General features: G+C 39.1%; 3 protein-coding genes across 5 annotated transcripts; 2 read left to right on the top strand and 1 right to left on the bottom strand.

Moving 5' to 3' along the window:
* Positions 1–1,275: 1,275 nt before the first annotated feature.
* tent4b (terminal nucleotidyltransferase 4B) lies at positions 1,276–29,994 on the top strand. Its single transcript, XM_085251020.1, has 12 exons — positions 1,276–2,196; positions 17,974–18,097; positions 21,079–21,125; positions 22,367–22,487; positions 23,240–23,347; positions 23,612–23,740; positions 23,926–24,139; positions 24,604–24,730; positions 25,063–25,148; positions 25,330–25,538; positions 25,680–25,826; positions 27,581–29,994. The coding sequence occupies exons 1-12, from the start codon at positions 1,661–1,663 to the stop codon at positions 27,740–27,742; spliced, it is 2,010 nt and encodes a 669-aa protein (XP_085107146.1). The 5' UTR covers positions 1,276–1,660; the 3' UTR covers positions 27,743–29,994.
* A 793-nt stretch (positions 29,995–30,787) lies between these two features.
* On the top strand, positions 30,788–94,016 carry adcy7 (adenylate cyclase 7). 2 transcript variants are annotated; one of them, XM_085251128.1, is made up of 27 exons: positions 30,788–30,911; positions 61,257–61,982; positions 65,929–66,126; positions 67,378–67,539; positions 67,980–68,129; positions 71,256–71,416; positions 73,745–73,856; positions 75,047–75,174; positions 75,499–75,657; positions 75,761–75,893; positions 76,403–76,582; positions 77,003–77,040; positions 79,344–79,403; positions 80,937–81,011; positions 82,626–82,692; positions 82,802–82,899; positions 83,082–83,166; positions 84,534–84,671; positions 84,829–84,870; positions 85,083–85,288; positions 86,653–86,755; positions 86,855–87,013; positions 88,443–88,589; positions 88,726–88,833; positions 88,950–89,064; positions 92,154–92,278; positions 92,705–94,016. In XM_085251128.1, the coding sequence occupies exons 2-27, from the start codon at positions 61,818–61,820 to the stop codon at positions 92,849–92,851; spliced, it is 3,261 nt and encodes a 1,086-aa protein (XP_085107254.1). In that variant the 5' UTR covers positions 30,788–30,911; positions 61,257–61,817; the 3' UTR covers positions 92,852–94,016. The 2 variants fall into 2 exon arrangements, with proteins under 2 accessions (XP_085107254.1, XP_085107334.1); XM_085251208.1 differs by lacking the exon at positions 79,344–79,403.
* Positions 94,017–94,025: 9 nt separating this feature from the next.
* On the bottom strand, positions 94,026–109,470 carry brd7 (bromodomain containing 7). 2 transcript variants are annotated; one of them, XM_085251420.1, is made up of 17 exons: positions 109,314–109,470; positions 108,736–108,929; positions 108,529–108,622; positions 108,384–108,441; positions 108,085–108,229; positions 107,496–107,606; positions 104,792–104,961; positions 103,952–104,066; positions 102,557–102,632; positions 101,810–101,917; positions 101,586–101,721; positions 100,576–100,687; positions 100,405–100,452; positions 99,651–99,732; positions 97,943–98,086; positions 94,300–94,440; positions 94,026–94,201 (listed from the first exon to the last, which is right to left on the bottom strand). In XM_085251420.1, the coding sequence occupies exons 1-17, from the start codon at positions 109,360–109,362 to the stop codon at positions 94,191–94,193; spliced, it is 1,794 nt and encodes a 597-aa protein (XP_085107546.1). In that variant the 5' UTR covers positions 109,363–109,470; the 3' UTR covers positions 94,026–94,190. The 2 variants fall into 2 exon arrangements, with proteins under 2 accessions (XP_085107546.1, XP_085107454.1); XM_085251328.1 differs by having other exon boundaries at positions 94,026–94,206.
* Positions 109,471–144,179: the final 34,709 nt, after the last annotated feature.

Genomic DNA, 144,179 nt, shown 5'->3' on the forward strand with positions numbered 1-144,179 from the left:
TTAAGATGGCTTTTGACCTCTCAGTTGATGCTAGACCAAAGTAACGCAGCTGCTTCCTTCAGCAGATTAAAATCTTGTACATGTATGTACAAAATGACCAGGCAACAAATAAGCTACTAGAATCTTCAAAATCATTAGAATGTTGTGGCTCTGGAGAAAAGAAAAACCCCATCAGACTCTTCCCTCTCATTACCTGAGCCAGTAAAAATGTGAGGTGGTATTTAATCTGGAGGATGTACAGGTCTCATTACTGATGCCTGGTTAAGGTAAACAATAAATTATTTTGTTTTGGAACTGTATCTAGAAATATATTGATTAAACTGAAGTGGCAGTTGTCAAAGTGTTTTTGTGGCTCCCTTGATTAGACTGGAATACCAAAACACAAGTCTTTTCTCTTTCCCTCTTGACACACACCCTGCAAACTGAATGAGATGCCTATGGCTTGTCTTGATCACCCACTGTCATCCAAAACATGAACAAAGTATGCCCTTTTCATTAAATCGTTGATGTTTCGTCAATGTTTGGATGTAGTGGAGCATATAAATAGAAAAAAACCCATCTTTTCATATCGTATTTACAATTGCCACTTGTGAAATAACATGACTGTAGAGCAAATTGAGTATGAATTTTGACATCAGCAACCCCAAATTAGTAAAGTGTTTGATTTCATACAGCAAGTGGGATGCTAGACAGTGTATTGGTATGAGTACAAGTCTACTTTGCTCAAAGTGTCTGTTTTTACTACAGAATGGATGAATGAATTAGAAGGTATTTTCTTTAGCATTATTTTAAAAAGGTGCAATTAATGGTAAGAAAAGGCAATATCAAAGAAAATCCAGGGTGTCTGTAACATTCAGCATAATTTTATTTTTTAAAAAGCAAGGCTCTCAATAAGGTTTTGTTTCGTATGTATGCTAAGATGTAAGTTAATAATAAGGAGTAGGAAGGCTGTTTTTTTCTTGAAAATTTTCCCCCTGTCAATTTAACATTTTATAAGATAAATAATTCTATATTAAACATTCGTTTTTTTTCAATTTTTTTTCAAATATGTCCCGAGTTTCTGTTCTCAAAGTTGGTTTAATTATTAGTTTTATCTTTAAATTAACTAAATTGAGTTGTGTTATTTATGCACTATATGTCACGCGTTTCCCACGTTTTCTCCCATTATAATAATCAAATAAGGAGAATCAGACGCTATTATGTAACAAAAAAAATAGTCGTCCGTTGCGTAACAACACTGCCCGCCCCCTTTTCACTCGCTCCGCGCATGCGAAGTACAGATATACACGCCGCCATTGAGGGACCCACGATCTGGAGGAAAGGGTCAGAGAGGTACTTCTACCAGCGGTGCCTGCACGTTTTTCCAGTCTTCTGCTACAACTTTGGCTTGAGCTACCGTTTTTAATACTTGACTCAGGCTCTTGACTTATTTGCTGTGGATGTTTTTGGGTCGAAAACTGTCTTCATCGTTACTACAAGGGAGCCTGTTGTTTTTCTTTTTTTTTCTTTTAAAAAAAAAGTAGATTCTAGAAGTAACGGGCAGCAGCTATAACGAGGCTACAGCAGGCTAGCTAACGTTAGCCAGCGACCTGGCTAGCTGCACACGAGCTGAGCATTGCTCGGTGGTGGCGGGGGGGCGGTTTGCCTACAGTGTCATTTGATGGATCCGAGGATCGCCTGGTTCCAACCAGAACAACGTGGACCCGCTAACAACCTGTGGATGCAGATTTGGGAGATGACACAGAGAATTGGCTACTTGTACGTGAATAACAGCTACACTACTGTATCGAGCCCAAAAGCTAACGTTAACGGGGTGTCGGGAGCCGTCGTCGCAGAAGGAAACGAGGCACCCGATACAAAAAGCAGCGGCATCGGAGAAGCCAAGACTCAGGGGATGTCGGCCCCGATGGGGGATGGAGAATTGACAGTACAGGGGGACTTCATACCACTCGAAACTAACAGCAACCACAACAGCCGAGTCGTTGGTACGGGCGGTGTCGGTGGAGGAGGGCAGCAACAGCACGGCAGCGGGGTCGCTGTTAGCAGAGTCACGGACGGACAGCCCCCCAAAAGAAAAAGGGACAACAAAGCTAGCACTTTCGGATTCAGTGTCATCTTAAACGGTGACAACAAAGAATATGTTGGTTACACGGGCACGCCATGGAAAGAAAGGAACTACTCGGAGGGAATTATAGGGTAAGAAAGAGTTTAACGAAGTTGGAAAAGAGAGAACCTTTATAAATTATTTTACTGTATTGGACCCCTTAATGAGGGTGTGAATGTGTAAGCCAACCCCAAGTAGGTGTTCACCTGCAGTGTTTTATTTATTTGTTTATTTAAAGCCTAACTTGAACACCTGCATGCTGAGATAATTGAGGCTGTCAGATCCCATCCCCACCCACTTTGTCAGCTCCACCTATCGTGTTGGGCAACCATGTGCAATGTTTTCTAATTGCATTAAGGCTCATTTGAGCATAAAATTTAATACTTTTGGTTGAAAGGCACCTTATTTAAGACTATTATATAAGGTTATGAAAAGGTGCTGTGGTGGGAGTGGCGTGAGTTCACATGGCTCCTTGGCCAAAATCATATGGTATCTCCTTTGCAGTCCAGAGTTAAAAGAAAAAAAGTTTGATAGTGCTCTTTGCCACTATCATGAAACACCAAAATAAGGAAGTATATTGTGGAAGAATGGCTTTTTATCCCTCCAAAGTTGCAGAGACTTAGAGTCGGTGTTAAGCTCTATGGTTTGCATATCGATGACCAGCTCCTTGTTACAGTCTAATTATTATTTCGATTCTACGTGGTTCTGGATAAATATTCAACACCATATGAGTCTCTGTAGTATTTAGAACATTATAGTGATCATTTAGGTTAAGTGATAAGTGTACCCAGTCTTGTTCTTATACGTACTCATTACTGTTGCTGGGTAAAGTTCATGTTTGCGTTCACCAACAACTTTAGGCGAAAGTGGGGAGGCGAAAACTCCTTTAATAGAAACGAACCTTTGGAAGAAACAGACCACTTCAACTGGTTATGAGAGGGAAGCAAAGAGAAGGAAAATGGAGAAATGACAAACAGTACAATAAAAAGTCAGTAAGTTGGTGGGGGTCAGTAACTGCAGATCAAAAGCCTTCTGCTCTTGAGCCAAACACACCTGCAGTACAAGGAGAAAGAGAGGACAAACAGTTAATGGCATTCAATGCTGGTGTACTCAGAATGCTCAGAGGGTGAAAGATATGACAGAGGACAAATTGCAAAGGTAAAGAATAACATCATGACACTGACAAATACAAGGTGAAGGAATGCAAATCAACTCGAAACAGGTTGGCTAACCTGGGCTGATGGTAGATCAAATCTGCTGTATGGATGCTATACTACGATTGTGGTTGTGAAGTGGCCTTTTAGTTAGTGTCGCTGTGGATTTCTATTAGCCTGCGGAGTGTGATCATAAGTGCTGTTAGTCTGTGGACAGCTAAGGAGTGTTTGTAGCCCCTTTTAAGGAATTAAATTATTTTCCTGTTATTTCTAGCCACTAACAACGGTGTATTTTAACACAGAGTGCACTGTGAAAGCAAAAGAAAATGCAAGTTAAAAGAATTTTTGGCATTGGTGGTGATTTTTGACCAGCACTCATGGATAGTCAACATGGTTATAGCATTGTTATGGCAATCAGTCTGTTTCCCTGCTTACAAACAAACCCTGCTTAAAATCTGGTTGTCTTTGAAATATTTATTATAGTCCTAATGCTTTTCCTTTGGAGAGGGGTCAAAGACTCTTTGGGTACCAACATTATTCATATGCAAGGGAAAAAAATACTGGAGTTTAATGCTAACTTCAGCAGTTATTTGATTCATAATTTCCACAAAGCAGATTCTGGCAGCTACTAAACTATACTATCACTTCATTTGAGAGACTCACTTCATTTACTGAGAATGAGATTTGATTCCGTAGAGAGCATGCATGTTTAAATTGCCGGGCTTATATTGTTGTTCCTACCTACTACATTTAGTCTTCTAGCATTAGTCTACAGTATTGAACTACATGACTCAATGAGAGAAGACTGCCTATATTAACTTTTTGCCTTTTTCTTTTCATTCTTGTCATTTGTTTCTTTTAGATGTGATCACTGTGGGGAAATATTTTGGTGGGTGGGGCTCTGTTTTAATTTTCTTTTTCTTAAAGAGCAGAAGTTTGTCTCTTTTCCCACCCCTTTCTGTTAGGCAAGTGCAGACAAGCAGAACACCCTAGTGTGGAGTTTAGTCTTTGGCTGATTCTCATTTATAGTAATATTGTAGCTCTGTGTTTGCTTAAGGACATTCCTTAGTGATTAGCTGGGCTAATACTAAAACCTGAACCTCAGAGTCAGAATCGGACTTCAACCACCACGGAAGGCTTTCTGTTTAACCATACTGTAGTAAATCACAGGGCCAATGTGATGTATGGCAGTACAGTAAATGTATTTTGAAAATGAACATGTGCAGAGCTACTGTATATGTGAATGGTTCACTGTAAAATATCCCTTGTTATACATGTTTTGTTGCTAGGGAGTTGTAGCCTGGGAGCACACTAATGCAACACCTTGAGTCAGACAGATGGAATATACTTTTAAATCAGTGGCTTTAAAAAGCACTGCTGTCATGGGTGCTAGCATTAATGGTCATGTTGTTCATGAGAAGAGTATCTTGTGGCTGATTGGTTCTTGCTTAAAAAGACTATACTTTTCTACTGTTTTTGACTGTGAGATGTAGTTACCTGGGATTTCAAAGACCGCTTGTCCTATTTTATTTATGTCATGTGCACATTTCTTGATTTGGCCGGCATATTGGATGTGATACAACCACTGGTTGGTAGGGGGAAAAAATGTTCCAACTGGTTGGCAAGTTCCTGTGTGTCGCTAGGTGAAATTGGTTTCACCAATTTCTTCCTTTTTTTTTTTTTTTTTTTTTTTTTTTTTTTGCCTGGAGATTGGCACACTTGCCTATAGAGTTTCATGTTTATCTTAGCGTACTAACTAACTCTAAGCCCAGAAGTAGTAAAACTTGAGAGGGTACGATGGTAAACTGGAAAAGGAGAATGCTTGCCTTCAAAGCAAAAGCTCTGTATTTTGCAAAATGTTGGCTACACTACTAAGGCACAGCTTTTACTTTGAAGGTGAACCCTCTTCACAGTTTCACTACATCTTGGAGAGTAGCTGGACAGTGTTTCTTAGACAATCCGTCATTGCCATTCAAAGTACAACTGTAGCAATATGTCACCAAAGCAATCGCAAGGCTGCTATTTAACCAACTGGTTGGGAAATAACTTTTCCCTCGCAACAAGTGGTTGCCAGGGGGCTGGCTGGCTAGTCTTTAGGCGTGCATGGGTGGGGATTTTAGTAATAATTTTCCCAGCAACTGCAGTAAACCTCTAGCAACCACATGCAACCGAATGCCTTATTCACGTGATCCTACATTGTCACCATGACAAAATGGTGTGGAAGTTAATACCATGTGATCTGTGGACATGAGTGTGCAAAACATCAATTGAAGTTGATGAGGTTTTCAACAATTTGAATTTATAGGCTCAGTCACCAGTTTTCGTTCACAGTAAGACTTTAAGTCTACTCTCATAAAAATTGGGTGATTCTAAAGATCAGACCAAAGCCATGCTCATTGGTTAACCCCATCTTCACCTTCACTTTTAGTGGGATGATGTTAAGTTTTGCTGAATTGAATTATGGATTTGTTGCTTTGCTTGCTGAGCTTGCAGTGAAAAGTCCAGTAGAATTCATCTTGTCAAGTGCTGTTACAGGTGTTAGCCAACCAGATGAGCTTTATTCAAATCATTTGGTGTGGCTTTGGTCAGTCAAATCAGGTTATTAAAATATACTGAAAATAAAGTGGTTGCACTTCTAGTTTGATGAACTGTAGACAAAATGAATCCTTGTGGAGAGTCATCACCCTGTCTATTAACAAATGTATTAGCATGCAAGCTAGCTTGTCTCAGTCCAAGATTTATTGTTGTACCTTTACAAGTTGCTGTTGCTATGACAATCATGCCAACATGACCAGAGAAATCTTGCATTACTCATGTTAAATCTTCCAAGTTTCTTCTCTGTGATTCATCTGTGATTAGTAAGAGCTATCTAAGTGAGCCATATAATAATAATAATATTGAGCAAGTGTTGGTTACACGTGTGAAAAACTGTTCTAAAGCCTTTCATCTGCGCTCTTAAGAGAACAGGGTAGTGTGGGTTCAACACAGAAATTTGCAGACATAGGGTCCGCTCTTCGTACCTCGCTAAGTAAGTTAGCTGGATTTGATTGTTGACGATTTTGCGTGATCTTGGCTCGTTCGGTTCTCCGAAGCTCATCCGGGACTTGCTGTCATAGCAACAGATCCGTAAGTGTAAACCTGCTCGGGAGCAGGCTTACTTTATGTAAACAAGATTAGATCGCGGCCACTCAGGTATGTCCGCTTCATGTATACGAAAGCAACAGCGATATTTTACCACTGTTTTACCATAAATAAATATTATCAATGTAACTAAAGATAATGCAGTATTTGATCCTTTCATTGATTCCATACAGATACATACAGGTCATTTCCTAAAAAAAGGGAAATGTACTATTAATCATTCTATTTCATGTATTTGATTATTTCAGCTGTAATTCATATTTTAGAGTAGTAATTGTAAATTACTTCGTGTAATCAAGATGAGAGACCACGGTTATAAAAGCGAAGGTGGATTTGGGAAGTCTGTCGCAGCCATGTCCTGTCCGTATACGCGAGCAGCCCATTGCGGAAGGTGCAAGATTGATAAGGAGAGTTCTCAGAATTCAGCGTATATTGCGGGATAGACAGGATCCTTTAGCTCAGCGCGACAGTGTGCTCATAGAGAGATATCGATTTTCCCGTGAGGGTATTATTTACTTAACCAACTTGTTGACGAGGGGGTGCAGGACTACCACCTGTCTTTTTGTGCTCTGCCCTTTTCTTGGTTGCTGTTATAAACAAACAGATTATTTCAGGGTCTCTTTTCAAGAGACTAAAAGCAATATAAGTGATAAATATTACCGTTCTGAAGAATATTCTTATATTTCACTTTTACTTGTTCCCATGTTCTAGTGGGTCCTGTTGTGGCTCTAATGTGAAAGAGGATATAATGTAATATAATATAATATAGTGTAATATAATAAATTTACCCTACTGCCTACTGGTGTTGGCCAGAGGGGCCGATGGCGTGATATGGCAGCCTCGCTTCTGTCAGTCTGCCCCAGGGCAGCTGTGGCTACAACCGTAGCTGCCTCCACCAGTGTGTGAATGTGAGAGTGAATGAATAGTGGTATTGTAAAGCGCTTTGGGTGCCTTGAAAAGCGCTATATAAATCCAATCTATTATTATTATTATTATTATTATTATTAAATTACTTGCGAGTTTAATTTGTCAGCAACTTTCTGCCAGCCCTCTCTCCTTGCTTTTGCAGCCTTTGCAGTGTTCCCTTGCGTTTTAATTAAACTCTGAAACTCCTGAAATCCCTCAATCAAGAGTTCTTGCTCTGCTGCCGAAAAATACCGAGCGCACTCCTTCGACATTTTCGCCGACCAATCAAAGGGTTGCCGATCAATGTTTCTACTATCGATGCGTAGCCCCTGTTAAGCCACCCGGTGATCTCACATTACTTCATCCAGCTATACTAATCGTCAACAACAGGTGTGTTCGGAGAACCGGAATAGCGAGCTCAAAGTTAGCGCGATGATTTGATCTTGGATGTGTCATTTGATCTTGGATGTAGTAAGCGAGGTACGAAGAACGGACCCATAGTCTATATTGTACCTGAGCATTTTGTTGTTGTTTTGTTTTTTAATAAACAAAACAACAAACAACATAAACTGCCCACTGTGGCTACTGTTGGTGTCATTTTGGTTCATCCTTTTCTCCTTCAAGCCCTCTTCTCCAGTCAGGATTCTACTAAGATCTAGTGTCTTAGTTATTTCGTTATGGGCTGTTGGTTGTGTACCCAGAATGTAGTGTAGGAATAGGCACACAAATTTTCCTTTACAGAGTGGCATAAGGCAAAAGTGGAAAATGAGCATTTCAGTTCTTCACCTTTTGATTTTTTTAAGAAGAAGGTAAAGAAGTTTTAAAAAAAAACAAAAAACAAAACACTTTTAAAATAAAAAATTCCACTCAAGCTTTTACTGGGATTCCTGTCTGGTTTTAGTCTGTGACCAGCCAAATTTTTTTGCCATTTTTGCCCCCCTGTGCAGTGACATGCTTTAGATTCTTTTTCCCAAATCTGTCTTGTCAATGTTTTGGGCAGCAGGCGTATGTAAACCAGAGAATCACTGTTGCATTTTTGGTATTTGAAAATGGCAAAACAGAGCAATATGGTAGTGCATTTTTCCATGGGACAATCTGTACACTATATTTGGGCATGTGGGTTGGCTAGAGAGGCAGAGGCATGTGCTTATTTGTGTTTGGCGCTCCTCCAGGTTTTCTGGAACTTAAATGGTCCAAGCAAGCAGCCTGCCTCTTGATGGCAATGGATCAGTGTTTACATGCTCCACACGGCCTTACTTCCATTAAACAAAGCCAACCCACTTGAGAGTGAAACCTGAGCCCTTTCTGTCCATCCAATCAGATTAGGAGCTTGAAGGGAGTGTTTCCACCTAATTTTCTAGTCATGTAGAACAGCTATTTAGATTCTTGATATGGTCACAGGAAGTAAGTGTAGATGGTAGAACTGTGGCCTTTTTCTGTCCTGCAGAACACATGTTGTGCTTTTTATTGTGTAGATAATGTCTCAAGGTTAGTCATTTACAGCAGGGACATGATGTTAGAATTCAAAGTGATAGGTAGTTTTATTAGATTACAAGGCTGCGTGACTCTAGTAAATTCATAATCATAATTGTTTTGGTCAGTAGTGTTGTACTGTGGTGATTGTGTTGACTAAAATGGCTTTGCCCTTGACTGTTAAATTAAAACAAAACTAAAAAAACAAAAGGGGGGAAAAAAAGAAGCAATTGAATCAGTGAGGAGGGTGGAGGACACATTGTGATCTGGTAGGACGTTTTATGCCCAGACTAATAGGTGTTTTGATTATATAGCTGTTCTCAAAAGGCCAAGTGCTCATCTGCCCCAACTGTGAAAAGTTTGCTTGTGCAGACGGCCCCAGTTGGCAGTAAACTTGCATGCCTTGGGAGACCTACACAGTAGTAACTAGAAAGTAATAGAGAGCCATAGCTAATCGCAAACTGTAGCATGCTACAGACAGTAAACTGGGTGAGAGATTCTGAGGGCTCTCAAGACCAAAGTAACTGTTCATGATTCTTCCACAGATTCAACTGTGGAAATGTTGCTTTACTTCCTGTCAATTGGTAAACTTTACTGAAAGCCCTCTTCCCATCATTACTCTACCTGAACAAAATGGTGATTTGAGCTTTTAGGTTGGGGCAAAAAATTCACTGCTGTAAAGTAAAAAGATGAAACCTGCTTTAAAAAATGCAAAAAGGAGTCTTTAAATGCAGATTATTTTGTTTTGACGATCTTAAAATTAAGCTTGCTATACTACATGTGTCCATTTTTGTTAACTTAAATGGCATTTCCAAACATGGGAGACAAAACATCTGAAATAGCAAGTCATAGTAACAAAGATTTATAGCTAATGCAAGTAGTCCAGAGGCATTTAAGTAGACGTTAAGGTACCAAGTTCATTGCATTTGAAGTTAACTGAATTTGTGTTTAATATTTTGGATATGTTTGTGCATGCCCACGGCCACGACACAGAAATGAAAGAGTAAAACAAAAATAAACAACCCTCATGTCAAACCTGACCATAGTTTTCACCTTAGCTGAGGGCTCCAGTTATAGAGTACATCTCTTACAAGCTAATTAAATGTGTGGTTAATAGTTCACTAATGAGTTGACTCACCATATTGTTTTATTACCATTTACTGCATCTATTTTTTTTAGATATTTATATGACCCTAGGACACCCATAGACAGTGCCTCTGTGACTAAAACTCTGTTAGTGGAGCTGTGGTTCATCTAGTTTCTGCTGGCTTTGACATCCATGTCACCCTCTCCTTTTTCTTTCTCTGCTTACTGGCTGGCTGTCAGCCAAAGTGTGTAAGCTTGTAGTGAGAAAGAAGCCTTATGCGTGTCCTGTGAATACCATGTAAAACGGGCCCACTCTGAACAGCACGTGTGGGCAGCTGGTCATACTGTCTTCCCATGTGTAGTGAGGAATGTAGTTGTTTTTTTCCCTTTTTTCTTCTCTCTTCCAGTCCTATGGAAACTTCCTGTGTTCCAGTGCGATGCAGTGAACTTGTAAAACAGTATTTTCCAAAGGAAAGATCGTAACTGACTCTTGTCTATTAGTAGTTTAAAAAAACAAAACAAGGAAAAACAGCCACCCAAACATTTTATTACCATTTTCTGTTTATTGCACTGTTGTAGGTGAGCTTTGCATGGCTGACAGTTAAAAATGGAGCCCTATTTATTTAAAGCGAGGCGTTTTAGCTCCTCTTCTTTTAAGTTGATTTTCTTATTGCTCATTGCGAATAGAAGGTTTGATCAGCAAATGGGTAGACTTTCTATGCTAACAGCCTGGTACGAGTTGACTGTCTGAAACTGAGTGCTTAGAGGACCCTGAATTTTGGTGGTAAATACACAGAACTCATTATTTAAACCTATCACAGTGATTGATATAGAGATTTTCCTGGTGACTGTTTCAACTAACAGAGGACTGAAGACCTAGTCTAAAAGCTAGAAAACGCATGGTTAACAATCATGTGGTTGAGTTTACACTGAGACTGCTGCATCTGTTCTTTTACATCAAAGTACTGCAAAACTGTGCTGGTTTGTCCACATGTTTGCAACTAGCAGAAGTACTCCTGGATTGTATTTGATGACTAGCCAGGGCAGCAGCATTTTAAACATTAGTTGCACACATCCTTAATATGAGCATCAACCATTGTAACTTTATTTATTTTTAAACATGATGATTAGAGTGATTTTCAAGCTCCAACTACTATCCTGGACTATATCAGGTTTCTGGTGTAGCTATTCCTATTTAGACCATAGCACCCTGGTACATCATTCAGGTGTACCCAGGCCTGTCACACTTAGTCAGCAGTGTGTGGGCTTTTGTGTAACTGGAGCTGTGTTGTCCCAGTGGCCAACATTTACCACCGGATCAGTTCATTGATGAAACATTAATGAATATGCCATCTGTGTGACACTGACGCGTCTACTTCTGTTTGTGCTCGTCCTCATTTAGCAACGCTGTGTGTAATGCGACTGGTTTGCCTCCAGGCATCCCCGTCAGTTCAAAGCTACTGTTGTTGAAGATGTCATTTCATAGACACAGCAGTGTCATGTAACGTTGCTGTAGATGTGCATGGAACCCTTTGTTGCAAAGGTTGGCACAGCACAAATTTCAAGCCTTGATTTGACTAAAAGGATAATGTTTGAACTTGTTTTGGCTAAATATACCAACAAAAATGGCGAGAACTGTAGCATGATTAATCTGGTGCATAACTAGACTGCATTGAGCAGGTGTTTTTCGGCACAGGAATGTCTTAAAGTGGCCATTAAATATTAAATTCTAAAGGTTTGCTTCAGTAAATACATTTATTGGAACATCCAGTAAATGTTGCTCAGTGTGATGTGACAGTAACCTGTTTTTCCTTCATTCTCACCAACTTAACAGATGGCTCTCATTCACATGAACGCTTTTCAGCACCACACCCAATCCTGCATCTCTACCCTAATTTTTCTGTCTTACCTCTGGTCTATATATATAGATAGATAGATAGATAGATAGATAGATAGAGATATATATATATATATCATTTGCTTTGCTTGTTATACCTTTTGCTCTCCATGTTTGACTTGGAATTATTTTTCCAACCACCAGAAGGCCCTATTATGCCTCCTGGACAGGGTGTGTCCTCATGAAGTATAGCCCCTTTTACAGGAATTTATTTACAAAAACATTCAAGTATGCATAAAAAAAAAAGTGCATTTGGTTGGAGTGTACAGTCTTGTTTTCGAGTATAAATTTTAATGCATAAACTGAGTCCTTGTGATTTGTGCCAAGTTTAGTGGGGAATGAAGCCAACCAAGTTCAGCAACTCAACTCAAGCTGTGCTGTGTCAAGTCTCACCCTCACTGTCAGCAATTTGAAACTTAAGCTGCCAAGTTTTTCATCCTTACCTCTGACCTGTCAGTCCTGCTCCTGCACTGAATCACTGCCTGATCACTGATGTTTTAATCTCTGTAGGCTTTGAGGGAAATGGTTACTCATTGCTTCTCATTTTCTATTTATTATTATTATTATTATTATTATTATTATTCCTTTATTTATCCAGGTAAAAAAAATCTCATTGAGATTAAAAATCTCATTTCCAAGAGAGACCTGGCATCATGGCAACAAAAGTCACATACCACATAGGTATATAACATTTAAAACATCATTTGTTATGCGGTTAAGAGCTCAGAGCTCTGTCTCTTCCGCTGTGATAAATCATTTCAAATGTGATTTAACTGACTGGGAAGATATTTTGATTATTGTGGAGCAATATCGTGAATTTCACTGATTAGGGCACATATGTTGCCATACCCCCCCATACATACATGACATTGCCTAATGGTGCTGGACACCTGGGGACCTACACGTTGAATTGCAGTCACCAACCAATCATTTGATAGAAAGTAAAACATTTTTAAATGTTTTCTAAGATTTGTTTGAACTTTTATAGTAATATTTAGCTTTTTAAGTGCGATTGGTGAAAACTAGACCTTTGACTGTGCTTTCAGCTATCACAGACTGTTTTCATAGTTTTTTTTTTTTCTATTTTTATAAATGAAATGATTAGTAAAAGCACTGCTTTAATTCCTCAGACCGACACAAAGTCAATTCCAGTACTCTGGGGAGTAGGGCTGTGCGATATGACCAAAATCTCTTATCCCGATATAAGACATCTATCGTCCCGATAACGATATAAATCACAAAAATTTAACATTTTCTGTGAATCTCGGGCAGCTCGACTTGTGTGAAGTGTTTCCAGCTGGGTGTCGTGTACCTGGAGTCGAGTGTTTTAACCGATGCATGTAACGATACATTTTTAGACATAAATTTAATGGCCGCCGTTTTCTTTGAGTATTTATTACACAGCCTGCTGCGGGGAAAAGCCTGTTCTAACGTTTGAGTCTAAGGTTTATTTTTTAGCACCTGACGGGTCTTTTTTTGCTTTTCATCCGTAAATACTCTGCATACTCTTTCACGTGATTCAGTTTATTTTGAAAAGTCTCAACAGGATCTTGAGCTTTATTGTGAAAGGTTTATATGTAAAATAAACAAGCGGACACGCGTTGGTTTTACCGTCGTTGTTGCTAACAACAACGCATAAAAACAGGCGCTTGTCCGTCTGTAGTATATTAAATATAAGAGAAAGAGAGAACTTGAATATAGCCACTACAGTGACCATCAAAACGATGAAAAAATATTGCCGTAAACAGTTTATTTTGCGACACCACGAAACAAACGATAGCGTAAAATGAAACGATAGACGTTTTTATATCGTCATCCGATATATATATGTTATATCGAACAGCCTTACTGGGGAGTCAAAAAGTGGTGTCAGAAGAAAATTCAACATTGCTCCTAAGCAGCTCTGCTCCATTCATATTTTATTCATACATATTGACCAAATTACATTAGAGTACAAAACACAACTGGTTTAAAATGAAGCAGCACTAATGTTAGAGGCAGCAATTGGGAATAAACATGACTGGCAACATTTCAAACACTAGAATAAGCTTGTTGGAGGAAAGTGTTAGACTTCTCTCCAAGTCTCAGCTCTCTGGAAAGCTGCTCTTCTAGGTTATGTAACACCACAGTGATATAGGCAAGTGGGATTATGTGATAAATGGTACCAAGGGTCCTGAAGCTTTCAAGTCAGGCAGGCCAGAGGACTGGGATGTAATTTGATCCTAGAAGGTGAGGCCAGAGGAGGAATTCATTATTTGTTTTTAAATGTGTGCTCTCATCACTTGAAAACAAGGAAGCAGTAGTACTGTTTGCTGTAAAATGAAACCTAGTGGTGCTGTTGGTAAGTGAAACTGCTTGACATCAATGTTCTGTTGAGAATGCATTTGACAGAGGTTAATTTAACTTGACCTATTTTTAGGTATCCTGAATGAAGCCATGGTGACGTGTGTTCTCTAAACCATGAGATTAAAAGTAATTCTTCTGTAATGCAGATTGGAGCTTTTCAGTTTCTGTTTACCCTTAAATGAAACTTAGTGTGTGATTGAGGCTGAAATTTCTCCAGCGTCATTGGAGGGTGGGGCAAAAAAAACCAAACAACTATTTGCATTCTTGGATGTCCAAAAGAAATGAATTGTATGTGGTACCAGCTTGTGTTCTGCATAAAAACCTGCACTTAAGGTTATCAAACTTTTCAGAAGGAAGATGCAAACAGCAGTAACATGTTTGATGTGAAAGAAGGAAGCGAATGAAACTAAATGAAGCCATTCTGTTCACTTTATTTCTGTATTTGAGGTCAGCAGTCTGAAGCTTTCTTTAAGATGAAACCGTCCTTCCAGCTAATGGAAGCATCTTTGTGACAGATGTAATATCAGCATGCTTTTCTGGGGAGAAAAAATTGCTTTGGGGATCTTGTCTTGTCTTTATCTGCCCATAGTGGTAATCAGTTTTCAGTTAGTATTACTTAGAAGTAGAGCAGGGCGATATGGCCAAAAATATTTATCACGATATATATATTTGAAAATTTGCAATAACGATATAACTGACGATATAATTGATGCGAGACAAAATACAACTCCACAACATTACTAGCGCAAAAAGACAACCTTCCATTTATTTTCACTTAAACAAGAAGCTGGTTTTTATGTACATTAAAGCTTTATAAAAATGTAACAGTGCAAATGCAAATTCCTTGCTGAAAGCTGACACATCCTGAGCATAACCATGTATAATATCCACTGAAGTTAAAAAGAAGTGCTTTGCAACATTAAACTGCAGTGTGCAGTACGTATTTTTCGTACCATAAGGTGCACGGGATTATAAGGCATATTAAGCGAAACAAAGCAGTCAGATAAATCAAACTTTATTAAACTCATTCTTCTTGCTTCCTCCACTTCTGTACCATTGATTCATTAATGTTGAATTCTCTGGCAGCTGCTCTATTCCCATTTTGTTGCAGTATATTAATGACTAACCTCATATTGTGGATGGATTATTTCAGTTGTTCTCCTGACTGAAGTTTGGTCCGTTTACAGCATCCTGCCATGCGATTGCATTTGTCTCTAACCATGAAGAACCTTCACATTAACTTTTATAAGTGGAAAAGTGTTAGTGTTCGTCCTCCAGCTTCACTGTTTATGTTATGCTAACATAGCTGTGTCGCTAGCGATTACGTAGCACATCATTATATACCAACTAGTCCAACTTCAGTAACCCTACAAACGTCACTGCTGTTTAGTTTCCTGTCTTCATTTATGTTGGAAGTGATAGCAGAGGTGTACGTTTGAATTTTTTCAGAAATCTCTCAGTCAGAACATGCAATATCATGCTTAGGTAACTAGCGAGCTAACTTCCGCTAGCTTCCTGCTAACTTCTAACTCCGTTAAATGTAATAAATTTTGTTTTCATGGATGCCTGGAAGTTAAACTTCTTAGTTACACCTGGTAAAGCAGCAATGCTGATCGTTTTATTAAAGATGAAAGAATTTAGACAGTTTTTAACTCTCAGTGATGCTGCAGTGTTCGTTTGACCAAAAGCATACGGAGTTTAGGATCCAGATTACTCCCAGATTTAAGAGCATCTTAGTCCGACAAATACGACAATAACGACGGCCGCTTGCATGTTCTGCAAAAAAATGTGCTTTGTCGTGTATCTGACGGACAAACACCAAAACAGTTCCACATCACTGAAGTTGCACCATTTTTACAAACCAATTCTGGTTCATCTGTTTCACTCAATCGGCCATGTGCGTATGAAAACAAAGGCACTGCGCATGCGCGTTTTACTCCCATTCTATCGCGATATTTCATTTTCCTATCGTTGCCTAACATTATACCGGTATTACCGTGAACGGTATAATATGGCCCAGCCCTACTTAGAAGTATCATCTCCCCACAATTTTTCTTTGCATTTTCAGTAACTCGTTCACTTACGAACAGCCAGTTGAGCAGCATTGAGACCCAAGAATAGCAGTTAAATATTAAAGTTTTCATTTATCACAGTTAGAACAATAGTAATATTTTTAGAAATCATCCTACTTGACCCTCTGCTAATGGAACTAGAATTCCTGATTTTAAAAGTGTACTTAATTTCCTAGTCTAATCATTGCTCAAGTTAAATGCCCTATGCTACTTTGATCTAGAATAGGGCATGATGTGCCCCTTTCAGAGTTTGGGGTGTTTCATAAAATTGTCTTAATTAATAAAATAGGAGTGCCTACTTTATAATTAATTATGATTATTGTTATTATTATTTTAAGTAGCCATCTTTTTGTGTTTAGATTAACTGTTAATTTGTACACACAATGTTTTTGTCCAGCAAATCAGGGGTTAGTTTAAGGACATCAAGATGGTATTTGACTAAAGGGGGAGAGAGTTCTGCATTGTAGGTACAGTTAAGTTTCTGAAAACAAGAAATGATGAAGGTGAGGCTCAGTTTCCTTAACTATCAGGTGAGGAGAGCTTGATGTATAAAGCCCCAGTAAGATGACACACACAAGCTCTTTGGAGTGGAATCTAAACAACAGTCAGCAATACCAGCTGTCATATGCTTTTTCTTTACTGGTATCACTGTCTAATATGAATTGGTTAATTTTGGCCTAATGTGTGTCAATTGTCTGCACACAAACTTGTCTCTCCTTATGTGTATGTAGACATGACTGGTCAGTGAAAATGTCAACACACGTGGACAAAGTGACCCATTCCAAGGACAAAAGCTTAGCCCTTACTACTTTCCCCCTTTTTCTTTTAAACGGACATATGCACTGTAGAGGTTCCTGTTGTTTTTACGCTGCCTGACAGTTTACCAAATATAAATGGTTGGCTTTAAACTTAAAACACCACTAGTTATGTTATTTTTGGAAGACTAAAACTCGCATGCTATTTGGAGGAATAACACCCAGATATTACGTGTCTCAGAACACCACCATTAGGCAACTCGTATGCTCTGTCATAATATGAAATTCAGTCAAAAAATTTTATTTATTTATTTTCTATTTTTTTGATTGTACTGATAAGCATGAATTTATTTGCCAAGGGAAGGTCAAGTCTTTGGATCCAGCCTGCTGAGTTGTCTTTAATTTTTGGCCTGCTCACTGCAAAATGTGCATGAATACAGTGCTTGCATCTTCTAAACAATTGTCCTTGCAAAAACTGTTCAAATATTATAATAATTTGCCTGGAGATCATACTCTCATTTGGATTTTCAGCAACTAAAGCTTATATGCAGAAACACTGCTGCTAGTTATATCCTTTTCCTGGCATTACATATTTGCAATGCTACTGTCAGAGGATCCCAGAATGGTTCAACCCAATGAGCGAAATTTTACCTTTTGTTTTTGGCATTAGACTTTTACTAATTACTTTTAGTAATGTATTTTTAACTGTTGTTGCTGTGTGGTGTGTGTGGTTTTTTTTTTTTTTGGTTTTTTTTTTTTTTTAAACACAAATTTTGTGGTGGTTTCTGCATTTTTATTTTCATTCTTTGCCTCTACTTAACTGGTATATGGATTTGGATGCATATGTCCTATATGATATATTATTGTACTGCTGTACTGTCACAAACAACCAGATGGAGTAAGATTTCATGCAGTAATGACTAAACTTTAGATTAAATTTTTTTTTTTTTTTTTTAAATAATGATACCTTATATTTTAAGTTTTATTTCAGTCTGGTATTCTTCCACTATTTTTGACAGCACTGTTTTGTTCTCTACAGGCTACATGAGGAGATTATAGACTTCTATAACTACATCTCCCCACGGCCAGAGGAAGAGAAAATGAGACTGGAGGTGGTGGACAGAATCAAGGAAGTCATCCATGACTTGTGGCCAAGTGCTGAGGTATATTTTATTCTTAAACCCTAACAACTGCAAAAGTTTTCTTTAGGCAGAATGTTGGTTTGGATATTGAGAGATAATAGATTTATTTTTTGGGGGAAAAAATCCACTTGTGGGGTTTGTCAGTGAAAGCACCACTTCAGATTATTAGCTTTAATCTGAAAGCTATCTAATGTCTATTTTACCGTATCTTATTTTATTTTTTGCACAAATAAATGATTTGTAACACAGTGAAAACCTTTAACATGCTTTCTTAAGTGAATTTTAAGGAAGTGCTTGAAAAGGACAGTTTCTGCAAATAGCTTTTATTGCAAAGTACTTTGTGGAGTCAAATGCTGACAGAGACCGAGCTCTATGGCCATACTACCTTTGACACAGTGGTCTCTGTAACTTATACAGGTCCTTCTCAAAAAAATTAGCGTATTGTGATAAAGTGCATTATTTTCTGTAATGTACTGATAAACATTAGACTTTCATATATTTCAGATTCATTACACACAACTGAAGTAGTTCGAGCCTTTTATCGTTTTAATATTGATGATTTTGGCATACAGCTCATGAAAACCCAAATTTCCTATCTCAAAAACTTAGCATATTTCATCCGACCAATAAAAGAAAAGTGTTTTTAATACAAAAAAAGTCAACCTTCAAATAATTATGTTCAGTTATGCACTCAAAACTTGGTCGGGAATCCTTTTGCGGAAATGACTGCTTCAATGCGGCGTGGCATGGAGGCAATCAGCCTGTGGCACTGCTGAGGTGTTATGGAGGCCCAGGATGCTTCGATAGCGGCCTTAAGCTCATCCAGAGTGTATCCCACAGATTCTCTATGGGGTTCAGGTCAGGAGAGTTGGCAGGCCAATTGAGCACAGTAATACCATGGTCAGTAAACCATTTACCAGTGGTTTTGGCACTGTAAGCAGGTGCCAGGTCGTGCTGAAAAATGAAATCTTCATCTCCATAAAGCTTTTCAGCAGATGGAAGCATGAAGTGCTCCAAAATCTCCTGATAGCTAGCTGCATTGACCCTGCCCTTGATAAAACACAGTGGACCAACACCAGCAGCTGACATGGCACCCCAGACCATCACTGACTGTGGGTACTTGACACGGGACTTCAGGCATTTTGGCATTTCCCTCTCCCCAGTCTTCCTCCAGACTCTTGATGGCATCTTGATTTCCGAATGACATGCAAAAGTTGCTTTCATCCGAAAAAAGTACTTTGGACCACTGAGTAACAGTCCAGTGCTGCTTCTCTGTAGCCCAGGTCAGGCGCTTCTGCCGCTGTTTCTGGTTCAAAAGTGGCTTTACCTGGGGAATGCGGCACCAGCCCATTTCCTGCACATACCTGTACACGGTGGCTCTGGATGTTTCTACTCCAGACTCTACTGCTTCCGCAGGTCCCCCAAGGTCTGGAATCGGTCCTTCTCCACAATCTTCCTCAGGGTCCGGTCACCTCTTCTCGTTGTGCAGCGTTTTCTGCCACACTTTTTCCTTCCCACAGACTTCCCACTTAGGTGACTTGATACAGCCCTCTGGGAGCAGCCTATTCGTTCAGAAATTTCTTTCTGTGTCTTACTCGTTTAGAGGACCTTTTCATGATATGCTAATTTTTTGAGATAGGAATTTTGGGTTTTCATTAGCTGTATGCCAAAATCATCAATATTAAAACAATGACAGGCTTGAACTACTTCAGTTGTGTGTAATGAATCTGAAATATATGAAAGTCTAATGTTTATCAGTACATTACAGAAAATAATGAACTTTATCACAATATGCTAATTTTTTTTGAGAAGGACCTGTAACTGTCAGATACCAGTGTTGGTTTACAATACTAATCAGGCTGTTTGTGATGTAGCTAATGGCTACAGGCGTCAGGCTTTTATAAAGCATCCTGTTTTCTGTTATCTCGCTGCTGCACAGTACTGTTTGGGTCATTTTATTACTGCCACCTCAGGCATTATTGTACCCGCTGACTTTGATCCTGCTGATAGAGCAGTGTGCTTCAAAGTGTGTCTGCCCTGGGAATAGCAGCTCCTAAATGAGGAGCACAACACTGTCCCAATTGTGGTCAGCTTTATTTATTTTTTCCCCCCCACCATGAAGTGAACAGGAGCAGCGTTGTCATCAGGTCAGTGTGATGCCTGTTTAATTAGCTTAGATGCCAAGAAGTCCAGCAGTCACGCTGTTGCTGTACCAAATTGAAGTCTTGCCAGGTAAACATGTAGGATTGTCTCATTCAAAAAGCACCAAGAAATGTTAATGGTATGTATGCAATAACTTGGCAGTTATTCACCACACTTAGGCCACAAGTGAAAGTGTTACTGGAGATGCCAAACTGGGATCAAACGAATCTTTTCACCTTCCTAACCACCTATAGTTACCTCACCCTTCACAGAAATCTTCAAGAACTACTATTCATTCATTCATTCGGTCATGGCTCTACACTCAGCTTAATGCTCTACATGTGACAGTCCTGTAAACCAGAGTTTATACTTCTGGGTTATAGTGGAATGTGTAGAGGAGGTTTAAGGGAATTAAATGTGGGCTATGGCTTAATTCTATTTGTGTAGTGCTCTGAGAGAGGTTAAAAGGGAAGGTTGAAGATGTATTTTCATTAACAGAGTGCAGGTTATAAGATTAGTAGCTAAAAAGGCTGTTGTTATTGTAAAAGCTGTTCAATTTGTGTAAGCCTGCCACTAAATCACTGCTATGTTGAGCTGTAAAAATGTATTCATGCACGCTGTAGAACAGGTTTTTGTTGTAGTCAGTTGTAGCGTGGGAAAATCAAGGAAAGCTATCATAGTGCTTGTTTCAGTTTGCCAGCAGGGTAATCTATGTCATGGGTTGTCAGAGCTATAAAGGTGTGTAGGAGTTTAAAGAAACATTGTTATTAAAAAGACCTTTGTGACATGCTTTATCTGCATTTCTTATCCTAAACAAAAAAATATCTACATGTGTGTAACTGCTTGTCCTTTATCTTCAGGTGGAAGTGTTTGGGAGTTTCAGCACTGGTCTTTATCTGCCAACAAGGTGAGCTATGCAGCATTCATCATTTTTGCCAAACTGTAACTGAACTGGCTTATTACCACAGTTACTTAACTCACCTATGGAGAAAGTGCTCTGTCTAGCCAGGCTTTGAGGGTCAAGTGGTTTAGTAATTTTAGCACCACTGATCCTGGAGCTCGTAAAGGATTTACTCAGAGTGGCTCCCCACTGCTGACAGACAACAAGAAGACAACAACACCCCACCCCCCTCAACACACAGGCAGGCATGCCACCTGCATTAGTGAACTCTTAACACCATACTGAGCGCTTTAAAAGGGCTCAGCTGTTCATTAATGCTTTATTTTTCACTGACTGATTTCTTTGACATTTTTGGATCATTTCTAGAGACATGACTGTTTGTATTGAGCTGCCAGAGTAGAGTGTTTTGTGGTCTGCGTGTATATTTTTGTTTGCACGCCTCTTGTTTGTACTGGGTGCTTGTGTGTGACACATGGCACTGCTGACTTAATACACATTGGCTGACTCTTAAAAGGCTCTGTCAGGAGCTGCACATTGCTTTTCCACAAGAGGGAACCAAAGCCATCTGCCATCTATCTGCAGTTATCTAACACACAGGATAGGTTTAAGGTGGACCACTTGTGCGTTTCCTTGGCATTTGTTTTGTGTATGCAGTTAGTGATGGAAGCTCATGCTCAAATTTTGAAATGATGTCACAAGTAATTCTTCTGAGTCACACATTTGGGCTTCACACGTCCACACCCTGCTTGTAATGCTCAGCAGAGACTGGACCACAGTTTGAGAACCCACAGCCTTAAAATTACTTTTGAACTTCGGGGCTAAGACAGGGCAGTATAAGAAAGATGAGGATTATATAAAACTTTTGTGTACTTGATTACAAATTATGGAACAAGTGAACTTCAAATCCAGCTGGTTTATCATATAATACCTGTTGACTGGAGTAGAAAATTTTAGCAAAATCACACCACACTCACTTGTACAGAGGAACAATGTGCAGTGTCTTTATGTGCGACGATAAATTTCAGCTGAAGTTATTTTAGTTGTGCACCTAATGTTAAAGCTGCATTGTTTTTAGTTTAGTGAGGGTCAATATTTTTGTCACATGACAAACTTGAAACTAAATGTTTTGCTGTGAAGATAAACCAGAAATGCTTCTGCGTTGTGTTGGTGTTTTTGAGGGACTCATATAGAAGAGTTGGATTAAAATAACTTTTTTTTCCCTCCTCTTCATTTTCCCCTCTCAACAGTGACATTGACCTGGTAGTTTTTGGGAAGTGGGAGTCACTCCCTCTCTGGACTTTAGAAGAGGCGCTCCGAAAGAAAAACGTCGCAGATGAAAACTCCATCAAAGTTTTGGACAAAGCCACAGTAAGACTTCATTTCCAGTTTTTCTTCTGTGTTTAGAGGTATAAATCTGTAAAGCCACAACCTGTGGAAAAAGCAAACATGGAATCATTGCAAGCTACTAATTATCTGCAATAAATCAGATTCATGTAGAGCAATTCGCCTTAGTTTTCAGTGTCTTCAATTCAGGCAAGCAGCTGTATGAAATCACTGATGACGCTGATAAGCATAGTTGTCTTATTATAGTCAGGCATGTGTACAGACATGCACATGAAGAGAAATGCCAGCATCAGAACTTTGGTATGCTTCAAGTGTTTTGTTGCTACAAATGACAGAGTACATTTCATCCAAACTAAAGTGATGTGGTTCTAGCAGTGGCACAGCATGTAATGATCTTGAAGCTAACATTGTCATTCATATCACATCATTTTTGTTTTTTCAACCAATTCCAAAAGTTTAATTAACAATCTGTGCTTTGTTAATAGATTTTTCCTAACATTTGGGTTTATACCACCTCAGACGATTTAGTAAAAGCCTTTTCTGCTTTGCAACTGTCGCTTATTATGGTTCTTAAAAAGCCTATAAGCAGTTGTAGGGGAATATCAAGTGGATTTTAGTTGAGGATTATCAGTTGTGTATGATTGCATGTGAACCTGTTGTTTTCACACTTACAGACACACTTGGACACAAAGTAGTTTATAGGTGCAGATTTAAAATTATAAATGTCTTTTATAACAAGTGTGAGGGATTCGTATTCTGTGTCACACATGTTCCAGGTTCCCATCATTAAACTGACAGACTCTTACACTGAAGTTAAAGTGGACATCAGCTTCAATGTGACGAGTGGAGTGAAAGCTGCACGTCTCATCAAGGAATTCAAAGAGGTACAGTTTACAGTACAGTTTCTGTTCAGTATGTATGATCCTTTTTTTTGCTCCATGTATTTTTCTGTATTAACACCTGTAAGGCTGAGGTCCCTCTTTTAGAGATGTGTACATTGTTTGAGCACTGTTGTAGTTGATCTTGGACCTTAATCTGTGTGGGATCACCCCGAGGTCTTCCTGAATCCTGAAGATGCTTGCTTTCTCGTGAGGCTACTTTATATAAAAATGTACAATATAATAATCCCTATTGTCTTTATTCTGTAGAAATATCCTGTGCTGCCTTATCTGGTCCTGGTGCTGAAGCAGTTTCTACTGCAACGGGACCTCAATGAGGTTTTTACCGGTGGAATTGGCTCCTACAGTCTCTTTCTCATGGCTGTCAGCTTTCTGCAGGTTGGTTCTGTAGTTTAAACCCAGCCGCCCAATGTTCCGAAACAAAATACAAAGACTACAAAATATAAAAACCCTTACCTGTGAATAAAATGTTCAGAAATTTGCAGTTTGAACTGAGAAACAAGAATTGCAGCTAACTTACTGATTTACAGTACTTCTAACAACCACCTGTACTTTGTTTCCAGCTTCACTACAGGGAGGATGTGTTTGGTCTCAACATCAACATTGGTGTTTTGCTCATTGAATTCTTTGAGCTCTATGGGCGCAACTTCAACTACCTGAAAACAGGCATCAGGATAAAAGACGGCGGGTGCTACGTTGCCAAAGACGAGGTTCAGAAGAACATGTTGGATGGCTACAGGCCCTCCATGCTCTACATTGAGGACCCACTACAGCCAGGTAGAAATTATTCTAATTCCTCAGAGGTGTTGAATCTTAAATTGGTGCAACATGCATATTTAAATGCACAAGCCTTTGCTACACAAACAGTGTGTCGATAAAAAGCAAAGAAAATCCAGTCTGATCTTCAGTATTATATTAGCGTGACTGTAAAAACTGCTGCTCCAGTCTGACTATAATGTCACATACTGCAATTAAGACCTCATTATTTTTTTTGGCTTCAGACTTGCAGAGCCATCTGTGTTATTCTAACCAAATGTAATATATAATGAAGGCGAATAATTATGAAATAGCAGAAACCTTAAAAAGTGCAAGTGGTTAAAGCCATACCTTATCAAAAGATTCAACACAGAACTTAAATGGTAGAAAATGGTGTTGTCATTAAACGGGCAATGTGGAATTGATAATTCTTCATCGTATTGGCGTGTTGGTAATGTTCTCACCTTCTGTCTTGTGTCCAACAGACAATGATGTTGGCCGCAGCTCTTACGGTGCCATGCAAGTGAAGCAGGCGTTTGACTACGCCTACGTGGTGCTCAGCCATGCCGTGTCACCCATCGCCAAATTCTACCCCAACAATGAGAGTGAGAGGTAAGGAACAAATTCAAGAAACTTGCGAGGACTTGTCTAATGCTAATTTAATTTCTTAATACTGAAATTCTCATTCTTTGGACTTAAACAACTGAGACAGTAGAATCAGTGATTGTTTTGGTACAGTCACATTCAGAGCGGAGGGTTATCAGCAAAAACAAGGGCTTCTTACAGTTTATCTTCAGTCTGTGAAATGATATCTACTTTCTTATACTTATTAGTTATTGTAAGAAAAAATTTTGTTGCTTGCATCATTTGATGCACACAAACCCTAATAACATTTGTATTCAGACTGCTGTTTTACTATGTATTTCTCTCGTGTCCTATCACAGCATACTTGGCCGGATCATCCGTGTGACTCAGGAAGTGGATGACTACAGAGAATGGATCCGAAAAAAATGGGGAAGCCCACTCAACAGTATGTTCAGGTTTTCTCATGTGTTTGAAAAAAGTAACTGCAAAGTAACTTTGACCCACTAAAGATCAGCAGTTCACTGTCTGCTGAATGTACTAATAACTCCAGACCAATTGTAGACCAAATGTAATCTTTACAGGCTTAATGTGTTCACTCTGCATTTGTCTTTTCCCGGCTTCTGTAGAAAATGAAGTCACATTGTTTGAATCGCAGCAGCTTGATGAGCGCAACAACAACGTTCCAGATGACGACAATGATCCTGTGGTGGCTGTACTGTCAACTCCTCTCAGCAAAACATCCTCCAACTCTTCTTCCCCGTCACTCCGCTCCTCTCCCTCCTCCTCCCCACTGTCGCCGTCTTCCACATCCTCTACTTCCACCTCAAGTGATGGGGTCAGTCCTGTGGCTGCATACATATTTCAAATATGACATTATTGCAAATATCTGTAACATTTAAAGCTTCCTAAGAAAGATTTATAGGTGACAAAATATTTTGGAAATTATATTTTGTAACAAATTTTGTCCCCCACCCAGGACTCTGATAGTACACCTTGTAAGACTGCCAAACAGCAGCCCAGCCGAGGATCCAGTGCTCACAGAGAAAAGTCTGCTGCTGTCAGCAATCACAGAACACAGAGCCACACTACCAGCACTCCACCTGGAGGCAACAAGGGAGGAAAGGTACTCACAGCTTCACATTAAATTCACACATACATCTCAAGATACCACAGACGTATCAATCTAACTTTTGACTAATTGTGATAGTTGTTAACCTCTTTAAATCAAGGATTTATCTTATTGAGATTTTTCAAACAGATCCAGTTTAAGAGCAAAGATTGAGGAACACATAAGACAAAAAGAAATTATAAAGGTTTATAGGTTGCAAGAGGAACTACAGATGCATAAATATAACATTTTAACATTTCAATTGCAAAATCATAGAATGCAACTTAATGTTTTTTTGCAGTAAATTTGGGCAATATTTAAGAGTAATGGCTAATGTTAGAATGCCCTGTGCTGGTAACTGCTGGATAACTTTGATTTGTATTTATTTTTTCTGGATAATGAAAGATTGCAAAAGAAATGGAGAAGCTTTTCTAGTGTGCTTTTTGTCACATTTCTGCACCATCACTGGCAAGTTACATTGACACTGTACAGCAGGTAAAATATTGAACACATCACCAATTTTCCAAGTAAATGTATTTCTAAAGGTGCTATTGACATGAAATCAACAAAATGTTGGTAACAGCCCATCTAAGCACACATGCAAAGAAATTAAACCATAAGAAATGACATGAGGGGGAAAAAGTGTTGAACACATGAAAAAAAGGGAAGTGCAAAAAGGCATAGCAAGTCATGACTTCAGCTGAAATCTCAGCTCTCGCAAGACCTTTGCAACCTTTTTATTGCAAAACACACAGATGGCATCAGCTACAGAAGAATTTCTAAACTGAAGGTTCCAGTGAGCACTGTTGGGGCTGTAATCCTGAAGTGGAAAGAACATCATTTCACCATAAACCAGGTGCTCCTGCAAGATTTCAGACAGAAGTGAAAAGAATTGTTACAAGAGTTGTCCAAAAGCCAATGACCACAGAGCTACAGCAGGTACAGTTGTTTCAAAGAAAACAATAAGTATTTTAATGCCATAGTGCACACCATGTCTGGAGGTCAAAAGGCACTGCATATTGCCCCCCCAAATACCGCACAAACAGTGAAGTACAAATCAGTTGAGCATCATGATATAGGGCTGGGCTTTTGTTTTGTTTTTTTGTTGTTGTTTTTTTTTTTTTGGGGGGGGTCTTCAGCATATGGGACTGGAATGCTTCATAGACTTGAAGGAAAGATGAATGGAAAAATATACCGACACATCCTTGATTAAAAATCTGCTGCCATCTACCAGGAGGATGAAGCTGGAACAAGGATGGATGTTTTAGCAAGACGATGATTCCAAACACTGCCAAGGGACCTCTCAATTGATTTCAGAGAAAGTACAGCTGCTACAATGCCCCAGCCAACCTGACCTGAATCCAACTGAAAGTCAGTGTAACAAAACAAAAACAAATAAAACCTCCCAAAAAACTAAAGGTCAGAGTTCATAGAAGGGAACTTTCAGATTTTGAAGACTGTTTGTTTGGACAACTGGGCCAAAATCACACCGCAGGAGGGTCTTGAACAAACAAAGACTTTTGTACAAAGTATTACTTGTTCAGTACTTTATCCCTGTGTCATGTCTCATTATTACACATAATTTATGGACATCAGTGGTTTGATTTCTTTGCATGTGTGCATTGGATGGGTTGTTACCGACATCTGGTGATTTCATCTAAATGGCACCTCTAGAAATATATTGAGTTGAAGTGCTTATTTTACCCGCTGCATGTCTACGGAAATTCCACCACTATTAATAACTAAATGTTTTGTCCTCTGCCTCCAAGGCCAGGATGTCTCGTTCTCACCAAAAGAGTGGCCATCACGGGCAGCAGACCAACTTCTCCGGTGGCAAAAGCCATCCGAGCAACAAGCCGCACCACCACCAGGCCAGCAGCAAGAGGAGGAAAAATGTGCGAGACTCTACACAAGAGGATCTTTACAGATAGGGTTAATTTTGCTAGCATCACCCCAGATCTCCCTTCCTTTTCTGCAACGGACTGTCACATCTTACTTCTGCTGCCAGACTCGAGGCTTGGGAGACTACTAGTATTGAAACATCGTCCAGAACTCTTTCAATCTGGCTTTTCAGGGTGACAAGCAACATCCTCTAGCAGGGAGGAAAAACTCACAAAGAGAATCGTAATTGGAAATGGACATAATTTCATGGACTTGAACTGAAATCACAAAGGGTAAACGGTCAGTTTCCAGCTTCCCAACAGCTTCTTGTAAGGAGTGGGGTTTTTCTTTCCATAGCCAGCACCTACACAATATGCCTCTTGCGCCTCCTGCTGTACAGGAATGGACAGGCCAGGTTTGTGAATCAGCTCTGGAGCAATACCTGGAACTGCTGGCTGGAAAATAGGATCAAAGGTTTTAAAGAGAAATTAAAGTATGCAAATGGCTTAAAATGTACAAAAAAAAGTTATGTTGAACAGAAAATGTGTATGAAGATTTTTTTTTTTTTTTTTTTTTTTTTTAAATGATGGTCACTTACAAATGCAATCAATAAGAGCGGGGAAATAACTTATGCATGATATGTTTTTAGTTGATTTAAATTGTTTTGTTATGTCTAAACAGGTTATAAAAAGATTTGTACAAAAAAACACACAAAATAAGCAAAAAACTGTTAAAAAAAATCACAACTAAGAGGAACCTATTTCGTATGACATTTTTACAGACAATTTGAAGTCGTATAAACATGCACATTTTGCTCCCGCTGCTTTGGGTCCCATTGCCAACAGAAATCATCAGCATCTAGTTTTTCTCCTGTTTGCTTTCTGAGTGTGCTACAGTGTTAACAGTTAGCCCTGAGTGAGCCTTTGCTCACAATACAGCCCTATAGATGAGCAGAGGGAGCTCGAGTTCTCTTATCCAGCTCAGTCGCATCAGTGTAGAGGCTTTAAGACTACAGGTTTGAAACGTATAGGGCGATAATGGGTTTTATTGGGGGGAGGGGGGACAAAAAAAACAACAAAATCCTACACTTGAAAACGTGTCATCAATGCGATAATAATCTGTTTCTCTGATAATTTACAAACTACAAAATCATTTGTATTTGTTAAATGTATTTATTTTTTTATTAATTGTATGAACATAGTATGGATCTATGTGTTTAACATTAGAGCCCATATCTTTGAGTCCTATATTTGAAATGGGATAAGTTGTTGGGAGGTGGGTTGGGGTCGGGCATGTTAGGATACAGGAAGATGCCACCTTTTTATTGTTGTACTACTACTACTTTTTTTTTTTTTTTTTTTTTCTCTCTCTTGTTCCACTGACAGTTGAGTGACCAAGGTACTTTGAACAATTTAAGACCATTTTACAAGTCATGTGGTGAGAATTTTCTATTCATGTGGCTGGTCTACCTAGTTTAAGAGAGACTATTTGTTTTACGGTTTATAAATCAACAGAACACTTCTGTCATTGCAGTACAGCAACTAACCTGTAGATGGAGTTATTGCTCCAAGTCTTAATCCACAGAGTTTGGGCTTGTATACTGCATTTGGGGTTTTTTTTCCCCCTTTTTTTTTTTTTTTTTTTTTTTTTTTTTTTTTTTTTTTTTTTTGGGTTTGTGTGCGATTGTGATTGACATAAGCTTGGTGTCTTATCTGAATAGGCAGCTGCACATAGCAAACTTTCAACTTAAACAGTTTTTCTAGGAGGGAGTCTCACACCGAAGCACAGTGCAGTCCCCTCGTCATCTACCTTTCTCAGATGTGACAAGAATCACCCACAGTAAAACAAGTAGCCAGCAATAACCACCACCTCACGTTATAGAATGCTACTCCACAATGACTACTGTAGCGACACAATGTTATGCTCACCACCGAGCTATGTTATGTTTAGATGGAGCAGGATCAGGACACTTTTAAGTCAACTTACTGTTATTTGGTGTTGAATTATTAAAAAAAAAAAAAAAAAACAACACAAAAAAACACACAAAAAAAACCTAGTTCCACTACCCTTCCAACACCTCACTCATCCTCAAGTACTACAGCTGAGGTTTAAAAATGCAGTATAACAGCGCTGGTCTTGTGGTCGACAGACAAGGAGAAAGGTGAATCAAGTTGTGCCATCTGAATGTCCACTGACCATGTTTCTTCACAGCAGGAAAGCTTTGACCCCAACTGTACTCATTTGAAATGTTTTTCTGCAGCTATTACAATCCATGCAATAAAAACCATATCATTAAACCATATGTTGAGACAAGTTTCTGGTCTGCCTTTGACTTTTATTTTGAATTGTCTGTCTCTTTGTTGACTAAATTAAATAATTGTAAGGTCACTTAAAATGAAAAGCAGCATTGTGTTGGGGTGTGAGAGGGACATCTCCAGAGGGGAGCTCATCTGAAAGTCTCCAAGAGCATGAAATGAACCAGTGGTGGAAGTTGATCCAGTGCAAATACTCCTGTATTTGACTGAAATTCTTTTATTTTGCATGCAAATATTGTATGTAACTCATACTCCATTGTTTCAGTGATTAAAGCTTTAAAATGTATAAACCCTACTAAAAATGTATTGAAAACTTAAACCACAAGGTGGCAGCATCTTACCAAAAGGTTTTATTGTAGGCAACTACGCTAACCAGCATTGCATTCTGTGCAAGTTTGAAATTACAGTCTTGAAAGACGTTTTTATGGTGGTTTTAACAAAACTGCACAGACGTTTCTAGTGTTCTCAATAAGTACGATGACAGAAATATAAATGCAGTACAGATATTAAGTTAACATCAAAGATAATTGCAGCCACCGTAAGCAAAAATAGTTTTAAACTCTTGTGCAAAACTACTCTTCACACAATACATCTCTCTTAGTTCATAGGACTCTCCTGCATGAGCCTCAAAATAGTAGCCAATGCTTTCTATACTATATTTAACCGGGTCTGTGGTCTCCCCCCTGCCTTTTTTGGGGCTCCCATCTTTGCCCAATGTTGAAAAAAGTCTGGTTAACGCCCCTGGTGTGTGACAGTGATGGAGGAGGGGCGTGCTCGCTTGGCGCAACGCGCGCACGGGCAATTGAAGAGTAGAGAAGAGGCGCACGGGGACCACGCACTCAATGAGCACTTACCGGTTCGTTTATGTACGATTTATTTCCCGGAAGACCTTTAAGTCTCTCAGGTAAGATGCTAAACTCTTGTTTGATTTAAAAAACTAAAAACAAAAACGACCCTTCCTGACACATTAACACCTGCATGCTCAAGAGAAGGGTAACTGGTTGCACGGGGGGAAAACGGTTAACACAAGGATGTCTCAGCGGAAAACTTTCCATCTCTGGCAACACCTTTTCATTTAAGTCGAGGTTTATATATATATATATATGTGTGTGTGTAAATTTGTCGAAGTCTAAAGTTAAATAAAATGACACTTTTCTTGATCTCCGCATCGATTTTCCTTGACGCATTTTTACCTGCCTGCTCTTGTCATCCAGACTGCAAGAAGTTGAATTGGTGTGTTTCGGAAATGAAGCTACTCACTCCTGACTCGATCTAAGCGACCTGCCTTTGAGAGTTAGAGCTTCAAATGTTAATATTGAAATCCTCTTTGTCACATATTTAGTGCGAGTTTGTTCGAGTTGTAGGTGGAGAAACTGTCTGAAACTGTGAGAAATCAGAAAGTGGATTTATCCCTTGTTCTAAACGGGCTTTCGGTCTGCCATGCGTTTGTGTCAAATGTGTATCTCCTTGTATGTCACCGGGTAATGACTGGTAGTGTTTCTCACTCATTTATTGAGCGCACCCATCCAAATATAACCAGTTTATTTACTTCGGCATGGATTAAACTCTACCAGTGATCCTGTGATGTCTTTTCTCCGTGCTCTGGTGTTCTTCAAACCAACAAGGGCATTTTAGGGAAGGTAAAATTGTTTTTAATAAGTAAGTTGCTTTTTGGCAGGCTGGATGTTGCTGATTTAAAATAGTTTTATCTCTTCAAATCTCTTCCTACAACATATGGTCCCCGTTTCTACCACGAATAGTGCCCCCGTCAGTGCCTGTATACTCATTTCAGAGTGAAACTGGCTTTAGTCCTTTAGTAACTGGAGCACAACACAGTGCGTGCTTCAGAAGGCGCTTTACTGTTTGAGTTTAAAATCGAAATTGAATTTGATTTATTTACAAATCAGTTTAAAATGATCTAATATTAAATGACGTTATCTGCACTTTTTAATTAGTGGTCATTAAAACAACAGTTGTGGAGCTGTGCTGCGAGATCCCAGAGAAAGCAGCATGAGTCATTTTTAATGAAATCAAAATAACTAACCATCCGATTTTAATAATATTTTAACTTCTCACACAGTGTTTGTCCATTTTTTTAGATATCCATCTATGAGCTCAGATTTCATTTAAGTGGATTTAAAATGACCTTAAATTGATTTTAATAATATATTCACAATACAGAAAAACGTTGATTCCTATATCTCACTGACAACAGTTTTCCCGGGGGCTTCTTTATTTTTGCAGGAAATGGTCCGTGTATTATTTGGGTGCATCACAGTGAGTGTGAGGTGGTTTTATTATTATCTTAAAGTTAGACATATTAAGAGCTATTTTTGTTGTTGTGAAGTTCAGTCTGTTTCCTAAATAGAAAGCAACCGCACATTGTCAGCCCATGTATTTATTGAGCCAGCAGTGTGCATAATTTTGCCTGAATGTAATGTTACAGCATAGGTGATGTGATCTCTGAAAGCAGAACATACAGGACATAGTTTTAAGGGATTATAATGGTCGGCTGATGTATAGCTTTTCAGGCAAATCTGTTTATGTGCACACAGTCCACTCGCTTGCTTTGGTCTGAATAGAAGATTAGACATCAGCTGAACAGCTTACATACACAACTCGCAATATATGGCTTCACTTGAAATCGGTTTTTGTGATAACTTATTGCAAATAGTTTGAGAAATGATATGTAAACTCCATCACATCTGAGTATTTAATGTTGCACTTCCTCAGCTGTTACTTTCCGTAAAGTGAAGCTGCAGCGAAGTCATTTCTTGGCATCGGCAGGTAGTTTAAACTGTGGATGAAGGCCATATTACTTCTCCTAAGAGCCAGGAAGAGATTGTGTAGCTGTACAAGTGACTTCTGAAAACACCAATTGGCTTTGTGTTTCTTCTCTACAAAGCTGTTCTGGTGATAAACTCTTTACATGGCTTAAAAGCTTTTTTTTTGTTTACGCTGTAATGATGTGTAAACCCAAGAACCGAATGACATGTGCATTCCTGCTATCATATTCTGGGTACATGGATAGGCTAATTCTCATGTTTCTGCTTGTTTGAGCCTACTCACTGTTACTGACTCCATCGGGATAAGAGACATAGCTTCTGTGGGGCGGCTGTGTATCACTTGCTTGATTACTAATCTGATCCCTTTTCCAATTCTCATAAGTACAGGCGGCTTATGGATTGACCACTTGCTGTTATTTTTAATGACATCACTTTGTTTTAATTTAATCTAGGCAGTGAAAAACATTGAAGCCTAAAATGGTGAGACTACCATGTATAATGGTCAGTGTAAAATATCTGCAAGCAAGAGAAATCATTGCTTTGACGTATGGAGCTCATGTGTTTTAATGTAATGGAGGGGTTAGTCTATGCAGTGGCAGTGGTGTTAAATTCTTGGTCATGGCTCAGCAGGTGAATGCGTTACTGCAATTCCCTAAATAACCCTAACCCGTTGACAGAAAAGCTGTAATCTAAATCGTAACCTATACATTAGCATTGGCCACTGGTGTGCAGTTATCCTTTGTGATGGTATGATGTATGTAATTTTGACACGATGAAAACTGTGTTGTAATTTTGCAGATTGATTTTACAGTTTGATGCACCCAAACAGGGTTTAGCTGTGAGTGCGCACAAAAAAATCCCAAACTATAACAAAACAGATTGTGGGGAATGACACCAGGGTCTGCTTTGTGATGATAATAACTGGTAGTTCAGTTGTTTTGTGTTTCTTCGCCCTCTCGCGTGGAGCCTCAGCTGACCATGTCGCTAGTATAAGACAGCAGTTCCCAGTGTGTGGTTTCAGTGCTAGCATGTCTTCATCAGTGGGGTTTGTTGACAACCATTATTTTTCATGTTATGTATTCATAGTCTGCACTGTCATGCATCCTTAGTAAAAATGTTAATGCATTGGAGTAAAATGAATCAGGTCATTTTGTAGGCTAACGTAATCAAATTTATTCAAATTTGCATCCTTTGGTTTGGTGTTTATCTCATTAAGCTATGGCCAATTACTAACTCCACTGTAAAATTTGATGATAATACTATGAAACACTATTAGCAATTATCCGTTAGCCACACTGTCTGTCTGTTATCAGTAAGGTAGTGGCTTGCAGCTATGGTTGAGTAATAAAGCTATAACATTAATATAGAAGGTAGGCAACAAATGTCACCAGACAGTGTCCATTTGACAGGAAAACACAGTTATGTGTCCAAAACACACTATGTCCCCATGGATATCAAAGATGGTATTGGGTATCAAGTATTTTCCTCGGTATCAGTATCGAGTTTTGAAATTCAAGTATCGTGACAACCCTGGTTAGCGGATACCTGAGTCTGTCTGGTCTCCAAGCAAAGGATGGGCAGTATAGCCGCAAAATGATATCACAAGATTTCAAGAAAATTTGCGATAATGATATTACTGACAGTATCTTTTCATTGATCCTTGTAGCTTACAGAGAGCGGTAGCAAGCTTCAACACTGTTATCAAAAAATATTTTCTACCTGAAATGTTACATTTAGGATCGAGCTTTTTAACCACCTGGGCCGAGGTACAGTGGGGCAAAAAGTATTTAGTCAGCCACCGATTGTGCAAGTTCCCCCACTTAAAATGATGACAGAGGTCAGTAATTCGCACCAGAGGTACACTTCAACTGTGAGAGACAGAATGTGAAAAAAAAATCCATGAATTCACATGGTAGGATTTGTAAAGAATTTATTCGTAAATTAGGGTGGAAAATAAGTATTTGGTCACCTCAAACAAGGAAAATCTCTGGCTCTCACAGACCTGTAACGTCTTCTGTAAGAAGCTTTTCTGTCCCCCACTCGTTACCTGTATGAATGGCACCTGTTTGAACTCATCATCTGTATAAAAGACACCTGTCCACAGCCTCAAACAGTCAGACTCCAAACTCCGCCATGGCCAAGACCAAAGAGCTTTCGAAGGACACCAGGAAAAGTATTGTAGACCTGCACCAGACTGGGAAGAGTGAATCTACAATAGGCAAGCAGCTTGGTGTGAAAAAATCAACTGTGGGGGCAATCATCAGAAAATGGAAGACATACAAGACCACTGATAATCTCCCTCGGTCTGGGGCTCCACGCAAGATCTCATCCCGTGGGGTCAAAATGATCATGAGAACGGTGAGCAAAGATCCCAGAACCACACGGGGGGACCTGGTGAATGACCTGCAGAGAGCTGGGACCAAAGTAACAAAGGTCACCATCAGTAACACACTACAACGGCAGGGAATCAAATCCCGCAGTGCCAGACGTGTTCCGCTGCTGAAGCCAGTGCATGTCCAGGCCCGTCTGAAGTTTGCCAGAGAGCACATGGATGATACAGCAGAGGATTGGGAGAATGTCATGTGGTCAGATGAAACCAAAGTAGAACTTTTTGGTATAAACTCAACTCGTCGTGTTTGGAGGAAGAAGAATACTGAGTTGCATCCCAAGAACACCATACCTACTGTGAAGCATGGGGGTGGAAACATCATGCTATGGGGCTGTTTTTCTGCCAAGGGGACAGGACGACTGATCCGTGTTAAGGACAGAATGAATGGGGCCATGTATCGTGGGATTTTGAGCCAAAACCTCCTTCCATCAGTGAGAACTTTGAAGATGAAACGAGGCTGGGTCTTCCAACATGACAATGATCCAAAACACACCGCCCGGGCAACAAAGGAGTGGCTCCGTAAGAAGCATTTGAAAGTCCTGGAGTGGCCTAGCCAGTCTCCAGACCTCAACCCCATAGAAAATCTGTGGCGGGAGTTGAAAGTCCGTGTTGCTCGGCGACAGCCCCAAAACATCACTGCTCTCGAGAAGATCTGCATGGAGGAATGGGCCAAAATACCAGCTACTGTGTGTGCAAACCTGGTAAAGACCTATAGTAAACGTTTGACCTCTGTTATTGCCAACAAAGGTTATGTTACAAAGTATTGAGTTGTATTTTTGTTATTGACCAAATACTTATTTTCCACCCTGATTTACGAATAAATTCTTTACAAATCCTACCATGTGGATTCATGGATTTTTTTTTCACATTCTGTCTCTCACAGTTGAAGTGTACCTCTGGTGCAAATTACTGACCTCTGTCATCATTTTAGGTGGGGGAACTTGCACAATCGGTGGCTGACTAAATACTTTTTTGCCCCACTGTAGCTTTTCCACCATGTAACCACATCCTTAATTTCTATCCACCTTTGCTCTTCCTGTCATAATGGAGAGCAGCCAGCGACACCTGGTGGAGTCATTTGTTTATATTTGTTTCGCACATCACCAGCTGTGTTCAATCTTTAGTGGAAACAGTTTTCCTGTATATTATGTAAAGTATTTTGTTTTGTTGGAAGCTGTTGAAGTAGCTCGGGTTTTGCTAAATCGTCCTCGGAGGCTGACGCACGGCTCTTGCCTTCAAACTTGCCCAGGCTTGTGTCATTGTTGAGCACACTGTGGAATTTAAACACGTGGTTTCACGATAGCAGTGATGTTTCGATTTGACATTTATTAATAATGTTTAATTGCAGACAATATGACATGGCATAGCCCTACTCCAGACGTTAACAACAGCTACAGAATCTTGTTTTTGTCATTTGAGCTGAATGACGGCCTATATGGACAGAGAAATAAAGCAGAGGGCTTGGGGAGAAGAGTAATTTTAGGGCTTGATAAAATACGTTACTGTAACTTCATTCCAGCTATCCATTATAACCCTTCTGTGTTGGTTTCCAAAAACACTTCTCAGGCTATATTTGTGTGAGTTTCACTTCACCTTTGGTGTAAATATAACTTCAGTCAGATGACCTGTTTGGTTTTTTTTTTGCTGCAAACATTGGAAACCACCGAATTAAATTGCATAAGTGTTCTGCAGCAGTATGGACACCTACACGCCTCAGTTTGTGAAGGGAAAAAAAAAAGTACAGATAACTCAATATAGGTATGTAAACTTATGTTAAATGCAAATGTAAATGGGCATTTGCAGTGTAAATGGTGCCTTTCTCTTCTAAGCAAATGAAAGAAGATGAGTGTGCCCTGTTTAATTTGACCGCTCCTGTGTTTTGAAACGGGTACACAGCGTTATCATCAGCGCTGAAGAGAATCTTGCTGAGTTGTGCGTCGCTTACCTAAACGCACGCATATATATATATATATATAAATGAGCTAACACCTATGTGCAACATATACTCTTGGTTTGTGCTTGACAAAGATAATGACCTTGACAGGAAATGTGGGGAACCTTCACCGGATGCACAATGTGACTTCTCACAGGTTTTTCTTAAGAACTAGAGTTGACACCATCTGTGAAGCTGAGAGGAACACAAGCTGTCTCTTTGTGCTGCTTTCAGTATCGTTCTTGCTTGGCAGCATGCTTATTTCTCTTTTTGGCTATATTGTTGTTGTTTTGTTTTTTTTAAAAAGCACATTTTTTTTCCCAACAAGAGTGGGAGCTGGCAACACAGAATGGCACAAGAACATATTTAAAGTTTTTAAATACTAATACATTAAAACCCTCACCAAATCTCAGGAAGCATCATTTTTGAACAATCATTTTAAAGTACATGTCTGATCTCTTTGAGTGTATTGAGATGGGGTTGTGTGTCAGGATAAAGCTATTTTCCCTCTTTACTGTTGAGTACTTCCTTCCTATCAGTCTCAGTAGAGAAATTCCATCCAGATTTGTCCTCATTAAGCACGCACGCACACACACAGGCAGTGTTTCTTACTAATAGGCATTTTCTGTTGTTATTAGACCTCATCATGTTCTTAAAATGCTTCTAGCCACTTACAGCACTGATAATTTCTCCAATTTCTCCCCTCTTTCCTGTCTTTTCTCTCTTCGTCGCTCATTTTTCAATCTCGCTTTCTCTCATCTGGTTCGGAGCAGGCTCTCTCGCTCTGCTGTCTCTCCCCTTCAGGCTCGAAAGGAGAAGGGTTCCTCTAGGTGGACAGTGTGCTAATCCTCGAACACACAGTGGGGACTAATCGGACTCATTAACTCTCGACTCTAGTGCTTTCACCCAGGGATCACAGCTAATCCTTTTTCGGCACAGTCTTCATCGTGCATGCTGTAAATGCTCGTTTGCTTTATCCTCTCTTGTGCGATTTTATTTCTTGCATAATAATAGAGACAGCTATTTTTTTTTTTTTTTTAATTTAACAAAAACCATTGCTACAGAAGGGTACCCTGTGGTCTGATCTTAGCTTTAAACATCATTTCAACTATACTTCTGACATGGTGCCTTGATAATAAGCTTTCAGTGACACGTGACAGCTCAGTGTTTAAAGCATGGATGTAAACACAGCTATAAAAACAGAGCAAAAACATCGGTCAGTGAATCAGGCCACTTACTGTCGAGCGCCAGAACCACCAAGCTCTCCGGATTGTTTTCACACTGCTTGCACTTGTTCCATATATTTAAAGTCAACCTAATCTCATCTTGGTCTTAAAAAAAACACGAGTCCGTGGAGAGTAGGGTGAAGATGACGTCTGGTTTGGCGATGTCTCTGAATCAGTTTCTCCCAGAATCTTTTCCCAACAAGATGTTGTGAAACTATAGGATGAAAAGGATGAGGATGCCACTGGGACAGGGTCTCTAAAGTCAACCAAGGTTCAAAGGCTGATGTCATTGACGTCACCAGAATCATGGCTCACAGAACATTGGGCTAATACTTGGTTTTATTGCCCAACTCCTGTGACAGTTTATAGTCTAAACTTTAGTAGATTGAAAGACAAGAGTCCAAATGATTATGCATTCTATACTAAGTGCTAAGCTCCAAAATCATGCAAACTATAACTAATCCTTGACTTTTCTTTGGAGCCAACCTGAAATGACAATTCAAGGAACAGGATTTGGGGGGCTTCTGCATTGCTTGTAGGAGGAACTCATTTTGAAGGTGGCGCACGGTAGTGGTGGAAGGCGGAGGAGTGTAATTAAAGTTAATAGAAATATTCCTGGGCATCAAGAACAGCTCAAGATGGAAAACAACTGACAGTCAAGAATTTTAAGCTCTGTTTATGCGGCACTTTTGTAGAAAATAGTTGCTGTCAAAGTGGTCAGAAATATTTCACAATTCTACCAAGCTCTTTGTAAAATTTTGTCTGGCGGTGTGACATTCAGGGTACATTAGAGGCATGTTTACATGTCACTTTTTCTAATTTTCTGTCAGTTTGGACACAAAAAAGGAAATTCAATCTTTCGTATGTTCAAAAAATGTTGAGGTGCCTTTTTAATTGCACTAAATTTTGATCTGTGGCGTCTCTGAATTACATTTCGTGGTAGGGTAGTAGAGTGCTACTGTGTGTGTTTTGAATTTCATCATAGTGTGAAGCAGAAATAATAATTTGTGGTTCGAAAAATTACTTGAAGATGGTAAACAGGGTCATTACAGGAACTTTCAATTCACGCAGACATACAATCACGGTTTCAAATCAGTGCTATTAAGGTTAAGTAAAAGAAATCTTCATAATCACTTAGGGAAAGAAATGTTAAGACGACCTGCGAAGCACAAAACCCGATAACCTGTGGCTTTCCACATACTCAAGTTAAAAGAAGGAGCCCGTGATATTTGGAGCCGTGTATTTTTAGGAAGAAACATCCAGGACAGGTTTGTCACTTAAGAAACTTCTTCAGACTTTACTGCATACATTATAAGAGAGGGACATGGCACACAAAGGATCCTGAATTTAACTCTGAGACTTTTGCAACAGCAGAAATGGTGGTAAAAGTTTAACTTCTGGTATGAATTTTTTTTTTTTTCAAAATCTTATTTCAGGGCAACGTCCACATCTGATTTAATCAGTTATTGCTCGATGTGATTGCATTTTATCCTGCAGTTCTTTCGACTCTGTGACCAAAGAAATGTTTTAGACAAACTATGACTTTACCTCTTAAGTATAGCTAGAGCAACAGCTGGCTGTTTGAAGAGCAAGAGGATGAGAAATCCTAATATGGTTGTCTTTGCTTTTTAGTCATCATTATTACACCCACTTGTTTCTAGTCCCACTCTGTTTCCATTCCTTGCCCTTGCTGCCCATTTCATGACTGTCACCGCAAAAATGTGGTATGCATGACAGAACTTGCCCTCTATCAAAATGAACTAACTATTAATCCTGAAAAACTCTGTTCTGTTAATGCACATGATAAGATCTCCAAGATTTATTTCAAAGATTCTCATATAGTGAGATTTAGTCTGATCTACCTTAAAACATGTTTCTTTCTACAAGTGCCACTTATTTTCTTCTTAACTTATCTTGTTTTACCCTGTGATGGGCCGGTGAGCTGTCTGTGGAAGCTTGTTTCAAACACTGAATAATGAAAACAGAATTTGCTATCGATAAGTCAAACTCTTGGTTTATGATTACAAAGTTTGAGTTGCATATATCCAAGTTATGACTTACTAACTGAAAATTCTGAGAAAATGACTCAAAAGTGAGAAAATAAGTATGTCATTAATTTGCAATTGTGACTTATGGGTGGCAAAAAATCTATGTATTTCTGAAAATGTTTTTTTTCAGTGTTAGTTAACTTCCACACCTGTTCAGGAAGTCCCTGCCTCTCACCCAAAATAAAATGGGATAGGTTCCACTTGATCCAGACTAACTTGATCAGCCTGACTATAATCAGGCTTCACTTAAACGCTGTTTCCCTAGTGATGAAATGCAGTAAAAGCTTTACTGCAAGTTACTGCAAGTTTTAAACCAAACCTAAGAATAGAGGGAATGCACCATCACTCAGCTCACTTGACCGCAGTTTACAGTATAAAGATTTCTGCAAACATACAAAAGAGAAACTGTTGACACCACAGGGATGAAATTCCTGCCAACTGTTGCTTCTTCCAACCTGTTTTGGCTCTCCTGCAGCTTGTGCACTGCCGTTGATGTGTGGTGTACGCAACACAACCTATAACTAAAATAAATGGATTTGCCCATAGAGCGTCTACTTGTCACCAATGTCAGATCTGGCTTTTTGAGTCAAATATCAGATCGGGGGATCAGGGATACTGATCTCATGGAGTATTTATGTTAGTCTCCCAGCTGTTTTGCGCACTATGCACTTCAACACTTGACAACCCGCTGTGAAACCTTCCACGGTCTACCACTTTGTGGCTGAGCTGCTGTAGTTCTTAAATGCTTCCACTTTGCAGTATTGCCACTTACAACTGATCATGGAATATTTATGAGGGAAGAAATTTGCAGACTTGTTGCAGTGTTGGAATCTTATTACAGTGCCAGACTCAAATTCAGTGAGCTCTTTGCTTTCACAAATGTGTGTGTAAAGACAGACTGTGTGAAAATGTGTGATTTTTTTTTTTATTTATTTATTTCTTTTTTTTATACAGTTGTAGCAGTGGGACTGAAAACACTTTAATTCAAAGATTAAGGAGAGTGGTCCAATACTGTGAATTCTGTGCCCAAATACAAGCAACAAAATGACGACTGCATGAGAGTGTTTGCTTTCTAAGGTTATGGAGAAACCCCTTTAGGTTTTGCTGGTGGGGTTTTTTGTGCTGTTTTTCAACTTTTGAAGTAGGTTTTTAGGGAAATAAATGCTAGGACAGTAACTACTGTTACTGTTTGCTCTCTTGTCATCCTCTAGTGTCCAGTTTCAATCACACTTGTTCAAGACTACTAATGTATCTTGCCAGGAAAGCTCTCTAGGGGCCATAAAAGGCCATGCCCTCTTAGTTTTGTTGTTTGGAGAGGATCAGTGCTGCTGAGATGGGATGCTTTGGAGTGCCATTAGAGAAATGCCTCTTCACCCCATTTGTTAAATTGTTCCATTTCCTGGACACCCTCCTCGCCCACAGCGCTTTTGTGTCAACACTCATTCTAATCTGCCTTCAGCAGTTGGGTGATAAGATACATTTTGATGTATGTACACAGTCAAAGCAAAACATTTGCCAAAAAGAGCCAATCGATACTATATTCAGATTTATGAATCTTGTCTAATGCGCCTGTGATGTACTGGCAAGAGATTTGTTGGCTGTAAAATGTTTTCGCGTCCCATGGATACATATGAGATGACCTTTTTGTCTCTTACTTCTTGATCGAAAGCCATATTGAACATTGAAATGCCCTGCAGCTGGCATGAGGCAATGCCTGCCTCCTCTGAATGCTCGTTTGAGTTTGGATGGTGCAGATGTGTGGGTGTCCTGCTCTTTCTCTCTTACTTTTTTTTTTTCCTCCCAATTTCATTTTCAGAGTATTGTGCTTGCTGTGGTTCAAGGACATTATGTAATGCTTATAAGAGCACCTCATCTGGAGAAGTGCCATTGAGACACAGAGTTTGCAGAACTCATTTTAGAAATGAAAACTTGCCTGTGAAAGACATTAGTAACTAAGGACACTGAACCGAAAAGGAATTCAGCAGGTGAATAACTCTAAGACAAGGAAAGTCTTTATTTTTACCAATTTTTGAAGGATATTTAGGGAGCGATGCAATATTCAACGATATAATGCAAATATTACTGTTCTTACAGTTAATTTGCTCGGTGTTTATATTTTTTCCTATAGAGCTTTTTAGCCTCAAGCTTGTAGTCATTTAGTTGGTACACAGCGCTGCTCTTGGTGGGTGCTGTTTTGTGTTTGTGCATTCACATTTTCAGAAATATGTGGTGTTTGCATGCCACAGGGAGGCTTGCGGCACTTTCCTGCTCCAACAAGCTGCTCATTGTGCTTGGCTGGTTAATGAGTGATTAGCCAGGATTGGCTCTCTGTTTGGGAAGAAGAGCTGGTAGGTGACCTATCGAATGAATAGTGCAGAGACTAAGATAAAAGCTGGGAATGCTGTTGGAAAAATGTCAGATGGGTCTTGGGGTGCACAATTTAAATTGGAATAGATAAGGTTATGTTTCGGGTAAACTGAAAAGCACATGCCTTTATGTAGATGTCATAGATGTGCCTTATCTGGGCAACTAGGGTTATTCAAGGGTTATTCAAGTATTTTTATATTTGGTTTCCAGATAAAATGTTGACATGTACTTTTGCAGTTTGGGTCTGTATAAAGCTACAGCATATATCAACACTAGCCAAAGCGGTGATCATGAACTGTAACGAAGATTTATCCAATTTTGGCAATGGAACAGAAAACGTTATCAGATTGTTTCATAGAGTAGTATGCTTTGAGTTTTTGAGTTGTTTGTGCGATGGTGGCATACATTTTTTTATTTTATTTTTGTTTTTTTTTTGTTTTTTTCTCATGTGGTTTAGTCTTTATTCACCCAGAGACAGCAAAAATATATGTACCAAAACTGAACTGGGGTGGATTTTTAGAAATATCAGTTCTCACTTGGTAAAGTCATCATTTTTGGCTGACGCATACGTCAGTGCTTGTCAACATATGAACAACAGAATTTGAAACGGGAAAAAATACAACTAAAGAGTTATCTGTACAATGCCCAACTGCTGCATCAATCTGGCTCTGTTCCTTTTAGAAGTCCCAATGCTCCTGCTTGTCATAGAGTTGCCTGTAGAGAATGACCTGCTTCCAACCTCTCCCAGCAAGCGTAAACTGCCTGCAATATGTCAGGACTTAGGAGCAAAGCATCAGCTCTGGCTTAAGGGAGCGCCTCATCATTGGTCTGTTGACTTAACCAAAGTTACTTGGCTATGTTCTCTTTTGGGTTTACTCTAAAGCATGGGTGGAGTTTACAGCCATAACGTAATTTATTTCAACAAACACTGGTCCACCTGTTGCATTGCAACTGCACTAGACAGAAGGAGACAAATACACAAATAAAAGAGGGTGTCCATGTGGTTGATGAGAATCTGTGGTAGTGGTGACACAGTAGAAAGATAACTCATTTGCCAAAAGGATTTTGAATAATGCTATGTAATCATCAGATGCTGTAGGGCAGGGTCCCCAATCCCAGTCCATGAGGGCCTGTGTCCCTGAAGGTTTAAGATCTCACCCTGGGTCAACACACCTGAATCACATGATTAGGTCATTACCAGGCCTATGGAGAACTTCAAGACATGTTGAGAAGGTAATTTATCCATTTAAATCAGCTGTGATGGATCAAGGACACATCTAAAACCTGCAGGGACACCGGCCCTCGTGGACTGGGATTGGGGACCCCTGCTGTAGGGCAACAAAATAGTGCTCTCTTTCGTGCAGTATTAGCATAGCTATGTAGGCCAGCCTGCAGTGTAGGAAGATGACAGACGAGTAAGTGACATTTACACCAGGGTAGAGAAGAAAGGTCTTGGCCAGTATCCCAAAAAGTTGATTCTGTTCATCTGGATGTTGCGTTTTCAGTGGAAGAAACATTTCATTACTTATCCAAGTAACTTCAGTCTCAGTTGACTGGAGATGTTTTATTCACATGTACTGTCTATAAGGTTGAGGAAACCTTCAGTTAGCCAGGACTGAAGAAATGACTTGGTTGAGTGACGAAACGGCTCTTCCACTGAAAACGCAATGGCCAGATGAACAGAATCAATGTTTTGGGAATTCCTTACCTGGAAGATTGAGTATGCATTAGGATGTCTTAGCCAGTATTTTTAACTAGTTTTGTTAATTTGAGTTTTATTGTCGGGCATAATATAGGCATTTCTCAAAGTATTAGAAATAACAGGAAAATGCATTGATTTTTGTCAAACAAAGCAGTATTGATATACTTTATTTTTTACAATTTATATAAATTCGGAGTGTTTAAAAAAACAAAGTTATTATTTTTACTGTTTATTGACACATCCTACTGTAATATCACTGTCATAAATAATAACGTTACAATCTGGTAGCATCACAAACCTCATGTAATTGGGGATTCCCCAAAGGTCTCGAGGGAACACCCTGTACACGTAATGGGCAAATTATGATTTGATATCCTCCTTTTCTCTCTTCTTTAATACGGTTCTGTCAGACGCTTCCTTCTTTAGAAACAGCGATCTACTTCCCCACCGTCGCACCATAGTTTATCTTCTGATTGTTTACATTCTCTCTTTAATATTGCAGGATCTTTTCATTATGATATAAAGGGCCTTCTTATTAGCCTCTGCACATATATAGTTTCATTGAATGCTTCTGTTTTGTTGTGTAGAAAAAGAAAGCCACAGTCTTTAAAATATCATTTCTTTCGCATACGCCACACTCACTTCCTCCTTTGTGGGGCTGTCACATGGGTCACTGCCAACGCCATTTGGGAGGCAGTGGTCCAGTGGAGCAGCCCAAAGCTTCAGGCTCAGGTGTCACACGGTCAAAAGACTGGTGTTCTGTTAATGCATTGTAAGCTCATCTATTCTGGCTTGGTGATCTGTCTTCTAGTTGATAGTTGTTGTAGCAATAAAGATTTGTGTTATGCTTTTGTGGCTGCATCTCTCATTTGTCAGTAATCATGGAATGGATTTCAGTTTTAGAGCCTTTTAAGGATCATTACTGCTCCTCTTGATGACAGGAACCGTGTGTCCATAAATGAATAATAAATGCTTGGTTCTTATCTGCATCTGTGCTTATCTATCCCAAATAGATTCACTGTTTGTCTTGACAGGACTTAAAATCTGTCATTCCTTTCATAACAGCATCCATCTGTGACTAATTATGCAGTGGCTGCAGGATTTTTTATTTTTTTTATTTTTTTTTTTACGAAACTGTCCTTGCACAGTTGTTAGGGAAATGAGTCACGGTTGTTAAGGAAGTGAAATGGTGTGCGGTCGACTGTATGTCGCAGGGTATGACTGGCCTTCATCTGAGAGCTCTCAGAGCACTCAAAACCTCTGCAGGTGTTCGATGTTTGAGCTCTGCAGATCTTCTTTCACATTTGGAAATAAAGAGAAAATATGGGAACAATGTAGCAATGTGATTGTACAGCTTATGTTTATGTATATCTTAATTGGTTTTAGTGTGATAGAGCAATCCAAAACTCATGGCAGCAACATCCGCAGTCAGTTACTCTGCGTTGTGTGGTAAGTGTGATCAAAGCAATGATTGGTGACAGCTGACAGCATACTGAACAAAAAGCTCACTGTGTTCCTCTTTTGACTCCTGGGTGATGCAAGAGTGTGTCAAATACCAATAGTGTGTGTGTGTGCACCATCTCTCAACACAACACAATGTTTTTAGTTAATCTTTGTATCACTATGAACAAGTATTTTGATGGTTTTAAGAAATTGGGAAATTATAGTGTTTATAAAACTCACTTGCAGACTGTAAAAGCTGCTTCTTCATTCAGTTCAAGTGAAGAAAAAGCTAGCAGACACTGAACTTGGACCAAAAGCGATGCCTTTCACTGGATTTGATTAAGTTACTTGATTGTGATAGTTGTAAGTTTATACATTTGCACTTTTTCTACATATGCAGTAAAATCAAACTGTTTCCGACACATAGACTTTACTTCTTACATTAAAAAAAAACCCCCAAAACATTTTCTCTGTACAAGACTCATATATATCATCTGCAGTCAAATTAATTTTGCACATTGGAGTTACTCTTATTTTGGAAATTAACCAGCTAGTTAATTCCTTTTCTATGTTTAACCCCTGGCTGGCTCACTGGGAACCCTTCATGTGTTAGCATCCACAGAGAGACCTTTGACTAATTCCACCATCTTGGGCAGCTAATAACTTGTCTATCACTGCTGCACTGCTGACATGTTCCTTCTATACTATGAAGATGTGCACTGAGGTTTTATTTTGAGTCATTTTCACTTTTTCGTCTTAGTACTGTTGCTTCTTGAGGTTTTTTGTTTGTTTTGTTCTATATAGATATTTTCTTTCTGTCCCTGGATGATCTGAGGAAGTAAAATAATCAAAAGAACCATCACACCTAAAACTCTAAAGATTGATTTATTCTGTGGTGAATCTTTGTAGGTCCTATAATGTAACCTATGCAAGAGCATTCATGCCTGGTGCATGGTGCATTGTGCATTAATTAGTGTGCATGGTAGAAACAAAGAAAATGCTGGGACGTTTTTTCCGTGCTGGCTACCCACTCTTCAGTACCCACAGCTGTGGGCTGCAGTGAGTCGATATGTAGTTGCTTTTCTAAGAAGGTGCACATCAGATTATTTAACACGGAAGTTTAAAGCCCATTTAAATATTTTATTCTCTAGCTGATCACATCATGTCTGTCCCAGGAGCAGTCAAACTTTTGTTCTTACATCAGTAGTAATTTAAACTGATCAGTGAGTCATTTTTAAACCAGCGCTTCCAGTATTTTGCCTGGTAGCTCAAGAAAAGTTCGATTTATCAGATTAAATAGCTGTTAGAAGTTGTTCTTCTAATATGCCAAGTGCACGCTTACTAAATATTTAACGAAATAAAAGTAATTAAACATGTGGAACTAATAACTCCAAAAATACTAAAATTAGTTCAAGGTTAGTTTCAGATTTAATCAGCCTTCTTACTGAAGGATGTTTTCCTTCTTTCCACAGGCTACTTATAGAAACTATCCATTTGTTAACTCTTTCTTGGGTTGAACAGTAACTTTATATTGCCCCTGTTTAAGCATGCATACAAAATCGCCCTTTCTTGATGGAGTTGGATGTCATTATAGGATAACTGGAGTCATGCACTAAACAGGGTGAGTTCTTCACACCTGGATGAGCTTGTCTTTATGCTGCACAGTGTGAGACTGTGACTCATATTTGGGAGGGACTGCAGTGAAACTGAAGCAACTCATGTCCGTTCCTTTGAGAGATCCTGCACAGACAGATGCTCAGTAGGAGTAACCTTGCTTTCACCCAATACAGCCAAAAACTCTTCTTCCCACTCAACCACAGAAACCTCAGAATTGGTACTGCTGCCTGAAGACATTCCTGACTGTGTAGCTGTTCATCAGCAATGCTTTTATGCACATTTCTTGGCTTACAGTGGCAAAACATAAGGGGAGGTTTTTGCAAAATGTGTAACTGTAACCCTGCCGCATACTTTCAGACTGCCAACAACAAGGCCTCCATTCAGAATCGGAAAGAAAGTGTGAGCCAATGTAAAGCCTACAATGAAGTGGAACACAGACTAAACACAATTCGGAGGCCAGTCATATGAGGAGGCTGATACAGGAACAAACATTTTAAGAGTGCTAATGAAGACACTCAGCAAAGAGACAAGGATGCTATTAGTCAGCCCTCATTTACTCCAGTCATCCATAGCTCCCAGGAGGCATTTGAGGTAATGAGATCCCTCTGTGCTCTTTCTGCGTCACTCCCACTGTCTGACCTCTCTGTTGCTGGACAGCTGTAATTGAAGGCTTAGCAGAATGCGCCGTGCCATGCTGCACTTATAGCACATGCTGTCAGCATTTCTTTTGCTCATTACACGTGTATTATTTTCCACTGCATGGCTATTTGTCCCACACATGTACAGCAGGGAGTCACTCAATCAGTCTGGTGCTGAGACTTTTGACAAGTGTTTGGCTTACTCCAATAGTTAATAATATTGTACTTGTCTCCATGGGGAAATGTCTCATCTATTTGACCTGTCCTAACCACAATCATACAGCAATCACAGAGCAAAGCTTGTGGATCTGCGCCAGTACACAAGCGTGCGCCTTGTGTAAGTGTAATGGCAGGATTATTCCTGCCTAACGTGTCAATCTTATGGTGTGGGAGGAAAAGAGAAACTTGCAAATGCGGTGATGCAACAATGATAATTACCATGCAACTATAGAAGGAATCAAATTTTCCTCTTTTCCACTGCTGGGGTATTTTAGAATTTAAAATCCTTTCCTGAAGGGGAATTTGTCACTCATGTTCTGTGGGTTGGGAGAGTATCGCTCAATACAAAAGGTACATTTACCTGGAGCCTAATATTCAAGTGCTGACAGACCCATAATACTTCATATTTCAGCTGATTACAGTAGGGTTACCCGTTGACTTGCATGCATGCCTGCTTGACTTTAATCTGGTGTCAGACTCGAGGCCTGCACCCAGTGCAGGACACATGTCAAACTAAACTGGCGATCATACCCTTACCTCACTAACAAATATGCTAACACACATTAGCATGGAAAAGGTTGGAAAAGCTGATCCATAAAACAGACCATTTCATGAGAGTTTGGACTCACAGCAGAGCTGTGCAGCCCAGAATCTTTATTAATATTATTCCTCTCATTATTTTTACTGAAGCTTGTCGAACAACCACCGAGTTGTCATGTTCACACTTGTGAAATAGGCGATGTCAAGCTTGTAGGATACCTGAGGATATAGTTTAAGCGATTGCTCTGTATTATCACCAGTTATAATATTTAGCTTTGTGAAAAAGCTTCTGGTGTAATATTATTTTGTTTAACTAAATTGTATACTATTCAGAAGTAGCTTTATGTGGACCCAGTTATACATGAGAAAGCTATGTGAAACTTTATCAACTCTAAACTGTATGTAGGTTTCTGGCCCTTGATGTGAGTGAGTTTGACACCATTGGAATAAATTGCAGCAGGTTGTGTGTTTTTCCTCTTTAAAAAAAAAGACTTTTCAAAGTGAATTGATCCCTTGCATAGGATTTGTATTTCATGTAAACACTTGAAGAAATAAGAGCAGCACAGTGCTGGCAACAACTACTCTGAAGAGATGATAAATATCCATCTTCAGGGAGCTCATCAAACATTCGCTAAAGAGATAAGATGGCCATTGAGGAAGACAAATGTATAATGATTTCATAACTGTAGCCAAAGTCCCACAGCTATTCTGATTAAATGGGCGGTGCATGTAAACACCAAGACACTGTCAACTCACCAGTCGTGTAATAGCACTGTTGGCCACTTGCATAACTTTTGCTTATTCCATGCTCTTGGGATCAGTGTTCCTAGTGTGCTGGGTGCGAGCGTCCAGAGACAGGGTGTGTTTGACAACAGTCGTTGGTCCTCTTAATTTTGGGCCAGAGCCAGGCAGCTCTTGGAGCCTTTGCAGACAGACTGACTACTCCCTGCATGTAAGCAAAGTGTCATATAAAATCTCCAATCATGAGTTGAATTCCTGAAGCTGTTTTAATACACCCTGTTTATATTCTTACATCAGATTTGTAGAAATAAAACAAAAAAAGGAAAATATTTTACAAATAGCTGCTAAGATTCATTTTAAGATAAAATTTGTTCTTAAAGTCGACAAAGATTCGTGCAGTGACTGCATAGATCAGAGCCATGACTACTCCATATTCCAAATAATTTTTTTTAATATCAATTTTTAGGAGGTTAACACTAACACCTACTCCGCCTAAATCCCACCACTGTACACAGATGTTTTGAATAACAACGAGTTCGTGCTTGCTTCCTGGCCTCCCACCCACAAGCATTGCATAAATAATTTTTCTACAGGGCAAAAGCATTTTGTAAGCCTCTTATTCTCTACTTGTTTTTTTTTTTTTTTTTTTTTTTTTTTACCATCTCAATTATGCATTTAAAAATATACATTTTGAACTTTTGGAAAATACCTGCATCAGCCATTGCACAGCAACGTGAGGAGGAGGAGCACAGTGGCTAAGTTCAGGCAGCCTGATGTTGACCACAGATACCGGGAACAAGTTTATTCAGTTCACATGTATGAAACTGCCGATATGCTGCCTCTGATAAAAAGGCTACTTTTTCAGTTTGCAGAATTTAAGATGGTTCTGATTACTCGGAAACCTTGGTCAGAGATTGGGAGCTCTCTGTCATACCAAGTAACAGTTTCCATGGTGGAAATTGTTACTAACTAAGAGGTGTCTTCTTGCTTTTGAAATTTCTTTCCACACATCTCTAAACACTGTGCTGACATATTCTTGGTTTGTTGTGCATGCACTGCATGATTGTGGTTTAAGTTGATCTCAGTAGTACTGTACGAGTGTCCAATGAAACATGTTTCCACAAGAGTTTTTTCAGTCTAGAAAGAAGTTGACTATAATTAGTTAAATCATGAACTTCTAGCTAGAATGATCTGTAAAAATGGGTATTATTTGCCAGTAGAATTGCATTAATATCAAAACCTACAAAATGGTAAACAAAACTGTAAAACGATTCTAGTGCAGCACATAATGCAAGTATAAGCTGGCCCCTTCCAAGTTGTAATTTAAAATTGTACTGTAAATGTACTGGTGGTTATAGCAAGAGCAGTAGATGATGCCAATTTAACTCTTTTACTTGATTTGGCTTCAAGGTTGTGTGTGTGTGTGTGTGTGTGTGTGTGTGTGTGTGTGTGTGTGTGTGTGTGTCTGTCAAGCTTTAGTTACATTGTTTGTTCAACCTTTTTTATTTGTTAATAAATTGTGATTGGCTGATTCACCCTGTGGACTGAATGGGACAGCTCCCAGTTAACCTGTCAGACATGATTTGGCGTTTACCATTGGGCTACTGTTTATGTCAGTCCTATATTCTTTATTAAAGCCATTGCATATTTATATTTTCTTTTTACCTCACTCCTTTTCATCTTTCTCATAGTGATCCATCAGCACCTGTTTGGGGAACATCATTTTGACCTAATAATTTCTTTGCCTACTAGCTTCACAGCTGACAGTACTTCCTGTCAAAGCACTGCCAAAAACAACCAGCAAGAAATAGCAGCTGTATTAGCATGCTACGTGTTTGAGGTGTATGCTATATGCAAACTTTAGTCATATGAGTCTAGAAGTCTCTTTTTATATCAGCAGGCTTTGTGTGGGATTTTAGACCTTCAGCTTTCAGGTCACATGTGCATTCACTTTCATTGTTATTATCCCTTTGAACTTGCCTTCAGATAGACATTAAATCTGTACTGTACATAGCACCACAGCTGTGGCTCTTACCTTTCCTTGTACTTTGCAGTAATGTGATTTCTGTGTGTGAATAGAACCAACTACAGACTAATGTAGAACCGATCTAGAACTAGACCTTTTCAATAAAAAAACAAACAAAATCAGACAGTTTCTCATAGAAGGTGTGTGTTGCTTTAGTTTAAAGGTGATGGGTACATATCAAAGGCTTACTGTCATGGTCTCGGGCCATGTGGGCCCAGTATTCTCAGTTTTTGTATGTTTTGTATTTCATTCCCTAGTCATGCCTTGGTTCCTAGGATTATTTAGTTATGATGATCCTTATTTGGTTACCTCCTGTGTGCCCCTGTGTATCTGTGAGCCCTCGTCTCTCCTTGTGTTTTATTCTATGTTTTCCCCAGCCCGTTATGTCTGTGTCCTCCCCGTGCTCTCTCCCCTCCTGTTTGAACCTCTGTACTTCCTGTTTTACTTTGGGACTCCCGCACCTGTATACGACATGTTATGTTCACCCCGCCCTGTCTCGTTATAATTATCAGTGTCACCTGTGTTCCCCATGTGCTCCCACTTCCCTCGTTAACCCTCTGTGTATTTATGTCTGCGTCTCTCTCAGTTCTGTGTCGCGTTCTCCCTCATGCTGTGTGTGATTCTCCCTGTTTTTCTTGGTGAGCTTTATATTTAGTTTTCCCAGTTTAGTTTTGTATTACCCGTGATCTGCCTTTCCAGCAATAAAGCTGTGATTTTGAGTTTATCCCCTGAGTCCGTGGGTTTGCATTTTGGGTCCTCATCCTGCCTGCCACACAGCGAGCCATGACACTTACAGTTACATATTTGTTTAGCTAGCTATGGTTTTCATATCTACAATATCTCTCTATTGGTAGATTAGCTTAGTCAGAGCATGTAACTCAAATGTGCTACTGTAAAGTAACAAATAGTCATGTTCAGCTGCATGTTAACACGTGTCTGATTAGCCAGTCACATGTTAGCAACTCGGTGCATTTAGACATGTAGAAATGGTCAAAATAACCTGCTGAAGTTCAAACTAAGGATCTGGGGAAAATGGTGATGAGGTGACTCTGAATGTGTCATTGTTGTTGGTGACTGACAGGCTGGTCTGAGTATTTCAGAAACTGCTGATCTACTGGGATTTTTCCCGCACAGCCATGTCTGCGATGATTTGCAGAGACCGGTCCAAAAAAAGGGAAATGAGCAGCAGTTCTGCCGTCTTCATGCTAGAGGTCAAAGGAGAATGGTCAGACTCCTTTGAGCAAATAGGAAGGAAATGGTAACTTAAAACGTACTAATTACAAACAGTATGAAGAACGGCATTGCTGAACACACTACATGTCAAACCTTTAGGCAGATTGGCTACAGCAACAGAAGAGCACACTAGGTGCCCCTCATGTCAGTTAAGAGCAGGAAACTGATGCATTTCACACGGGCGCGCTAAAGTTGAATAACAGAAGATTGGAAAAACTTTGTCACAGTTTGGTGTATAGAACATGAAAGCACAAATCCATCGTGACTTGTGTCAACAATTCACGCTGCTGCTGCTACTGCTGCTGCTGCTACTGCTGCTGCTGCTGGTGTAATGGTGTGGAGATATTTTCTTGACACGCTTAATAGCAGCTGTTGCTCACCATGTCTTTATGACCGCAGTGTACCCCTCTTCTAATGGCTGCTGGATATCCAGCTGGAGAATGTGCCATGTCACATAGGCAAAATTATCTCGAATGTATTTTTGGAACATGAGTTCACTGTATTCAAATGACTCCACACTCATGAGGTGGAGATTCACATATTGGATGTGCAGCTGACAAACTTTGTCATCATATCAATACGAACCAAAACCTCCGAGGAATGTTTCCAGCACCTTGTTGAATCTGTCATGTATAATTAAGGCTGAACGAGTTCCAGCCTGGCACTGGAAACGTGTACATAATGAAGTGGCTGGTGAGTGCATGTGTAGGTACTGTATATCATATTTTGATGCAGAAACTCCACCACTGCAGGAATGTGATAAGTACAATATAGAAAGATTAGTGTGTTTATAGAAAAAAATTTCCTGGGACTACTGACAGACTCTTTCAAAACAAAGATTGTCATCAGTCTGGGGTGTGCCCAAAGAAAAACAAACACATGCATGTACGGCTCAGCTGAAGCAAACATTTACCCGTCTTCTTTCTGCTACTATTGTGTAATGGATACTATGTAATTGTACTGTTTGTTTGTGTTGTGTTGAGACCCATTTACCACAACTTGTTTTCAATGTGGAACAAGACATCAACCCACTAAACAAACATTCACAAGCAAATATTGAGAATCTAAAATATTTTCATGCACACAGTATGGATGCATATAGTGCAGTTCCACTGAAACCTCTGCATAAATGTAAATGTTTTACATCTAGTGTATCTGTTAGCAAGTTTTATCCAATATGAACGAATCGCAGAAGACATGTCTCTGATGTTTTTCCATCTTTTGGTGACCCTGTCTCAGGATCCTGGCCAGACATGACCGATGACAGATGAGGGTGTGGTGTGGCACATCTCACACATGCATACACGCACACACCAGCAGAGTGTCGTTTTTATTAGAGCACTCCAAGAATTTGATTATAACTAAAGGCCTTGCATTTCTGACAGTTTCAGGATTGACCTCCATTGTCTGTACTTCCCAGAGATAATAGAAGATGTCATCCAGTACATTTTCCCCAAATGCCCGGAAATCTTTGCTTCTGTGGCCACACAGAAGAGCGTTGTAGGCTGGGTTTACTCATGTATACCCATGTGAAAGCTTTAGTAATGTTTTACTCGTTATCCACTCATAGTTAAAGGATGTTCAGACTCCTCAGTGGCTTGCTGGTAAAGTGAAAGAAAACCAGCGCATTCATGTATGAATGCACATTATAAATTATGAACACAGTTAAAACAAGACTAGTTACAACAGTAGATTAGTAGATTGTAGAAAACATGCACCAGATGGCCCTGTCAGCAGACAGAGCTTTATGGTAGCCTGGAAAATTACCATCACCGTGTTGATCTGAAGCTGTCTCCCATTTCTGTTGGAGTAGCTCTGCATGATATCCACGGTAGGTTTTGTTTCGCTGTGTAAACAGCTCTCCTCTCTGCTAGATGCAGATGTTGAGTTTTCTCTTTGAGTGGTAATGCCGGTAGTAAGCTGGCTGGCGTACTAAGGGATAATTATGGTTTTCTTATTGGTGGCGGCAGCGGTGGTGGTGGGGAAATGGGCTGGTGCATACAGAGGGTTCCTTCTGCTACAGATTTACAGGATGGAGCCTGTCTGGTTATGAAACGTGACATGGGGATGTGGCTGGCTATACCAGCTGGAAACAATGGTCTCTCTCACCGTATAGCATTCTTTCCACTCTTTCTTACTAAACTTTCTCTACAAATTACATGTTTTTGGGAAACAAAACCTTCCACAAAGGTCATCTCACATTGTGCGTCATCAATCTTATATATGTTGAAAGCACAAGTACAAATATTGAACGGGGTCAAATGGCTACAGTAACATTTGTAATCAACAAACAGCCTCATAACATGTATAGTTCAGATAGGTAGATATTTTTTTTATTAAATATGAAGAGCTGTGAAGTTTTCTAAAGATTTCTCCCTTTCGTTGGGTCTACAGGTGTTTTCCCAATCCATAATGCATATGAGAAGGAAATGGCTTAGACAAATTCAATCAGTGCTTTCCCAGGATTGGATTTGGACGATGGTTGATATGTTTAGATGTAAATTCTATGCTTCTTTAAATCAATAAGCTCCTCGTTGGAGTGCTCTTTGTGTCAAGCAGAAAAATTGGTGACTTGGGCTCAGTTTGTGGAAGCAAATGTGAAACAGTCGAGCAGCAGCAGCCAGCTTCCGAGCACGTGGTGTTTTCGCTTGCACTTCCTGTATTTATTATCAGCAACAGCATTTAAAGCTTAAATCATTGCTGAAATAGCATCCTGCTAATATTGTTAAGGGTCAGCAGCTCCCTCTGGTCAACATGGTTAATTTAATACCAGTAGACAGTACTGGGAGGAGAGTTGGAGATATGGAAAAGGACAAAACCTAATCTAATATGCTGGTTGCATTTTTGTACATACATAAGTCATCAGTTTATGTAAAGGTGTACAGGCAATGTCCTCCACAATTACAAAGGTAGCCCACCCCTAACCTACCCCTGTCCTGACTGGGATAAACCTTGTTCCATGTACTGACTGAAATATGATAGTATTAATCATAATTGATTATGCCTTGATTATGGCGCTCGGAGCAAGTCATTCAGGACATTCAAGCACTTCATGTTACTACACACTGTTACTCTCTGTTTAGGTTTGGTAACATCTGGTTTAAATTCAGGATTCAGGCACAGTTTACATTAGATTTCTAGCTACAGACAGAGCAATCATTTATATTAACTGACAGAGTAGATTTATCTATCTCTCTATCTGGTGCAACGATACACAAAATTCACGGTTCGGTTCGATACTTTGGTGCCACGGTTCGATACTTTTTTCGATACAAAAAAATGTTCATGCCTTTTTAATTTGTCATTTATTAAAATTATAAATATATATTTTAACTCAGAAGTACAGTTTTTAAATTTAATGTTGCTGAAACAACAAAATAATTTAAAAAAATCTATCTGATCGAGAAATCACTCATCTTTGGAAAAGAGAGTTTATTACAGAGAAATGGATCTTTCCAAAATAAAAGCTATACTATACGCTTCTTCTGGGCTATATTCTCAGCAGCATATTAAACATATCAGGTCCCCATAAGGAGCATCGTGTGTGTGTGTATATATGTGTGTATGTATATGTGTATGTGTGTGTATATATATGGCTGAAAATGAAATCAGCGATAGTTCCTAAATATATAAATTTGCTTTTAGTTAATTTTTGTGCAGAAGTGTACAAAAGTAAAGTGCAGCATTGAGATTTGCAAATTAGAGGGTCATGTTTAGATATGTGTGACTTAAATTCTTGGTAATACTAAGCGAGCCCTGTCAGGTGCCTCGGGTTGATATGCCCTTTACCCACATCACCTTTAACCCTGACTCTGTAGAGCATGGGTTGAAAAATGCGGTTGTCACTCTTTGTCCCTTTTTTGTCCAAGCTTATTGAATACCAACACAAAGGCGACCATAAAAGCAGAGTAGTTTTCTTTTGGAATGAGGCCTGCCTGTTTGCTCTCCATAAAAAGGATTCGAATGGGCTTATGCTTGGTGATGATTCAACTAGATCAGATAACATTGGCTTATTTCCAATGAGGTGATTACTTAGCATAAATAGAATAGATTGACCATTTCTGGGCAGCGCTCAAGCATACAATTTGAAATCATCAATGAAGAATTCACGCCCTTTCAGTCAGACTCTGAAAGTAAGAATTTAATGGGCTAAAGCACAGAGCCAAAACAGATTGTGTCAAGGTCTAAAAATCCAGGCGCTGCACTGTATCTAGTCGCTTGACAGGACACCTCTAGTTGCTTCCTGTTAGGCTCCTGGTGTTTTTGGCTACCCAGCAGATACTTACTCCTGCTTTGTTTCCCGAGAGGCTGAAGATGTCATTCTGCTGCTTAACAGACTGCTGGTACACAACATACGAAAAGTATCCGTGAGTCAATATGGAGAAAGGATGTCAAACAAGTGGTCTCGCAGCCCCAGCTAGCTTTCCTGTCCCTGGTTTGGTGATGCAGAGCTAAGACAGTAGTGATTTTTTTATTTTTTTGTATTTTAGATCCGGACAAGTCATTAAGATTTTGTAACTAAGCAATAGTAATTTAAAACTGTACAGGTGAAGGGTCGTCAGCATGATAAATAATAACAGTAGACTCAGAATGTGGGACAGCTGACAGGTATTACTAAATATCACTTATTGTTCTTAAGCATCTCAGTTTGTTTGTCGTCTGTTTTGTAAATGAATCACTCATTAAATATGAGAACATGACAGATCACCTGTAGTGGCTTATATTCTTTACATTCATTGGACTGTGCTCTGTGAATATGTCCTCAGGCTTTTAATACAGAGGTCTGCTGGAACTTCCTCAATCATTCGAGAGCTACCTGGATGTTAGCCTGGAATCATGCATAAGCACTCAGTTTTATGTGTGACACATCAACATAATCTTTGCTCATTGCCTTGTGCCATCCTCTGGATTTGCCTTACAGTGGGTTTGTCCAGAAAATGAAAATGAGAATCAAGTTTAAGGGTTTTTATTTATTTTTTTGCAAAGGCAGGTGTATGTTAGTGTAACTTTTTCATTTTAGTCACATACACATATGATGGTTACCACACTTGTCATAGTCATTGTCTTTTCTTCTGGAACTATCCGTTTTGAGAGCTCCCAGTCATCTCACCCTCCCTTTTCCTTGACTCCAGGACCTATACTTCCTACTGCTCAGAAGCAAGCACACAGTGACGTTGGTTGGTTTTGTATGGCTGCTGTTCGAGGATTCAGTGACGCCAATTTACAAGGGTGCTATGTGATCCTTTCATTTGCCAGGCTTTTATAGTGAAAGGCCTGGCAGTCAGTGCAGCAGTTTCAATCCTACTTGCTGAGAGACTCCGCTCTATTGAGGCATACAGCCCTGTGTGTTGTCCCAGCTCCATGCCACAGAGCAGCCACAGGTTTGATGGTTCTGCTTTTTTGCTATGGTTACTTTAGAGTTGAAGTATAAAAAGCAGTGTAAGAGTCAGGCCCTAGAGCTTTGACATGTGGTCAATGAGAGTCTTTGCAGTGTGGATTGGTTACCTAAAGACTAGACAAACCCATTAAATACATAAGACAATGGGTCATCCTTTCATCAGTGATTGAAGTTTTGTTTTTGTTTTTTAAATTTCTTTCCTTGTGTGCGGTCATTGAGGGGGAAAAATGGAGCTTATTGGCTTTGTTCTCCATTTGCACTTCAGGCTTTTCTCTGCTTGTGTTTAGATTTTCCACTTAAATTCTAAGAGCCAATAAAATCATCTCTTAACAGGTTTAAACTAAATTCCTTCTAATCTCCTCTATTGGTAAATCTAAAAATAAGTTTTAAAAAGCCTCTTTCCCCACAAATTATACTTTTACTAGACAATTATGGCTTCTTTTACAGCTTAGTCCAGGAAGCCAACACGAACATCTCTTCTCACTCCACCAGTCCCATGAACAAATCTTATGGATAAGCCAAAAACAGGTCTACTTTCCTGTGTCTTTAGTACAGTTTAAAAAGAAAAACTGCTGAATGTTTTTTTTTTTTCACTTCACTGTATAGTTTGTTATATAGGAAGATATATTGCCAGATGGCAAATAGAAGGACTGCGAGTCCATTGATAGGTAGTGTCCTTGAGATCTAGTGTAGGTATAATAGCTCCCTTGTTCCCTCGTAGACACACTGTCTGGACTGTTTCATGTGTTAAATTATCCCATAATGCGCTAAATTGGACTCCTCTTGAATTCCCTATCTTTTCATCAGGTGTTATCACAAGTTTATTTGATGTTTTGCACCATCGGTTCAGTGTTTTTACCCACGCATGTCAAGTTTCCATGCATGTGATCATAAAGGTATATATAACTGACATGCTCATTCCCCATTTATAGACATTTATGTTTATAGGATGTGCTTACAGTTGTTCCCGTGTTTAAGGTCTAGACATGGTATTTAGTGGTTATGTGGAGTAAATTAATCCTACAGGGTCAACAGCCACTAAACATCTACTCAGGGTTCCCTTCTTGCAGGCCAGCTGGTTCCTACTGATGCAATTGGAGGTCTTGAGCCCCCACTATGCACTTTATTTTACCTCCCTGCTCACCCTGTTGCTTTTACCGCCCTCAGTGTCGGCTGAGTGTTATTTGAGGCTGGGGAGAGCCAGCTAGAAGATGTTGTGTCCAGCAGCAGGGGTGAAAGGGAGAGTTCAAAGTGGCTGTAAACTTCCATTGGACCAGTTCTCACAGTACTTATTGTGGCAGTGCATTTTATTACTACAACGCTGAAGGATTGCGGCTGACTCTTCACCTACACGCAGTGTTATAGGTGTCCTGTCTTTTTTTTTCTCTCTGCCTTACTCTTCCCTCAGCTCTTTTTATGGCACATGGCATCCACTTCAGTTGCTATGCGAGAGACAAGTATGAAGTGGTGTCTTCCACACACTGCACACTGGGGCAATGATATAAGCAAGTGGAGGAAATGAGGTTTCTATTAACAGTGGTGTGAAGTTCAAACTGCTTCTATTGAGCTTCAGGACAGCACCTTCTCGTTCTGTTGCTTAGAAATGGACAACAACGTGCAAATTCTCCCCTTTGTATTTTATTTCATTTTTTTGATTTTTTTTTTTTTGTATTATTTTTTGAGGAATTTAATTTCAAATGTCAGCTTTTAGAAGGATTATGTTAAATTTTGTCAAAACGATGGTCAGTTGCTCTCTTTGGTTTTTAGCATATGGTTGTGAGGACCTCAGCTCAAATGTTTTCTTCAAAAGTAGAGCAGGTATTTAGGCCATGTTCTGGTTTACATGCGGACAGTTATAGGAAGCATAAATTTGTGCTTTGTCTGCTTTTGTTACTGGAAGCTGAGCTGTAGCTGTCTGGCTCTTTAGTTTGTTTGTTGAGCAGGCATGCGAGAGAAATAATTTGCATAACTGTACAGGAGCTCAGAAGCTTGTATTATTCAGTTAATGTGACCACTGTGGTCATCCATATAGCTGCTTCCTGTAAAACTTAGAAACACTGGTGTAATCACAAATTCTAAAGAGATCAGGCGTAAATTTGATCCGTATTGAAAACGTTATTTTAGGTGTTGTAAAAGCAGCTCAACAATTCATGTAGTAGACCTCCACAAGAAGTTGTTAAAATAAAAATATGCTAGACATGCTGCATTTGGCAGAGTAGAAAATGTTTTGGGAAGAGGTCAGAGTGACACGTGAGGACGTTTGGTTCGTATCCAGAATAATGCAATTATAAAAAATTGAGAAAAAAATAATAATAAACCCGACACTTATGAGCTCTGAGAAGCTAAAAGCAGTGTTTTGCAAAAAATAAAAAAACAGAGACCAAACGTTGCTTACTTGAAGAAAAGAAATAATATCGAACCTTCCCTTAGAATCCATTCAGCCATCCGTCCATAATTTTTGGCTTATCCAGTTCTGGGTCCCAGTGGAGTTGGAGCCTCCCCACCTGTCACACAGCGACTGTCCCAGTTGTCAAAGGTTAATTTCTCCTAGAATGAAAAATGAAAAATATTTAAAACCATCTGGATCTTTGATTCAGATCTAACAGAAAGTTGATCAGAAGAGAGCCAGGATCCTGCACATAGCAGACAGGGTTTTTTATGCATAGATTTTACACAAGTATGAGAGTTCAGGTGTGAGTAAACCTGTGCTCTGTGACTGATTTGGATATCTCTTTATGAGCCCATAAAGTGCCTGACTATTTGTTCCCTTGTGTGTAGTGTAAAGCATATGAAAAAGCCCTTAAAATCAATTGAGCCTTAATTTTTTTGCCATGTTTTATATGAAACCTGTGTTCGTTTTGTGATTTTTGTGTGTGTGATTTTGAAAATCTTTATCATTTTCTTTTTTCTCTTTCCTTTGTCTTGCCTTCTTCCATCCTTCAGGTGCCTTGCAGGACTGGAGTTACCGACCTCTGTGCTGAGTTAAATCCTAAATCCTGGTGGGATCACGACTGACCTTTGTTGCTCCGTCATCGGCTCCTGTTTCCCTCCCGCTCTTCCTCCAAACTTCTCTCCTCCCCTTTCTTAAACTCTGTTCCCCTCCTCCTCTGTGTCTGTCGTTCCCGGGCTTATTACTCACTGAAGGGAGCAGCACAGTAGCTGGCAAAGGATGAAGCGGGTCTGCCTGCCAACACCAGACAGAGGATAGAAGCCACAAAAGGACTAGCAAGGGGGGCAAGAGAGGCCAAGAGGAAGAGAGACTGAGAAGAAATCTATCAGAGAGAACCACAACGAAAGTGTGAGAAGCAACAACAATCAAGATGCCTCGCCGGAAAGACAGAAGTTTCATCAGCTAGGAAGGTGCCACTAGCAGATCTATAACTCTGAACATTTTTTTAAACAAACTTCTAACCTGCACACACAAAAATAAGTTGTGGAGACAGATGCTCCTACCCTCTGGAGTCCTTGTTAACACCTGCTATGCCTCTGTAAAAAGTGTTAGCCATGCCAGCCAAGGGAAAGTACCTGTTGAATGACCAGGAGCTCAGAAATGAGGCACTCTACCGCAAATACTCCTGCATCAGCCAGTATCAGCCGCTGGTACTCCTGCTGGGCCTCTCCATGCTCTGCTGTGTAATTCTCCTTATTCTGTTCTTTGCCCTCCGATTGGTGAGTTTTAACATACACATTTGTTTAAAAGTTACACTGACTGCAAACACTGGAAAGCATTATACCTTTTAAATATGAATCCCAGTCTGTGATTTTTAACAATACAGTGATTATATTCATGACCTCTGAGGCAGAGGAGGGGAGTCATTGGAAATGATCAATAGTTCTTTTGAATTCCTTCATGTGACTAATCTTTGGGCTTCAACTGCATAAAAGGTATTAATTGGTATTAAAATGTCTTAAGTCAGTTTTTCATATACTAAGATATGGGCACCTGGGTTTTATTAATTGTACTTGACATTATAATTTAAATCCTCCAAAATATGATTGCTAGGTTGCACTGTTGAGTCATGAAAATTGGCTCCTTTGCCAAGATTTTACCCAACAGCTGAATCCAGCATGCAGGTTTTCAGCCACACGTGGTGCATTTTGTGTGCAAAGTGTTTCCGGTGTGGCACAGTAGGAATCAAGAAAGTGGAATCCAGTGCAAGTTCCAGTTCAAGTAATTCTTGCAAAGTAGCTTGACTAGATTAGATTAAATCACCAAATATGCTATAAACTTACTGGAACTCAGATTGTTGTTGTTTTTTAAATCAGCCTTACTGATTTGCCTATCTAGGAATAATGCAGTGAGTGTAAGGAATAACTGAATTTCTGAAAATTGGTAGCCTCCATAAACTGTTGTATAACAATTAAATTGAAAAAAAAAAATGCAAAATGCACAACCTGACTTTCACAGCATGGTTTCTTATGACAATGGCACCAAGATGCTACACATAAACAGCAGCTCTTGTAGTCATAAACTCAGTTTTTCTACCTGGCATTTTCCTTTTAATTGATGAAAATATGTTAGAAAAGCAAATTAAAGAAATCACTCATCCAAGACAGTATGCAGTTAATAATTAAGATGCTCTAGATTCAGTTGGTTCAAGTGTTGTTTTAAGGCACGTCTTAGAAGATGTTTATTATTTAGTCAAGGAAAGAACCTGCTGAGCCAACATACAAACACACCTGCAGTTTTCCTGCTTTTTGCATCACTGTTAGTTTTTATTGCTAGGTGACACAAATTGCTGTTGCAAGTATTGACGTGCACCAACGATGAAACATCATTTATGTTTCTTTGAGAGTTATTTTAAAGACCTACAGACCTGTCACATCCTGCTTTAACGATGATAAGTTTTAGTTAGTCGATTGGTGTTTGGGGGAGAGATTTGGCACATTAGGACAGCAGCAGTAGCGTGCTGTGTTATGAAGCAGGATGTGGCTGGATGTTCAGTTTGAAACCTTAGGTCACCAGTGAAAATGTGGGAGAAAAAAACAACACTCCTCTATTTTGATAGCTGCTTGAATAAAGCACTGTGGGTACAGATGTAGAGGAGTGTGAATGAGTGAGTGATTGTGTAACTGTTTTGATGTGAAGGAGGATGTATCTGAAGTAGGCATGAATATGGGGAATGCAAATTTAAGTTTCAAGATTATATAAGGTTATAATGTTTTTGTGCAGGAAACGGCGTGAAGTGTATGTTGTCTCAGTGTCTCGTTTATCCACAGAGAGATGTGAGGTCAAGGTTGGCTAGAGAGGGCTCAGAAATACTTGCGTTTAGTTCCTTTTTTCCTCTGAGGCACGTTCTCTCTGTTAATTGTTTTACCCAGCAGTTAAAACTTGCATCAACTTTGTTGGAGATTTGAATAGAATAAAACAAATCAAGAGAAAACTAAGACATGCAGTAAAATGTTTAAAACAATGCAGCTGTCAGAGCACAGCGACTGCAATTGTGCTTCCTACCGTGACAAGAAAAGACATGTATTCATTGAGTTCTGCTGTTCAGCAGCATGCTGTTGATTTTTGGCATGATGGCAGGCAGCTGCTACAGCTTCTGTCACCGTAGCTTATATTACTTTCTCCTGCTGGAAAAATCATTTTAACCTTCCTTATATTGTGTTGCTGCAGTCTTTTTGGCACACTCCTTTTTTTCATGTCTCTCTCAAACATTGGTTCCATCACTCTTGTATCCACTTTACACACATTCACGCTCGCACGTCCATGTTGGTAACATGTAGCTTCTCATTTGGATTTCAAAATATGTAAAATCTATTCACACCTTCAGCAATCCCCTGGCATACCATTACACACTCCTTTTTTTTCTGTCCTCTCTTCTGCGCATGCAGTTGCCAGGGGTACAAAGGAGTTAAGAGAAAATGTTGGGTTGGAGCTTGTATAACACTTATTAAATGCAAAGGAGGGGCACAGTGTCGCTTAGGGGGTGGCCATCAATGTCAGGCAGTCACTTTCGACTTATGTAACTCTTCTTTAGTCGTGGATATTGGATGATAAATGAAGGAAAAACTAGAGAAAACTGGCATTAAAAGTGTGTCTTCTAACACCTGTCTCGGGTCCTGATTGCCTGGAAGGTTCTTTAAATTTTATCCAAATACAATGGCTATAGCATGTATAATAACACTCTTAGACCTAAATATGTAACTCCTATAAATGCATTCACTGTGGCCTTGAAACCTGCTTTTGCTGTCTCCATATAGTTGCTTTCATTTTTATTAAACTTACTGCAAAACGCCCCTTTTTCGAATGTCAGTGATGATGCTGAATCACAGAAATAAAAGTCAGAATGATCAGTGCAAAGTCTCACAGAACTTTAAACACCCTGGCTAGTTTTGTGTGATTTCCCCCCCCCCCCCCCCCTTGGTGTGCGACATGTTAAACATTAAAGCCGTATCTGCTCACGTGGATTTCTCCGCAGCTGAAACGAAGTAATTGTGCTTTTGCTGCCGTCAGAAAGGTTTTGTCAAGACTCGCATCTACACGGGGAGCGGAAAATGCTTTAGTTGAGATCTGGCCTTTTCCAGTGCTGCCATGGTAACCAGAAAGATCAACATACAATGCAGAGATGGCCTTCTCCGCTCAGAGATCTATTGACTCTGACTTTGTGCGTCTGTCTCACTCCTGAGCGCTCTTTTAACCCCTTACTTTCTCTTGTGTCCTCCCTCCAACACCTACTCTCTCTCCCAGTTAACGCCAAGGCAATCACACATCATGTGCACACATCGACGAACTGCTGTTCTCATGCATGTAATTACCTACGCTTTTGATACACAAACACACACACAAAAACGCTCTTCTTTTCACAAATGCATTCTTTTTTTCCCCCCCTTTTGTGCCAGCTTCTCACTGTGCAGTAACTCAATTAGGAAGATGTTGACCTGGAGGCAACAGCACATGAAGCAGAGACAACTGTGAATAAAAACACGCAGTAATCTCACATAGGCCTTTGTTCTCAGGAGCATTTTATGTTGATTTTTTATTTTTATTTTTTTTTACCTTCAGCTTCAACTGCAGTGTACGAGTTCACCAACAATACAAAAATTATTGAGCTGCTCGTTAAAATATTTTTTAAAAAGTATATAAGTAGACTCTACAGTACATGCAAGCAGGTGAAAATATAGATTTTTCACACAAAATTTACAAATACTTCACATTATTGGCAAAATCCATAATGTTTGCTTTTCATCTTGTGGGAAATAAAGGTGGTTATTGCAGGAAGTGCTATTATTAGTTGCGCTTCTTCATACTAGATGGCTAACATAGTTCTTCTGCCACTGATACACCTGTGGCCCATGCACAAATGTAGCTACTGACAGCTACTGACCTGAAACTTGCCTTATAATGTGTTTAAATACTAGCAGCTGTCTCTTGTTAAATCTGACTGTAAATACTTGTGATATAACTTATGTTATACAGCAGTCCTCTGTGGAAAAACCTCTGCTTCAGTTGAGCAAACTTCCGAGATGTTAACTAAACAATTTAAACCTTGGAAACCTGGTTGAGTATAAGGTGTTGATCATCTTCAACCAGGCTTGAAAGACACTGAGCAACCCTGTAAGAGTTTAACAAATTGTGTTTTTATTTTTCTCTCCCTGGCTTCTGTTATAGGGAGCCGACAAACATTATGTCTTTGTGAGTGTGGTGAGCGCCAGCCTGTGTGTGTTCCTAGCTGTGTTTGTGCTGGTGTGTACAGACGTACTCGCACAGCGATGGAGGCGTCTGCTAGGCCTGATTGTATGGGCAACACACCTCACCTTGGGCTACACCTTCATCTTCAGTGGACCTATTGTCTTACCTTGGGACCAGGTAACTTCACTTTACAGCAGAGTTTAAACTGAAGTAATGCAAGCCTTTTCCAGAGGCAAAAATCTTGGGAAGCTGTGTAAAATGTACACAAATACTTAAATCATTTAGTCCTGAAAACCATATATTTGCTAGAAAAACTACAAACACAATACACTGAATGGTAGAAATAAAAATTTAAAAATCAATTTTTCCACTTATCCACTTTTTCCTGCTTGTCCAATCGAGGGCTGCAGCTTAGCACAGGCACCATTCAGACTTACATTTTACCTGCGACCAATATAGAATTGCCACTTTAACTATCTTTCGACTGTGAAAGGAAGCCAGAGTAGTTTTAGAGAACCCCCAGAGGCACCTACACAGAAGTACACATTGGATTCAAACCCAGGACCTTACGCTTATTTTAAATTTCAGGGACGAGGTATGTTTCCCACTGTGTTGGATTTGTCCTTCTCCTTTATTTATTTTTTTCATCGAGGTGGTCGGCTCCTCAACACCTGAAGCCCTCCCTTCTGTTGCTGGGTTTCGTAATGTCCCAAACATTATCAGTGGGTAACAGGCCTGGACTGCAGGCATCGGTTTTATATCTGACTCTCTGCTACAAACCAAGGCTGTTAAGAAATATATGGAAATTTTTTGACAGTCTTTTTCTTGAAAATGTCATAAGTTTAACAACCTTTTCCTGGCATCTTTTATATTGTTGTGCATTAATGGTGCTCTCTTACTTATGTACTGTGTACTGTTAACAACCCATATGGTCCCTGTCCTCTTTAGACCGGTGTGCGTCACTGATGCTTTCCAAAAGTAAATTTCAGACCACAGGGCAGGTTTTCACTTTGCCTCCATCCATCTTAAGTGAACTTATGCCTAGGTTGACTTTACTGGTGTTTGTTTAGAGAGTTATTCTTTGCATAACTGATTTTGAATCTCCATTAGTGGTTGCAGGGACTGTGCAGTGCTATGTGAGATCAAGAACATCATGGACATTCAATATTAGCTTTTGTTTTTTTTGTTTCTGCATGTAGTATATTTCCATTTAGAAGAAAAAAATGATGAATATTTATACTTTCTAATTCTCACCAAGTTGCTGGTTTGGTTGCGTAAAACGTATTTTTTTTCTTCTCATAAATCTTCTACAGCTTAGCTGTGAAATGTCTTTTAGCTTTGGATCTGTGACTAAACACCAGATGATGTAATTGTTCCAAAAACTAGGAATGATTTGAAATGACTCAGTCCTTTCCTATATGTTCCCAGGTGCCTTTATTCCTCTTCATCATCTTCTCTGTATACACAATGCTGCCATTCCAGATGAAGGATGCTGTAGTGCTGAGCATCATTTCCTCTCTGTCCCACATTTTGGCCATCACGATACACCTCAAAGTTTACAGCACAGAGACCAGTTACCTTGCCAACCAGGTAAAACCATTCGAATTGTTCTAGTAATTCTAGTTCTTACTGCTTCTGTGATGTTAATCAGTCTGTGATTGTTGCTTTAGTGTGAAGAATGTGTTCAGCACTTCAGGTCAATATAATTTGTAGGAAAATGGCAAGTTGCAGTTCATAATTACAAGAACATAGGAATCCTTCAGAAAACACTGAAAACTTACAGATGTGAATCTCAGTGTGTGATGTGATGGTGTCAAAATATTGTGTTTATTACTGGCCAAGTTAAACACAAAAAAATGGACCAGTAGAAAGCCAAAGCCATTGACGTAGGAACTTGAGTATCATTAATTTGTAATGTCCCGTTCCAGCAGGCACACAGAGGTTCAGATTCATGCCTGCGTGTGTGTGTTCGTGCATAGCAAGTGTTTCAACTTGAGCTCTAACATCTGCTGCTGTGCCTCTTTCTCTAGCTCCTGTCCAACCTAGTGGTGTTTCTGTGCGGCAGTGTGGTGGGAGCCTTTCATAAAGTCCTAATGGAGAAAACCCTGAGGCAGACTTTCCAGGACACCCTGAGGTCCCTGGGAATGCGGATGAAGCTCGAGATAGAAAAGAGACAACAGGTAATACAGTGGCTTTCATTGTGTGGCATGCATGCTTTAATGTGTGTTGTATGAAAATTTGTTTCTGCAAATAGGTCTGCAGTGCAATGACTGGATAAAGAGTGGCTTGGGTAACGTGGTGCTTTATCATGAGATTTCACAGTTTTTGTCTATATTTTGAACCCTCACAGAATGTAAACAAACATTACAGACAAATGAAAATAGCTCATCATAATCGTTATTGCCGTACTCTTATTATTTTATTGCATTTAATTTCTGAGCTTTGCCTTTGGCTGCCCTTACGTTGACTCTTCCATGAATGTTTTCAATGGGACTACCAAATCCTTCTCAAATTAGATTTTCCTGTGATGCCTTTTAAATTACACGCATCTGTGCTGACTTCTTCTACTTCAGGAGCCTTTTTGCAACAATTTCCCCCTTTTATCATTTGTTTTGACTGTTGCTTAGTAGAGGACATAAAACATGCTGACAGGGAGGCTTCAGTGTTGCCTAGCAGGAAAAAAAAGGAATGATATAGTCGTTAACATTCAAACCTTCTCTTCTTGTTTTGAACTGTGGCTGGGAGGAGAGGGGAAGGGAGGGAGCGAGAGAAAAAGAGGAACCAATGACAATCGCACACTGTGTCAATTCCACTGGGAAAAGCCCAGTATGTTCCCCCGAAATGCTTCTTGGCAGGGTGTGAAGGACATCTAAATGATATTCAAACTGTTTGTTTATGCTCCCATGTGAAACCAACATTAATAAAATTGGTTTAATAACAATGTTTATACATGTTAAAATAAGTATCATACTAGGGATCGTTCATATACATTTTCATTCACATGTACACATTATATAAAGAATGACATTTCCAGAAGCACTTTACATACGGTCCTCTGTGCAAAGATCCCTTTATGAGAGGTTTTTCTTTTTTTTTTTTTTTCTTCTGATAAATATTTTCCATTGTGACTAAAAAGCAGGTGATATTGTTGCAGAGAGGAGGAAGCATGAGCGCGCACACACACACACACACACACGCGCATCTGTAAGGACTAACACATAAAATGCTTTGCCTTAGGTGAGTTCTTAACCCTCATGATCTCTCCCACATTGTTTGTGTTTAAATATTACTACATGTGGATTATTTGTTTTTACTTCGGAGTGGTAGTGACTCAGGAGGTACATCAGAGATCCACTAATCAGACGATCTGTTGTTACTGCTCCGGCTTCTCCTTTCTACATGTCGAGGTGTCCGCAATCCAGATACTGAAACAAACAAACAAATAAAAAACTTCCCATATATTTGTGTGTAGCAGCACAAGTATAATTATCATGAGAGTTTGTGTAAATGGGTGACCGTAATCTTTATGTGTAAGCTTTTTGAGTAATTAAGAAGACACAACTGTATGTTGTCTACTGTTTACACTCATTTAAATGGATGTGTGTGTTCTTACTTCTTAATTTCCCTTTAAATTAATTTGAAAAAAAAAAAAAAAGCGTGAGTATTTGGACTAAAAAAAAATGAGACTCAAAATTAATTTTCATTCTCTCAGGTCCTTGATATGTTTTGACAGCTTGGAGAGTGTCCACAAACCCTCCAGGGAAATAAGTCTTGTGACAACACACTTGGCTTTTCCAAAAAGTCAGAGACATTTCTCACATGTAAACTACTAAAGCACTAAATTTAGACACAAATCAGCTGGTATATAACATACCTTGCATGCCATGAAGTGTGGTAGTGGTATCTCTGTGCCAAGCGAGTGGAGGTTTGCCAGGTCCTGATTAGCTGAAGTAAATAAAAGGGTCCCAAAATAGAGCAATATTCAGGGCTGCCCAATCCCGGTCCTCGAGAGCTACTATCCTGCAGCTTTTAGATGCATCCCTACTCCAACACAGCTGAATCAAATGGTTTGATTACCTCTTCAGCATGCCATCATGTTTGGCAAAGGCCTGATAACAAGCCATTCATTTGATTCAGGTGTGTGGGAACAAGGATGCATCTAAAAGCTGCAGGATGGTAGCTCTCGAGGACTGGGATTGGGCACCCCCTGTTGTAGATTATGAAGACAATCAGTGTTGTAGCAATACAATGACGAAGTTGTTTGCGCTCCTCCCCTTTCTCGTAAAATTTCTTCTGATTCGCTGTCAGTTGCAAAAAGGTTTAACATGAGCATCCATCACTGTAATAGTATGCCTATGTATATGGCATAAAAATGTATAAATAGGTCAACTAATTTATTCATGCACAAAGAACTGCACATCAACTTTTCATTTTAATGCTTTCTGTACAAATATCTTACTCAGATCTCATGATTATTGTCATCACAATTACAAAGGTTTGTCCCCTAAGTCAATTAGCAAAAAAGACTAAGTACTCTTGCTCTAGTGTTTTGAAGGATTTTTAAAATGCCAATGATACGTTTACCTCGCTGACTAAAGGAAATATATTTGAAGCACTTTGCAGTGACTTGTTGAATTAAAATATAACAAGCCTCGTCTCAGCCAGCGTAGTCAGATGATGTAACCTGCCGCCCTTCATATGATGTGAGAAGGGATTAATCATTTCTTTGGAAGTCAGATTTGTGTCTTAATGAAGCAGTCGAACTTTGAACATTTCTCAGGCCTCAGGGTATTATGGCTCATGCTATACACATATTTCTTCTGCTGTCTCATGTTAATCATGGACTAGATGCAATAGCAGCATGATTTGTATGTGTTTGGTGCCATTGCACCATTTTTAACCCAGTGTGAATATTCTGGTCTCTATATAAACCACTCCTGCTCTGAATGCTAAGTAAAGGTTCACAGGTGTGGGGACAGTGCTGAGGAAATAATAGGACTGATACAGACTGGGACTCAAAGTATGATGTGATTACAGACAGAATTAAAGATGGTCACAGGAAAAAAAATGTTTTAATTGGAGCTTTTGCTTCCTGTGTTCTGGTCATCATATTTGTGGATGTCTTCTGTTCTACCCTTTCTGTTTCTGGTAGACCTTTGTTCACTACAGGACCTGACCACTCATGGCTGTATACTGAGTGCAGCAGTCAAATAAGCTTAATTTCCTGACTCTCCTAAATTGCACTTATGTAACTAATTGTGTGTGTGTGTGTGTGTGTGTGTGTGTGTGTCTGTTTGTATTTGCAGGAGAACCTGCTGCAGTCTGTGTTGCCAGTCTACATCTCCATGAAGATGAAACTGGCAATAATGGAGCGCTTGCAAGACTGTAAAGACAAAGAAGAGCAACAACGGCTCGTCAAAGATAACAACTTCAAAAGCCTCTATGTCAAGAGGCATGAAAATGTCAGGTACAACCGCAACCATCTTTGGGATCGCAATATTATTTTAAATAATAACCTCGTTGTAGAAGCCTCATTTTAGTCAAAAAATGCATTCATTGTTCTGGCAGCAGATATTGGCTGTCCAATCTGACATTTTGGAAATAAGTGTCTGTGGCCTGAATTTGCTCTGCTTATAATTATTAACACTGACAGATTTCCAGACTAAATAAAAGACTACATTTGTGTAAGCTTAAAATGAATCACTTCAGATGGATTGTGACTCACATCTAGTGTGCGTGTCTTGTAAAAGACCCGCGTTTTAAACAGTATTTTATTGTATTTATCACGTTGACTTTGAATTAGAAAGGACTTTTTTAAGTAATTAAAAGAAATGTATTGTATTTTTAATCTAAATGTAAATCCTCAGGCATCACATCTTAAAACAAACAAGGCAAGAAAAAAGCAGGGGGGAAAAAGCAATTCGAGACAAATTCTCTAAATACTGGAGATTACTATGTCTGTTTTCCGAGCAGTGACCCAAATATAGCTCTGCTTTATGAGGTTTTCATTAATTTAGCAAGTGCTGACTGATATCAGGACAGCTGAAAGCGAAATGATTTTTCTGATGCGGAAACAGGACGCCGTTCTCATCTCACGTCACTAAAAGCATTGCAGGTTTTCCTAAGAGCAAACTCAATACTCTGTAAAGGCAGTTGTTTTTTAACAATATTCTGCACGTGGACGCAAAATGAAACCGTAATGGCATTAAACACAACAAAACTAAACTATTTTCTTTTTAAGATGTTTGAAGAAATGCTTGAAGATCTATAGAGGTTTTGAATTTTGCAATCAAAGGTCCATTGTGGCATCATCTTTGCTTCCATGTTCATTTAAGGCCACTGCAAAAAGGTGTTAAATGATAGGCCGTGTCATATACAAGTCTCTATAATTACCTGAGTCAGTCCAGTAATTAGCTGTGTTCTCAGTCTCCTGAAACACCTGGCTCACTTCAGTCACGTAGTGGAAGCAGGTGCAGTATCTGTGTTCATCCGCTGGTCACTTACGGCCAGTGTTACTCAGGCCAGGCTTCAACGGTGTCAGTAATCAGCTCCACTCGGTGCATTTGCCTATATGTACACAAGCTATGAATATTTGTGGTTGTTTTTAATAGAGTTTAACAGTTCCAAATAAACTGAACCATGGGTATTCTTGGACATAGTTGATGGCTTCTTTAATAGTTCCCTTCAGTAGTCTTTTCTAAGCCAGATAAAACAAATCACTTCATGCTTCGTGCAGGATTAATCACGACTGTTGACATAACCTCTAATATGGTCAGGTGATTGTATTCACTTAGCTGGTGTGAATACAGATACGTTAAGACAATGAATCCATTGCTCTCTTTTTGTTTGAATTCATGCCAAGCTTCTAGTCTTTATTTTGGTGGTGTCAGGGTCTTTAATAGGTCAGATAAGATATCAGTGTTCCTTTGTGGTTTGCTGATGGGTAGTTTTAATAATGCCTGGTCTGTGTTTCAGCATTTGAACCAAACATGCCTTTAAATCAGGTCTACTGAAGTTTAATGGGTGATAGTACAGATATTTTTGCCCGATCAATCCCGATCAGCACAGCCCATAATGGTCACAATGGATCATAATGGGCTGTGCTGAGAAAAGCTGCTGTTTTGGGGCCAAATTTGAAGGACTAAAACTGTTTGAGCTTTATGGCCATTAGTATCCTCCAGTCCACTGCACATTGGTTGATTGTTAACAGAACCTTCATGAAGTCCTTGTCAGCATCTATTGTTAATTGGTTGAGTGACGAAAGCCAATGATGAAAGACAGGATTTGTTGTTCTGCCAGTATTTGTTCTTTTTATCAGCCTGGGCATGTGAATCGCAATCACATGGGTTTGGCCCAAAGTAAGCTAAGCCTGGTGGTTTTCTTTAGGAATCTCCTCTTTTAGAATTTAAAGGATGGCTTAATTCAGTGGTTCCCAAACTTTTTTTGCTAGGCCCCCCTTTGTTTTACAAGAAAAATGTTCCCTGCCATGGAGGGGCCCCACCCTTTGGGAAGGTCTGGCTTAATTAGTGGGATTCTTGTAGTTTCTACAATCAAAACATCACCAAACAATTTGAATTTTGAGTTATTCAGTCAGGACCACTGTAGTATTAAAAAAAAAAAAAAGTTTGACATCAGATGTGTCATTGATAAAGTCAGAAGCATGTATGCATGTAAACTTTGCCAGCTCTAAAACCTATTTTGTTTGATAAATGCTTGTTGCACATGTTGAATGGGTATTCTTTCATTACATGTGAATATTTCTGTGTTAAATGTTCGTTCACTTAATATCTTTCAGCATTCTGTATGCAGACATTGTCGGTTTCACCCGACTGGCCAGTGACTGTTCTCCCAAGGAGCTGGTCATTATGCTCAATGAACTGTTTGGCAAGTTTGACCAAATTGCCAAGGTGAGTTAAGACATTAAATAAAAATAGCTTTTATATCCAAGTGTCGAATGCCCAAAGGTTGCACAAACACAAAACTTCCATTGTTGACAAATCTCAAACACACCAATTTGTTTAGCCATGCTAGCAAACATGCTAACATTTCAGCCTTGTGGAAACAAAATAGAGATCATATACTGTACATCAGCGGTCCCCGACCCCCAGGCCACGGACCAGTACCGGTCCGTGAGTCTCTTGGTGCCGGGCCGCGAGAGTTGAGGCTCGGGTGTGAAATTTATGGTTTTCAGGGTTTTTATTGGTTTTTAGAGTTATTATTTTTTTTACTACTTTTAATCATTAACTCAGTTTCCCTGGGTCTTTTCCCGTTTGTTATGAATAAATCTTCTTTTTTTGGTACTGGTACTGGTTTTATTTTGTTGTATTTATCCGCGACACCTTAAAGGCCGTGAAAATATTGTCGGACATAACCGGTCAGTGGCGCAAAAAAGGGTGGGGAAAGCTGCTGTACATGCTGCAATCTGTCAGATGATTGGCTTAAAACAATCACATAGTAAATCACTTTCTAATCTCATATCACCCTCTTAAAAATTTGCAACAGTAAGTATAATTCTTAAAACAGAGTAGTGCGTTTACAACTGAGGCTACAAGTTTCATCATAAACATTCTGTATCTTTGTATATATCATTGTTTGCATTGGTGCTTGATCACAAATGGAAGTTTAAGATTGAACTCCTCTCTGACAAAGCTTAGAAAGATCGCCCCCTCTGGCAGGAAGAGTTACATGCTCAAGACCAATTAAATGAAGATGCTAGGGGAGCCATGTTTAACCTCATAATAGTGTTTGGCTATACCATACTCCACATTTCCAGTACAAATGGCTGTTTTATGTTCTGAAATATGTTGTTTTTGTGCTTTCTCCAGTATAAGCTTGACCACAGGGGCATTTCTGGGCCCATTTATATTCAACTTGCACTTCAGTATTTGCCTCTTAAAGCACTGTTGGCACTATAGTGAAATAATCTTCATCTCAGAAAATCAGGGTCTGACAGCTGAAAAAGGAAACACTCACTAATTAAGGTCTGACTGAGGCACTTAAGCCCTAATAGGCAAAGCTGTTTTGTGCAAAGTGGCACATTGATTGATTGATTGATTTATTTTGTGAATGACTTATCCGTTTTTCTCATTCTTTAAAGGAAAACGAATGCATGAGAATCAAGATCCTCGGAGATTGCTACTACTGTGTGTCTGGGCTGCCGGTGTCACTGCCTAAACATGCAAAGAACTGTGTCAAAATGGGTCTGGACATGTGTGAAGCCATCAAGTAAGTTTTTCTTATAACAGTCACTTTTAGCTGTTTTTAACGTACAGTTATTTTCAAGATAGATTGTGTAATGTTTAAATAACCAGGATTTATGCATTAATTATTTATGAAGAGTGTCAGTGGAAGGTATATTAAACTGCGTGGAAGATCTAAGGGGAACATTTTTACCATACAGATTAAAACACAGAAACGTATGGTAGAGATGCACTGAGACACACACACACATACATCCTTGCAGTGTTATTGTGTTTGGAATTACTGAAAATATAGAAATAATATTAAAGAATGAAAACAAGTTTTTGTATTTCTGCAAAACTCCTTCAGGCAGGTACGAGAGGCCACAGGAGTGGATATCAACATGAGAGTTGGGGTTCACTCGGGCAACGTGCTCTGTGGTGTGATTGGACTTCGTAAGTGGCAGTTTGATGTATGGTCACATGATGTCACTCTAGCCAATCATATGGAGTCAGGAGGCCTTCCAGGGTAAGGAGCACTACCCTTTTTACCTTTTCTTGTTTCACATTTAATATCGACTCTTAAAGTTGAAGTTACCAGATTCATTTATTTATTTTTTACATTTGACCAGACGTGTCCACATAACAGAGGCGACTCTGAAGCACCTAAACAAGGCGTATGAAGTAGAAGAAGGAAACGGTCACCTCAGGGACACCTACTTAAAAGAGCTCAACGTCCAGACCTACCTAGTCATTGATCCACGGGTAAGCTTTAAGTCCATATTCCTAAAAAACACAGTTTGTGAAGGATGGAGAGAAATCTTTAGCATTTCAAATGTCTCCTCATACAGATAACTGCTGTTAGGATTTTGAATTTTACTAATAAAACAATCATGTTAATCTTGTAAATCATTTTTATATATTTCACTTTGTATTTTGCACACTGTGGGGTTTTTTAAAATTGGATGTTGCTTGCCATATGTCAAAGAACAATATGTGTTGATATTTTAAATCTTTTTTCCCCTTCCCACTATACTTTTGGGTGTTTGTTTCTCACGACCTCAGCAAACGTTTTTCCTTTTTTCTCCTTGGTGTCTCATCTTAGGTCAGATTTGTCACTATAAAGAATACTGCATAAATGTATTTTTTATTGCAATTTTCATCTCTTTTTGAGCCAATGGGATGGATTCTTTGAGCTATTAGTACATGATATTCACTATCAAATCTTTGCATGTTCATCTACATCTTAAGTCTTAAGTCATCTACATCTTAAGTCCTCCCAGAACAACCAAAAGCCCCCCAAACCTCGGGTGAATGATGGTCTGAAGATGCGAGCATCTGTGCGTATGACCCGCTACCTTGAATCCTGGGGGGCTGTCAAACCTTTCGCCCACCTGCAGAACCGAGACGGCTTCACACCAGACACGATTGTCAATGGCAAACCACGTTTCAAGGTAAGGTCGCTGGATTGTACACCATGGTTTATTTACATTATTATCAAGATGACAATGAAAGAGAATAAAGTTGTTGTTTTCTTTGTGGCTTAGAATGGGATTATCGTGAGGTTGACCATGCACACATACATGCTTGGTCAGCATGCAGCAAAGGCAATGAGTGTGTATTACGTGATTTAGCAGAAGGGGATTTTAATGTTATTTCTGAATGTGATAAGTAAAGGAAATCAAACATATCAGAAGTCAGAAAAGCTTATTTTTACTTTCAAAGCATTGAATTTTTTAAAAAGCTTTAAGAAATCAAGAGATTTAAAAATTGATTTTACATGTCTTTCATCAAAACTAAGGAATCATTGTCTTGTGAGAACATTTCCAAACCAAAATGCTATATAACTACAGTATTATCCTCATCTTTTTCAGGATATTCCTTTGCGACCGAGCTCCAAGAACCCTGAGAGGTAAGACAAATCTTCAGCTGCTCCAGTAGCTACAAAATTAATTCACACATGACTCAAACACAACATGAAAGTTGACATCGACAAAAAGCTTTTTCACACATATGCACGCTGGCTTTTACAACCAACCTACTCAGTAGCATCATTATGACAACTGCCTTAAAAGAAAAGAGTTTCTGGCCAGCAAATTTTCCAGCCAGGACATTCTTATCAGTCCATAAACCCTGAAGTCTTTGCAATGTCTTTATTAATACTGTATTATGTAAGACTATATTGAAGCAGTTAGAAGCATATTATAGTTTAACATCTTGCAGATGTTACATCAATGACTATATTCAGCTATACTTATGGAGATTAACATAATACCCTAAATGTATGCATTTCTGAAAGATCTGAGATTTCAGAGTCATTTTAGATGATATCTAAAACACCAAATAGCATCTAGCTTGTTATCCTCTAGAGTAACTTGCGGTGAGCGTACAAGCAGCGTGCTGAATATGTTCTTCTGTGTGTGCTGGGCTTTTGGAAGAGGAATATGGTACCATTCTTGTTTGTTATTCTAGCTGCTCAGCAGCCCTGAAGTCCTAAGACATCTAATATTGATTTTCAGCCTTGTGCCTTGCGCACAGAGATTTCTCCCAATTCTTGGCATACTTTTATGATATTATGTACTGTAAATTATTTGACAGTCAGCATTTCACAATTTTAGGTTATTCTGCAATTGCCCATCTTTACCTCTGAGAAACATCCCCTGTTTAAGATGCTATTTTTATACCCAATCATGTTACTGACCTGTTGTCAATGAACCTAATTGCTTGCAAAATGTACCAGTTTTGTTGCCCCATCCAAACAGTTTTGATTCGTGTTACTGCCATCACATTCAAAATGAGCTAATATTTTTCCTAAGATGGAACACCTTCTCAGTTTGGACACATGATATGATTACTTTGGGATTTCGTTCTTATTGTGGATAAACTGAGATCTGTAAATGACTGCATTCTCTTTTTACATATATTTTACAAAGCATCACGGCTCTTTTGGAACGGTGTTGTAAATAGCAGATGTAGTAGCATTAGTAGGTCACTTAATATGTAACACAGATGTCTGACGGGCAGTTTATGCTCACTGTTGTCATGCCTTGCCAAAAATGATCTAATTAATGCTTGCAAATGGTGTTGTTTTTATTTTTTGCCCTGTCTTGCACTCTTTGTTACCAGTTTTTGCTCTGATGCACAGTCAGTCTGAAGGCAGGTTGGTCTCTACAAGAATTTCAAGAATACATCAGTCTTGAAGTGTAGAGTTTCCATCTTGGAAATCAGTAGCGAGAAATTGCTGAATGTTTTTATCATTTAGGAGAAAACTCCATTGTGTCAAGCATGAGTACAAATGTTTATGGTGCTTTGCTAACACCAAAGTTCATGCCAGCTTTGACTACAACTGCCATCATCTCCTGTTAGCGTGGTGAAGCAGTTTTTTGGGGAGCTTCCCCTTTTTTCTCAGCACCAACACTTATTATTTAGGAGAAAACTGCAGTGCGTTAAGTGTGCTTCAAAAGCGAGTATAAACGTTTATAGCGCTCTGATTAGGTCACAGCTCTTGCAAGCGTAACTACACGATTAGTGTTTGTTGATTGGTACAGATTTAATATTTCTGAGACTCACAATGATTCTGTTTCATGGAAGCAAAAGTAGTGCTCGAGGATTCGATTTGACTAACAAATAGATTTTTTTTTTTTTTTTTTAAAGCTGTGCTGCAGTGGTAGTTATTCCTGCAGAGGGGTAGGAGTTCTGAGCAATATGAGTAGCCCTTCCACTAGCTTTAAATAATGCATAACCAAATTGATTGTGGTCATAGCTTTTAATGGTTAATTCTCTCTCCCCATCTGGTGAAGGCAGAATCAAAACAGCAAAGCCACTGATCAGTGGGCAGGACACGCCTACACAAAACAGTGTGGGCTGAAGTAATGTGATTAGAAGAGATAAGTGTGATCCAAGTGCACAAGCATTCCTTCCTGAGAGTGTGTAGGTTTGCTGTATCGCGGAAACTGTCAATTTCATTCATGTATTCACAGTCCAATAAGGCTGAGGCTGTCACAGTGAAATGATCTACACGGTTTTAATGACACAACATGGTAGATTATACCGATCTCTGATTAAAACTGACAGTTGTTATTGCACTACGCTCAATTTTTATCTTAAAATGATTATAAATCCTGTGGTTTGTTTTTGTTTTTGTTTTTTTTTTTGGCTCTGCGCTGCTCTGTTGTGATCGATGTATATTTGTGTTTTACTGTTGGACCCCGACAGCTTTGATGAGTCTCTAGAAGAGGCATTCTCCTTACCCGCCCCGCCGCTCGGCAACCCTAAGTGAGTGGAGCCTTCACGGCCCGCAAGGTCCTCAGTCCTTTCAGTGCAGTAGTTCTCAGCCTTTCAGCTTATTCTCCCCAACAAATGCCTCACGTGCGCTTGCGTAAATGCAGACTACAGCGAGCTGAGTTTTACTTTAAATTATGCACTTGCCATGTTTTGTTTTCCCAGTCCCCTGCAATCAGTTCGCTTTATGCAGATAACGAAAGAAAAGTTTTAAAGGGGACCTATTATGTGTTTTTATATATATTTTTTTATTAAAGCTGTCACTTTTTACTCATGTATGTTATTTACACATATAAAAACAGCCTTTAAAATTCCGTATGACTAAACTTCAAACACGAGGAACAAAATAAGAATTATTTAACAATTATATTGGGTTTTTTTTTGCTCAGCTCACCCACTTATGTTCAGTAGTAACAGTAGGCTAAATCGTAACCATTTGTGCTCTCTCTGTGTCTTTCTTGGTGTACTGGAAATGACATATGTGACATATCTGATATCATACATTCTGTGCCACTTGGGAGAGAAGCCAGCAGCGTTGATTTGTTACTCAGTTTCATAATTAAGTGTGCAAGTTTTTCAAAATCTTGAGTGTATAATTCAGTTAGAATACTTGACAGTTGTGAGTACAAGCATAGAAGCTTCACCCACCTGCCATTCAAGCCTTCTGTTTATGAGGGGCCACCAATCGAAAGAAAGACGGCTGGAGATGGTAGGAACGTAAAACGGTGTGTACCAAACAGAGAATAACCTGAGGGGTGGCATCAAGTCCCAATATAAGATAATTAAAAAATGTTTTGAACTCATGCACAGCAACTCGAGTGTAAGAGTAAAAATTTGGACCCGGAAGTGAGCAGAATAGGTCCCCTTCAAATATTTTATATGCATTTTTATAATAATTTTTAAAAGATGATTACTCTAAGTTTGAATGTAATAATTAAAAGCAATGAAATGTTAAAAACTAGACCTCCAGGTTGAGAACTACTGTCTTAGCAGAGAACCTTGCTGTTCTAACACTAACCCGTGCAGTGGTGTAATACGTATTTTCTGACCTTTTCTAACTGCTGCCTCTTTGTAACAGGGCAACATGCGATCTCGGAAGCCCCTAACCTTTGTTAGTGGACTGACATGATCCTATTAACGCTGATCACCTACTGGGGCTTGTGTGGTAATCAGGGTTTCTGCATCTGTGTGAATGTTTCCTTCCTGATGTAGCAGGGGGTTTCCGAGCAGGAGCACGACAGAAACACACCAACCAAATCCCACTGAGATCATTTAACACACAGATCTCTGCAGCATTACCGGCACACTCCCTTTTCGTACAGTAACACTCTTGCAGGCACAACCTACGTTTCCCTTTTCTCACTAATGCTCAGAATGGCATTAACCAAGTGGCCTCCAACCACAGCTACACTGGACCAGAGTGACCCACATGCTTGATCTGGTTTTCCAGCATCTGTTCCAGTCACTCTACATGTCTCTGCGTTTGTTTGCATGCCACTTCCTTATTGTCTCTGTTTTCTGGTCCAGGAAATCCCAGAAGACTCGGTTTGATGAGGAGCTGCACAATGAGATGACCATTACCATAGACGAGCTCAGCAACAAGTAGGTCGATTTCGGTCGAATCACAATTTATGCAATATTTGTAGCATATTTGATAAAATATTGTAATGTGTTGTATTTAACAGGTTTAAAGGAATTGCACAGTGGAGGAAATCCTCTGCTGAATTGTTTCTGATTGAGGTTACATCTTGATCCTTGATGATAAGCCTGACTAATTGTTTACTCTGTTGTTTCCCTGAAATTCTGGATCGGCTGTGTGACCGTTTCTATATGCCAAGATGTTGCAGTTTATTTTTATTCAGCTACTATTGCTTGGTTGTTGGTAATGCTGGTTGTTGATACAACCAACAAAATATTAAAATCCATTAACCCAATTTAAAATTCAGCGATCTGACACCAGCCTGTGTCACAAGCTTTTACTTGAAACCAGCAGCAGCTGAGGCCCTGTGTTGGTTTACCTGCATCCTCTCATGTCAGGTGCTGATCAGAAGTGAGCACAGATGACAAATTTGTTCGCGTTTGGCTCATTTGGTTTGTGCTTTTGTGGTATAGATACCACAGTTTTGCTTAACTGGTCTGTGACAAAAATATTTGCACAAAACAAAAAGCTCATGGTGACCGTAAGAGAAACATTTTGTCACTGAATTTATACTCTGGTACATTAAAAGTGCATGCATGGATCTGATGGAGCAATAGATTACAGACAATGATTTAACTGTTATTCGAAATGTCACATTAGTAATCTAACTGTGACTGAACTTTTAGACCTTGACTGACTGTGCAGATGTTTTAGATAATTAGTGAAGTTGCTGCTTTACAGCTTCAGATATTACAGATTAAAAATAAAGCTTCTCTGAAATCGGAGGCTGCAGCTAAAACATGCATATCGTTCCAGCTGTTGCGCAATGATTTCATTTCATGAAACTGAATGGAAATGATGCACCAATTTAAAAATAATAATAATAATAAGAGCAAAACGAAAAAGGTAATACAGTTTTTTGTGTGTGTGTGTGTTTTCTACTGTAATTTATAATTATGTGTATTTTTTTTTTTTTTGTTATCAGAGATGTTTTTGTATATGCACAACCATGAGGATACAAAAGGTTATCTAAGTAGATTTAAGAGCAAATTTAATTTGCCTTCTCTGTTCAGCACACAAAGAAATAAAGAAAATTGTATAAGAATTGTTCTGCCCTCCTTTGAATTGGAGCCTTAATGATAAGTGAGCACTTAATACTTAAGAGATAACTATTAATGTTGTAGCATTTATTTGCCATTTCACTTAACTCCACTTAAAGCTGTGTGCAATGTCTTTGTTAATCTTAGAGGTTAAAACATGCAGATTAAGTTAAGAGCCCTCATAATGATCTGTGGTGTTCAGTAAAATTATTTGTTTATAATGAACAGAAATTATGACCTCAGTGTTTTTTCATGTTTTGAGATTTTTTTTCTTTGCCGTTGCATCAAGTTGTTGCATCAGGTGTGATCCAACACAGAGCAGTGCAGCATGTGCCCAGTGTTCACCTTAAAAACAGTCACAATACAGAGCACCTGAAATGTAAATCTCATAGAAGGAGACTGTTAATAACTCCGATTCCACCTTCATTCCCTGCTTTTCTTCTTCCATGCCCACTTACCTCCCTTCATGTGTTGCAGGCAGTGGTACAAGTTTGAAGAGAGCGGCTTAGCTCTGTGGTTTCTGAAGAAAGATCTGGCAAAACAGGTTGGTGAGATTTAATGTTCAATATAAATGACTGCTTCATCATACTTTTACATTTTAGTCATTTTAATACTGAAAAAGAAACATAATAAGTGTCTTCCGCCTTTCTTAGTATCGAGCCCTGGATTTGCCGATGTTCAAACACTACGCCAGCTGTGCCACCTTCATCTTCCTCTGTATCTTCATCATTCAGATGTTTGTTGCAAGGAAGTGAGTATGTTTTTAGTATTTCGGATATTTGAATATCTGTTCTTCTCATGAGTACAAACTCGGAGGAACAGTTTTTTGAGCATTTGAAAAAGGTTTTAAAGCGCACGACGAAGACGTTTTTATATTTAGAAGATGAGCTGGAGATTGATGTTATTTTGTTTTTTCATTCGTGTCTTCCTAAGGCAACAGAGACTGGCGGTGTTATTTGGAGGGCTGTTTTGTGTGCTGCTCCTGGTCCTGGCGATCTGTTACGCAGGTCACTTACAGGTTTGTCCATTGATTCACATTCAGTATCTGGTTATTTGAGTGATTTAGTACAAGATTCTTTTCAGGCCCCGTTTGTAGAAACCAGGAGAAAAAGCCTTAATGACACAACAACTCTTTCATGCATCTTTACAGTAACATCTAAAGCCAAGCTGGATGCTGGTCAAGCATCAGTGATAAATAGTTTCTCGTTTATCTAGAAACACATTTTAATATTGCATATTCTTAACACACAGGTGGTTTGCTGAAGACATTCAATTTAATTTCCTTGTGCATGGGAAGTAGAAGTTTAATGTTAAATTCTTTATAGACTTTTTTTCAACACATGATGATGATGATGATGATGATGATGACGATGATAAAGATAATTATTATTGTTATTACTTTGTAAAAAAAAAAAAGTTTAATTATCCAGTAAGTACATAAATATAATCAAATCAAATCAAATTTCTATTTTTAATGTTTTATATTCGCAGCGTTTTTAAGAAAATACCAAGGGGATGGGACAAAAATGTCACAACTTTTCACATTTCTTAACTTGTCAAGATATAATACAAAATTCCTGCGTGGATCACTCCTAAATTCAAGTCCAGTGCAAATGCAGTGCTTAATTAATTAATTAGAAAAACAAACAAGAAAACACAAAGATTTTAAAAATATGTTTAAAAAAATGAAAATGAAACAATGTATTAGGCAAATGTCAAACTGAATTCATGCTTCTATACCTAAATTCGGCACACTGGACTTCTCTTAGAAGTCAGAAATTAATCAAGCGTAACAATCATTGAAGTAACAATTTCAAAATTGGCATCTGAACCAAAAAATAATGTGTTTTCCCTTTTTTTCCCCTGTCTTTTTTTTATCTTATAAATTTGAAAAATCATGAATAGCGGTAATTATATATTGGCATTAAAAATATTATTTTGATTAAAGACCTTGCACATACTGGTGGATCAACCATTACAGAAACGCAAGAATTGATTTTAGTACCCTTTAGTTACCCTGCCACCAGCCCCCACCCACCCTATTGGCACAAGTAATAAAAGCATGAGTGAAAAGGACTTGTGTTTTTGTGCACACTGTGCCAGAATTAGATGATCTGAGAATGGAAACATGGCATGAAAACTATCTCCTGCATTCACTGGGCTACAGCTTACTATAGACGCCCTTCTGACTCTGCAGATGACATCTGACATTCTGTTCTGGACATGCAGTTTTTTGGCTTTCAACTCGGACAGATTCCTTTCCTTGAAAGAGCTAGCTGTGAATCACTCGTGCATGCTGTCTGCAGATAGCTGACTGTAAAAAAGTCACGTTGCTCGTACCTGTTTGATTGCATTTTGTCTTTTTTTCTCCTCACTTCACTGCAGCGCCTGTTTCCGGAGAAGCTGTCAGGTTGCCAGTGGCTGCCAGCTGTGTCAGAGGCAGTGGTTAAACGGCCGTTTGTGCGCCTCCCTCTGGCAACCATCACCACAGCGGTCATCATTATCATGGCTGTGTTCAACCTGGTGAGACTCTGCTCACATGTTGAAGGCTAAGACAGATCCATTTAGTACTCTGGTATTTCTAGCTGTGCTGTTCATAAATGTCATGCCAAGCTTCAAAGCATGTTGTCAGGTCGTTGCTTGTCAGTTGTTTATTTATTTGTTTTTCCACTCCCTGCAGTGCTTTGACCAGGCAGATAAAGACGACTACTCTTGCCTTCCCGTGAGTGATAGATTTAATCCCAGACACGATGGTGTATAAATAGCAGTATTACATTTTAGTGTAAAGTAGTGTGTATTAATTGTAGTTCTCCTAACAGTAAAAAAAGAGTGTAGTGTTTTACTTGTTTGCATGCTGCTTATAAATTTGATTTAGGACATTATTTAGATTTGCTACAAGTCTAATTCCATTTTATCCCCTTTTCTGTCCCTCAGTACTCTGTCTACTGCTGCATCCTATCACTCATTGCCTGTGGAGTTTTCCTTCGGATGAGCTTTGAGCTTAAAGTGCTCTTTCTGACTGTGGCCTCTACGGCATATTACGTCATCATTATCAGAAACACGCATACATCCTTTTATGAATACAGCAAAAACCTCAGCACCAAGAAGGACCTTGAAATCTTCACAAATTTGAACTGCAGGTGAGACTGAAGGAAAAGGGTGAATCCCACAGCTTTTCGGGAAATGTATTATTTCCTGTTTTCACGCTGATGACCTGCAAATGTATCTACGTACCTGTGGCTTGTGACCAGTGAAGTTACCGCACCGACAGCAATCACTTTTGTGTTGCTTTAACTATCTCTGTCAGATTCACTTTATGCCACAACTCACATAGGTTAGGCTGTTGTTTATTGGCTGAGTGAAGCACTGGAGACCATGAACTTTGGAGGACTTAATTCTTACTTTATTTACTCTCAGCTTTCTGAGCTCCAGCTCTCCAGCTACTGATCTCTGTGGTTGTCTCACAGGAGTTTGTTTGTTTGTTTCTGGTTTGACTGAGTTGCTGCAGTTGGGCGTTCAATTTTAGCTTTATAATCCTGTTTTGTGTACAAACTGTGTGCTGCATCAGGGACATTTGTTCTCACTATCTAGCCAAGTAGTTTCCCCCACTATTTGCCTCAGTAGGGAGACTAGTGAATTAATAAAGTTGAAAGTAAAAAAAGCAGGATTTTGATTGGTGGAATAATCTTTTTGTTTAGATTGTGATATTATCCTGGATATGGTGACAGCCTTAATGCAAACATGCAAAGGTTGCATTTTAGATTGCATCTGCTGGCATCATGTTTTCTTTATCTGAATCAGTGTATGGCTGCAGTGCAGTAATATTTATCATATAACATCAGATCTACTTCAGCCTAATAGTCAAGACCTGCGTCAGAGCAGCCAAAACATTATCAACGAGCAAATGGCTTAAATCGAGTAGTTCAGTGAGAAAGAATATGACAAGAGTCTAAAATATTATAACAATCCTCTCTAAAGCAAATTAACTGTAATTTCATAATGCAAAATAAAATCCAATAAAACAAGCTTAGTGAGTATGACAAAAGAAAAGGCACAGCAAATATCAGGTGATGAGAAAGTGGCTCAGTGGAAACTGTTCTGATTGTAGTCTTTAAAAGATGGATGTAACCATAGTGATCTTACCAAGGAGTTTGGACTCATTTCGAAACTTTAGTGTTTTATGTTGTGTTTGTGTGTTGTTGTTTTTTTTAATCTTATCAGAGGTTAGATTGCTACTTCTGGGGTGGTCTATCACACATCATACCATAATCTTAATCAGACAAGTCAATAAAAATGATCTAAGGCACCAATATCTGCATACTTCTTTCTGAATACATGAATGAATTGGATTCTTAATCAGAGAATTATAGCAGAGAATTTTAGTTTACTGTTATGCCACCTTATACTTTTAATCACTAGTGGTCAAAGTCATAACCACTGCAAGTTATTATTTTCCAAGTAAAAGTGGAGTCTGTGATTGGTCATGTTCTTGCTTGTCTTGCAGTGTAGAAATCCTGAAATGTTTAGGGCTGGTAAAACATCCCCAGTATATGAGTTGCATGTACATCACGCTTTTCCTGGTCACCATGTTCATCATCTCACTGCAGGTAAATGACAGTTTTTTGTTTGCTGAATTATTTTAAAAAACAAAAAAATTATCTCTTGTGCTGATTTTCCTCTAAACTTGCCATTCCTGTGGATTACAGAACGAGTACTGCTTCCGCCAGGACTTCCTGCTAAAGAACAAGAACCACACAGAGCAGGATGAGATCGAGACGAGAGAGAACTTGAACCGCCTGCTGCTGGAAAATGTGCTGCCGGCCCACGTAGCAGCGCTGTTTGTTGGGGAGAATAAGAAGAACGAGGTGAGATTTCCAAAGTTGATTCTAGTCCCCTGGATGCTATGAAGGACTGGTGAAGAGAGTTAAAAACAAAACATTCCCGTGAGATAACCCCCCATCATTACATACTGAAAGTGAACATGAACCAGGCGGCAATAATGTGACCAGTTATCTGAGGTCATCTTAAAAAAATAAATAAATAATTGTTATTTCCAGCATGTGGATTTTGGGTTTTAAAAGACTCAAAGAGAGGGACCTTTGAAACATAATACTGTACACAATCAGGGTGCCAGCTGCTTACTCATCAGGTTTTCACTGACACCGAGAACAGGACACAGAAAGTTGTGCTGGACATATTTTAACCTCCTAGAACCTGGCGTAAACATATGTGGACATCACATTTTGGGACATCTAAACCAAAATACTTAATTTTTCTCTACAAGGGCCTGATATCCACTTGCGATTATACTGCCACTGTTCTATCAAAATTTGAAACAAATGTCCTCATATGTGGATCTAATTTTTCTCAAAAACAAAAATTAGGTAAAATAAAAATCTGGTAATTCTTTGTTTTTACATTCTTTAGGTCCCAATCAGCCCAAACGGCAAAGAAAAATTAGGAGGTTAAAGTACAAAGTTCATCAGGAGTGGCTACAAGCGGAGATGCCTTTCAGTGTCTTGCTGCTTCATTGTTACACTGAGCATGAATTGCCCTTTCAGTGTTATCACAGTTAGTAGAAGTAACAGGAAGGTTTAAGTATCTAAATGTAGCAATCCCAATAATCTTCATATTTCCTTGGTGAAACAATGCGAAAATGTAAAAACATGGCGCGGGGGAAACGGCCAGCTCCTTAAGCCTGAATGTGCCAGAGGAGTGTGGGTATATAGAGGTGCATTTCAATCATTTACTGCTTGAGTTTGATATAACCACACAACAGAACCCTTTTTAGAGCCATAATTGTGACGAAGTGAAGAATGTAGATAACTGGCTGGCATGCTACTGTCAGCTAGGGGTGGGTTTTGATAATCGATTTATCGATTAAAATCGATTCTGGCTTGGATAACGTGATATCGATTCATTAAAATCCTGAATCTATTTTTTTTTTTTGCCCGAAATGCCAGAATCTCAGGTGAAACCTCACAAAATTTCAACAACCACCAAACAGCTAAAACGGTAAATGAGAGCAGGTACACGGATACCCAGCCCTACTATCAGTGATATGACTCTGCAGCTATCACAGAAAATCAGGAGTGGCAAGTAATGGAAGCAAGCTTCTTGAGTACAGCATGGCAGTAATTATTCAAAAAGAAAAACTACAAACTATATAAGCAGAACTCTATACTATAACTCTACAAATAATCATAACTTCCAGATAGCGTGGCTCCATACAACATAAAAGTAACATGTTTCCTGTACAAGCTTTATCTGTTGGTTTTGTGCTTTTCCCAACAGGACCTCTACTACCAGTCCTATGACTGTGTGTGCGTGATGTTCGCTTCGGTGCCGGATTTCAAAGAGTTTTACACCGAGTGCGATATCAACAAAGAAGGTCTGGAATGCTTGAGACTTCTCAATGAGATCATCGCTGACTTTGATGAGGTCAGGAAGTCAAAGTCTTACCGAATATTTGTCTGAAATACAAATGTCAGGGGCTAATCATGAAGACCCTGGCATGGTTGGAATGATAAATGCGCGCACCCCTCATTTGTTTGTTTGTTTGCCTCTAACTCAACAGCTGTTGTCCAAACCAAAGTTCAGCGGTGTGGAGAAGATCAAGACAATCGGCAGCAGTTACATGGCTGCTGCGGGGCTTAGTGGGTCACCTGGTCAGGAGAATAATCGGGTGAGGTAGTTACTACTTCAGATCAGGGTCGGGCTTTAACTTTAACTGTTTGAAAGCAAGCCATGACCAAACCTCATAATTAGGCTGTGGACTGACATCACTCTGTGTTGTTTTAGGACAGAGAACGGCAGCACGCCCAGATAGGGATCATGGTAGAGTTTGCCATCGCTCTGATAGGCAAGCTAGATGGCATCAACAGACATTCCTTCAATAGCTTCAGGCTTCGTGTGGGTGAGTGTGCATAAACCTTTAATTCAGTAAATACTGCATTGTGCAGCCTCCATCTCTGTTAAGGCTGGCACAGGTTTCCTTGGTTACTCAGTACATGATTGGCATTCATGTACTGTTCTTGCAGTGAGAGTACTAGCATTCACTGACACAGGTTGTTAAAAGCTCATGCCTATAAAAATAGTCACAGAATTTCTGGAGTTGAGGCATTTTCTTCGTGTTAAAGCAGTTCCCACTTTATATCAGGTTGAGCCATGCATAAATTACTCCACTGTAATGTGGTGGAGTATTTTTCCTAGTTACCTTAAAATAAAAAAAACAGATCTCACAGAAGAACGGTATATGAGAAATGTCACTGGCCATAGTAAGTTCTCCTGCAGGCCCTCTTTTCTTAGTGACAATCTGGGACTTAATGAAGCAATAATGCTTCTATTCTATTGGTTCGAGCCCCGGCTTGGACAGTCTCGGTTGTTGTGTCCTGGTGGTGGTCAGAGGGTCCGGTGGCGCCAGTGTCCGGCAGCCTCGCCTCTGTCAGTGTGCCCCAGGGTGGCTGTGGCTACAATGTAGCTTGCCATCACCAGTGTGTGAATGGGTGGATGACTGGTTGTGTAAAGCGCTTTGGGGTCCTTAGGGACTAGTAAAGCGCTATACAAATACAGGCCATTTACCATGCCAAGGAAACTGGAATTTAGTGACTTGTGATAACCTAATGGGTTTTCATCCGAACTGTACTGAAACCTTAAGGTCACATTTGTTTTCTTATCAGCAATAACTTGTTGATTATGATGGATCCTGAAGCTACTACCTCACTGACGTTCTGGTTTAAAAACATAACTTTGACACAGCAGCAGAGCTGTGGAGTAACAGCACAGCTTCAGAAGGTCACAAAACTGAAAACTGTTACAACAAAATGTTCCTTTAAGTCTAATTTCAAAGTGATCGTGCTGTAAAGGGAAGTTCAGTTTTTGTGTGCAGCCAATTTCAAGCAGAAGCCTTAGGCTGTACAAGGATCTTCCTGTGCAGTTAAACAGGAGAGGTAAGACGTGTAGGCAAACATGCAAAATGTTACAGATTCACCTCAGGATGTACTGGGTCCAGTACTATCAGTAGCTCTCATATTCAGCTTTGTGAAACAGAGCCCATCATTTCAGATACATCTTTTCCTTTTATTTTTACTGCATTCTGTGTGGTTCTTTTTACCAATACGGATCAGTTACTATGAGCCACTTTAGTCCATCAAATAGCAGGAAGCGAATGTTTTACTCAAATATAGAGCCAGAACCTTTTAGAGTCTGACAAACATCATCCTCCCCTTTTTGTGTCTACAGTCCTGACATCTATGATAAAACCAATCAAAACATTTACATTTTTGGAGTTAAAAATGCACATAGTACAAACAGTGAAATTTTTAATTGAGTGGCATCATTTTTCTTCATCAGTGGCTGTGTGCAACCACCTTAAAACCTCCTTTGTGTGTTTATTAAAAAGATATACATTCTCTTTAATGCACTCAGAGCCTGAGTACATTCATTGATTAGAAGATTTGTTTCCCGTTAGTCACCTAATGTTGTGAACAGCTTTGCACTACCAGTTAAAACAATAGTTTAAAACGACTGACGACAAGCCAGAATGAGGCTTGATGCCTGCTGCGAGCCTCGCTTCCAGTATCGACTCACCACACATTTTATGAGTTTCATGTCGCTAGTGCTGGATTGGACTCCTTCAACAAGCTGCTGGAAATATTCCAGAGTATTTTGGTCTATATAGACATGATAACATCACACGGTTGCTACAGATTTGTTGACATAAATCTCCTGTTTCAACACATTCCTAAGGTGCTCTGTTTTGTTGAGATCTGGTGACTGTAGAGGCCAGTTGTGGAGTACAGTGAAATTCTTGTCATGTTCGAGAAACCAGTTTGAGATGCTTCGAGCTTTGCAACATGGTACACTATCCTGCTGGAAGCATTTGTCAAAAGATGGGATCAAAAGATGAGTTGGTACTAAGAGACTCAAAGCGTGCCAAGAAAATTTACTCCATGCCATTATGCCTCCACCAACAGCCTGTACTGTTGATACGAGGCAGGACGGATCCCTGCTGTTATGCTGTTTACACCAAATTCTGACCCATCTGATCGTTGCAGCAGGAATCAAGACTCATCAGGCCACAGAACGTTTTTCCAGTCTTTCTACCAAATTTTAGCGAGAATCGTAGCTTCACTGTTTTGCTTCAGTCTTTTGTATGTGAGTGTATGCCTCACGTGCATTCATTATCTTTGCCATTAAAAACGAAAAGAATACATGGCAAGAAAACTGGAGTAGATTCCAGCCACCCCCTGACCCTGGATTGGGTAAGCAGAACAAAAATGAAAGGAAGGAGATGGTCAGAAAGATCAGAATAACAAGTGCAGGCATTTCAGAAATATTGTTAACACTTGAAAAAAATTCAAACCCAGTAGGCGTGTTTTTCAAACAGTTCATATTATATTTTGAATCCATCTGATTCAGAATACCTGCGTATGCTGATTTGAAGCTTGTGTTTCTGCCGGTGCCCATAGTCTTGCATTTATCAGAGTTAGACAATAGAGGTACCATTTTATATTGGTTTAAAATACACAGAATTTCTCAATTTGTTTCATTTCAGTAGCGTGATCAGTTGTGAAGTCTTTGCACTGAAACATCTTAATAATTACTGTGAACTTTTACATTTCTATCATGTTTTCAAAGAAAATCCTACTCTGTTTAAGAGCAGTTACAGTATTGTCTGTGTCTTTTAGTCAGGTACTTCAGCATCTGCTGCACAAAAGCTTTTCTTTTAAAAATTTATGGGCCACTCAGAAAATTTCTCTTGTGGTCTAATGGCCTTGATTATAAACTGGTTGCAAACTAGCAGCACTGTATTAATGCATTAAAATGTTTCTTTTATTTCTTCCTAATATTTCACCTTTTCTGGTACCCCTGATCCTCTGTCACCGCAGCCTTACATTTTCATTCCATTTTACCTCTATAAACACTGCACATGAACTTTACAGACTTTATTATAAAATACAGCATTAAACTTTAACATATTGGGGGCTTGTTTTTCTTCCACAGGAATTAATCATGGCCCAGTGATAGCCGGAGTAATCGGAGCAAGGAAACCTCAGTATGACATCTGGGGCAACACAGTCAATGTAGCCAGCAGAATGGAGAGCACTGGAGAGCTGGGAAAAATCCAGGTATGTTCTTTAAGGTCAAATGGTCACTTCTCACACAGCATATCTCAACATTTACAAAAGATCCAATTTCGAACTGGACTCGGGTTTTATTTTCCTTACCTATCTCAACTGCTGCAAAAATAAACTCCTCCTGTCCTTAACCAGCCACGAGAACCACCTCTGAGAAAACCGTTACATTGTTTCTTTCTCTTCCAATTGCACTTTATGCTCTGTATCACATTTATTGGCAGATCAAAAGCTATTCATGCTTTAACTTGATAAAATATGTAAATTACTTTGGAATCAAAGCCATTAGCAGAGACAAAGTGCCACCTGAGATGCGTATTGTTTAATGTAGTCACGGGAAAACGATTTTGCTGCAAGGAAGGTCTCGCATTGAATTTGGGCTAATCCAATTTCCTTTCCGTTTGCTTTGCCTGCTTTCAGGTAACAGAGGAAACGTCTGTCGTGTTGCAGGACCTGGGCTACTCATGCGAGTGTCGAGGACTAATCAATGTGAAGGGGAAAGGGGAGCTCAAAACTTTCTTTGTGTGCACCGATATGAGCAAGCAGCAAGGTATGGGTCTGAGCTGAGGCCAGGTCAATGCTGCAAAAAGAACTGGGGACAAACTAGTTTACAGACTTCTGCTGGTCACACATGCGCACCTGCTAGCTGCGTTCCTGTGATGTTACTGAATTAAGGATTTTTAAAGGAACTGCTTATTTGCTGTGTGGTGGATATTGCATTCAACACCCAGCATCTCATGGTTGGATCAGGAGATGACTGAGGAGATGGTCAGTATGTACAATCACCATCTTTTTCTAGTCACAAACACATTGACACAAGTGATCGATCACTTTTGTACTATTTTCCATGTCTGTAATTTTATGTGATAGAAAAAAAAATGTGTATTGTACTAAAGCCAAATGCAGTTGAGATTTTGGATGTCCATTTTGGTCTTTTAAAACAAAAAATAAGAGGGGGAAAAATCTCCAGTGGATTCTGTTTGAATCTGAAAGTTGTATGGGTTTCGTTTTGAGAGGCGATGGACACTGTTGCTGTTACTGTGTAATGAGCCAGACATAAATGTGTTAAGCTGTTTCAATGTCAGAAACCAGCTGTGCAGAAGACGGAAACTTCTCTTGCTCCCATCTATAGAAGTAAATCTAGGAAGCTTTACTTTGTGGCTAAACTGCAAATCCTGAAGCAGATTAAGATTAGGTTTCCATCACTTTGTGGTCTTTATGTGACCTTTTAGGAATTCCAGCTGTGCTGTTTGGCCTTAGGAACAATAATTTAATATTAAGGTACGTACTGTATTTCAGGAGGAAATACATTTTCTTTATGTATGCCATCTGTGTAAGTGTTTAATCTGCTCAGATAAGAAATCCATTTTCAGCATCTTTGCCTGCCTGTCTCCATATATGCTGCGATGAAGGGTATCTGTGACGCTCTCTTCGATGTCCTCGATCTGTGTGATCTAACAACCTGCCTGCTGTGAATGTTTTTTCCGGCCCCAGCTCAGAGACCACTTAAACTGATCTGGATCACTTTCTGTGCCTCTGAAACTTGTCTTGTGGCCTTATCTTCTGAGACCAACATTTTGTCTGTAATTGTGGTTACATAATATTAACAACAATAATAATAATAATAATAATGTACTGGCCTTTCTGTGAACAAATGTGACATTGACTTTTGTACAGTTACAGAATGTAATAAATGTTTTAAGTCTACAGTTTGTCACGCAGCGTTACACAAGAGCCAAGGTTGTTGGTTTTTATTAAAAAAAGTTTATTGGCCGAAAAGCATACAAATGTAACACAAAAAGCACTTTTTGTACAAAACTTAAGTTATTACACTGAATGAGAGTGTTTGGAATTTCATTACACAGCGATAACTGGAACCACATCTGGACAACTGGTCTCCATGGCTTCAGCCGTGTCCTGCACTGAAAACGTGGAAAAGTTCTCGTCTGCAATTTTCTGTTTTTTGTAAGGTTACATACTGCATTTGACACAACTTAAGAGAAACTGCCTTTTACCTGTAGTGAGGTCTATGAAGAGCTCAGGTGGGTCTGGAGGGGCAGCAATGCCCATGGCCTTCCTGATGCCGTAGATACTGCTGACATCACATGGGGCCACCTGACTAGTCAGCTCAGCCAAGTTTGATGTCACCTTCTCAGCTGTAAAGGTAGGAGGATGAACGTGAAGACAGCAGGAAATTAAGATATTAAGAAAAAGCAGATTTTAAAAAAAAACAAAAAAAACCAAAACAGATGTATGACTGGTTGTATTTACCAGGCCTACATCTGGTTATTTTTTGTTTGTTTTAATCTATATATCTATTGATACTCTGACTTGGATCAGCTGCTGTTTGTTGCCAACGTGTTTGGAGCTGCAAAAACAGTGTCCTCTGGTGGGCAAAACAGGCAACACTCATATTTGAAGGGTGTTTCTCACATCTCTCCTTTACTTAAATTTTCATTTATTAACTGTTGAATACACAGATACAGACGTATCAACAAACTGCTAATAATGTTAAATGTGATGGCAGGAGCATGCTGCTGACATGTTTATCATGGTGACAACACTTGAGGCAAGATAACGGAACTGCTATTAACCTTGTTATTATATTATATTAATTAAATTATCCTACATTTTAATGGTGAACTGAATAAAGAAATAGCTTCCTGCCTTTACACTTAACATGATTTGATTGGCTGGTGCCTGTATTGGCATTCTACATGACTAACTATTAAGTTATCAGTACAAACGGCGAGCGAGAGAAAGAAAGAAAACTGATATGAACTGAACCACATTTCTTAAGAACTGTTACATCCATTACAAAATGTCACTTTACAGGAAGTGACCTCAGGAAAAACAAGCTGATATGTTGATACATGTTGATAGCTGGAAGTGGCTTAAATATATGGTTTAAATGCTCTACCATGGAAAGGAAGCAATCAATGAATCATCCTAAATCAGTGAGTAAACTGATGGGCAGGTTTGCGAAATTGTATTTAAACAAAAAGAAATTCATTTCATTCTTGTCCTATTGTAAGATAATCAGCCTAGTGTGGCTGACTGTACTTACAGTAATTGACGTTTCTTGTTTAAAGTCTCCTACATTTTGATGCTGAACTGAATAAGGAACTAGCTCCCTCGGCTTAATTTGATTGGCTGGTGCCTGTGCTGGCATTCCACAAGGCTATCTCTTAAGTTATCAGAAAAATACTTGTTACAGCATGTAACAATTCAGTTCAGCACTGCATGAAGTCACACCATCCTAAGTAACAATTTACCGAGTAAAGAGGTTATTTTAAACACAAAAGTATTAAATGGTGATCAAGGACAACCATTTATCTGAAAACCCTATTAATTGTAAATATAGCCTATGAAATTAGAGGTCGCTTTTTAATTTTATAAAGTCATCTGAAATAGAGAGCTACGTATTGCCATTCAGCATAAAAGTTCTTTTCCACAAAATGTGTCTCTTAGCCTCTTAAGCCCCAAGGGGGTTTCTGAGCTTCCTGCTCAAAAATGTAATGCCCAAATTTAATTGATTATTTCTCTGCAATTACAAACTCTGTCCTTACAATCTTGGTATCAAAATAAAGCTAACACTTGGGAAATTTCATCAGAGGTGTAAATATTGAAGCAGATATTACTGTGTCAAAGTTACTGAGACTGGAACACAGAAAAAGTAACTAGATTTTATCCTCGCCTATTTTTTTTTTTTTTTTTTTTTTAGCTTATAACCCTTTTAAAAATATGGCTCAGATCACATTTGGTTCCAGAAATTCAGTAACCAACATATAAACATCATCTGTGCAAAGATTTGTTTCTAAAATGAAACGGTGAAAAAATTACAGCCCTGTCAATACATGAATATCCAGATGTTGTACAAAAATGTCCAATTTTGGCACAATTGTACACCATGCCAGTTGATTTTTTAGGTATTAAAGAGCAGAAATTAATAAGGCCTAAAAATGCTTTTTTTAAAAATATATTTTTGAAGAATTAACCACACATTTACATGGTAATGGCCCTTTTCTGCAGTGCGCATAGAGCGTTTGATTGGCCTCTGGCCCTTTAAACTCCGAGGGGCTGTAACTTTGGTTTCTTTTGGTCAATTTGCGTGATTGACACCTTTTTAATCGTTTGAGCCAAGTTCACGTCACTTCAACCATTTAGACGTTGTAATGCCAAAACTTACGTGGGCCCAAATTTACTACATGTTGCATCTGTCCAGTCACGTGTCTGTAGGTGGGTCTAAAATGGAGGTTGTTGACGGAAAACGGCTCTGATGTGGCTAGGTAGGCATGGTAACTACTGATAATCACGTGGCTACCAGCGAAAAATAACGGAGGAAATTGGGACGGTAAGCCAATTTCTGTCTTAGCGCATTTGCGCCACTGTGTGTTTTTGTGGTCTTCTTTTGCGGCTCATTCAGTGAATTTTGGTCTGATCGTGGTGAAACTTGGTGTGTGGAGTCAGTGATAGCCCTGGAAGCTAACCAGTGCGTTTGGTGGTTGTAGAAATGGTTTATATGACATTTTGGCTGAGATTCTGAGGTCTCTGTGGATACCACACGTCTGGACTTATATTTCTCAACCAGCGTTATAATCGATTAAACGTGATCTCCTCCTTTTTGCCCCCGGTACCGGGGGGTGGGGTTTAAGTGGTTAAAAAAGAAATTTTGGCACAGGTTACATCAAAATGTGTTTTTTCCCCGCTGGGTTCACTCTTTTAAAGACAGCAGACCAATGGATGCCCTTTTTAACTGTAATTTAGATATAAGATCTTGGATGGCAAAAAATGTTTTGCAGCTTAACCAGGACAAGACTGAAGTTTTAATCATCGGTCCTGAGCCTCAGAGAGAGAAACTCTTGTCTAAATTACAGGCATTTTCACTGTGTCCTTCGCTACAAGTGAAAAACCTGGGTGTTATTTTTGACTCCGAGCTTGGTTTTATCCCACATATTAAACATGTAACCAAAATTGGATTTTATCATCTAAAAAATATAACCAGAGTCTGCCCTATTCTCTCTCGGGCCAACACGGAGATGTTGACGCATGCTTTTATTACCAGTCCATTGATTACTGTAATGCCCTGCTCTCTGGTCCCCCCAAAAATAATATTTCACCTTTACAACTTTTACAAAACTCTGCAGCTCGTGTGCTGACGAAGACCAGAGGGCGGGTCCACATTACACCGGTTTTAGAAACGCTGCATTGGCTCCCCGTGTGTTTCAGGATCGATTTTGAAGTTCTTTTATTGGTTTTTAAATGTCTTAATGGTCTTGGGCCTTCTTATCTCTCACATTTGCTTTTACCATATGAACCCTCGCAGACCCTGAGGGGGGATGTGTGTGTATGTATGTATGTATCCATGATCGTTTATGTTAATGAGAGTGTGGGGAGTGAGTTGGAGGGCGGGGTGGGCTGCTTTTAACCATGTAAAGCACTTTGTGCTACATTTCTGTATGAAAAGTGCTTTATAAATAAAGATTGATTGATTGAAAGAAAAATATTCTGGAAAGGGGGTCCCAGTGATCTGAATCAGGCCAATGTCTACCACACCTGTGAAGGATGCAGGCTACAGAGGTAAATGAAGTGTTGTTCGAGGTCTACAGCTGACTTTAGTGGAAGAACAAAGACGCCCATGCACTATGAGGCTCTTACCCAGCTCCAGCTCCTTGGCAGTCGGGGCCAGCAAGCAGATCATGTTTGGTGGCTGCTTGGCACTTAGACGTTCCCTCTGAACTTCCTGCAAGTTGCGCAGGAGCTTTGTAGTCTCGTCCAATTTCTGCTGGATGTTCAGGGCTTCTGTGTGAGGGAAGGAGAACACGCAGCAAGTAAATACTTCCTCTGAGTTCCTCCAGTTACCTTCTGGTAACCCCCCCGCAAATCATTTCTTTCTAACACAATATAGCCACTGTTTCTGAGCCCTGACACAGACCCCTGGGTTCTCGTGTTACATTAATACTCGAAGGTGCCGAAAGCTGATGACAGAAGAACTCTAGAAAGATCTCAAAGGAAACATAATAGGACGATGGACAGCTAATATGTCGCTCAAACAGCTTTAGACATTAAAATGTTTACATTATGTACTATCTTGACAGAACAATGAGCCACGGTACACTTATGTATATACATAGGGAGAACAAATATTATAATAAATAATGGCCATGAATTTTAAAAAGTACCATGACAGATTTTTCATCATATCCCCAATACTATGTGAACTTGTAGTTTTCTGATTCTCATTTCTCATCAGCATGAGGCAGGTCCTTAAACTGCCTGTAGTGCCACAATTCTTATTTCCTGCCATCAAGAAAAGGCATTAAAAATATTTCTGCTGAGTTAAAAATTAATACCACTAAGAAGGAAAATAAATCCCTTTTTGATTGTCATACCATCAAAGAACGATGGGAAGCCAGTGGGGACAGTAACAGTGCATTCATGCAGAATAATTGAAAAGATACATTCCCATGTTGGCTTTGTCATCTCAGTTTTATTTAAATAGCAACAGCATTCATCCAAAGGTACTTTTAATCTTAAAGATAAAGATCCTGCAAAAAATTGGGACTAAGAATTATGACACGAGAACTGAAGGTCTGCAAACTTGTATCATAATTCCATCATGCTCTATCACAATATCCATTGTAGGATGTTAATGCTCAGGTAGATCCTGGTAGTCTGGTGAGTGCTGTGATATTTAAAGATGTTTTTTTTCTCCAGGTAAATTTCAGTATTTTGATGATCATGTTTATGATTAAGTGACGTTCCCTGTGGTAAAAAACAAAAAAAAAGGGCTGTTTTCCCTACTGCCCATTTCCCTAAAAAACAACAACAACAACAAAAAACTCCCCAAAAAACAACAACCAAAACCCAGGTATGAATTGAACCACTTAAGAATTGTTAGGGTCAGGGCTGTAGTGACTGAAAGTTTCCTGTGGATGTAGATCTACATGTGTATGTAGATGTAGAACATTAGGTGCTTGATTTTGGCAAAAAATTTCATCACAATTACTAAGGTCACAAGTTTTTGATCATGTAATTAACACAGATCCAGGGCTGAGGACCGGGCAGTGACAAAAGATGAACTGAATGAGTCCATCAATGTAATTTGGGCTTTTGGGTGGAAAAAAAAACATGGAGGTGCCTGAATGACAAAACGAGCATGATTGCGAAACAGAATTCGGCACAATAAGCATTTTATCTTGATTAGCTTGTTTTCATCATGGAAAGATGAAAAGTATTAATGACATGTGTTTATAGTGCTTTCTAAAGGAACCAAATTAAACATTTTAAAGATGTTCTGATCATTCCTAAAAGTGTAATTAGCTGCCACTTTAAATACAGAAAAAAAAAAAGTCAGACGTTTTACCCTCAGAAAGCTCCTCAGTCATCTGCAGGCCTGCAGCAGAGCGCAGGAAATCCAGTCTGTCACATGTTTGGGGGTCAGCTACCTACCAAAGACAGAGGGGAAACAACATGGTTAGTTAGATTAGAAAAATGCATTCCACACTGGACATAAAAGGGAACATCACAATCTTTTGAAGCTTCTTTTGTCATGCTACTTCTTCACTACAATAAAATCAGGCCTAATCAAAAGCTGCAACACCCGAGCAGGGGATGAGAGTAAACTGGAGGGCGGCCAAAAACAGCAAGAAGCTAGCACAAAGGGCCGCTGTTTGTCTGACGGTGGGCCCCTGCTCTGGTTTCCTCTACTGCTCTGAGGAGCGATTCAGCTTCACAGTCAGTGGGCAGTAGAGGAAAACAGTCCTCTCAAAATTCTCCAACAGCGGGCCTTGAGCATGTAGTACTGCTGTGTTTTAAAAGGAAATGTTCTTTCCATCTTTACACCAGGCCCCTGCTATGTTGACACAGCTGGTGGATGCAGCAGTCATCAGCTGAGGCCATCTAGAACACAAATTAAATCCATGGGGTATAATGGAGGAGCACGTGATATGCTTTGCACTGAACAGCAGCAGCTTCAAAAGCAGTGCTGATGAGGATGAGTGGCTCCGGTTTTGTATTACATAGCGAACGCTGGCACTCGTCACTCGACTCACCTCACGCACATTTCTATTACATGCTGCACATTTTTTGATCAGGGTTTCAGCTCCAGATTCTCTCACCTCCACGGTATCCTTGTCCTCTTGTATATTTGACAGCTGCTCTACTTGCTGGAGGAAAAAAAATGACAAAAACACCCCCCCCAAAGCAAAACAAAAACATTTATTTAGTCAACTGGAAGACTTTCCTGTCCTGAAACAAAAAACAACAAATGACGTCAGAGAAAAGCTTACTTGCTCGGTGTCCTTCAAGATTCTTGAATGCTCTCCGTTTGTCACTGCATCCAGGAGGTTGTCTGCCAGTTTGTACACATACTCTTCTGATTTGGCCAGGAACTCTGACAAGCTGCCAAACAACCAACCAAATGAAACTTTACTAGTTATTTACTAGTTATTTCCTATGCAGCAGCGGTGTAAAAGTCTGAATCATTTTGTTGACTGAGAATAATGACAAGTAGTTGATATTGACACTCCTGCAAATTGGTGGAAAAATAACTGCACCGCCTACACAACCAGTCAAATAAGGACGTGCTACTAATGGTAATTAAAGATTTTCATTAATTTGTAAACAAAAATCATACTGTGCTTTTCCGTTTAGAGGAAAAAACAGACACAAGAGACGAGCATGTGGTAACAATAAGCTAAATACATATAGTAATATGTAGTAGTCCCAGTTTCCCATAGCCCCTTGGAAAAATTGATTGCTTACCCCCCCCCCCCCCTCTTTTTTTTTTTTTTTAAATCACCTTGCATTTACTGAACTTTTCAGTTGAATGATTTAAGGATCAACCATATATATATATATGTATTTCCTTAAAATTATCCTAAAAATTATGTAGAAAAATAAAATTGAAATTAAAATTCTGTCATGGATAACTAATGGTCCCCACTGGCTGCAGCCGTCATCATAGAACGAGCCCATGTAGCTTCACCTACTCAAACCTTTTTATGGCTTTTATATTCCCTAGATCTTTTTCATTCTGAACACTTTGGAGTTCCACAAGATGTACCAACCTGTTATGAGCATGAACATCATGAGAGAATAAAACAGAAACAAGATGAAACTGAAGTTTACGAAGAGATGAAGGGTTTGAGTCAGGGTGAGGCTCCGCTTACAGTTTACCTCCTCCTGATACAGAAAATCCAGTGGAAAAAGAGGAACATCTGGAAAGTAATCAGTGAGGAATGCCTCGCTGCTTAAAAGACACAGAGCTCGGGTCCTTATACAGACACGCTGTTCATACCTGTCTGAGCCCTGCAGGCTGGACTCGTCTCCATAGAGAGAGTAGATAAGGTCAGAATCTTCCTTGCTGATGTTGGCGAAGCTGGAGTCGTAGGTTGGCGCGTAGGAGGTGAATGGCCCATAGTTCATGTAGGACACTGTGGAAAGTGCCGCACACAGATAATTTGTCTTTCCTTTGAGACTCTGATATCAACAATATGGAGAAACATAAAGGTAGAGCCGTACCTGGGGTGATCCTGTTCCTCTTGTCCTCCCTGAAACCCTGCAAGGTGTTCACACCGCTCTGCAGCCGGTTGGACATCATGCCGAGTTTCACAGGACAATAACCCACATCTGCAACAGCAAACACAGTTTTTTCCCCTCAAGTTTCTGGCTGCATCATCATTTCTTTTATAGGTCTGGAAATACTAATCAACCATTAAAATTTCCCAGTCATAGTTTACAGAAATTAAAATCAAAGAAGCCAAAGGAAACTTATATTTCGCTTTTTTGTGTATAAGATGTTGTTGTGTAAAGTGGATATATTATGCTTCTATATTTGTATTTTTGGACTTCAAGAGTGGTGCAGCCTTTCAGTTCATCCACGGCCAGAGCTTACAACAGAAGCTGATGGTGTTTTCATTTATAACTGTGTGGGCTGCAGTGATGGAGTCGTGTAGTTACATTTCTAGCGTTTCAGAACATTTTGCGCTTATAATGTCTCTGTGATGTAGATTTAACACAGAAGTATAACTCCAACTGAAAACAGACTGTTTTAGCTCCTCTTTCTTTAAGCTGTTTCCTTCTGATTGGTTGTCCTACATAAACCCCTTTGACTCAAAATTCAAGCCTGCACTTTTGGCCTAAAGGGATTAATGGTATATGTGCTGATCTTTTTACATTAAAGCCATATTCAATATGAACATCCACCGCTGTGGCAAATTGTAATAATTGGTCTAATTGAGCTCTTTTATAGTTCCAAAATGGTCTCACCTCCTGCTGAGGGATCTGCTGGGTTGAGGATAGCCAGAGTGGTGGAGCCATCTGACTTCCGCCTTGCAAACTCCAACTACAAAACAAACAGTGATAGTGAAAGAGGAATAAAAATAATGAGAAAATATTACATTATTGGATTGTAGTTAATTAGATAAGACACAATGGACATCAGATAAATAACCAGCACTGACTCTACAACATCGTCTCCAGAGTCTAAAACAAAAAAGAAGGTGTGGATATATTTTAAACTGGGGCCCTTACTGGTTTTTAAACACAAAGCCTAATTTTTAAAGTAGAGCGCCAAAGCTCTTTTGGCAAAACAAAAGCGGCAAAGCATTTTTATTCATGCTCTAAATCTCTGTGGTCACAGACTGCACACACAGCCTGTAAAAATAACAGTGAGCACTGATTACATCACAAAACTAAAAACACAGTGTCCAGAACATGTAACTCAAGTCTTTTCAACCTTAAGCAGCTGTTCTGTAATTCTAAAGAAATTACAAAAATGTGAAGTAAAAAAACAAACTATTCTTCCACTATGATCTGTTTATTAATAAAAGGAAACATCAGTATATCTTGATTCAACTTTATGGGCCAAAATTCCTAAATGGGGCAAAATAGCGCGTGAGTGCAATCGCCAAATAGCGCTAAAGTTCAAAAGGTTAACAACTCTTACAATTTTGTCCATTTGTAAATATTGAGAGAACTTTTTTTTCTGGTGCAACATATTAGTAAATCTGGCCCTATGGGGTTAAACGAGGATCTGCCGGGGTTAGTTGGTTCGCTTTGTCTTACTTTTTTCCCCTCACTGAGAAGAAAAAAAGAAAACATAAGTAAATATTTACAATTTATATGTAATGGAAATCTGAAAGGATTAATATATGTCTCATATTAGATTTTCCTTATCTAATCTGCAATGACTTTTCTTAATCCTGCTTCTTCTCATGTCTTTTTTTTCATCTACCCTTCAGATCATTTCATTCAATTACTGCTTTCAACTTTCAACAAGCTCTTGCTGGCTACGTACTCTAAAGCGAGTTAAATTGCATCCGCTCTTAAGTGTAAACAATTGGGATTTATGCTTAAGAAATTACATTTCCGCTATACATGAGTTTAACTTCTCCTTTCCATGGTTACTATTTTGATTCATAAGATAACCATGGTGCAAAATACTGCGTTATACTGTGTGATAATGTATTTAGTGTTGGAAATTTTGTCTAAATCAGTAAAAACTGCTTAAGATTTATGAGCAAGTCATTCCACAAAGTTATTTAGAACATTCTTAAGAGAATGGGACCTGTAATACCACAATGCCATCTGAAACATTATGATCTAAAAGATCAGATATATCAGTTTGAAAGCGTGTTCTTGTGTTTAACCCTGTTTTCTCACATCAGACTGCAGCACTCTGTTTGACAGCTTTCCTCCAGACTTCTCAATGACCTTGCGTATTTCCTGAAGCTCTTTCTCTGCTTTTGCTGCTTCGTCCTTAGAGTCTTTGTCCTGTCTGCAAATGAAAAACAAATTGAAAGATGCCAGATGATGAGACACTGTGACCGTGAATGTACTTTGTGGCAACAACAAAAAGTATACACACAGCAGAGGAAATTTGCAGGAGTTTTTCTGTTCATTGTATGCCCACAATCTGTGTTCATTCCTCAGATAATTTACCTGTAAGCGTTTGCTGACGTCAACGAACAGATTTTGAGACAGCATATTTTACGAGATAAAAGGTAACTGAATGAAAAACAGCCTACTACGTGGCTTTCTGGGGCTCGTCCTCTTATAGCGAGTCATAATAAAATGCATAATGTCAGCATACGGGTTCTGTTACATCACCAAGTTAAAACACAGCTGTAAAAGATGATAGCCAAGAGAAAACAAGCCCCAGCATGTCATCAGGCATTCCCCACATTCTCAGCCTCCAGCTCCACAGTGGAAAACAAGCTCACAGGAATCAACACGGTGCACTTATGGGAAACTGTTTCCACTCATATGCTGCATCTCTTCATATTTCTCAGTTCTGCTGATACAAATGTGAAACCTTCTACTCTTTTAATTTTACAAATATGTAATTGTGTCAGGCCAACTGTAATTTTAAGGGGTTAAAATATTGACAGTATGGTCAGGAGTATTATTAAAATCCCTCTTGCAGTCTGGGCTCTCCAAGCTACACTTAAATGTGGCATCAAGGCTTAAGGACACGTGTGCAAAGTCAACATGTGAAAGGACCTGGGAGTGCTGGGTGTCTGTGACCTCTCGCTGCTGTCTGTAGTCGCAGGTCCCTCCTTGTTCTGGTCCAGAAAGGTGCTCGTTTGTTCCTCAGATTTCAAAGGTTGTTTGGCAGAAGGGTCAAGACCAGCCATAAAATCTATGCTTTGCTTCAGGCTGTCCAGCCTTTCCTATTAGGGAAGGTGAAAAACATGCTTTTTACTTGGGTTTAAGAAAGAGAAAAAAAATAACCAAGGAGAAGAAAACTGTGGTGCTGAGTTTGTGAGCATCTGCTGCCCCCAACTGTTGCTTTGTTCCTAAAGCAAGGTTACAGCAGCCTGACTTACAGATTATTTTACAGCAGGCTATTTATCAGTAGAGAACACCTGGGTCCTTATTTGAGTGCTATTTTGGAACTTTTAGTACATAATTCACTTTTCTCCTGTCTTAATTATTGTAACTCACTTTTTATGTAAATGGCCTGTATTTGTATAGTGCTTCACTTAGTCCCTAAGGATCCCAAAGCGCTTTACACTACATTCATTCACCCATTCACACACTGGTGATGGCAAGCTACATTGTAGCCACAGCTGCCCTGGGGTACACTGACAGAGGCGAGGCTGCCGGACACTGGCGACACCGGGCCCTCTGACCACCACCACCAGTAGTGGTGAAGTGTCTTGCCCAAGGACACAACGACCCAGACTGTCTGAGCCGGGGCTCGAACTGGCAACCTTCCGATTACAAGATGAACTGCCAACTCTTGAGCCACAATCTTTAGATTACTATGAGCCTGTTTTCAAATTGTTCAGAATGCAGCAGCTCTGCTGCTCACAAAAACAAAACATTTTAGTTAATTTTAAAATGTTATTAATAACACATAAAGCCCTACATGGCCAGGCTCCTGTCTATATAACAGTGCTAGTGACACCACATTCCAACAACTGGCCTCTCCAGTCATCTGATTACAGTCTGTGAACTAGGGCTGCTCAATTAATCGAATTTTAATCACGATTACGATCTGGGCTTTCAACGATCATTAAAAATGACTGAGCCGATTATTAGCCCCTCCCTCATTTATCCGCGACACCTTAAAGGCCGGTCCGTGAAAATATTGTCGGGCATAAACCGGTCCGTGGCGCAAAAAAGGTTGGAGACCGCTGATTAAGAGGACCCGAGGGAAGCTCGGAAAGCTAAGCAGAAGTTATTTGGAGAGTGACTGCCGTTGGTTGAAAAGAGAGTTTAAAAAAAAAACTTCAGTGGTGTTGCACACTATTTTATATTATTTTTTTAAAGTCATTGTTAACCCTTTAAAGCCGTCAGAGCAGCAAGCTCCGTTTTGCGTAACTATTTTTAAATCCCTGTAGAACCTGAACCGTGTAAGCTAACGCAATAATTTGTTTTGCATATGAAACCGGAGGAGTTGTACTTACATCTGATGCCATCAGCTTGTCCTCGGTCACGGTTTCGTTCCATATATAGCTTTGCAAAAATTGCATAAAAAGCGCTTGCAGGAACAAAAACATAATATTCCAGAAACACGCTTTGCCGTTCCTATCAGCTGTTCGTAACACTTCCCACAGTGAAATGATGCACCTGCTGTTTTCTTTGCAAATTTGCATCATAGGATTGTTTTTTGTTTTTCCTGCAGTATATAAAAATTGCTGTATCTCCAAAATAAAACTATGAAAACACTCAAAATAAATTTCCTGTTGTTGTAAACTATTTTTTGCAACTTTATTGTATTTAAAGTTTTGAGGGATAAACCTCTTAAATTTCTCCAAGTAGAAATATATGTAAATAAAACAAAAGCGATTTTCAATTTTTTTTGTAGTTTATTGCACTTTTTTGCAATTAATGTAGTTACTATGGACTTAATGCATACATATTATTAAAATATGGGCTATAACAGTTGTATTGATGTATAGCAACTTGAAATGCTCCCACAAATGGCACTACAGCATGTAAAAAAATAATATAAGCTCTGGTGGACTTGGTTCTATAGTAGGTCTTAAAGGGTTAAATAAATATCGTCAAATAATCGAGATCTCAATTTCAGTGAAAATAATCGTGATTATCATTTTTGCCATAATCGAGCAGCCCTACTGTGAACTATTCCACACTCTTCTATTTTAAATCCAGAGACGACCAAGCTTTTGAGGTTGCAGCTCACTAACTTTGATACAAGCTTCCTTGTTTTAAAAGACTGATGACAGCAAATTTTTATATGTTAACTTTTCTTAAAATGTTTACCCCTTCGTATGTAAGAACGAATGTAAGACTGTATGTTTCATTTTCTGTCTGTACTATTACTATGGAACTATGTGTTTTAAAAAGTGCCATTCAAATAATGTTATGGTTATATAATTATAAAAGAAAAATTGGTGCATATGAATGCAGTATGTTTGTGTGCAGGTTTTATTGCTGACAGATGTCTACAAAGAAAGTACAACAGCTAATGTAGACACAAATCGTCTTTACAACTTTAAAATTACTGCAAAGTTTGTCATACATTAGGCTTTATAAAAATTTAGATGCACAAAAAATTATTTGAAATAATTTGAAATAATATATTTTTGGGGGCTTTCAAACAGAAGTTTTCTGTTATCATGTACACTGTTTTAAAATAAAGCTCCTTAATTTTTAATTTTTTAAAAACTTGATGAACCCAAATTACCCCCAAGTAAAAGAGGTCAAAGAAAATGACGGTCCAAGGTCACGATACCTGGCTCAAGATCTTCATTCCTGAATGTAACAGTTTCCGTGCTGCTTTGTGGTAGATTGTCTCAGGTTTGTTGTAAATCATGGCATTTTCACACATAATCCTGAAATCAACCTGCATCAATGACATGCGTAACATTTTAAAGCATGACAAATACAACAGCTTCTGTTAGTTAAAACACACTAAAAATGTGTTCAAATGTGGCCTTTAGGGAAAACAAATATACTTAACATTTTTAACATGATTTAAATTTTTTTGAATAAGGTGAAGACATCATTGACAAAGTTTTAGCAGTTTGATCAAACAAAGAAGTATAATCTGTAAATTGCACTGAAGCTACTTGTCATCAAAGACAGGCAAAAAACATCAAGTATCAGAACATACATTAAGAAGGGAAAAAATACTAATTTTTTCACCCAAAACAAGTATCATTAGTGGATGTAAAAGGACCTGGGAGTCCTCCATAAGCACCACGTCAGTGTGTCCTACAGTAAGCTAGAGTATCAGCAATTACAAGAGCTGTGTCTTTAAACTTGAAAGAACGGTTTTATTTATTTCTTCTAACCGAATGCAATAGTACACAGACATGTACCTTGAGTTCATCCAGTGACTGGTAGCACTCTTTCTTTACTTTGTCCTTCATTGTACTGAAGTCCATGGGACGCTTGATGACTGCAGAGTAACCAGGAGCAATGAGGTCTGTCACTGGAAATGAAAAGAATGCGTTCGGGTCTTTCCTGCAGAGGAGACACAAACAGTTTTTAGTTGCAGAAATATCATTACCTAATGCGGTGAGTTGCTCACCTCATTATTTATAGATATTACTAAATGTCAAATAAAAATGTAAATGCACAATTATCCCTGATCAATAGGTGATAAATGCTGCTGCACCTTTGGAGCTGCCTGATGAGCTGATTCAAAGCTTCCTGCAGAGGAGTCTGTTCTTTTTCTGTGGAAAGGAGCAAAATAACTTAAGATTCTTTCAACAACCTTCAGAATAAGTGTTAGTATTAATTTGGGAAATATTTAACATTACCTTCCTGTTTATCAATCTCTGAACGTATAGGAGTCCTGCTCTGCTCCCGGTCATCATCTCCATCTGCCTCCTGCCCTTTCTTCTTTTTAGTTACCTAAAATAAACAAACAAACAAACAAACATACATTAAATTCACACACACACTACCCTTTTAAAATATTTAACATTATATGCTAAATTATCTATACCAACAGATATGATGTTTACCTTCTTCTTCCCCTTTTCCTCCTCTGGTGACCCAAAGCTTTTCTCTTTATCCTTTTTCTTCTTCTTTTTCTTGTCTTTGGGTTTGTCAAAGTCAGCCGGCTGTTCGTCATAAAAAGTGTCAAGGCTCGAGCTTCCTGCCGTCACTTCATTTCCGGACACTTTCAGCACCAGCTTCAGTGGTCTGTCTCCATATTCTGTACAAACAAATATCGATTAATAATCAAAATAATGGTGTGTGACTACAGTGAGAACATACGGCAGCTTAGGAAAGCTAGAAACAATAGCCGCTAACAACTAACTCGAAGTCATTTAACTTACGCTGCACGTCTAGCGAACAATGTATTGTATTCACACATCACCACCTCAGTATTATTATTTTTCATTTTAAAAAATGATGGAAACGTGTAGATATCCATATAACTAAGTCGGGAAGGTAGTTTAGCAATAAGCTAGTTTACCAACTAGCTCTATTGTCGTGCTAACAGTGCTACAATACAAAAACACAGGGTCTACGAGTTCGTTTAAAATGTAAAAACGGTTTATTCTGATAAGCAGTTAAACTGTATGGGATGAAATACCTTCATATCCATGCTTCTCGGACTTATGCTTTTTGTGCTTCTTGCCCATTGTCTATATTTTGGTCTGCACCGGCGGCCAACTGCTGTGGCTGAGCACTGTGGTAGCAGAAGTAAAATTTCACCAGAGGTAGATACACTTGCAGCGTCACCTGTCGGTGCGGCGGTGGTAATACCCATGTCTATGGGTACGGCCGCCCTTCCAGCCGGAAGGAGGCGACATAACCTTTGAAATAAACTTCAATCACGGACCCAGGCCTGCATAACTGCCATTTGCCATGACCCCCCTTTAAAATAACATATGATAATAATCGTTCACCTGGAGAAATCATTCAATCAATCTTAAGCCACATACAAATACAGGGAGCACATGTTAACCACACTCGTTATGTATTGATAATTCAGCACGCCTGAATCATATACAGAATGTTCATTTTCCTTTAATATATGGATAAGTAAAAAATAAAATAAAATAAAAAATCGAGATGCTTAGAAGATATGTCCAACTCCAGTACTGTGAGTATAAACACATACAACAAGGGAAAGTTCATGATGAAAAGAAAAAATGTAGTATTGCACCTTTATGAAGCCAGGAAATTTGCAAGTGGTGCAATATTAGAAAAAACCTGAAGTAACAGCTTGTTTTTTCCTTTTTTTTTAGTCCACTATAAATGTCACACAGTAAACATGCTGAGCTTTTCTTTCCTACAACCAAAGTTGGTCAAACTCAATGCTAAATTTAAAACAAAGGTTTTCAGTTTTACTCGGATTACATCAAGATTAGTTTTTAGAGCTGACATCAGACAACTGTTGACTGTATTCATCAGCAACTCTTTAATACACCTAGAGTGTTGCATACTGGTGTGTTTAAATGATCCATATATATTAATTTTAATGCACTGGGTATACTTTTATTGCACTTTTTTCCATAACATTATTTCAGTGATTGAAATCAGTGTCTTAAGACCCAGACACATGTCCTCTACATGTCTTCTATATGCAGCTAATCATGATAAGCCAAGGAAATTCTGGAGATGTTTTATGCAGAGACATTTTTAGCCATAAACTATAATATTTTTCTAAATGTAAAAAGTTATTTGGGTTGTGCAAGACATCACAAAAAGAAAAACAATATTTCTGAAGTCACAAACATTAAAAAGTATATTTGTGCTATCACCTGCAGGAATTTTACTCACCGTATTCTTTGCCTGCTTATAAACAAACTGTGGCAGAGAAATAAAAGTATCAAATACAAAACAAAGACAAAATAAATGAATAGTATAAATATGGTAGTTTACTTGGAAATTGTGCAATTATGCCACTTGTCAACTCTCCAGCCTCTGGATGCAGACTTTAGTAGACTTTTATTTTTTCTTATCCTACAGCAATGTAGTAAACTGGAGCAGAACCCTCCACAAATTACCCTGAATGGTTTGTGTAATGAGTTGGCAGAATATATTGCCATCTTCAACACGGGTGAAGTAAAGTGTCTCTAAAACACAGCGGTTAATATTGAGGTCTTTCTTAAAACTTAAATTTAAAATTTGTTAAAAAAGCAGACACCTCTGTAAAGAAAAGAGAGATGATATTTGGTTGAATGTTGACTTCGCAGGACTCTGTAGCTGCAGGAGCTTCCCTGTCCGTTTTGGAGCTGTTATACTCGGTTAAATTGGGACATATTGTACTGTCTGATGAATGACAGATGTTTTATTCATGGCGGAAAGATAGTCTACATTCTTTGATGCACATTCCAGGTTTTATGAAAAGGGCAAAAGATGAAGTGGAAAACTCGAAAGGAATGAAGATTGACAGAATCCACTATTTGAGCCATTCCTGGTCATAGATGAAGACGTGATATTTATACTCTGTTATCGTTTGAGTCTCCTATCTTAGCAAACTCATCCCCAGCAAATTACTATATTACATTCTTTACATATTCGCTGTTATTGTGTTGGGGAAAAAATCAGTTGCATGTTATCCATGGCCATATTTAAAATTAAAATAACCAGAAAATTTAGTGTAGTAATTCAGAGACTGGTGGTTTTCTTAGGTGTCACTTGTGCAAATGAAAATGCACATACAGCTGTAATTCACTTGGAACTTGATTTAGACCCTCCCTGTGATGAAAAGCCACTGAGTTCCTTATGAAATAGAACGGTCAGGGAAAGTGTTTCCTAGCAATATGCCCACAATTCTCTGAGGGGTAATTGTGTTTTCTTTCCTCTTTGACTAAAATTAAACAAACAAATAAAGGATCATTTGTGGGCCCCAAAAAACAATGGATTTTCATCCTCCCTTAAACCTCTGAAGGCAGCAGAAACAAATTTTTAGCCTGTTTACACTTCCAGCAAATATGAGTTGGAGATTGGATTTGTCTACATAGTAAATGCTGTTAGGAAATTGAGGAAATTGTTTCAGGCCCTAAAACCAAAATAATAAGCTGAAAGACACCAAAATGTTCCACAAAGTTGAGGAGCTTAGTTTCATTTTGGATTGTTTACATACCAGGAATGATTGGTACAGCTTTATAGTCACTCATGAACATACACATTTTCTTTCCAGAAAAAAAAGTTTGGAGTCATTTACGTGTGTTGTACGGTGTATGTTATTGTGTATCACAATCCTGGATAGTATCTTTGAACAAAGTGATTATAAAATCCCTAATATCAAATACATTTTGGCCTTTTTGAGCCTTTCTAATGAACATTTTAGATAGCTACAACATGAGAACAAACCTCCTTTCAAAATGTTCTTCATTTACTGTCCATGCAATGTAATGAGTACAGCAGTCAAAGATAGATGTCTGTGTTCTCTACAGATTTGCTAGTCCAGTACTACTCTGCAGCCCCAGAGAGGCCGTGGGATCCATCTGCTTGAGTCCAGCTGCAGAGCTGCGCACACATTGGAAGTCCATGGATTAAAAGGAGATCAGTTACACCAAACAGGGTTAACAAATGGCAGATGTTGTGAAATTCATTATCCTCTGTCACAACAGAGGGGCTAAAGGGACCCGGAGACCATTTCCACATGAAAGCTGCTTCCCAACAGAACCATGGGAAACCGCTTCCCGCCCTGCAGACGGGATGGAACTGGCATGTTTTGGTCTGCACATATACACAACAAAAATACAAACAGGGATACAAATGCAAGCTTTGAACGGTTTATCTGTTTTGCACATGGTTTGACTGAACCAGCTTTGGAGATAAAATGTGCTGTTTGGACTGCCTGAGCCAGAGCACCACAGTCTCCCCCCCCCCCCCCTTTTTATGGTGTTGGGACAATCTGGTTTGAGTTGGGCTGTAAAATGTCATCCCGGTGACAGTCCTGTAGTTAAAAACCATCTCTTAAAAATAATTTAAAAAACAACTTCCCCTTTATTTTCATTCTTGGTGTTTTCGTGTATTTTCTCTGATTTTGCAACTTTTTGTTCCTACCTCTGTTTTCAATCTTGGATATTAAAGTTATAGCTTCTTTTCTTGCTAATTACATCAAACCTAAAGCCTATGGCAAATGGAAATGAATAACGTCTGCCCTTTTGGCTGGATGTGAGAATATTTGATGAAGTTCGGTCATAGAAGTCTTTTCACTAGAAGTTGTGAGCGCGCTACTCAGTTATGACAGATGAAATGTTTGGGGTCATTACAACTGTCAACGCAGAACGGGTTTGAAGATGTAACCAGCCATCACAAATAAGTCAGACAGAAACATCAAAGAGGAGAAGCCAATCATTCTGCCTCAGTGTTTTTCTCCCGTATGCCAGTCTGTCATGGCAACATCTTTGAGCATCAATCACTCATCCCCGTCAAAGCGCTATGTGTATGGTGACTCTATTTTTATCTGAAATCAGAACACTTCATGCACGTGGGTTTGATTGTCAGTTTTTACAGCTCGCCATTGTCGCCATGTTGTTGTCCTGTAGTCCTCTAACATTCTACCCAAGTCTGTAGATGAAAGTAGTTTTTGTGCTCTAACAATCACTTCTTGTGATGTAGAGACTGCAAAAAGCTTGTTAAGTGCAAAACAATGGTCAATATAACCTTTTCCAGGGCAGAAAAGTGTTATGAAATGTGATAGACATTTCAGATTGTTTATAAAAGATGGACATAGCCGCAAAGATGTCACACCAAGGTAGTGTAGATGGACTAAGGTAGTGAGATTTACCAGCATGGTGCGTGGATAGAAGGCGCACAGATCATTTTGTGAATATCACTTAAAAGTAATCAAATAAAATGCTAGAAAACCAGTCCTTAAAACCAAAGCACAAACATCTGGACAATCTGCGTCACAAAAAGGGTAATATTATTTACAAGATCTTTTAATTTAAATGCTGCAAGAGGCACCAACGCTGCAGTAATTTCACTGATTTGATGGTCTGCACATTGGCAAACACGCGTCTGTGCCCTGACTTTAAGCCTGTGTTTTAAAATAGCTTCAAAAACCTTAAAATGTAAGCTAAATGTATCAACATAATGTTAACAAAGACTATCTTAACGCTAACTCTGGCAAAATACAAAAACTCCTGAAGAAATGAGGGCAGAACTACAAAGAAATATCAAAAACTGAAAGAACAGCAGGGAAAATGTTTCAACACACCCACTGATAAAATGCTGCCCCTGGTGATAAAAGTTGTATATTTTGGAGAAGGTGATTACAGAAGTTACCTTTTGGTAAACCTGAAGAAGTCAGGCATTTTGCAGCTCAAGTGCAGTTTTAGCACCTATGTATTCACTTTTTTATTTCTGCCCCAAAGGTTACCTCCTGGATTTAACATCATGACCTCGGATGCTGCTTTAGTTACTGAATGTGTTCTTATTAACGTTTGACATCTTCAGTTTTTAGCCACAGTATTCTCTGATCTAGTTACTCCTATGTATATTTCACTGGCCTTGCTTAATATTTATTTATTAATTTTTTAGTATAATATCACTCTTTGCTTGAAGGTACTTAATGTATTATTCTGCTTTTGAAAACTCCATTATAATGCGAGATTCTCTTAAGGGAGGCTGATCTGATGTGTGACTCTACAGGGGATTCTTGGGAGTTATCTGTGTGTAAATGCATAGCGCACACGCATCAAAAAAATGCTTACATGCATCATAAATTTGGAAGTGTGTGAGTGTGAGCACATGTGATAGGACAAACAAGGTGGGTAAAGGATAGGGTGGGAGTGGGGGGATGATTTCTGTCGATCTGAGTCTTTATTCTCCCCAAGCCTCTGAAGACAGTGGTCCTGGGGTGGGTAAAACACACAGGGGAGTCGTGTTCAAAGCCTGCGAGCTTGGTGACGATCCTCGTCAGATCCTTAGCTGTTTGAAAAGTTCATATAAACTGAAAGACAGCCGCTGGGAAATGGTCTTTGCAAACTCAATGAGAGTTTATCATCTCAACACAGGGAGAGGCACTGTTTGAGGTGGAAGCTCGCTGCCTGTAATCTTATTCTCCTTCAGAGGTTTATCAGGGGCCGCTCCTTCCTCAAAAAGTGAGTAAACCTGGGTCCTTATAAACAAGGTATCTCAGAACAAGAGCTGTCATTCATACTAAACAACACAGCTCCGTTTATGACCTGCTGACGGTAACACAATTTATGGTTTTCTCTTTAAGAAAAAGACCCGTTAAAAGCACAGTTATCCGAGTACCTCATTATTCATTATTTGTGCATTTAATTAAACTCCTAATGAGTTATTTGTGTCCATTAATTGTTGTTGTCTGCATGAACAGGTCATTAAACTGTTTCCCTAAACAATAATTGTCTAATATTAGACTGGAAAAAGAAGTTAGAGACTGCAGCAAGAAATATGGTACAACTTCAAAGATGAGGACTTCATACTATCGAGAGGAAGAAAAATAAGAAGAAATCCTTGTGCATCACTAGAAATTCTTCTGTGTAGTCTTTTACCACTGATGTGTCTGTGATACACAAGTGAGGCAGTCAAACGTGGTTATTCTAGAAGGAAATGATATAGAGATTCAAAGAGTATATATGCAAGGTAATGAGGCTAGGGGAAAACAGGTGGGAAATACTGTGGGAACAAATCAGGGTTAACGAGACAAGGGGACTCAAATGAAGCACAAAGCACAAGGGACAAAGACCACCAAAATAAAACAGGACAGAACTTACACTGAGGCAAAAACTCAACGTTTACATGTAAAGACACCATGGAGAGCAAACCTATTTTGGCTCAATAATAAATCTGATGTTCAGAGTGAATGGTTCAAAGGGAGGTTTATCTGACCCTGGCTGGAAGGATTTAAAAGTTAGCTATGATCAGCATTTTCATGGAACTTATGTTAGCTTAATGACAAAGCTAGCCACATTTGCTATTTTGTATTAAAACTATATGCTGTTTAAAAAGAAAAGAGGTAAATCGCTTGTTGTGAACCACTTATTACGCTAGAACAGGTGCACCAGAAGGAAGGAAGAAGCATTGGGTTTAGTTTTCTGCCTTGGTACTCCTTCAAAATCTGACTTTAACACCGAGTCATTGTTTGAGCATTTAGCAATATCCAGAACAGCGGTCCCAAACCTTTTTTGCGCCGCGGTGCGGTTTATGCCCGACAATATTTTCACGGACCGGCCTTTAAGGTGTCGCGGATAAATACAACAAAAATAAAACTAGTACCGGTAGCGAAAAAAAGAAGATTTATTCATAACAGACGTGAAAAGACCCAGGAAAACCGAGTTAACGATAAAAACGATAACAAAATAACGCTGAAAACCGATAAAAACCCTGAAAACCATACATTTCACACCTGAGCCTCAACTCTTGCGGCCCGGTACCAAACGACTCACGGACCGGTACCGGTCCGAGGCCCGGGGGTTGGGGACCGCTGATCTAGAAGAAAATTCACTTCAGAAACTTCCTTGTAAAGAAAATCTTGCTGCAGTTGCTTGGGGCTGGTTGTTCTGCAGTCTTACTCATGTTGCAGCACACAAACTTACAGTCTCCTAAACTCATGAACAATCAGATCCTTCCCACTGGTTAGGCATAAAAAGACCCACATGACAGTGATTTCCAGGGCCCTGCAAAAGTGGGAGGAAACCCGAGATCACTCTGAGGGGATGATGGTAATTGTCTCATTTAGAGACTGATGCCCACAGGTAAGAGTAATTACGGAGGGCCATTATTCTCTCCTGTCTGCGTGTGTGTGTGTTTGTATACTGTGGAGGCCAGTTTTTCAGGCGAGTGCCAGCAGCAGATTACAAAGGTGTGGCTGCCGTGCAACATCCAAATGTGACACATAAAAGACAAAAGTGTGGATCAACAGAGGGTGTCTCAGCCCCATTCCGCTACTTTGCCGTCAATCTGACAGATGGCATGGGCCCGTCTGAGGCCCAGGCAATGAGGAGAGCAGTGGCTTCAAAGGCCCTCTGTAATCTGCAGAAACATCACAGGCTGGGAGAAAGTGACTGTCTCCCAGACTCCCGCCCTACTAAGAGGGCGAGCGAGGCGCTAATGAAAGGCAGATAAAAGGATCGCAGGCACAGACAGCGCCTTGTGAAAAAAGAAAAAATTGATAGAAAACATCAGGTAGGCTTGCCTTTTTTCTTTGCTTTTCCTTTTCTTTTAAAGAATCCACAGATAAATGGTCTCGTCAGTGCTTTTGTGTTCCCAGAAAAACAGCAACACACAGATAAAGAGATATTTTCAAAGCTCTCCTCCCCCGTTGAGTATGACTCAATTCAGACTAAATGGTCAGTGCTGAGTATGGGGTAAAGTTAGTGATGATGGAGATTGGAAATGTCACTAGTGGCTTGTTTGTTTGGTGGCTTTGATGTGACAGTCAGGCCTGGCGCTTGCTGTCAGACGCGGCATTAATCAGAGAAACTTGGTTCTTTGTCAACCTGTGCCACATTCATTTATCGCCCAGGAAACAGCTGCATCCCTTCATTTGGACTAATCAATTCTTCTTTTTAGCAACATCTCAGCTCACAGAAAGTTTGCATGTCCTTTCATGCAGCACTGATGCATCACAGCACCAATATCAAAAGCACAATATGTGCTTTACTTTACTTTAAAGGAACTTGTAGGTTGAAATCAAGGTGTCGTCTCCCAAGTATACATAGCATTTACCTAATAAAAGGCTCGGGTTATTGTATAAAGGTCAACCAATTACTGTCACCAGCATTGGCCACGCTACAGCAGTTACGACAAAAACAAAAGCCTGATTCCCAGTCTCCCTCAGATTGTGTGATGTGGAACTGGACAGCCAAAAGGTCCCTGAAGTAATTTATAAGTTTTGCGGTTAGCACTGACAGGTTCAGTGAAGTGAGCTAGAATCAGTCATAGTGTGCAGACCCCTGGCCAGAGGGTTTATTAGCTGGTCTCAGGCTAACCAGCCCAGTCTTCATTTCAACACATTGGCATGTTTTTTCCTGACAAACCCTTGAACTGTGAAGGCCCTGTCAAAGCTGGAACTGGCTCATATATTCAGGGACTACCCACAGCTTATGTTATCCATGCCTTGCAGTGAGTGAAACCATATAAAAGAAAACTACAACAACAAAAACAATGATACAAAGTTTAACTATCTGGCTAATAATTATGGTGTGGAATGCAGTGTAATAGGCTGATAAGATGCTACCACTCCAATCACTCAAATATTAATAAGATGAACCCTGAACAAAAAGACCTGCATGTGTATGTGAGGGTCTGCTAAGTTGTTGTTTTTCTCTCTCTTGGTGACCTATCTGTTGCAAATAACGGGCTTTCGACTCTGATATTTGCAGATAAGTGCTGAATCCTCTTAACTTGCTTGGGATTCTGCTGCCTCACGTATTAGAATGGCATATTTGAGTGGGTTTGAGCTTTCTGGTGCATCTGTGCTGGATTACTGCTTTCACTCTGCTTAATTTTACAAACAACACCCAGAGTTGGCGTGAGAGTATTTTTATTTCCCGAGGTGAGGAAAACGGAGCCATCCATCTAAAATAGTTTGATGACTGAATAGATTGTAAAAAAAACACTGCTGGTGTCCAGTAATTAATCTGAAATGTGCTCCTTACCATTTTTCACGAGAATTTGTAAATTAATAGCCTTCAGTGGTTCAGACTGCAATTATCAGTATCTAATTATTTGTTCATTTGAACAGTTATTGCTTCTCTTTGAGTCTTCAAATTGAAATAATTCATTTTTTTTAACCAGTCACTACAAAGTAGATGGCATTTCCAACAGCTTCAACTGTGGTTTGTTTTTACTGCTAAATAAGCAAAGCCCTGATGGACTTCATATCAAATGTCTTTACAGTGACTCAACCAGATTTAAACTGGATGAGACTATTTTTCAGATGAGATGTAGATTATTGTGACTCCTGGCCAGTAGTGGGCAACTCCTCTGGCTGGAAATAGTATGTATGAAATTCAATTCAGTTCAATTTTATTTATACGCAGTCATGTCAAGATGCGTTAAACTGTAAGGTAAATACTACAGGGACTTTCCCTACAGGGAAATACAGAGTAACTCCAACAAGCTCTGGCAACAGTGGGAAAGAAAAGCTCCCTTTTAACAGGAAGAGACCTTCAGCAGGACAAGACTCAGGGAGGGGCAGGTTAGGAGAGGGAGACAAGACAAAAGACAGAGATTAATAACAAATCATAATTAAATGCAGAATGGTGTATAAACACATGGTGGGTGAAAAGAGGTGAGAAAAGAAGAAACACTCAGTTTACAGGAAAATGGCTCTCGAACTCCTTTAGTATACAACCTCAGTAAACTCTTTCCTGATAGGTCAGTGTCTCAGCCGCTAGTTATACTAAATACAACATGAACTCTATTTTGTAAATCATGGTTCCTGTTATAGTCAAGAAAAAGGTTTAGCCACACCAGGATTTATCTTGTGACTAACAAATCACTATGATATATGACAAGCAAGCAAGTATCACGGCGAAACGTGTAATAGACACGCCGGTCCACCGCGTCCATTTCACGCTTTGCCTCTCCAAAACGTGCAATTACTGCAAGCAGAAATTGCATTACCAGCAGGTAATGCAAAATGTGAAATGGACACTTTGGAGCGGCGTGTCTATTACATGTTTTGATATTGACTCGGACAGTGTACTGTTTCTTTGTTTCGGTCAGCTTTTACCCTCACTGATCTCATCTAGTTATGAAACACTGAGTTAAAAAGCTAAGCTACTGGCTTCACAACGGGAATGCTAACTAATAGATGCTGTCTTGTTCGACTAGTGCTATTATATATTGAGTTGCTAATTTAGGTCAAAAGTAAAAAATATATAGAAAAATCTATAACAAAATGTACTTCAAACTGAACAGACTCTGTGTGTCTCTTAAAGCAGCACAGTTAGACCAGATGTCACAAAGTTGTTAAGTTGACACTTACATGAGTGAGTTATATTAACTGTACCCTGTATTATCCCATACGCTTGCCATTAAAGGGGAAATTAGCTACTTAGGCAAAAAAAACGCCATTTTTTAAAATAAACATGTTCACTTCATTTGAGCTGGACATTTCAACATTAAAAAGGTTTCAGTAAAATGATTTCCATTCATTCTTAGTTTCTTAAATATAGATGACACAAAATATAAAAGAAAAGACCCATAAACCACTTTAAAGAGCATCTAGCTGACACAACAAGTTAGGCTCCTAGATTACCGACATATAACACTCCACCAGCACCATTTTGAACATCTGCAGATGAGAGGCACTTCCATAAAGTTCTGGTTTTGTTTTAGGGCAGCTTACAGTAAAATGTCTGGGTGTCAGCTGCTGTTTTACTTTTAGCTCTGCCAGATTGCTCTCCTCCCCACGTCCAGCTGGGAATACAAAAGTCATTCAGGAGTTCTGTAATTGGCTGGAGTTTAATTAAAGGCCAATTTGGGGAAAAAGGCAGACAAAAAGGCAAATTAGAGACACTTGTAAAACAGAAAATGAAATGCTTAACAAGCTCAGCATCGCTATTCACTGACCTAATTTACATGCCAAACCTTTTCAGTGAGTGTGTTTAGAGCTTTGTGGCTTCGGTGTTACTGTTACTATAAAGCTCAGCTTCTGTAATTAAAATATGGCAAACATTTTGCAGCAGCTCAAATCTTAGTGCATGGCAATAATTTTAAGTTCACAATGCGTGTGTCCCACCTTAAACATTTTAAATATAGAAGAATGGTTTTCTAGGCTAATGAAAACTAAGGACTGGAGCCCTTTGCTCTTCACGCCACATTTAAATATGAAAGTTAACCATATACTCATGATCTTTATGATGTGCAGCAAATCAAAAATAATTAATATTCATTAATGCATTTTGTCAGTGGAAATTATGATGCAGTTCACATGAGTTAAGCATTGTCCGAAGATTAATTTTTTTAGTTTAACTCACACAGCTACACTTATACTGTATACACAGTATATCCTTCAGTTCTTTATATTTTTGTTCCAAGGAGCCAGACTTTCTGAACAATATTCTCTGAGCTTTCTGAAGATCAAATTTTTTGTATTGGCTGCTTTTTTAGTCATTTTCATCTGAACCTAAAAAAATCAGTGGCAACAGGGCTTATATAGTCATGAACTTGGTGGTATAAATTATCATGAACATGTAGGGAGGAGTGTCAGGAAAGAGGTGCAACAGTGATTGCCTACAGCCATCTGTAAAACAAGGGTGGGTCTGTCGTGGTAAGGTGCTGCATTCCATCCAGTAGTGCTGGGAATCTTGTAAAAACTGATGTAATTATGAACACAGAAAAGTACCGTCAGATGTTGATTCACCGTGCATTACCGCCTGGAATAGATCTGACTCAGAACATTTCTTTTTTCAGCATAAAAATCACTTAAAAAACACAGCCAGTGTAGTAAAACCATACCTGGACTGAAAGGCACACAGTGGACCACTATAAGTCATGGATTGGCCTCCCCAGAGCCCAGACCTCAACATTATCTAAGCAGTGTGGGATTGTCTTGACACAGAAGGGAACAAAAGGCAGCTCATTTCCAAAGAAGAGCTTTGAATGCCCTCGCAGAAGCCAAGAGAACTATTCCTCAAAGAAATTACAGAAAAGTGTGCCTAAGAGAGTTGTGTTGAAAAATATGAGGCGAAACTCCGTTTTGCCTTGTATTGTGTAAATTGGGTATTTCTCTTTATGTTGCCATGTTTCACTAAATCACTGCACCTATTTGCTATTTTTTGAGCAAAATATTTAAAAAATCATTTTTTGAGAAAAACAAAACAAAAAAAAAATCCAGAAAAAAAACCAAAGTAATTCCTGTGATTGACAGGTTAAATGAAGACTATGTAAATGCTGAATAATAATTCAGTCAGTACAAGACCAGGAATCTCTCAGCTCTTTAAAAAGTAATGAAAATTTGAGGCAGAAACAATGTAGCCATGGAAAATAGGCTACAGGGATATGCATCCACAATGCGACAATATTGAGCTAAAAAAAACCCAAACCACAATTCCCCTGGTGTGTTTCAGAGTATATGACATATGACTTGTCAAAAATCAGCTTGGCAGACATTTAAGGTGGAATTATATGCCCCTCCACCCATTAAATGAATTTAGAGGATCAAAACTTTCAGTAAACGATAAAAACGTGATTACCATCCACGCGTTTGAGGAGCTCTTTCACTGCCAAACCTTTTGATGAAGCCTCAGCCTTATGCAACAGATTTAGCAGATGTTGTGGTATTTGGAGCTGAAAAGCAGCTCTCAGACATTTTTCAGGGCTGTTGAGGGATAATTTGCAAACAGTCCACAAATCCAAGAAAAGGGTGAGTGGTATCAGGGACAGTGACAGCAGTACTGTTCAGATCTGTTGTTCTTTGCCCTCTTTACAACAGCCTTCCCTTCTTCCCTGCTTGTAAAGCAGCAGAAGAAGAGATAATAGCAGTATATAGCAGGATTATAGTACACTTTTTTTGTTGGCCAAATACCAATGACTTTGCCATTCTGATGGTAATCTAAATCTGGTCACTAAAGTGCTGATTTGCGCACCATGCGAAGCAATCCACATTTTTATAAGCTGCAGAATTTTTAAAAGTAAAACGATGCAGAAGTGACCGTGAATAATCACATTGTGCCATGAAACTGCAGTAATTCGATGAAATTCTTTTGTAGTGTAGAACATTACACTGTGAAAGTGACATTTACAGCCTGATAAACTCAGCGGGGTGGCGATAAGTTGAACGACGCTGAGAGAACTTGAGAACTTTTTCCTCAAACTGCGACACGCTTTCCTCGGTGTAAAATAAGAAAAAGGCGTCGATTCTGGAACTCCTGCTCCTTCAAAGCAGCCCCCTTTACGGAGAAGCTGGCATGACCTTGTTTCCTTGGGAGTAAAAGATACAGAGAGCTGGAGGGGCTGGGTGAGGAAAAGGAGGGGTGAAGGAAGGGGGTGGTGGTGGGGTGGCATAGTGGAAGAGGTGGGGTAACTTCAAAACCCACATCAAAAGGAATAAATAATTGTTTCTGCTGGTTTTGTTGTTGTGATACGGATCGGCGAAGCAGCAAGTGGTGAGCAGGAAGCTTTGATTTGAGGCAGCCTTCCTGGAGAGGGCTCCTTCTGTCGGCAGCTGAGCAGAGGGAAGCAGGGCCCACTGATTAAAGTCCCGTTTGTTTTAATCTTCGCTTTTGCCCAGGGGAGGCCTACAGAGAGGGAGAGATCCTGCTGGGGGGTGGGACAAAACTGTTCTCCGGGGGCCAGTTTCTTCATCTTCTTCTTTTTCTTTGACATCCTGAAAAGGAAGCAATGGCGCAGCATCCAGATGCAGGGTGAGGCCGCTTGAAAGGGTCAGTGTGGGTTCAAGATTAGGGAGGCTTTTGGGTCAAAAGGGAATGGCAAATTATGGGGATAATAATAATGTATTTAGTACACCCACAGCCCAGTTGATTCATTTTAATGGTTAGTTCACAGGCATGCATAAAATTCCACTTTAGATTTTCTCTGTAATTACAGCAATACCCTTCTGACCACCTCCCTATGTATGTACTGCTTTAACTGCAATTACAAAGCTGTTTAATGAATCACATCCACATTAATACAAATATTAAAAGCTGGTTTTGGAAAACCCGTTAAAAACAAGCACACATTTGTATTTATTTCAAGTTGTGAGAAATTTGAATTAAATGTTTGTGAGAAATGTTTGAATATATGAAAAGTTAATCGCATTGATGTTTCGCTGTGGAACGAATAAAATCAGACATTACATAAAATTTTGTCTAAGCTTTAGGGAAATTCAAATGCATTAAGATCTCACCAGAATTAATTAAAAAAACACTGTTTGATCACTCCTACAGGTACCTGCAACACACGATGCATGAAATTACATTAATCTAAATGTCACTCTGCAAAGCTAGAATATTCCTTGCCATCACCTCTCGTCTCAAATAAACTTAATATTTGCAGTGTGATATAATCTGAGTGCTTCCCGCTGATTTGCATCAACTGATATGCGCGACACCAAGCCTTTGATTCTGACAGAAATCCACTATTGGCAAAAGTGTCATCAGAATTGCTGGAAGAATGAAATAGACTTGCTGACGTGCACATTGCTTCTAGCCTTTTATGCAGTTATTCAAACAAAGTAGTCTCATTGGATCTTATCGACATATGACAAAACAGCGGAAGGCAGCACTTTCCATTCTTGACAGTAAACAGACGCTTCGTCCACGGGCCTGCCAGTGTTACAGACAGAGCTCGTTAAGAGCTGACATCAAACGCTTATGGAGACTGATGATTTAAATATTGAATCGACTAGCGGCAGCACCCAGACAGAGGAGAGCTGGTATTTGCTGACACTAAGACAGATGTATATTTTAGCAGCCTTTTCCTAGCTAAACTAATGGCTTTGGGGAAGCAGATGAAAGTAAGACCTGCAGATCTGCTGGGACATCTCTGGGGTTTGCTGTACTGTAAGTGGCAAAGAAAGACCCCAGGTACCCTTTCCAAGTTCCTCTGTCCTTGTCTCCTGTACCCCATATATATTGCTGCTCCACTGTCAGTTGAATCAGAAGAGAGGTATCCCAATCAGAGGCCTCTCTCCCCAGCCAGCGGGGACACTAACAAGCTCTAATGATCTCCAGCTAGGCCCGTCTCTTTTCTCTTCCTCCACTCAGTCACAACACAACCTGCAGCACATGCCTCATGCATGCACCATTACTTGTCCAGCTATGTTCAATTTATGATCTTAATCAAACAGCCTCTGCTAGGACTGGATGGAGCAGTCCCCAAGAATGTGCACTGATAAAGGTACATCCACAAGGGTAAATTATTGTAAGGTTTGATAAAAAACATGACAATGAGGCCATTCTTTTTTTCAGTTCTGGCTGTGGTTTACTGAGTTTTGCTGGCATGTATACTCTCCAAGGAAAGGCCAGATGTGAGGCACTGGAGGGTTGAAAATAATTTCAAACATGTTTTTGTCTGCTTCTTATCTTGATGGATTCAAGCATATCTAACACCAAAGAAGAAGTGCAAACGCTTCTCTTCCCTAACAAAACAGCTAGGAGCCAATAGGGCAGGTTGTAACTGCGTGAATCTTAAGATCTATGGTCATTAACTAATGCTAAAAGAATAGGTCCACACCACAGATATTTACACATCTTAAGCTTTGTGTGTGTGTGTGTGCGCGTGTGTGTGTGTGTGTGTGTGTGTGTGTGTGTGTGTGTGTGTGTGTGTGGGAGGGGGGGTATCTTCAAAGTAGGTATAATGGGTGGGTGATATATATATATATATAGTCATTTTAACAGGTCTCTTTCAACTCTGGCTTTCTGTTGGCCAACATTCAGAAGCTTGCCAAAGTGCACCGCCCCATCTTTTTGTTCAGAAGGTTAGCATAAAATCTGATTCTTGGCTGGGAATGACAAATCTTTATATCTATCCCTACATATTAGCACCTGATTTGGAGTATGGGAATAAAAGGTAAGAACTAAAAAGTGGGAGACTGATGTCAGAAAATAAAAAAGATAACAGAGCCAGAAAATGTTAATTAGATGCTGCTGAGAAAGTGAAAATTTTGTTTAGCCGTGCTGGACCATGAATGTTCAAGTATAAAACATTGTATATATCGGGGGAAAATAAAGAAGAGCATATCTAATATACATGCAGGCAGAAAATCTTGGATGATGTGGTGTTGGATGGGGAATTTGTCTTCTCATCTTCTGCATATAAGATGCATTTTTCTTTTTGCACTATAACTATTTGGTTAGCTAGTAGATAAAAATGTATATATTTAAAATATTATGAATGATTTTCTAAGAACATACATTTTAGGTTTAGTGTATCTAAAATGAAAGAAAATTATGTGTATTGAAATATTAATTTAGGAAGCAGATCATCAAAAGTTTTGTGCATAAGGAATTGCTACATAAATTAAATTCATTAAATGTATGCAATGTTTTTATTTTTTTATTTTTTAGTTGCTAATGTGTGAACGGAGCTAAATTGTAACTTTAAAAATGAAAATGTCCTGATTTCTTAGTTGCCATAACAACCTTTGAGCTGATTTCTATTCAGCCTATAAGACACTGCGAGAACCTCCAGGGAAGCCATAATGATATCATCCAATTTTTTGGCTGTCTTCCAGTTGCCTACAGTGCAGTGAACACCATCTTACTTTAGTTTAAAACACAACAACTTCCAACCTTGTGAGCTAATCTTTTTCGTTTAGTGTTGTATATTAATAGTGTTGAATATATTTTGTGGTTTGAAATGTGTTTATAATAAAGTACAACCTAGTTATTGGTGTTGTGCAATTATTCCTTTCTAAATGCAATCACCGCTTAGCAGTTTCGAGCTCAATAAGCAACAGGGACCTTAACCAATCAGAGACACTGCTGTTTGAATCCAGGATTGTGGATAAAGTAGTACTTTTCTGTGACTTACAGCGGTTTCTGCAGAAGCACATACCATTGTTTCACAATATTTTAACCCATAATACGTCCACTTTCAATGACTCATTGTTGCTCACAGTGATCAAAATTCATATTAAGATGATAACGATGAATTATGTTTACTGTTAAACACTAGATACACACAAAAAACAAAGTGACCAGACTTTCTGTTTCGTGAAATAGCGAGCAAACAAGCTCCGGTAAGCCGGCTAGATTTAGGATGCTTGTCTGCACAGATCTGTAGTTGATTAACGCACCCTGTTACACTGGCAAATAAAAAAGCAAGCCAAAGAACTAAGCCAAACAGTGTGGATTAATTAGGTGATGTTACACACTGAAAACAGGCTTTATTATGGCTAATTCACACAGTCCACCTTTGGGGGACTATGCTTTCAAGCATGAATAATCTGTATACATTAAAGGCAAGTGTACTGTCTTATTTGGCTAAACACTATACTTTTTAAATGATTTTGGGCCATTTAATAGATAAAAATGTCTTTTGTTATTAAATAAATGAAACCCAAATTAACAAATCTTTAAAAACCATGCAATGTTTTCCTTTTGCTCCAGATAAAATTGTGGGAGGAGAGAATTTTTTTCTCTATGTAGAAAAAGCCTCTAATACAACATTAGTTCACAGAAATTAGTTTATTTCCAGCACTGTTCTGAACTATAAACAGGCCCATACAAAGTTATATGTTTGATACATGTGCAGGCTGGCATGCAAGCCAGGCTGGATATACTTGCTTAAGAAAAAAGAAAAAGACTGCATCTGCAGCACATTGTTAAGATGCTGCTTGAAGTCCAAGACTATAAATGACTTTGGATTTTAGTCTCAGGGGCAGTTCTGCTTCCAGTCTGTTTGAGGCTAACTCTGTCTGACTAAACAAAGCCAGACACTTCAAAAAATGTTCTCTGCATGGCACAAAACAGTGAACAAGGGTAAGATAATTACAATTTATTCATGCATAGTTACTCGATTAAATATCATGATGTTGTGGTTTGGCGGCAATATCATTATCAACCTAAGTTTAAAGCAAAGAGAGAAATAGGTACATAATGTATTGCTAAACACTTTAAAATATATTACATCTAAATATTACAGAAAAAAAAACACAGTTTACAATGGGCACTATTTTCAGTGAACTGTCTGCTACAAGTCAGATCCTCTTTTGTAGAGCACTCTCCTCTGGGAATAATGAGCATGAGGCGATCAGACAGCAAAGCTGGTTTCACTGTCTGAAGTTTGTGCCAGAAACGCACATTGTTGTTAGATTGGTCCACAACTACTGGGAGCAGAAAGCTCCTAGCTTTTGCTGTTGTGAGCTATTGTGTTTGCATCACTCTCTAACCCTTAAACCTTCAAGTGTATAATTGAGTGGTTACAGAATATTTTTATTAAGTCAGAAGTTGCTGTCCAGCTCTGGCAAGCAGCACGTCTCTGCTGCAGCTCAGTGTACTTCAAAGTTTGCTTGAAACTTAGCCCTGTTTTTATTTCTGTCAGTCTTGAAGCCCGTGTAATCAACAGGGAATTGACTTGAAGGTCTTAAAAGGTCCACTTTGAAATAGATCAGTACGCACTTGCATCCCTGGATATGAGAGGTGTGGACATAAATTTCGCATTGGACAGTGGATGAAATGAATATGAATTTCCAATATTTTGATCTAAGCATTGAGAGGGGATAAAAGGCACAGTCCAAAGCGCATCTGAAAAAGAAGCTTACATTTTCTATAATACTGAACCTAAGTCAGCCTTTGATCTTTTAATCCTGTGCTCATAAGGTTGTGAGATAACCAGGCATGACTAACGTCTCCTTCTAATAGTCAAGAAAAAGCAGAACCCACATAATGAGCTCTTTTACTCCTTTTGAAGACAAATTGGACTGAAATTCCATGTTTAATGGCTCTTCCTTTCAATAGAATTCTGTTTAAAGTCAAAAAGAGAGATGGTCAGTCACGTTAACAGTGCTGTTCAGCTCTTAGGATGCCTGGCCTTGTTTTCCTTTCAGCCTTCCAGATGTCTGTCTGAACTGTCTCTTTGTTGTCTTTGTGGTATCGTCCTTCTTATGGCTTTGTTTAGCCAACGCTGTCATTTAGACTGACTTGCAGGGTTTACGTAAATACGACACAGCAACTCAAGTGTGGTGCAGTACTGTCAGTGTTTCTTGTAATCTCACCCGTCGGTATGCCAATGTCAGCCGTGCTGACCACTCTGTCCTCAGCTGGCATCCTTGTGCCTGTTTTGGAATGAGCTAGGCACACGTAAATATTAAGTTACACAGGATTTTAATGCAACCCAATAAAAACAAAATATGCAAATGACTTCAATAAAACTGTGGATTTACAGCTGTAGGGCCTCAGTGAGTCAGATTAGAACACATAATAATTGTGCATTCAGATAGTGTGGAAATCATTGGAAAAATGTTTCAGATCAAAGTAAGTATTTTGTCGATGCTAAGAATTTTCAGAGTGATGGTGCAAAATAATGTGTTGCAAATCAAGTTCCAGCATCCGCAAACAAGTCAAATGTTCTTTTAGCTCTGTTATTGGTCTTCTTGGGGGCTACAAAGTATTTCCCTGTGTTCACAAGCTAAATACCGTGTTTATAACTGTGCTTCGGTGCTAGTTTGGAGACAAACTAAAGGATATAGGTGTTGTTTTATTTGAATCTGGATATAGTAAAGATACTGTATTTGTGAAAATGAAATATGGAGATTTTTGTCCAGAAGCAGGTGTGAATATCGAGCTGAACCGTAGCTAAGTTCTGCACAACTTCTTCATGCAGCTATATGAGTTACCCCTTATTCGACATTAATTCAATTCAATTCAATTTTATTTATATAGCGCCAAATGTTACGGCCTCCGGCCTCAGGTGGCCCCGCCTTCCTCTAGGTAAATCAATGTGTTCCAGGACTCGTGTGTGATTGGTTACTGGGAGACCTGTGCCAACCCTCACTTATGCAGAATGAAGTGTGCCAGACCACACGGACGATTGGCTGCCCCGGGATCCCATGATGCTCCAAGAGGCAATCAGTGGCTGATCGTACCCACCTGTGGCTACAAAAGGCTGGAGGTCCTTCACTCAGTGGCGGCTGCTTAGGACTGAACATGCAGTTTGCCCTTCATGCCTCCCTCGTCGATCTTTGTTGAACTTATTCATATTGCTGACCTTTGTCGAACCTTGGTGCATGCTTTAAACCTAGCCTGATTAGAGTTTTGAGCTGCTAGCTGGCTGTGAGTAGGATTGCGTGAAGCTGGCTTGCCTTAGTTAAAACCCTAGCTTTTATTTTGTGTGCGGCCAGCCTGCCTTAGTTACCCTTTAACTTTTACTCGTGACTGTTCTTTCTTTATGTAATAATTGTCTGCCCAGTGGTCTGTTGCACAGCCCTGTCGGTTTTCTGTTTAAAGTTTGGAATTAAAACCTTTTGCTTTACTCAGTTTTGTGTTGGGGGGCTCGTGTATGTTACTCCCTCCCTGACGCCTAGCAGAGGGGGTCGTAACACCAAATCACAACATAAGTCGCCTCAAGGCGCTTCATAGATACAGAGAAAAACCCAACAATCATATGACCCCCTATGAGCAAGCACTTTGGCAACAGTGGGAAGGAAAAACTCCATTTTAACAGGAAGAAACCTCCGGCAGAACCAGGCTCAGGGAGGGGCGGCCATCTGCTGCGACCGGTTGGGGTGAGAGAAGGAAGACAGGATAAAAGACATGCTGTGGAAGAGAGACAGAGGTTAATAACAGATATGATTCAATGCAGAGAGGTCTGTTAATACATAGTGAGTGAGAAAAGTGACTGGAAAGGAAAAACTCAATGCATCATTCAACATTAGAAAGGATGCAACATTAGAAAGGATGCATGTGTAAGGCACTTCAACTTTGTTTCAGTTTTTCAGACTGGAGACTATTTGTGCCTACTTCTGTCCTCCATAGCCATACACATGATCAATGTTGGGTTACATCAAGTGTAGAAGACTAATTTGCAATTTAGATGATGAAGGCGATATTAAATGACTGAAATCCACCTTTATACCAAATGTATATACTGTTAGTGTAGGCAATGTAAATTAAGTAAGATAACTTGTGAAACTGCAGACATCTTGTTGAATTCATATTTGTAAATCTACAAAGAGCAGCAGGTTAGCTGAGCACAGCCTGTAGGCTAAGAAGATCTACTGGAGAATTTTTGGTAAGTTATGATCCAGACTGTACTCATTTTCCTGTTCAGGTTTGGAGGCAAAGTCTATCTGCAATGTAGGAAACAGAAAACAGTTATTTTATTTTATTGCTTGTGTCCTACATAATAGGTTCAAGCTGAGCACATTCATTAGAATAAGAATTTAGATTTGAAATAACATTTGTATTCTCATGTACTAATATTATTTAATTATTATATTAATATACCACAATGTCCAGCTACCTTTGCAATACATTTCAGAGCCTGTACTTTTTCACTTTTAATTTTGTAAAGAAGTTGATTCAAAACTTCATTTTTAACTTGAATATTTTGTATCTGTACTTCTTTTTTCCTACCTCAGCAGAAACATTATAGATACTTCTGCATTTTATTTTGGTTTGTGCCCCATTTTGCTTTTACATTGTTATTGTAAATTTATAGCTGCCTTAAGCTGAACGTACACCTAACACACTGATGTAAATCACAAGATGAAGCTGAGCCTGATGAAGGTAATTTTAATCTACAGGGAACATTTTCAGGATTTATAATGCAGAAACATCTCTTATATGGTTGAGAAAATTTAAGAAGTCCAAATTCTAATTCTAATCTTTGACACACAAATAACTCCCAAGTAAATGTTGATAATTAGCCTCTGCAGGCCATTGCAGGCCATGTTATCATTTTTTCAAAGATTACAGCCCTTTGTGCCCTTTTTAACTCGAGCCGGCTAATAGTTTCTCTTTGGCTCTCCCACAGGCTGCGCTGAACCTTTAATTGGGTGACACTGTTTCCTGCATGCTCCTGCTCTCTTTCTCTCTGTATCTGGGTTTCATAAGCAGACAAAGTTATTTAAATTGTTCTAATACTTTCATCTCATATTCTCTTTGTATCATTGTTATGCAACCACATGGACTCAGATGTAAAAGACACTAAGGGTACAAAGAGAGGATTTTTTCGCATTACTTCTCTTCAAATATCTTGCATTCTCACCAGACAAATTATATTCCAGATATGAAGTGGCCGGGGGTGTGCACGAGGTTGAACAAGGCCAATTTGTTTAAAGGCTGGTCTTCAGGATGAGGCACACCACAAAGCTATATTCATTACATTTGCGATTTTACACTTCTGACGGGCGCTCTATCGTGTGGCCGTTTTCATCTCTGTGTTTGATGATGGTTAAGGGAGAAGGCAGGCATTGTCCTCTGTGGCCTACAGGCATGTTCGGAGCTACGCAGAGTGAGTCAATGGAGAGTCGGGGGCCGGCTAAATGTCAGGCGCACATGGCCACGCTCGCATAGCTTAATGCAGCCCTGTGTCTGGCCCTTGTCCTTGTCCCTCTCCGACTCTGTGTGTCTTTATCCCTCTGTCTCCAGCTTCTCCCTCTGTCTCAGATGTACACGCCATCTGGTCTGGCTCCACATCTGTGGATATTCTGTCTACAAAGCCCAGACAGCAGTGCCCTTTGTGCAGTAACGCTTTGCATAGAAGCTCTTTGCACTCTCAGGCACCTGCCACGGCTTAAATCACTTTACCCATGCAAAAGAGGAAAGCCCATTAATATTGTCTACCGTTAAACATTGCATGTTGTAAAGCACTTGCTGAATATTGTTTATAGCCTCAGGCTGAGATGTAGCTTTGCTTGGGAATACCATAGCAGCTTTACAGAGGAAGACCATTTTCAATCCTGTCAGCGACCTGCATGACCACAGTGTGCAAGTCATTGATACATCAGCCTTTTGCCAAAGAGGGAAATGTGACTGGAACTACAGTCCAATTAATGATATAGTTGAATCATTAATTAGTGTTTATCAATTGAGTGCCTCTCTTTTGATAAATGCTCATTTCTTTCTTTCACCTTTTTTGGTGACTTCGAACAATGATATGAATGCAAAGATTAAATGCCCTTCACTGTTTTGGCAGCTCTTTGCTCCACAGATGTGTTTGGTATGGAGCAGTCACAGCAAGTACATGTGCACCAGGAATGAAAATACATGACGCTTCCCACAGGGACAACTGAGTAGCTGCTGGATTCATATAAAGCACTGAAATATCTATGTTTCAAGGTGTCATTGTGATTGCTTTAAAGATGCAGTGAAATCCTTTTAATTAGATTTTTTCAGGATTTGCGTCAAATTGACCATTAAAGAAGAATATTGTATTTATTATAGGTTTCTGACATGTGCACATTTCTACAGATAATTTAGTCTATTGTTTTTAACATTTTAAATCCCAGTTTGTTATATCTTGGGAATATGCAGAATCACTCACAGACATGTTTTAAATAAGACCAAAAACAGAAATATTGGGAGATTCACTGATTAAACTGCAGGTGCAAACAAACCTTTTGTCACTGTATTTGGAGTACTGAATTGCAGTATTGTAATAGCAGATTTTTATGTGTGTAACATAAGCAGAATACTCGATTCAGCACACACTGTAGCCTGTTAGAAAACCCTTGAAAACATGGGGAAAATGAATGTTTTCTCATTATTTTTTCTCCAACTGTACACCCAGAAGTAACTTGGATATTTCTGTAGCATACTGCAACATAAAGTAATTTTAACAACTAAAAACATAATTCACATAAAAATAATATCAACATTATGCTGATTATTAGCTTCTTTTAAAAAAAAGTTAGTCTTTATGCTTGTGTCGCTTAGTCACTCTATATTTCCCTTAAACCCTCTTGCATTCCACCACAAAGCTATCCCATATGGAAAAGAAATAGTAAAAACTTATAAAAGACTTGCATAAGATGTGGCCTACTTCATATAGTGAATCATATAAGGCTTATATGATTTACTCATGAAAGTGGCCACTTTCTCATTACTTTCATATATTGTTTTAGGAAGTATCCAAAACATACAAGTTTCATTTATATAATTTTTCAAGGGATCTTATGTGTTTTCACTCTTGTATGCTTTTCATACAAGTTTCACACAAGACAGATACAAACTTTATAAGATTTATAAATATGTTTTCCATATGGGATTGCAGTACTCCCCCAGTGATATTTCTCCTTATACAGTTCTCCTTGTACTCTTTCATAACACAATATACTGCTCAGCTGATGAAGATAAACATGCCACCAGTCCTCTTTCAGTGTAGGCAGCTGTAATCACATGGTGGTGCTGACTTTGTCTGCATTCATGTACTGTGTCAAAAACTGTATTGCAGTGATTGTTAATGTTAGAACAGTACATGCAGCACCCTTCTATGGGTGCACTCTAACTGCAGCAGTAGGTAATCAAAGCAGAGACAGGGAGAGTGCTGTTTGGTGTGGTGATCAAATATTTATAATACTTCAACAAACTTAAGCCAAGGCCACTCAAAAAAAGATGAAAAGACCTTTATTAAATTGCGGCTTTGTCCAAAAACAATAGAAACTCTAATCATTGTGCTTCAGTACATTGGTGAGATAGGAGATTCAAGCTGCGAAGCCTGCAATGGGCAAAAGTCAGTGACATACTCTCAAGAGAGTCCACTATGACCTTCCCTGCTTAAAAAATATTTTATTTGAGTACTGTGCAGATATTTTTGAGAACTTTAATTTTTTTTAATCCATCTTGATGAAGACAGCACTATAAAAGAGGTAACTGGTGAGTCCAAAAGTCATTAGGAAGCAAGATAACAAACATAAACACAAAGACCTATAGTCCTACAAAAACAACGGACCCTACTCTTAACTTCATGGAGTTAGTCTGAAATTACATGAAGTGTAAAAAAAGTGCACTAGTCTACCCAAAAGAGCTGGTGTTGTTTTTGAAATAGAGGGTGGACAATACTGATTTTGATTTGATTTTTGTTTATGTCTGTTTGTATCAGTTTAATAGATAAATTATTTCATATCTATTCTTCTATAGTCAGGATAGACTGAAATAAATACACTGTGGTTTCCTGATAGGCAATGAAGGTACTGTAGGTAGGCTGTGATCATTTAAATGATTATATATATATATATATTTATATATGTGTTCAAATAATAAAATGATTTAACATAACCATGTAGTTTAAATTCTAAGCTGCTCTTCATTTCTTTAGACATATTGTATTTCTATATGACAGAATATCTTATTAGTCGTTGAGAAGTGGAGCAATGGCAAGCATCTGCAATTGAATTGTCAGAAGAGCAAAACAAGCTAAAACAAGGACTCATGGAAAATACTCAAAGGAATTCCTATTGCTGGGCTTTAAAATGTGGGACCAGAAGACACATTAGTCTTGTTTGCTGATTGGAGAAGTCATTAAACATCTGGTTGGGCCACAGAAGATTTTCAGATTCCAAAGTTGGCTGTGGAATTCATAACTTGGGAATGGCTGTTTTATAGGCTGTAAAATGTCCAGCAGTGAGAGAAGAAAAACTTCACGGTTGAATTAATAAAATGCATTTTTAAAGTGTAAGTGTGAAAAGTGTGGTTTTTATTACTGAGGCTGCATTAGTTTAAATGCAGGTACTGCATTAAAAAGTGAAGTGCCAACAGAGCAGAACAGGAAAGCAGAGCAGAGAGAGGAAGAGGCCAAGACAGCGTCAACCACTGTGAACCTACTGGGCAGTCACCCTGAACAGACAGCACATACTCAGGGCGGTACTGTCGGCCCTGTCAAAACAAAGGACAAGAGCCTGCCTACAGCAGCATGTCTGATGACGGTACAGGGTTATGGACTGTGGCCTGTGGGTAATGTTGCACCACCAAGGCTTAACTGTGGAGGTTTATTTCAGAGCACTTATGGACATTTAATTACAGTTTATTGAGACCACAGAAAGTAATTATTTCTGTTTGGCTGGCAAATATAGTATTTGTGTGAATGAATGAAAAACACTTCTTCTTTATTGTATCGTGAGTTTAGAGAAACTAAAAACCAAAGCTGCAGTTTAAAATTGGAGACAAACTGAATCTTGACAAACTGCATTGCATGTGTAACACAATTTCTCCCAATATTATTGTGTCTTATTAGTATGAAAAAGTTTTAGTGTGACAATTAAGAGTGAAGCGGGAGATAGTGCTGCCTTATCTGCTCTGCTGTTTGGCTGCTCAGAGGACTCCAAATGCCATCACGTTGGTAAAGTCCCATGCCTCTTTCAGCTCTTAGGTCAGTGTGCTGTTCACACTGCTGAACACAAACCACTGGACACAGTAGTTTACAGCTCAGCAACCCAAACATGTCAGTAAGATAGAGTATGTTGGTTGTGAACTCATATTTCAGAGAATTAAGGGAGTAAAGTGTATTAGTTGGCTGGTAATCTTAAAACATCATCGTCCAGGCAGCTTGTTGATCTGCTTGCCTTTTTTGGTAGCCTTCTGTCTGCTTACAGGGAGATATAAGAGCAATGTGAATTTGGCACAATTCGATCCAAAGCTAGAGTGGTGGGGTGTTTTCTGCTATTATAAATATTAACAGTGCACACCCAACTCTTACGTGCATTGAAAGAACACTCCCATATTTTCAAGACATCCTTTTTTGGCAGAAAAGCAAGGCTTTAAGTATGCACCAGCACACACACACACACTCGCCTGCTCACATACACGAGCGGCAGATCCATCTACAGTTACTCATGTTTTCAGTGGTGGTTCTTTCTGGAGTTTCTATTTTATTTTGCAGAAGAATAAGCATACTGTATCTCGGCTTAGAACACCAAAGAGACAATGCTGGAGCTCTCTCAGTGGTTTGATGGTGCTGCTGAAGTCCTTTGGGAGTGGCAGAGTGATAATACCACTCTGTTACAAAGCTGACTTGTTAAAAGTGATTGCTCAGTTAATTAGTGCTGTGAAATACTGTATATACATATAAGTGTGTAGCTGAGTGCTGGAGGCAGCATAAAGCCACTGAGCTGTAATCTTACTTGCATCTCCGTTAAAAGGCCGGAGTCAGGAGAGACTCTGATCACAACTAGCTGCGTACTCTCTGATAATGCTGCTTCAGACCCTCTGCAAGCTCACATAGGCCTTTCATATGTACTATTTATGTAATTATTATGCTCATGAATTGCGGATTGTCAACAGTAGTTTGAAGATGAAGCGCTGTGTCAATTAAAGTGATCCGCATTTGAAGTCCGCATCATCCACCACTACAGAGAGAACAGTTCCTCTGATGTGCAGGCATGAATACAAGCAAATGCATGTGATTAAATATTGTTTCCTATTATTGTTTACTTGGAGATTTCTCTGAAGTTAATTCAGAAAGTCTTTCACATTGAATCACTTTGAGCTGCACATCAGAGGGAGAACTTGAAATCAAATGCTTTTGGGTTTTTTTTGGCTTTCTCATGGAAAGTTATTTGAGAGATTTATTTCAAACAGTTACTCTTGTCAGGCTGATCTAAAGCTTTGGAATTTCAGAAATGTGTGATTCTCTCCAGAGCCACCATCAAACCAGACTGAACTCAAACTTTCCACAACATGTGTTCAGCCAAACACATGTTGTGTGTTGCGTTCTCAGAATTCATCTCCGGAGTGGACAGTGTGCATCTAACATTGATGTTATTTTGTTGTGCACTTTTTGATTTTTCATTAAACATTACAATACACCTCTGAATTGTTATTTACTGGAGGTCCCAAATATCTGCACTCCATTTAGAGAACTACTCAAAATTAAATCAGACACTACACAATTCTCAATTGGCCATACATGCAAGGTAGTTAAAGTTCTTAAAGTTCACAGAATAAAACACTCCATGACTGTATGGGCAATGTATGGCTTGCAGTCTAAAGTGCTTTGAATGCTCAGTAAGAATAGAAAAATAAATACCCATCCATTTTCATTTGTTACCACAAGGAAACTGTTTGACACTTAGGTTTGACTGTTAGGGGTGGGGAAAATTACTGACAAAATAACCTTTTCATAATTAGTAGATTACCTTTTGGTTGCATATAACCTGTCCATCACCACTGCAAACAAGAAGGGTCTCAAAGCTGATCCCTGATGTAATCCCATCCCCACCTTCAACCCATCAGTCACTCCTACCGCACACCTCACCACGGTCTTGCTGTCCTCTTACATATCTTGCACCACCCTCATAAACTTCACTGACACTTCCATGCCACAGGCACCCTATCATATGTTTCTCTACAAAGACACAGTACAAGTCCTCTTGACCTCTCTACACTTTTATATAATTCATCAAGTCTCATAGCAAATATCATATCTGCAGCACTCTTTAGATATGCACCAACGCAGCCCACAAAAACTGTGATTATCCCTTTCAATACTGTCCTTTCGTCCTCTTTCTTCCAGCCACTTCTTCTTCTGTGACCACTTTTGAAATTGACTGGAAGGCAGTGAATGAATTTGAAGATAATATCTCTACTGCCAAGTGTTTTGGTAGTGAAATTGCAGAGGTATTATATGAATGTTGTCATAAATGCTTGGCTTTACATACATTTAACACAGGAGTGAAAATGAAACTTGGCACCTAGCAACCATCCCATAATTTTAAGTATTCATAACAATTAAGGCATAAATCAACCTTTTCATGCAGTTGTTATACTAAAAAATGAGGAGGTGACCATAACTGATTATTTGTGCTGTAACATGGGGATCAAATCCTTAAGTGACCATTAGTGGAACTGCAGTTTTCGCTCCCTTTTATCTCCCTTTTCAGCCACTTTACTTGCCCCGAAATGTAAAGAATCTTCCGGAAACATGGGTGGACCACCTTTTATCATAAAAATATTTGAATGACTTTTTGAATCTTCAAATCTCTAGATTTTAACTCTTATAATTTAGGGTTGTATTTGCCATAACCTTTCAGGCAGATAGGGCTCCCACACAGGACTCCAAGCTCAAAGCTCAACATTTTAATAACAGGATTACAGGGAAGCAATCATACAGGCTTGGGCCTTTGTTTAGTTCAGGGTTCCAAAAAGCAAAAGTTGGAAAGTTCAGTTCCTCATTTTCACCAGAAAGATTCCTCAACAGATACAGGTTCAGTTCAGCAATCCACAGATGATCCCCTTCCTGTTAAATGGGAGTTTTCTTTCCCACTTTCACCAAGTACTTGCTCATATGTGGTCATCTGATTGTTGAGGTTTTCTCTGTATTATTGTACAGCCTTCCTCTTAGAATATAAAAAGCCTTGATGCAACTGTTGTTTTCATTTGGCGCTATATGAATACAATTTTATTTAATCATATGCGCAAAAGATGACAAGGTCAATACAATTGCAGGAAAACAGATCAAACAAAGAGCAAAAAAGCAGTGCGTAGAGCAGAGGGTGGGAACCAGAGATAAATCCCGTCCTGAAAAACAAGGCGGGTTAACTCTCACACACCGACACACAACAATGACACATGTACAAGGAAGAGGAGATGGAGAGTGAAAGACAGAAACAGAAAATGAAGGACAGAGGAACCACGACAATTATAGTCATGAGCATAGTTTCATACTGTTATATTTAAACAAAAAGTGTAGCAAATAAATCTGTGTCTGTCAGGTCAGTGCTGAAAGGACAGAAGCGTTAAACTCTTATTTAGTGGAGGGAACAATTAAAGTTCTGTGGCTTCGGTTAACATACCAGGGCTCTCTAACCTCTAAGGCACCCAGTCACCATCTATATTGTCCATCTCAAAAGACTGGATAAAGAAACCTTTGTTCCTTTATGACTTTCTATTTCCATTTCTTCATTTGGATATGTAACAGGGTCTGGCTGTTCCGAGACACAAATGTTTACAGATATCCTAAAATTTGCCAACCATTTGTTCCAACAAAGCAAAGTCATAATGTGTGCAGAACCAAACAGTCACTGTGCACAACTAAGCATCGCACAAGCCAAGTAATTAAGAATTAACATTGTACAAACTCTCCCTGCTTGTTTGATATTAATAGGAGGATGGGGGAAAGGAGGAAAGAGGAGTGGATGTCCTGAGGAACTTTGAGGTTTCAGAACACAAACTTTGCCAAGCATTCTTAAACTTTGTCTGGCCAAGTCTGAATCAAAGGGAGCAGACAATCTTCCCTTTCATCTCTCTGAGGATGTGAAGGAACGGACTGTGTCCTTCCAAGGCTGTGAACTTGTACAGCTTAGCACTTTCGAGGGCCATGAAGTTTTTTTTTGTGAGGGTCATCCTTTGAGTGTTTTTTTTTCACTCTCTCGAACCTTTTGATCTAAATCTTCTTAACTTTAAATGAAGTGCTTCACCCTCTTGAAGATCCAGAGCTTTCATGTCACTGTTCGTCTTGAGATGTAAATCCTCTTGGAGACAAGCTGACTTGACCATGTTGATCAAGTGCAGTTAGCACTTAAGTAAGGACGTTTCATCTCTATCATTTTTCTATTCGGTAAGAAAAAAAAAAGTGTTTTACAAAAAAAGGAATGTAATTTAATTCTTGGGCTGAAGACTTCTGACATATGTATGCTTTTGTTTGATAGTTACAGTACCACAGGTGAATGCAGTCCGAGGGCCAAAGTGAGAATTAAACACTAATCTTCTTACTGCTACACTGAACATTTTTATTTTTTGCAAAAACAATCTAAACAACCACAAACAACAACAAAAACAAAACAATATGAATATTTCTTTATAAGCGAACACTGGAATCCAATTTTCTACTTTAAGTCAGAGTCATTTCCTTTTAGCTAAGTGTATATTAAATCCAAGCTTCTTATATGTAATAGCGCTAGTCTAACTTCTCTTGGGTGGACAAATTTACTGAACAACGTTCATGCTGAAATAAATAAGTTTACTTAGTTTCATTGTAACATAGATTATGTATAGATCATAGATTATCATGGGTTTAAGTTTAATGATCCATAAAAACACAGGAATAAAGGGGCTTCTAAACTAAATGCATCGTAAATGTAAATTTATGTCTTTAAAATTTCCTGTCATCTTCTGTATTTTACAGTGCAAACCTGGCTAAAATAAACTCAGACTCAGGTCTCCCATTTTTACTCACACCTACTCGCCCATTTGCCCCCGTCTTGATGCACTAGGCACTCAGGTGAGTTTGAGATGACTGAGCCAGTGTAAGATACAACTGGTTATATCAACACCACAACAAAACTAATTTTCCATTAACGGTCAATCTATAGCAAAAATACAGATTGAAAGTAATACCCTGCTCTGGGCTGAACCTCTCCCAAAAGACCCAACTCTTCACCCTACCTCTGAGACACAGTCAGATGACCATTCAGAGGAAGCTAATTTATGCTATTTGTATTTGTGATCTCAGTCTTTAACACTAAATTGTGCATTCTGTTTCTGTGTCATTTTCAGATGTGCCATATTCATCCCCAACACGATCTGCTCTGTGTGTCAATGGTTCAATGGTAACTTTATTGTCCCCAATGGGAAATTGATTTGCAGTATGTCCATAGAGATATATAAAAACAAACAAATACAAAAATACACAAAAATAAGCCCAGAGAAAACAACCTAAATTTTATCATCAAAAAAGTGCAGTGTGCAATGGCAACAACCCTTATGTTTTAGTGTTATTAACCATCATAATAGCACTGGGTACAAAAGATAATATATGTCTCTTTGTCTTCACTGCAGGCACTTTATACCGACGACCTGATGGAAGCAGTTGAAAATCATTAAAGAGGGTGAACTGAACACAACATGACAGAGGTTGCTTTCCTCAGCACCTGCCTGTTATAGAAGTCCACAGGCTGGATCTGAGACCTCCCTGAAATCTGACCAGCCACTTTAACCAGGTTACTAAGTCTGGACTTATTATACAAAGACATATTACCATACCAAGCAATGATACAGAAGGTTGCAGAAAAACAGCATAGCTATTGTTTTATTTCTTATTATAGGAATTGCTTGGACAAAGGTGTGGCATAAGCAGTATATGGGAAGTTAAGGTGGTAAGGGGCTATTCAATGATACCGAAGCCACTTTGCATTCATGCACTGTGCATGATGTACAGGACAGTGAGAAACACACATTCCTGCACCCAGGCCTATCCCAACCAGCCTGTGCCAGTGTTTGGCCAGACAGCTAAGGAAAAAAAGAGGAATCCCTGGTGTTCTGTGCTTAGTGCCACTAAACAGGCTTTTGTATGTGCTATACACAATGGTCCACCACTGGCACTTTGGACAGCGTGAGGGCTCTGCTGCCAAGGGAGCTCCTAGCTGTTGTTCTTTTCATCTTAGTTAAGCCACTTGGCCTGCGGCAGAATGGACATGGAGAAGAAAAGAAAAGCAGAGGCTTGAGGGAGATGGCAGGATTCCTCCCCTTCTCTCTCTGGGACATGTTTCTTCTGCATTTTATTCTTGCACCCTGGGTCTGATTCACCATGAATTCTTTGGAACACTTTGGTACCGCTTAATTTACATGTATGCCAACAGGCTTTTAATGTATTTAAAACTTGGATGATGTTCAAAGGGCGCTACAATTCCTCTGAAATAAGCCTTTTGAAGGCTTTATCTTGTTCTTTCTTTTCTGGCTAATCTTGGAGCCCTCAGTATGCCAGAGCAATTTTTCTAATGCCAATTAAGCTTGACATTAGCATAAAGCAGCTTTTAAAGTTTTTTTTTTCTTTTGAAAGGAAGACTGATGTTAAATGGACACTTATTTACACTCCAATCGTCTGTTTTTGGAGTTTCTACACAGAGCAACCTTGGTAGAAGAAAGGACGCTGGTCTTTGTTTCCATTATCATAGCATTAACAGATGGGAATATAAAGGCTAAGATTTCTCATAATAACAACTCAACACATTTCTTTGCAAATTAGCACTCCCTGTGGTACGACATCACACGTTTTGTGTCCAAAAGAAGGTTATGCTATTAATGCAAAACACGCTGGCACTCTCTTTCATTTCTCCCTAGAACTGTATAATTGCCATGGAGTGCAAGGAATCAATTAATTACCATTAGGATGTCTTCCCAGAGCACAGTGAAACACACACCAAATGGTTTTTCATTAGACACAAATGTGCAAATCTGACCCAGAGGAGAAACATAAATTCTTAGCAGATTTCTTGCATTTTTGAGTGGAAGTTAAAAGGCTTGTTCTTTCGCCACATGGCAAGTTGGGACACATTCCAATCCCAGGGAAAAAGCACAGGTTCCACCCAGGGGAACGGTGCGGGGAAACTCAAGATGTTGTCTTGCTGGGATCTTGTTTCTCAGTGCTGAGGAAAGTGGAAACAAATAAATATGCAGTGTGACTTTGTTACTTTGTGTGGATTATTTAAATTATGATAAATGGCTTCATTAACCAAATCTTTTGAAGTGAAGTCAATTCTTTTAGTCAACTTGAAAAACAATATACTGTGAAATAGACAAGCCAATATGCAGGGTTTGAATCAAAACACAAACAAACAATGCCTCTAGCTCATACACATTTCTCAGTAGTTGCTGCAAGTTTATCTTATCAGTCAGACCATTCTCATTCCCATGAAATAATGCTATTTCATCAAAGCTGCTACTGTCTCTGAGCGGCGTGACCTTTCATGACACACTGGTGATGGGACACAGCTTTCAGAACCCAATTCCAAGCAAGGGCAAAGCGAAAACAAAGGTAAAAAGTGAGATGGGTATCAGAGTGAATAAAAAGTAAAACAAAATGCAAAACACAATGGTCCAAACAGGATAAAATCCAAAGTCTCCTGGCTGAAAAAAATCTGACTTATCTTTGTAAAACTGAGCATCTCAACACGTGAGTCTATGGAAACTGACTTGTTTTTGAGCCCGCCCTAATTGGTCATTTAATCACATCACAAGTTGCCACACTGGTCAAAGGGCTAGTACAAGGGTTTTTTTGTTTTTTAATCATGCAAAGGACATCTGGCAAAAATAAAACCTACCAGATAGTGGCATATAGATAGATTTAAAAAAATATATATATTAAACACGCTCTTTTGTGCATGTGCAATTTTCCATGCCAGTTTTCTACCCACACATTTTCTCCTTAATAGTCACTTTTTTTCTCAATAGTTAATGGAACTGAGCCAAGCAAAATATGTTGTACCTGTGATATTTTTTGTATGGTATAGTATGTGTCTGTTCTACTGCAAACGCCTGCACTCTTTTATAGAGATATGTGTTACCCTGGTTTATGTACATTGCAGTCTCCTCAGTCCTATACAGCAGATATGCACATTTCTAATTTCTTCCCACTAAACGCTATCTTGGATTGACATTGTGAGGTGCACAGCTGTAACTGTAAAGGATGTCTTCTATTCAAACATATAACATCAAAGGCAGCGAGAGTAATTTTCAGTTCAAGTTTTTTTATTTATTTTTCCAGTTCCAGTTTCCTCACCCTAGTTTTAGGTGTTACCACTGCATGCAAGACATTCAGTAGTGAGTGATAAACCTTTGGAGATGAATAACTATATGAGAAATTCTACACTGCTGCACACCTCAGTGACTTCGCCTCCCCACCAAACATCTCATTGTTCTGAGGTATATTTATAGACTGAGGAAACAGCTTTACACTTTTCCATTGTTTTTGGTATATTTTTATGAGGGTCCCCTTTGATAATCGATCATTATACAAACTTTTACATTATGGTAAAGGTCAAAATTAACTACTGTCCTAATGGTATAAAGACTTTTCATGTAATTAGTAGGATCAGTTTAAAGATAAATGCTAATTAGGATCTTGTCCTTAAAATATATTTACACAGGTGGAACTTGAGTAAACAAGTCGATACCCTTAAGTAGTTTTTGTAATGCATTTTTTTCAATTTGTGCATAAAACGAATTCATTGGTTCTGCAGACAAAATCTCAACATTTTCTTAGCTCTGTATAGAAAAATAGTGTATTTTGACAAACTGAAGCAAACAGCATGGGACCTGAAGCTTTTGCTCCAATGAAACGATGCAAAATTATTTTAGGTAAAAAAAATATTAGACCTTGTTACTATTCAACCACTAAATGCTTGAGTAGCCCA

The sequence above is a fragment of the Mchenga conophoros genome, linkage group LG1, assembly GCF_057382185.1.
Source record: "Mchenga conophoros isolate Kocher_MC1m ecotype Shallow Benthic linkage group LG1, M_conophoros_male_GT1.1, whole genome shotgun sequence".
In the NCBI taxonomy this organism is placed as follows: Eukaryota; Metazoa; Chordata; class Actinopteri; order Cichliformes; family Cichlidae; genus Mchenga; species Mchenga conophoros.

Bases quoted from the DNA above. Each gene is read 5' to 3' on its own strand.
- tent4b (XM_085251020.1), top strand. From the start codon at position 1,661: ATGGATCCGAGGATCGCCTGGTTCCAACCAGAACAACGTGGACCCGCT. The intron at 2,197-17,973 runs GTAAGAAAGAGT...TGTTCTCTACAG, and splicing joins TACTCGGAGGGAATTATAGG to GCTACATGAGGAGATTATAG. The intron at 23,741-23,925 runs GTTGGTTCTGTA...CTTTGTTTCCAG, and splicing joins TGGCTGTCAGCTTTCTGCAG to CTTCACTACAGGGAGGATGT.
- adcy7 (XM_085251128.1), top strand. From the start codon at position 61,818: ATGCCAGCCAAGGGAAAGTACCTGTTGAATGACCAGGAGCTCAGAAAT. The intron at 67,540-67,979 runs GTAAAACCATTC...CTCTTTCTCTAG, and splicing joins CCAGTTACCTTGCCAACCAG to CTCCTGTCCAACCTAGTGGT. The intron at 86,756-86,854 runs GTAAATGACAGT...TGTGGATTACAG, and splicing joins TGTTCATCATCTCACTGCAG to AACGAGTACTGCTTCCGCCA.
- brd7 (XM_085251328.1), bottom strand. From the start codon at position 109,362: ATGGGCAAGAAGCACAAAAAGCATAAGTCCGAGAAGCATGGATATGAA. The intron at 108,623-108,735 runs GTAAACATCATA...TGTTTATTTTAG, and splicing joins AGGAAAAGGGGAAGAAGAAG to GTAACTAAAAAGAAGAAAGG. The intron at 104,962-107,495 runs GTATCGTGACCT...CTTCCCTAATAG, and splicing joins GAATGAAGATCTTGAGCCAG to GAAAGGCTGGACAGCCTGAA.